At 44.1% G+C, this 105,513-nt stretch overlaps 1 protein-coding gene across 1 annotated transcript; it reads left to right on the top strand.

Annotated features, from left to right (window-relative positions):
• Positions 1-17,928: 17,928 nt before the first annotated feature.
• AOC3 (amine oxidase copper containing 3) lies at positions 17,929-90,334 on the top strand. The gene is made up of 4 exons (XM_073562619.1): positions 17,929-19,581; positions 52,043-52,328; positions 70,076-70,205; positions 88,209-90,334. Exons 1-4 carry the CDS (start codon positions 17,991-17,993, stop codon positions 88,491-88,493), a joined length of 2,292 nt encoding a protein of 763 aa, XP_073418720.1. The 5' UTR covers positions 17,929-17,990; the 3' UTR covers positions 88,494-90,334.
• The last annotated feature ends 15,179 nt before the right edge of the window (positions 90,335-105,513 follow it).

Here is a 105,513-nt window from a genome sequence, read left to right as displayed (position 1 = left end):
CCTGCGGCTTTTGTAATGCATGTCTGGCCTGACGCTTGTCTATTGGCCGGCCCTCTGTATCTGTGTGATATATTCTGTGTCCTGTGAGTAAAGTGTTGTCAGACTGGAAATACGTGGAGAAGCAGTGATCTTTTATATGCGCCCATGCACTCAGAGGAATTCCAGCCAGCGTCATTCATTCAGACTCCAGCCAACGCAGAGCGGACCTCCAAAAATACGGGGTGGTACTGAAAGAGGTACCCCAGCTTGGAAGATCCCGTTACACTGGTGGCAGCAGTGGGATTTGATACCCCTTCTACAGGAGGAAAGGAATGAATGGAAAATAACTACCAGAAGTTAAAGAGGACTACATTAAAAGAACTGGTGGAAGCCCGAGGGTTTATCGCCAGCAACAAAACAAAAACGGATTTGATAGCAGCCATCATGGAACACGACAGTGCAGCGCCCCCCAATGTGAAAGTGGAGGAGATGAATTCCAGAGGGAGGTAAAGAACAGACTGGCGTTCTATGGCCCAAACCCTGCAGTAGAGATCATACAAGAGGTGATGGCTGATGTGCGTACTGATCTGAAGGAAAAGATGGCCGAGCGGACCAGGATAGAGCTAGCCAAGATGGAGATGGCAGAGCGGACCAAAGTGGAGCTGGCCAAGATGGAGATGGCAGAGCGGAGAGAGGAGAGTCAGCGAGCAGGGAGAGCTCTGGCCTTCGACCAGGTACCTTCAACAGTAAGCCACAAAAAGATCCAGTATAATGCCTTCCGACAGTTGGGGGAGGCAGAGGAAGACATTGATGGCTTTCGGCAGGACTTTGAGCGACAGTGTGCCCTTCATCAAGTGAAGCCGGAGGAACGGGTTCAGATTCTGGCCAGCAAGCTGACAGGCCGGGCAGCGGACGCCTATCGCACGGTACCTGATGAGGACTGTATGGACTATGAGCGGATCAAAGAAGTGATCTTGGCCCTGTATGCGCTGACACCAGAGGCCTATCGCCAAAAGTTCCGCGGACTTATAAAACGCGTAACCGATACCCACGCTGAATGGGCCTGTAAATTACGGCGGTCACTGCTACAGTGGGTACAAGGGAGCCAAGCAACCACTAAGGAGGACGTCCTCCAGCTCTTCCTGTTAGAGCGATTCTTTAATGGACTAAACCTCGAGACACAGGAATGGCTTCGGGACAGGCGGCCAACGACTCTTGAGGAAGCCTCTCGTCTGGCCGATGAACATCATGATGCCAGGAGGCCGCAGTTCTCCGGATCAAAGGTGGTCACTAGGGGCCCGCCCATGGACCTGGAGGGCCCCAAACCACTGAAGATTGTAGGGGGATCAGCTAGAAACCCGGCCTACCACAGTCCCCCTGGGGCGCGATGCCACACCTGCCATCAGCTGGGCCACCTGCAAAGACAATGCCCCAACCGGACTCAGCATACCCAGTGGCCAAAGGCGGGAACAGCTACCTTCAGCCGGGCTGCTGTACACTGCTACCAAGGCGAAGCTGACCCGGCATTGGGGGCTACGACTAACCAAGGGTGGAAGAGATGGAGGAAGTGCTGCATGAAGTAGACCCCGTGCAGGCAGCCCGGGCAGATAATCGACAACAGCATCGACAGGTCGTGTAGGTTAATGGGAAACGTATGCAGGGACTAAGAGATTCCGGAGCAACTTTGACCCTTGTGAAGCCTCATCTCATCCGGGACCAAGAGACGATGGACCAGACAGTGGCAGTCCATGTAGCAGGGGGAGCCATACATCGACTACCCACTGCCAGGATTCACCTGAACTGGGGAGTCGGGGATGGCCTTGTTGAGGTCGGCTTGATGGAGGATTTGCCTGCAGACGTCTTGCTCGGAAATGACTTGGGGCCCATGTTGTCTGCATTCTCGGTGGCCCCTCTGGCTGAGACCTATCCTGTGACCACCCGGAGACAAGCTCGAGCTGCGGAGGCAGAATCACACTCAGAGAAGGCCCAGGTAAGACATCCCAGCCCTGCACGTATCCCCATAGCCAGACACATTTCTTGGGCCACCCCAGATGAATTTAAGAGGGAGTTACTTGAGGATCCTTCATTGGAGGGATATCGTGGGAAGGCACAGGAGGGGAGAGGAGTACTAGAAGGGGAACAGTTTGTATGGAAGCAGGGACTCCTCTACCGGATCACAGAGCAGCACCACACAGGGAGGTGCCCCAAGAATCCACGGGGTTCTCCCCGTTCGAGCTGGTATACGGGAGACGGGTAAGGGGACCCCTAGACTTAGTGCTGGAACACTGGGAAGGGGAGGGCCTCATAGAAGGGGTACCTATTGTACCCTATGTGCTGGAATTCCGGGACCGCCTACAGGAGCTGACTCAGGCTGTATGTGAGAACATGCAGGCAACCCAGCGGCGCCAGCGCATATGGTACGATCGGAGGGCCAGAGAGTGCACCTTGGAAATAGGACAGAAGGTCCTGGTGTTAGAACCCACTAAGCAGAATAAGTTTCAAGCTGCATGGCAGGGGCCCTACCAGGTAGTGGGGAAAATAGCCGACACGACCTATAATGTCGCCGATTGTGACGACCCCAGGGTTATCCGCATGTTCCACGTGAATATGCTGAAGCCCTACCGGTAGCGCCCTGAAGAGGTAGTGGCCATCTGTGCACCTGAAGCAGAGGATTTAGCCGGACTTCCCTTGCTGGATGTCTTAGGGGAAAGGACTCAGTCTAAAACATGGGACCAGGTACACTTGGGTGAAGACCTAGGCCCCCGGGAGAGACAGCTGGCGGAGGCGTTGTTAAGGCTGCGACAGAGGATGTTTTCAGAGAGACCGGGGTACGCTCGCCTGGCACAACACAAGGTTGAGACCCAGGATCAGACCCCCCTGTGACAAAACCCCTTCCGCGTCCCTGAGTCTGTACGAGAGGGGATGCGACAAGAGATACAAGAGATGTTGCGTTTAGGGGTCATTGAAGAGTCAGATAGTCCCTGGGCATCCCCCGTAGTGTTAGTGCCCAAGAAGGATGGGACTACACGGTTTTGTGTAGACTATCGTAAGCTCAATGAGAAAACAGTGGCGGATGCATACCCCATGCCGCGTGTGGATGAGTTGTTAGACCGGCTGGCAGGGGCAAAGTATTTGACCACCATCGATCTATGCAAAGGCTACTGGCACATTCCCCTTAGTCCTGACGCTATTCCCAAGTCGGCATTTGTCACCCCGTTCGGCTTATTCCAGTTTCGAGTTATGCCATTCGGGATGAAGAATGCCTCGGCGACCTTCCAAAGGCTGGCTGACCGGCTTCTGGATGGTCTCCAGGACTATGCTTGTGCCTACCTGGACGACATCGCCATCTACAGTGCGACATGGGAAGAGCATCTAAATCACCTAGAAACAGTATTGGACAGGATCCACCAGGCTGGAATCACCCTGAACCCAAACAAGTGTCACGTGGGCAAAGCAGAGGTTCAGTATTTAGGGCCTTGGGTGGGAAGTGGGAAACAGCGAGCAGAACCAGCCAAGATTGAGGCCATAGCCAAATGGCCCATGCCACGCACTAAAACCCAGGTCATGGCGTTTCTAGGGACAGCGGGGTATTACAGGAAATTCGTTCCCAATTACAGCAGCGTAGCCAAGCCCCTCACTGATTTAACCCGTAAGAATCAACCCCGCCAGGTAACCTGGACCTCAGAGTGTGAGGAAGCCTTCCGCCAACTAAAGGACGCCCTCACCAATACCCCTGTATTGGCCGCACCCGATCCAACTACACGTTTCCTTGTTCATACAGACGCTTCTATGTTTGGATTGGGGGCAGTACTGAGCCAAGTCGGGCCGGACGGCCAAGAACACCCCGTAGCTTACCTGAGTCGGAAACTACTGCCCCGTGAAGTAAGCTATGCGGCCATCGAGAAGGAGTGCCTGGCGGTAGTATGGGCACTCAAGAAGTTGCAACCATATTTGTATGGATGACAGTTTTCCCTCCTAACGGACCATAATCCCCTAGTCTGGCTTAATCGGGTCTCTGGAGACAACGCCAGATTGCTGCGGTGGAGTTTAGCCCTACAACCTCTGGACTTCACCATCCACTACAGACCCGGCAAACAAAATGGTAACGGCGATGGACTAAGTCGACAAACGGAACTTGTACCAACCCCATAAACTTCGGTCATCCCCAAACCGATCCGTTGAGGATCAGACTGTGTATGCCGATCGCGTCGCTGAAAAGGGGAGCCGTGTTACAGAACCACTCAGCACCCAGAATATGTTGTGCAGTTATATGTATATATATTAGGTTCCATGTGAGATGCATGTCCCTAATGTATCAGCAGTGTCCGCCCTCCCCCCACCTTTGTAATTCCCACAGTAAACATCCGCAGGCTCCGGCCACCTGCGGCTTTTGTAATGCATGTCTGGCCTGACGCTTGTCTATTGGCCGGCCCTCTGTATCTGTGTGATATATTCTGTGTCCTGTGAGTAAAGTGTTGTCAGACTGGAAATACATGGAGAAGCAGTGATCTTTTATATGCGCCCATGCACTCAGAGGAATTCCAGCCAGCGTCATTCATTCAGACTCCAGCCAACGCAGAGCGGACCTCCGAAAATACGGGGTGGTACTGAAAGAGGTACCCCAGCTTGGAAGATCCCGTTACAAGGTATTTAATATTTAATCTGAGAGCAGCATGATGGAATGGCAGAGATCCTGATAGCTGCCATGTACCACTTACTGGGCTGTTTTAATAATAATAAAATCAATGTTTTATCAGCAGGATATTATCACTAAAGGACTAGCTGTCTCATGCTTTGTAGTACTCTTCTCTGTAAAATCCCGCACCTACCACTGATTGGCAGGTTTCTGCCCATGCACATAGTACCCAGACATCTAACAACCAGTGGTGTGGGCGAGGTAATACAGAGCTCAGAATTCAGAGAACCGGTAGATCTGCAGCAGAGAAAACTGATTTTTATCAAAATTACAGCAAGGAGCCCAGTAATTGACACATTGCTGGAATCAGGGTCTATGGCCCTATAGTACAGTATTCTGCCCTTACATAGCAAAATCCTGGTGACAGATTCCTTTTAAGGGCTCATTCAGATGTTAATTTTTCACACATGAGTTGTATCCGTGTATTTCACAGGTAGAACTCGTATTATGTTCTATGGGCTGTTCACATGTTTGTGTATTTTTGCAAACTGAGACATTTCCGATTTTGATCCCAATAACTGACCAAACTTGCCTATGTAAGTTTATGGGTCCATGACAAAATCGGACAGCACTTGGATGTCATCTGTCTTCTGTGTTTTCCATGGACTGTCTGATGGCAAAAATATGAGCAACCTGCATCATTTTTTATTTTTTTATTTTTTTTGTATGAGAAAAACTGATTCAACTCTGATAGTAACAACTGAACTGGACAAACTCTGATAAAACTGATAAGCAAAATTGGTGAAATTCAGACCAACTGTTTGCATAAGAGACCAATATCTCACATCTGAATAAGCCATAAGATTCATTTATACTGATAATCGGAAAGCTTGTTTCCCAATTACCTGCTTATCTAAACAGGCTGCCAATCACCTGACGGACAAGCAAAGCACTTGTTGGTCAGGTGAAATGATTTTTTAATATTGCTAATTATCAATGTTCTCCTGTGTAAATAGCACTAGAGTTCGGATTACGATCGCCAGTGATTATTGTATTTGCAATATTTGCCGAACGTCATTGAAGTCAGTAGTACTAGAGCTGAGCGAATATGTTCGGAACTGATCGTCAAACATAAATTCGGCACGAATACGGCAAATTCGGATTCGGCGATCATTTCCGAACATATTCACTCAGCTCTAAACAAGACGTGTGCTGCCATGAAAAATTGCGTTACGTGCACAGAACTATGTATTTCCGATCGTTCTGTGCTCATGGAAGTGCCGTCAGCTTTTTTAAGCAGGTTAGGAAATGACCGCCAATTGGCTTGCATGTAGGTGCCATGCATTTTCCCCATCAAGGCTCCAGTGAAAGACAATTGCGGTAAATTGGTACAAATTAAAAGGGATTTGAGTGAATACATTTTTTTTAAAAAGTGAATCAAATTATAAACTCAAGAACAAAACATGAGGGATACTGGATACTATACATTTGTGTATTTCTCCTTGCCAAATAAAAAGAATATCTCAACAAAAATTCTAGCGCTGCATTTATTTATTTGCTCAATGTTTTCAACTGATCAGCTGTCGAGGCTGCGTCCCATGTTGCCCGGCGGAAAGAATAGGGGACCGGACAGGTCCCATGACCCGGGAAGAGGGGGCGTGTTTAAGCTGGAAACAGAGCTGAAAGCGTGCAAAGCAGGAGGGAATTTCCTGCCGGCAGCGGGAGCAGAAGCAGGCATGCGGTGCTCTGCAGGGTGACAGACAGCGAGGAGACGAGTCACGGTAGAGATAAAGCGAGCACTCCAGACAGTGAGTGTGCAGAGTGCCGCGCTCCCAGCTAGGCAGAGAGCTGTGCTCGTAAGGAGGCATGTGTGCCAGGTGCAGGGTCCCAAGGTGTGTTCCCCTTTACTGAAAGATGAGCAGTAGCAGCACATGTGTTGGACAGAGACTCCTACAGTGCTCCCTTCTTTGGCTGCACAGATTTATGGACTAGGGCCTCAATGAGTAAAACTGGTGATCGCCCGTTGCCGCCAGAAACTAGACCGTGACTCGCTGAATCCACCTAAGGACGCCATGCCAGCCGTTGCCGGTACTACCACACCCATCAGACTGTATTCGCATGAGAACCAGAGAAGGCCACGATAAGTGCCATTTACATATCAGACTGTAACGGTAACCCTTTGTTTACCCTCTTGTTACTATCCATTGGTTAATGTTATTAGCTCCCTGCGAGGAGACCATTGCCTCCCTTTTCTTTGCTAGCCAATTAAACAACCTTCTTATACAGTCACTGCATTCCCGCACCTCCTTACAATATATCCTAGCAAAATGGCACCAACATCTATGCTGATTGCTAAACAACACTTATAATTTGGTGAATATACAGCTCTGGCAAAAATTAAGAGACCATTTTCAAATGTTCAGTTTATCTGATTTTCCCCTTTAGGTTGGAATCACACATGCAAGAAACTCGAACGAGTCTCACATCTTAATACCCGGCACTGCCGCCGCCACTCGGGAGCGGAGCATGCGGCTGCTTAGAAATACATGCAGCTCCCGAGTGCCGGTGGCAGTGCCGGGTATTAAGATGTGAGACTCGTCCGAGTTTCTCGCATGTGTGATCCCGGCCTTATAGGTATATTTTGAGTAAATTGTTCTTTTAGTCTACAAACTTTTGACAACAAGTCTCCGAATTTCCAAGCAATAAATTTTGTTTTTTTTCTCTGAAAAGGAGAAATGGTGAAAATTAAAAAAAAAACAGTGCTTTCAGACCTCAAATAATGCAAAGAAAACAAGTTCATAATCATTTAGAAACAAAAATACTAATGTTTTAACTCAGGAAGAGTTCAGAAATCAATATTTTGTGGAATATCCATGATTTTTAATCACGGCTTTCATGAGTCTTGGCATGCATGCCACCAGTATTTCACAATTCTTCTGGTGCAAAAATTTAAGCAGTTCTTCTTTGTTTGATGGCTTGTGGCTATTCATCTTCCTCTTGATTACATTCCAGAGGTTTTCAATGGGGTTCAGATCTGGAGAATGGGCTGCCCACAGGGTTTTTATGTGATGGGCTCTTAATTTTTGCCAGAGCTGTACAAATAATGGACCATAATGCGAAAAAGCCATGAAGCGGAAATCTAGAGTGACACAGAGGAAGTGGGTGCAAGACACTGTGGCTTGTACACCTCTCCAGGTCTCCATCTAACCATTAGACTACCATGTGTTGGGCAAAGCTGAAAATTAGACTCATCAGAGAAGATTACCTTACTCCAATCCTCTATGGTCCAATCCTTATGGTCTTTGGCAAACTTCAGCCTGGCTCTCATTTGCTTCTCATTGATGAAAGGCTTTTTTCTAGATTTACATGACTTGAGCCCTGCCTCTAGGAGCCTTTTATGAACTGTTCTTGCTGTGCACTTCACCCCAGCTGCCATTTGCCATTCCTTTTGTAGGTCACTTGATGTCATCCTGTGGTTGCTGAGTGACATTCGAATAAGATGACGGTCATCCCGGTCAGTGGAGGGTTGTTTTCGCCCTATGCCAGTCTGTAGCTTTATTGTCCCCAATATCTGCTGCTTGACCTTGTTGCAATGGACTGCCATCTTAGAAATTGTAAGGGTGGAGGCAACATGATGCTCATTGTATCCCTCTGCTAGTAAAGGCAGATTTGAGCCCTTCTTTTCCTCACTCAAGACTATTCTTTTCAACTCCTTTGGCATGGCTAAAAGTTATTTTTTTATTCCTATTACCATACTTTTGGGATATTACTAGCACTTGTTTTGCCATCCAGCTTGTCCTATTGCAAGAGGATTGTTAACACCACAGCAGGGTTTTATATACTTTCCTTCGTTAAATGAGATCTGGTTCAGGTGATCACATAATCAGAAGCACATTAGGTAGAATGAAGTGTACTCTGGTTGAAATTCAACTGGCACTGGAATGGAATGGCTGTCAGACATGTAGGAAGCTGATTTTTATAAAACTGTGCAGTGTTCTCATAATTTTTACCAGAGCTGTATATTCATTCCATTCAATATGCCTATGAGTAAGGACATATTGGTATAAAACACATGTAAAGGAACGCCGAGATATCCCTGAAGATTCCTTACAGAAGGTCACATTAGTGGAGAAAGACTGCAATCTGCTGGCAAAGCAGACTGAGATAGACCCAGTTTGCACCAGAAGATTTGCAGGAGGAGCAACTTCGTGTACTGAACCTGATCAGATGACCGGTAACCCAGAATTCCTGAGCATAAAAGGCTTGCGCACCAAACAGCAGTGAGATTTGGTGCCAGGAAGGAAAGTGAAGTTTACCAAGCCCAGAGGTGGCGCCGAGGCCAGCGTGACAGGCCTCCTCGGGAAGTTCATGCTGCTAAGGTGCCGGTCACCATCTGATGGAGTCCAGTATACGGTTGACAGCATCCAGAGTTCCGACTGAGTCGGTCAAGTCCAGAATCTGCTCCCTACGTCAGTCAAGGCCCTGAGACCAGATGTTGTTCATCATCCTTTCCGCCCAAGGCTCAAAAGGCTGCCTTTGACGGTCAAGCCACTAAGATCCACAAAGAGGAGACGACTAGAAAAGCATACCAATGGTTGCAGACGATGAGTGCATGAAAGCAGGTCCGTCACTTCCAGCTCTCATAAACGGTGCTGGGAAGGATCCGGTTTAGGACAACAAGTTGAGAGGGAGCAGGTTAGTGCAAGGGAAGCTCAACATGCTTTAACAGACTTTGTCAGAAAAACTTGCATTTGGGCCAAACCTGCAAGATGGACTTATGTGGTAAACCCTGTGATTGGGGCGTATCATCTCTGTGAAAGGGATATTTGTATTAAACAACCCCTGGCAAAAATGATGGAATCACCGGCCTTGGAGGATGTTCATTCAATTATTTTTTTTCTGGAGTACAGTATGTGAAACCTCTGCTTGCAGTCTACCTAGGTGTTTCTTCACAGTCTTTCCCTCCCAGACTCTGCAAATCACAGCTCAGCAGTATCTGAGACTGATAGATCAGCTGCTAAGCTGTGATTGATAGCATCATGGAGGAGTAGGTAAAAACACAAGCAAATGTACCTTGAAAACACTTTGATGAAACACCCAGTTGTACTACAAGCTGAGATTTCACAGTCACATTTGTTTCTTCTGAAGTGCCCTATATCTGCAATGAAGTGGGCAACAGAAAAAAGTAGCAAACCAAAGGGAGCTCAGGGATTATAAATCATAAAACTCTTGTTTGAGCAAGTGATAGGTCCTCTTTCATTTTCATCTAAAATATATATATAAAAAAAACCTACAAATTTGGTATCACCATGGTGCTAGTGACCTGAAAAAAAATCATATTGCAAGGTCAGTTTTACTATACAATGATTGCCGTAAAACAAAGCCTAAAAAATAATGACAGCATTTAATTTTTTATACCGTCACTGAACATAGGAGAAAAGGCTGTCTATTTTCTTTCTATACGATGACTGAATAGCGGAAAGTATCAGTATATTCCCCTCCTCCTGTCTGAACACAACCTACTGACATTCTCTTCCCTCTCCTCTCCTACTGCGCAACCCCCACTGCACAAACTCGCTCAGTCTCACAGAAATCTAAAACACGTTAATTTAAAATCACTCTCTGAGTCCCTTCTCCCTCTCACAGACATAGCTTCCCTTCATGGCACAGATGCTGCTGCCACTTTTTATAACACCACAATAACAGCAACACTTGATTCGGCCGACCCCTCACGCAGAGCAAAACTCGTACAAGCAACAGGCAGCCCTGGCTGTCCAGCTTAACCAAAGAACTGAGACGGGTTTCCAGGGCCGCTGAGCGGAGATGGAAGAGAACCCGTTCTATCGAGCACTTCAACACATACAAGCAGTCCCTTGCCAGCTTCAAGTACACACTCTCTGCTGCAAAACAAACTTACTTTGCATCTCTCATATCCTCCCTGTCTCACAACCCTAAACAGCTTTTCCACACTTTCAATTCTCTACTCCGTCTCACGGCACCTCCTACCTCTCCTCTCATTTCTGCTGAAGACTTTGCCTCCTTCTTTAAGCAGAAGATCGATACGATCAGAGAAAGCTTTGGCCCGAAGCCCCCAATGCCCCTCTTAGCTGCTCAGCCCTGTTCTTCCAAAACCAGCTTCTCCACCCTGACAGAAGATCAGCTCTCCACCCTCCTTTCAAGATCACACCTCACCACTTGCGCGGTTGACCCGCTCCCATCCCACCTCATCCCTAAGGCTATGTGCACACGTAGTGAAAGGTGCTGCGGATTTTTCCACGCAGATTTGGAAAAATCCGCAGGTCAAAAGACCTGCGGTTTACCTGCGGATTAGCCTGTGGTTTAGCCCTGCAGTTTCACACCTCTACAATGGAGAAGGTGTGAAACCGCTGCGGATTCCGCACAAAGAATTGACATGCTGCGGATTTGAACCCGCAGCAAATCCGCGTGGAAAAATCCGCAGCATGTGCACAGCGGTTTTCATTTTACCATTGAAACCAATGGTACTGTACAACGCAGCTAAATCTGCTGCGGTTCCGCAGAGCCAAAAGCGCTGCGAATCCGCAGCAGAATCCGCAACGTGTGCACATAGCCTTACTTTGCCACAGTCTTCATCCCAACCCTAACCCATCTCTTCAACCTTTCACGTACAAATGGTGTCTTTCCCTAATCCTTCAAATATGCCTCAATCCCACCCATCCTCAAAAAGCCCTCCCTCGAACCATCCTCTGTCTAACTATCACCCGATATCTCTGCTCCGTTATGCCTCAAAACTACTGGAACAGCATGTATATCTTGAACTGTCCTCCCACCTCTCCTCCAGTTCCCTCTTTGACCGGTTACAATCTGGCTTCCGACAGCATCACTCAACTGAAAATGCCCAACTAAAGTCACTAACGACCTACTAACTGCCAAGAGCAAGCGACACTACTCTGTCCTCCTTCTCTTGGACCTGTCTTCTGCCTTCGACACCGTGGACCATTCCCTCCTGCTAAAGATTCACTCATCTCTTGGCATCACAGACTTGGCCCTATCCTGGATCTCATCATACCTAACAGATCAAATATTTAGTGTCTCCCTCTCACACACCACCTCTTCACCTCGCCCCCTGTCTGTCGGTGTTCCTCAAGGCTCAGTCCTAGGACCCCTACTCTTCTCCATCTACACCTTCAGCCTGGGACAGCTCATAGAATCCCACGGCTTGCAGGATCACCTCTACGCTGATTACACGCGGATCTACCTATCTGGACCTGATCTCACCTCCATACTGACCAAAATTCCACAATGTCTGTCTGCTATTTCAGTCTTCTTTTCTGCTCGCTTTCTCAAACTGAACATGGACAAAACAGAATTCATCATCTTTCTTCATGTAATTCTACCCCTCCACCAGACCTATCCATCAATGTCAATGGCTGCTCGCTTTCCCCAGTCCCGCACGCTCGGTGCCTTGGGGTGATCCTTGACTCTGCCCTCTCTTTCAAACCACATATCCAAGCCCTTGTCTCCTCCTGCTGCCTCAAACTCAAAAATATTTCCTGGATCCGCTCATTCCTCAACCATGAAACCACAAAAACACTAGTGCACGCCCTTATCTCCCGCCTTGACTTCTGCAACCTCCTCCTCTCTGGCCTCCCCTCCAGCACTCTGGCAGCACTCTGGCACCACTCCTGTCCATTATACACTCTGCTGCCCGACTAATCCACCTGTCTCCCCGCTATTCCCCAGCCTCCCCCCTTTGCCAGGCCCTTCACTGGCTTCCTATTGCCCAGAGGCTCCAGTTCAAAACCCTATCCATGACATACAAAGCCATCCACAACCTGTCTCCTTCGTACATCTCTGACATGGTCTCCAGGTACCTACCCGCACGCAACCTTCGATCCTCTCAAGATCATCTTCTCTACTCCCCCCTCATCTCTTCCCACAACCGCATACAAGACTTCTCCTGTTCCTCCCCCATACTCTGGAACTCTCTGCCGCAACACATCAGACTCTCACCAACGGAAACCTTCAAGAAGAACCTGAAGACCCACCTGTCCTGGCAAGCCTACAGCCTGCAATGATCCTCAGTCTTCTGAACCGCCGCACAACCAGCTCTACCCTCTCCTTGTGTATCCTCACCCATCCTTGTAGATTGTGAGCCCTTGCGGGCAGGGTCCTCTCTCCTTGTGTACTTGTGTGTCCCTTGTCTTGCACATGTTTATTGTACTTGTCTATATTTCCCCTTTTCACATGTAAAGTGCCATGGAATAAATGGCGCTATATAAATGTATAATAATAGTAATAATATTCAGTACAGGTAACTCCAGATCCAGTGGTGTTTCTAATCGAAGCTCTTCATTTTCTTTATTCTTAATCATCTGGTGCAGTCCATTATGGCTTCTTTCAGATAGTACTCATCTCTATAAAATGCAACACAGAAAAATATATGGCTGATGACTTCTAGAGTACCTTCTCCTCTTTTACCCCAATTCTACACTAACAGTACTTCCCTTGTGCACTGTAGTAACAGTATCCCAAATAATAAAATGCAATAAAGTACGTATATGCCACTATGTGTACACCATACTATAGCAATGATTAAGTCCCCATTGTTACTAAATCAAGTAGAATTGCCCTTACCGTGGCATCCATATAGTAGTATTGTACATCTATTATGCCCCATACAGAGGTAATTTCTCTCTTTGTGGCCCCTATATAGTAGTAGCAATATTCCCCTTTGTGACCCCATACATTAACAACATCCCCCAATGTAGCCACTCCCATACAATAATAATGTCACCTTATTTGGCCCCCATATATTAATAATGTATCCTTATTTGGCCCCCATACATTAATGGTGTACCCCTATGTGCTCCTCATATATCAATAATGTCCTCTTACGTGGCCCAAACATACTACCAACTTCTCCCTATGTGGTCCCTATATATTAATAAAGTACTCCTATGTGACCCCAATACATTAATAATGCCCTCTCATGTGGCACCCTTACAGTAATAGTGTCCTATGTGGCCATCATACATTAATAGTATTCACATATGTGAAGCCAAAGATTAATAATGTGGCTCCCATACATTATCAATGTCCCACTATGTGACCCTCATACATGAATTATGTCCTCCTGTGTGGCCAGCATACATTACCAACTTCCACCTCTGTGGCCCCCTACATTAATATTGTATTTTTATGTGACCGCCATAAATTAGTAATGTAGACCTGTGTGGACCCTATAAATTAATAAAGTTACCCTATGTGGCCCAATTCATTAACAATGTACTCGTTGTGGCTCCCTATAGTGTTAGGCTATGTGCCCACATCAGCGTTTTTAAACTCTCAGGAAACTGATCCCCTTCCCAGAAAACGCACGTTTCTTGCGCGTTTTTTGCACAAAAGACGCGCGTTTTTTAAGCGTTTTTTGACGTGCGTTTTCTGGGAACATTGGGGAAGGCTAAAAACGCTCAAAAATGGGGAAATTAATGAGCATGCTGCGTTTTTAGCCGCTAAGCGATTCCTGAGCGTTTAAAAATGCATGCATTGGCACAAAAAGCCAAAAACGCATGCAAATTCATTTGAAGCTTCTTTTAAGCGTTTCTGCAGCATCTGAGCCGACACAAACAATGCGGAAACGCTTAAAAAATGCAACGTGGGCACACAGCCTTAAAGTTGTTCTGTGTGGCTTTCATGCAGTAATATTGTTCCCCTATGTGGCTGTCATGTAGAAATAATGACCCTATTGTGCCATTGTAAGGAGGGTACCTGTCTTATTCCGGGTCTGGAACTGTCGGGATTGTCTCCTCTGTTGTCCAGGGGAAAGAGTAAGAGACTGGACAGACCTTTGCAATCGGAAGCAGGGAGCATGGCTAAGCGGTCACAGCCACAGCGCGCGTGGAAACAGTCAGTCTTGGCGGGAGCAGGCAGCGCGTAGCACAGAGAAAGTTGTGCCTCGTCTATTGTGCTACGTGACTGTGCCGGCCTGCATCCTGGAACTCCCACCGACAGCAGTGGGGACTACAGAGGTAGAAGCACAGTATTCCCGGTAGTTAGCAAAGAGCGGGATGCCGTGCGTGTCGCGACCGTTAGTACAACGTATGTGCTTCAGAGAGAGAACCGGGTGCTGGATAGACGATTGTGGCCCACACTACGGGCATATCCCTGCTCGTCCATGGTGAACCCTGGAAGTGTTGCGGCCTTGTCTGTGCTGGCCGTAAATGCTCATGAACTAGGTGCTCAGTAGAGGGTGCTGGAGACCAACCGCTGCCGCCAGAAGACGGACCGCCGCTGCCAACAGAATCTCCTTGGACCATGCTGCGCCAGCTGTTTTTGGCGCTATCAACCCCCCAAGCAGTGCCTGCAACCTGAAGGACCCCCGACACGCTAAGTGTACCTAAGAACTGCTACCATTTCGTTTATTGACTCTTCATATCCTTTCTAATTAAACTACTGTCATTCTCCCATTTAACTCTTCATCTCCCTGCGAGGAGTTCATCCCCTGTTAAATTAAAACTGTTAAACTTGTCAGCTACACCGTAGTGACAAAGTAACAGCGGAACGAGGCGCCCGGTGAAAACGGCACTTCAACCTCTCTTCCTGCAACCGACTTCAGCCCACGAAGGTACCTGTCTACTAGGTCGTCCACCCCTTATTGTTATTCTGTCCGTGCACTCGCCTGTGGCCCACTCGCATACATCATCAGCCCTCTAGACTCTGACTGGCATCTCCACAGTGACTTATCCACTGGCTTCTCTATTTCATCAGCTCCCAGACTATGCCTGACTTCTCCACAGTGGCTCTCTCACTGGCTTCTTCTCTGCAGTAGGTACCACACTCTTCTCCTCTGCTTAGGATGGCTAGGGACTCTGCTTCCCACCTTGTGTGTCAGCTAAGCTTCTCAGTAGCAATGCCTTCTGACTAGTACCAGGGCCCCCTCCCCGACTTCACTGACTAAACCAGGAAATCTATCTCCACTCAGTTCACGGTTAACCACTCCTCTAATGTCTCCCTAGTTAACCCTCTAGTGTCCTCCTAGTGACTCCAATATAAATGTGCTCAGTGCCCCCATCTTGTGTCTATTCTCTCTAACTCCACTGTCTCTACCTAATACACCTATATAACACAATATGGCAGTGGAAACATATACACAGATAAGTATGTACAGAATATTCAAACATGTCAATCATGAGAGATAACAGTGTTAACAATATTTTACAGGGCTTAAAGCCTGACCTCCTTACAAATGCACTGCACACTTTTAGAATTCTCCCTTACCGGTGGACAGACATGTCAGCGCAAGTATGTGATTTGTATACTTCTGGCCACATTCCAACTAGACGTGCCTGGCCTCGCTCTGTTCATTTTCATTGAATGAGGCCACACATGTCTAGTCAGCACGTGACTGCATGTATGTAAATCACCGGTGCGAGAGAATCCTAACAGCGTTCAGTGAGCACTATGAGAATTCAGAAGTCTGCAGTCAAATAGAATGACTGCAGACTCAGCACAAACCTGGACAACCCCTTTAATGCTCCTAACATAAATAAAAACATGAGAATTAGTCACTATCGCAAATAACATTTACATCCAGGTACCTTATAGATGTTGTCATCTCTGGAGTTATTCTGCTTCTTTTCTTCATCTTGTCCAGACCCCATGATGAGTTTTCTTATCCACAGCCGTCTCTGCAGACTTCCATCTTCTCCGGTCCTCTGCAGCAAATCTCCACACATTGCTCTTAAAGATAGAAGTGTCATTATAATGCTCCTAAATAAAAATATCTGCAGTATGCTAAGCCCCAGAATAAATAATTGCCCCTCGCTATATTGTCTGTACAAAATATGACCCCACACTGTCCCTCTTATGGCACATGGTCTTCACACTGACCTCTGCTTTCCATACCGGCCCCCTCTACACAGTGTCCTCTCACACATTCCCCACACAGCCCGTCATCATTCCCCCATTCTTCACACAGCCCATCATCATCCCCCCATTCCCCACACAGCCCCTTGTCATAATCTACCCTTTGCAGGCCCACTCAAGTAACATCAACCCCTTCCCAAAATCCATCCTCAGTGTACTCACACTGAGTCCTGGGTCCTCATTCCTATATGTAGAAGGGTCCATGGTGCAGCACCTCAGTCCTATCTTCACACAGCTACATGGTGCAGCCCCTCATTTCATGCTTCTCTGCTCCAGCAGCCTCAGTAAAACGCAGCTTCCTGCTATGGGAGCCTCACTAGACTGAAGGAGGCCCCGCCCCTTCTGGTGACATAATCGCCCTAAAAAATCACCTCCGTTCTAGTCCCTGGCATCATAGCTTCAATTGTACTCGTGTCTGTAAGATGCAAGTACAATTGAACACTTGACAGCCGACATAGAGAACAGCCGACTTCCAGTCCGGGGGGTGGCAGAATGCAGCCGCTGGGGGTGACACTGCGGACCGCAACATTAGGTGGCCCGACTGCGCCCCCTGCTGGCTGCGCCCAGGGCATGTGCCCTGGCTGCCCTCCCTAGATACGCTTCTGCCATAACGTCATTGCGCCATCTGCGTCATGACGTTGGAGTGCTGTTTAGCTGTGAGCATCTGATAGACTTGCTGCTATTAAGTGTGGGGCAGGGAGTCAGCAGTTGTCTGCTGCACAATAGGTTTCAACTGTAGGTAAGTTTGAGAAGGCACTTCCAGTTGAAAATAACGCTGGCCTCAATGGCCCCCTCTCCTCCGAAGGGCTGGTTGCATTAGCTTGATAAATGTGCTCCAATATGGCTCCAGGCCTACACTGTTGTTTAACATTAACTAGTAATCCAGGGTGAAGGCAGAATTCAGGTCTCTGAATAAAGCTGAAAAATACTATAACTGTCCATTGATTGCTCCCTTTAGCTGACAGCTATTCCCCCCTTTTATTTCCAATCCACATACACGCAAAGCTAAGCGGAGTATGCATGTTTCATTAAATAGGACATGTATGTCATATCAGTTAGGGGTTAATAGAAAACAAATTCAAGAATAGGGAGCACAGTTTGAAATATTTTAAGATGGAGATAAGAAGAAATGTGACAAAACATTATTTTCAGATGCTTGGAACAAACATTCCGTATTTGAGGTTGTTAAGTCTGTAGTAAATGACACATGTTCAGGATAAACGTACAGAGCGCATGAACCAAGTGCTTTTTTTTTGCCAAAATAATTTCCAAGAATGCTTTCAATTAAAAGTATTCATGTTATCCTCATGAAACTGGGAACTAAGCCATCTGCATTATGGTTTTCTGCTGTTTTCAGATTTCTCCTCCCTCTGAGTCATAAATTATACAACAGTTTTGTATTTCACAAACTCTATTCTATGTGTTTGAAGGACTTCTTGCCTGCTTCTTAGTATATATTCTGACTATCATGAACGTGAAGGCTGTGCTCATACTCTTGGCTGTGGCATTGGTAACTATCTTGGCACTTGTTTCTGTTTTGCTATCGGGAGCAGGGAAGTCTACAGAAAGTTGTTCTTCTCAACCTCAACATGGAAATTATAAATCCAATGCGGCACAACAAAAAAGTGACACAGGCTCAGTGTTTTCGGACCTGACGCCAGAAGAGTACTCTGCTGTTGTTGACTACCTGAAAAAAAATCTTGGCAAGAAATTTGTGAGTGCAATTGATGCAAAACCTACTGAAAATTGTATTTACTATATTGATATTAAATACCCCCCAAAACAACAGGTTCTAGATTACTTAGATCGAGGGGGAGAAAAGCCTACACGTGAGGCTCTTGCTGTTGTTTTCTTTGGAGATCAAGAAGAACCTACCATTACAGAATATGTGGTAGGTCCTCTTCCCAAACCATCATACCACAATGATATTACACTGGAAAAATACAAAGAAAAAATCCCTTACTACAGCAGACCAGTGACTGGTAAAGAGTACACTGATGCTTACGCTTTAGTATATGAAAAGGAATTTTCTACTGCACCACAGTTTTTAAAAGCACTTGGGTATGATGGATCCAATTTTGCATCTCTTACCACAGTTCCAAGAGGTGTCAAATCGGGAGATAGAAGTTCCTGGTTTGTTTTATTTGTCAAAGTGAAAGAAAGCTGTTTCACTGTACATCCAGTTGGACTTGAAATACTTTTGGACCACAAAAGTCTAGATTTTACAAAATGGAAAGTAACAAAAGTCTTCTACAATGGTGCTTACTTCTTGAATATGGCTGATTTGGAGAAACAATTCAATGCAGGGAAAGTTGAAGTGATAAAAATCCAAAAAGTTAAACCAGAAAATGATATTGGCTCTATGCAACCAAAGGTCAGTCCTCAGCCTGGAGCACCACTGCAGTTCAACCCAGCTGGTAATAGGTACACAGTTAATAAGAATCAAGTTACTTTCCAGTCATGGAGCTTCACATATGGACTAAATGTCAACTCTGGTCCACGTCTGTTTGATATCCAATTTAACAATGAACGCATTGCCTACGAAATTAGTATTCAAGAAGCACTTGCAATTTATGGATCTAATGCACCTGGAGGGATGATCACCAGATACATGGATGCCAGCTTTGGCATTGGAAGATTTTCATTCGAATTAGTGAGAGGTGTTGATTGCCCTCATCTTGCCACTTATGTTGATGCTCATTATCTAATGGAATCTGAAAGCCCCGAGAAGACTAAGAATGCCATATGCATTTTTGAGCAAAACTTGGGTGTACCCCTTCGTCGACACTATTCCAATATGCACTCTATGTATTATGGAGGGCTTGCCAGTACTGTTTTGATTGTGCGTGCTGTTTCTACTCTTATTAATTATGATTATGTTTGGGATTTTATCTTCTATCAAAATGGAGTCATTGAAGCAAAGATGCATGCCACTGGATATATCAGCTCATCATTCTACTTTGCTGATGGAAAAGAGTATGGGTCACGAGTTGGTGAACACGCACTGGGAACCCTTCACACACATTTTATTAATTACAAAGTGGATTTGGATGTTGGAGGTAAGACACATATATATACAACTAAAATTATATTCAGCACATTATGAATAAAAAAATGGAAATGACCTTCAATGCTATTGTAAGTAGTACATATTCATAAAATTTTGGTGTCCAAACAGCAATTAAAATTATATGCTTGATTCAAAAGGTTCTCCTTTAAAGGGAACCTGTCAGCAGGAGTGTGCACAGTAACCTACAGACAGTGTCAGGTCGGTGCCGTTATACTGAATAAAATGATACCTTGGTTGATGAAATCCATCTTGTTATTATTTCTTAATCTCTATTTTCAGTTTTGTGTTAATGATATGCTCGTGTCCTAAGGCGGAGTTCATGTATGTGGTGGTCCGATTAGGTATTCATAATGCAGACTGCTGACAGGTCAGTGATCCCTCAGTGACCAGCCCTCTAGTTTACATAATGATTATATATACCTTGGGGAAAAAAACCTTCTGCAGGGTGTATAAAAAGAGTTTATTGAACTGGAGGCCTATAAATGACTGGATAATGCACTATGTAGTGATACTGTAAATTAAAGGATATCTGACATCAGCAAATTGCACATTAATCTGACCCCAAGATCCTTCAGGCAATCGAATGTTAATAATAATGTTGCTACTAGCTACACTGTACAATAGTTGCTATGGCACAGTTGTAAAATAAAAACATTGCCACAGCAACTAATCATACAGCTTCTTGGGAGCTACTGTCTCCTTCCCCACCATCCTGTAGAATGTAAGCTTACAAGGGCAGGGTCCTCTCCCCTCTGTATCAGTCTGTCCTTGTTAGTTTGTCTTCAGTAAGTGATATCTGTAATTTGTATGTAATGTAACCCCTTCTCATGTACAGCACCATGGAATCAATGGTGCTATATAAATACATAATAATAATAAGTACAGCTTAGCCAGAAACATACATTTAACAATTCCTTTTGGTTAGAGGTGTCTCTCAAAAGTAAGCTGGTCAAAAACGTCTTCTGCTGGGACCCTTAGCCATCAGCTGTACTCTGTGGGGAACCTTTCTGTCTGCAAACATATTTATATCTGCAACAAACCTGCTCCACCTCTAACCTCCTTTACACTCCTTTAAGGTACACTCTGTTTGCTTCTACCCCCTGTCTAACCTTCTAGATGTTGTTGATATCATTGGTAACGTCAAGGTCCCCATTGAAACATACTATTCAACTTACTCTAAGGGTGTGTGCACACGCTGTGGATTGATCCGCGCGGATTTAGCAAAATCTGCAGGTAAATCCGCAGGTCAAAAGACCTGCAGTTTATCTGCAGATTAACCTGCGGTTTTGCCCTGCGGTTTATCACCTCTACAATGGAGTTGATGGTAAACCGCAGCGGAATCCGCAGAAAGAATTGACGTGTCAATTCTTTCTGCGGATTAGAAACCACAGCAAATCCGCGAGGAAAAATCTGCACCGTCTGCACTTCGGTTTCTATTTCCCATAGGATTTTATGGTACTGTACACCGCAGCAGAAACTGCTGCGGATCCGCAGGACCAAATCCGCTGCGAATCCGCAGCAGAATCCACAGCGTGTGCACACACCCTAAGGCTATGTGCACACGCAGCGATTTTTAAGCGTTTTTGCCGCCATTTTCGGCGCGAAAACGCTGCGAAAACGCTTAAAAATCGTGTACAGAACGCCCCCCAAGCATTCCTATGGCATTCCGCACATGCTGTGCTAATGCTGCGCTTTTTTTCCGCGGCGGAATCGCATCGCGGAAAAAATCGCAGCATGCTCATTCTTTTGTGCGGAATCGCAAAGAATTGCCGCGATTCCGCACCCATAGGAATGCATGAGAATCGCTTACTTCCCGCATGTGGCTATGCCCACCATGCGGGAAGTTAAGCGTCTCATGTGCGGTTGGTACCCACGGTGTGGAGGAGAGGAGACTGTCCTCCAGGCCCTGGGTACCATACCCCTGTAAAAAAAAAGAATAAAAAATCGGGGTATATTTACCTGCCGACGTCCCGCGCTGCCATCCTGGGCCTCAGCGTTCCCAGTAATGCCTTGTGGCAAGGTCCTGTAATGACGTAGTCTCACGTGACTCTAGCGGTCTCGCGAGATCGCTATAGCAACGCGAGACTACGTCATCACAGGTCTCGCAAGACATTACTGGGAACGCTGATTTTTTTTTAGCATTTTAACATCCTATCTTTTACTATTGATGCCGCATAGGCGGCCTCAATAGTAAAAACCTGGTCACACTTGTCAAACACTATGTTTGACGAGTGTGACCAACCTGTCAATCACTTTCCAAGCGATGCTTCTAATCGCTTGGAAAGTGCTTGAATATCGCACGCGAAAATCGCGGCAAAATCGCGATCATAATCGCGGTAAAATCGCGGTGAAATCGCGCAGGAAAAAACGCGCAATTTCTGGGAAGGAGTGCGGTTTTTAGTGAGCGTTTTAAAATGCTACGTGTGCCCACAGCCTTAAACTCACCTCTCCTCTAATCAACCCACAGTCTATTAACATTTTCTTACTTTTTCTCTCAACTACTATCAGTTCAGAAAACAAATACATCCTTGATGGAACCACCTTACTAGTCTTGATATTGCCATGTTCTCTAAATCTCTTGCAATCTCGCAGTCTCAACCATACCATATCATCTCATGACACTGAACCAACCAGTGCATTCTACACAAATTACATCTAATCTATCAGTGCTTCATTTACATACATTGGAACCCAGCAAAGTTCTGTCATATTAACCTGATGAGAAAACTGAAATAATATTCCAGGATCACTGAACAGCGTAGAAACTTTAGAAGTAAGCCTACTTCAATGAAGACTTTATTACTTGGGATGATCGTTCCCGAACAATAAAGTTCGGGGTTCGTACTGAACACCTTGTGTCCGGTACCGGACTCCAAATACTTTTTTTTTTTACCGAAAGTCCAGTTTACTGTTTAAGTTCGATGACAAATAAAATTTGTTGAAAGGTTGCAGCACAGCCAATCAACAAGCTTTCAGGCTGTGGGCACTTCCGGAGCCATTACAGACATGCAAAGTATTGGCATAACTGTGATTGGCTGGCGCAACAATGATGGACAGTATTTGGTTCTGTGTGTGTATGTAAGGGGATAGACCGGACCGTGGGTACCTGCATGCCGGGTCCGGAACTGAAAGGGCTGCATCCTCTGTTTCCGAGGGGAAGCCTGAGGAGGCGGACCTTCTCCTGAAGCCTGGGGGAAGCTCTAGGGAGACGGAGCTTCCTGCTGACAGGAGGGGGTGGGGAAAGCCAGAAAAGGGTGTACAGCAGCAGGGGGATAAAAGGAAAAAGCACGCGAAAGACTGCAGTCTGGCGCTGGCGAGGAACAGTGCAAAGAGCAGCGCGCTCTGAATTCCCCACCCGAGAGGACTGACTTGGCGAAAGGCTGTATGGAAGGAGCCTCTGTTGCCTGTGGAGAGAGCCGTGCAGAGAGAGCCGTGTCAGCAGAGCAGAGCCGTATGTAACGGAGTCGTGCACCCTGAGCGGAGTCGAGCTGGGTGTCACAGAAGTCCAAGAGAGGAGTGCTCCGACTGGGAGTACCAGCACAAGGCAGACCAACGTTGCCCGCCGCCAACAGTGGGAACCAGGGAGAACGGAACGTGCGGTGTGTGTCCAATGACAGCCAGAAGGTACCAGGTGCTCTACACGACCTGACCGTGAGTACCGCACATGCGCTGCCTAAGAGGGACCACATAGGACTGACACTAGCACCCTGACGTGAACACAGAATGGTTGTCCTGACCTTTGGGACGTCACTACATCAGTTAAGACAGTTAAGGAGCCACTTTGGGCTCGTACCGGTCTGTGGCCAGTGCCTTTAATAGCCACAGCAGTATATGGACAAGGGGCAGTGGAAGGTACTGGAGGCTGACCACTGCCACCAGGAGACATGGGTATTGTTGTCGGCTTGACCCCATTAATGAGGACACTGCGTCGGCCGTTGCCGGCACCATTGAGTTCGCAGCAGGAGCTGAAGTATTAGTACTTTTACATGTTACCTTTACATGTACTCTGCACGTAACTTTATGGGAGTACTGTGCCAAAAACCCACTGTGTGTGCTGTCCACCCATGTTTGTGGGAATACAGTGCCAAAAAGCCTCTGTGTGTGCTCTGCACCTTTGTCTGTGGGAATACTGTGCCAAAAAGCCTGTGTATGTACCTTGCACATGTCTCTGTGGAAGAACTGTGCCAAAAAGCTTGTGTGTATTCTACAGTGGGTATGGAAAGTATTCAGACCCCTTTACATTTTTCACTCTTTTGTTTCATTGCAGATATTTGGCAAATTTCAAAAAGTTCATTTTTTTCTCATTAATGCACAATCTGCACCCCAACTTGACTGAAAAAACAGAAGTGTAGACATTTTTAAGGAAAAACTGAAATATCACATGGTCATATGAATTCAGACCCTTTGCTCAGACACTCATATTTAAGTCACATGCTTTACATTTCCTTGTGATCCTCCTTGAGATGGTTCTACTCCTTCGTTGGAGTCCAGTTGTGTTTAATTAAACTGATAGGACTTGATTTGTAAAGGTACACACCTGTCTATATAAGACCTCACAGCTCACAGTGCATGTCAGACCAAAGGAACTGCCCATGGAGCTCAGAGACAGAATTCTGGCACGGCACACATCTGGCCAAGGTTACAAAGGAATTTCTGCAGTACTCAAGGTTACTAAGAGCACATTAGCCTCCACAATCCTTAAATGGAAGACGTTTGTGACCACCAGATGTCTTCCTAGACTTGACCATACAGTCAAACTGAGCAATCGTGAGAGAAGAGACTTGGTGAGAGAGATAAAGAAGAACCCCAAGATCACTGAGACTGAGCTCCACAGATGCAGCAGGGAAATGGGAGAAAGTTCCACAAAGTCAACTATCACTGCAGCCCTCCACTAGTCAGGCCTTTATGGCAGAGTGGCCCAACAGAAGCCTCTTCTCAGTGCAATACATGTGAAAGCCCGCATAGAGTTTGCTAAAATACACATGAAGGACTTCCAGACTATGAGAAATAAGATTCTCTGGTCTGATGAGATGAAGATAGAACTTTTTGGTGATAATTCTAAGCGGTATGTGTGGAGAAAACCATGCACTGCTCATCACCTGCCCAATACAATCCCAACGGTGAAACATGATGGTGACAGCATTATGCTATGGGCATGTTTTTCAGCTGCTGGGACAGGATGACTGGTTGCAATTGAAGGAAACATGAAAGCGGCCAAGTACAGAGATATCCTGGATGAAAACCTCTTCCAGAGTGCTCTGGACTTCAGACTTGGTTGAAGGTTCACCTTCCAACAAGACAATGACCCTAAGCACACAGTTAAAATAACAAAGGAGTGGCTTCAGAACAACTCTCTGACCATTCTTGACTGGCCCAGCAAGAGCCCTGACCTAAACTCAATTGTGCATCTCTAGAGAGACCTGAAAATGGCTGTCCACCAACGTTCAACATCCAACCTGATGGAACTGGAGAGGATCTGCAAGGAAGAATGGCAGAGGTTCCCCAAATCTAGGTGTGAAAAACTTGTTGCATAATTCCCAAGAAGACTCATGGCTGTACTAGCTCAAAAGTGTGCTTCTACTCAATACTGAGCAAAGGGTCTGAATACTTATGATCATGTGATATTTCACCTTTTCTTTTTTAATAAATTTGCAAAAATTTCTATATTTCTGTTTTGTTTTTTTAGTCAAGATGGGGTGCAAAGTGTAAATTAATGAGAAAAAAATGAACTTTTTTGGATTTACCAAATGGCTGCAATGAAGCAAAGAGTGAAAAATTTAAAGGGGTCTGAATACTTTCCGTACCCACTGTATATGCGTCTCTGTGCGGGTGCTGTGCCTAAAAACACTTTTTTACTCTGCACCTTTGTCTGTGAGAATAATGCTCCTAAAAACACTTTTTTTTTACTCTCCACCTGTGTTTGTAGGAGTACTGTACCTAAAATCACTTTTTTACTCTGCACGTCTGTCTGTGGGAGTAATGTGCCTAAAAAACACTTTTTTGAACCCCCTTAATCCTTGGAGCTTTTTTCAGTTTTGCATTTTTGTTTTTCGCTCCCCTTCTTTCCATAGCCATAATTTTTTTATTTTTCCATCAATATGGACATTTGAGGGCTTATTTTTTGTGGGACCAGTTGTACTTTTGAACGACATCGTTGGTTTTAGCATGTCAAGTACTCGAAAACGGGGAAAAAATTCCAAGTGCGGTGAAATTGAAAAAAAGGTGCAATTCCACATTTGCTTTTTGTTTGACTTTTTTGCTAGGTTCACTAAATGCTAAAAGTGACCTTCCATTATGATTCTCCAGGTCATTATGAGTTCATAGACACCAAACATGTCTAAGTTCTTTTTCATCTAAGTGGTGAAAAAAAATCCAAAGTTTGCTAAAAAAATTTAAAAAATTCGTGATTTTCCGATGTTAAGGAGCTGAAACTCCTAAACCCTTCATCCAATTTTAATGTGGATACCCTCAAATGAAAGCTGAAAGTCTGAACTTCAACTGCATCTGAATTGTTTTGCTTAAAATTCATTGTGGTAATATCTAGAACCAAAATTAGAAAAATGTTGTCTCTGTCCAAATATATATGGACCTAACTGTAGGCAGGTATAAATGGATTTTTTTATTGTTTTATTTTGAATGGGGCGAAAGGGGGGTGATTTAAACTTTTATATATTTTTTATTTTTTTATATTTTTAAAACTATTTTTTTTTTACTTTTGGCATGCTTCAATAGCCTCCATGGGAGTCTAGAAGCTGCCATAGTCCTATCGGCTCTGCTACACAGAGGCGATGCTCAGGTCGCCTTTAAGTAGCAGATTTACTTAATTGCTATGAGAGCCAGCTACAGGGTGGCACTCATAGCAATTCGGCATCAACAACCATAGAGGTCTCAAGGAGACCTCTGTTTGTTAGGCCAACGAACCGATGACCCCCCGATCACGTGACGGGGGTCAGCGGTGCAAGTATTTCCGGCCCGATGGCCTGAAGCGCGGGTTAAACAGCGTCATTTAACTAGTTGACATGTCCCGGCTTTGATGCAGGCTCACCGCCGGAGTCCTCATCAAAGCAGGGGTACTGCCATTGGATGCACTATTCTGTCCAAAGGCAATAAGGGGTTAAACTTTGCATCTGTGTCTGTGGGAGTGCTGTGCCTAAAAGCCTCTGTGTGTATTCCCGTGTGTGGGAATACTGTGCCTGAAAAACATTTTTTTTTATTGTACACCTACAGTATGTCTGTGGCAGTACTGCGCTAAAAAGCTTGTGTGTATATTCTGCACGTATCTTGGTGAGAGTACTTTGACAAAAACTTTCTGAGGGTACTCTGCAAAACACCTGTGTGGGGGTATTCTGCACAAAAGCCTCTGTGGGGGTACTCTGCAAAACAGCCTGTGTGGGTGTACTGTGAAAAAAGGCTTTGTGAGGGTACTCTGCATAATAGCCTGTGTGAGGGTACTCTGCAAAACTGACTTGTTGGGGGTACTCTGAAAACAGCCTGTCTGTTGTTGTTGCTTTTCTTTTAATTTGGGGAGGCACCAAAACATTGTTAATATCAAATAGAATAAATAAACTACTGAGGAGTATAACAATGACTGGGTGTGGCTGGTATACTTCTCTATTAGGTCAAAGTTATGGACAAGCCCTGTGGAATCCATGCCTGGTTCATTTTAATGAATGTGAGCTTGCTTACCTTGGCTATGATCAGGCGGATGTGTCTGTCTTTGATCACACCCCCTGATGTGCTAAACACACGTTCTTCTGACAACACACTTGACACAGGACAGGTCAGCAACTCCGAGGCATAAAGGGCAAGCTCAGGCCATGTGTCTAATTTGGAGACTCAGAATTAAATGGGGCAGACCCATCACTCAGTACATGGAGACGTGAGGACACATACTCTTGCACTACGTTGTTGAAACTATCATGCTCCTTGATTCCATCCCTTCAGCTTGTGTTCTCTAGGTGTTTGGGCTCTGTTTTCTGGCTGCAGTCTGTCTAGCTTAACACAGGTGTTTTCATTTATCTGCCTATCACCTTTTGAGTGCAGCTTTACATTCTGTCCTCCAGCTGTCGTTTCCTGCTGGTGATAGATTGATTTACATGTTCTTACATTCTATTCATGTTTGTAGCCAGTCTGTGAGCTTTCAGCTAAGGGTTTTCGCCTTTCTGTTTCTTTGCTATATTTGGCACCTATCTTCTGTTTATCTTTAGTAAGCAGGCTGTATATTTGTTAATAGTAATTTCTTTATTCTTTGTTTGTATTCTGACTACATAAGTAAGCTGCAAGTGTAGGGCGCTGTCAGACACCATTTCTAGGCTGCCTCTTTCACCGCACTCACACATAGTGTCCTAAGCTAGAACTCTGTAGGCAGGGCCGGCGTTAGGGGCAGGCAGACCAGGCAGCTGCTTAGGGCCCCTGCTCCCCCAGGGGCTCCCAGCTAGCAACACATCATGCCACCACTATGGGGCCCCTGTGAGGCAGGGGGGCCCGCCTGCCCCAGCGCCGACTCCCCCCGCCCCCGCCACATTGAACTATACCGGCGTCATAGAGGCCGGTACAGTTCAAAGCAATGATGGAGGAGAGAGCGTCAGCCAATGCTCCCTCTCCCATCATTCCCTGCTCTGCCTCTGACACACAGCGGGTGCATGATGATGTCATTGCGCACGCACTGTGTACCAGGCAGAACAGGAGACAGAAGCCGGGAGCAGCCAGCAGCACTGGCACGAAGAGAAGGTGAGGAGTGTGTTGGGTTTTTTTTAATATATCGTTGTGTGTGCTGGACTGTGGGGCCATTCTCAGGAAGGAGGGAAGGGGGAGGGAGGTTATATGAAATGTGGTGCTGGGCTATATATACTATGTGTGGCTGGGCTTTATATGCCATGTGTGGCAGGGCTGTATATACCATGTGTGGCTGGGCTGTATATACCATGTGTGGCTGGGCTGCATATATCATATGGTGCTGGGCTGTATATACCATGTGTGGCTGGGCTGTATACACCATGTGTGGCTGGGCTGTATATACCATGTGTGGCTGGGCTGTATATACCATGTGTGGCTAGGCTGTATATACCATGTGGTGCTGGGCTGTATATACCATGTGGTGCTGGGCTGTATATACCATGTTGTGCTGGGCTATATATACCATGCATGTGGGGCTGGGCTATATACTATGTGGCTGTGTTATATACCATAGGGGGTACATTTTACATTATATTCTATGGGGAGGCTGTGTTATATAATATGGGGGCTACATTATATTTTATGGGGAGGTGGGCTGTATTATATTCTATTTGGGGCTACATTATATTCTATGGGGAGCTGTATTATATTTATTATATTCTATGGGGGGTGATTGCATCATACTCTATGAGGGGACTACATTATACTATATGAGGAGGCTACATTGTATTCTATGGGGGGCTAGATTATAGTGTATGGGGGCTTCATTATACTTTATGAGGTGGCTACATTATATTCTATGGGGGCTGCATTATACTATGAGGAGGGCTACATTGTATTCTGTGGAGGGGCTACATTATACTATATAAGGGGCTGCATTATATTCTATGGGGGCTGCAATATGCTCTATGAGGGGGCTGCCATATATTCTATGGCGGGGCTGCATTATACTATATGAGGGGGGCTGCTTTATATTCTATGGGGGGTTACATTATATTCTGTGGAGTGGCTGCATTATACTCTGTGGGGTAGCTGCATTATGCTCTAAGGGGTGGCTGCATTATACTATAAGAGGGGGGCTGCATTATATTCTATGGGGGGTTACATTATATTGTATGGCGAGGCTGCATTATACTCTGTGGGGTGGCTGCATTATGCTCTATGCGGTGGCTGCATTGTACTATATGTGGGCTGCATTATACTGTATCGAGGACTATGGGGAATACATTATATGAAGAACTATGGGGTGCATTATACTATATGGAGCACCATGAGGAGTGTATTATATTATATGGAGGACTGAGTGTATTTTAATATATGGAGGGCTATGAGGAGTGTATTATACTATATGAAGGACTATGAGGAGTGTATTATACTATATGGAGGACTGTGAGGAGTGTATTATACTATATGGAGGACTATGGGGCACATTATATTATATAGAAGACTGTAGATGTGCTGCTGGTAACATGATACTGTATGGTGATTTGTTAGTGATCCATTAGTGATTGTTCTGTCCGCGTCATTCTTTCTCAGTTGGTGGAAAGAGTCTGGGAAACAAGTGTTGAACGACTTCAGTATTGTTGATCACGCTTGTTTAGCAGCCTGAACTCAGCGCATGTAACTACAACCGAAATGCTTCTGTGTGATATGCAATATGTTAGCATTTGGGGCCCCATTTTAAACTTTGCCTAGGGCCCCACTTTGCCTAAAACCAGCCCTGTCTGTAGGAGGTACATCTGAAGATTCCAGAAGGTTTATTTTCTATCTGAATTCTTGAAGATATGCACACATACACTTCGTAAAAAAAAGACTTTTCTGACCAGAGCTGCAACCAAATGGGCTTCTAAGATGGCTGATACAGTTAATGGGGAAGAAGGGAGGGGATACTGACATCAGAGCTACATCAAAGAGACAGGGAGAGAGGAAGGATCAACTTCTAAAGAGAGCAAACCTTATAGTATACAACTAAACAGCGCAATATAACAACACAATAATAATGCAATACTGTACGATTAACAAATCATGGGACATGACAGTTTGGTATTTCATTATTTGCTTTACTGACTCTAACATCTTTCCATTGTTCAGCATGCTTCTCCTTTTATAGTTAATTCACACTCTGCTATGCCCTATGGTTATTGAGGAGGAATTGAAGCTACTCAATGGCTGTTTAAGCAGGTTAGGTGTGAGTTGTCATCTCCTAGTTCTGTGGTTAGGACTATCTCTGCCACCCGCAGGTACCAGTAGGGTCTGCAGTGACAGGATATCTAGCCTGAACAGGAAGAGGCATGGTCAATTGTGGTTTTTAAGTTTATAATAACCTATTAATCCCAAGTGAGTTGCTACACAGGCATAACAGAAATGCTGCATCTTGCTAATACATAATAAAGAAAGAAGTATAGGTCACAAGGGATCACCCAGCAATGGATTTAGCAAAAGCATGTAAATCTTTATTTGGACACCAATGACAAACACAAAGTATCTTTAAAAACATTAAAAAACGTCACTTATGTGACATGCACAAAATCCTGGGCTCATAATAGAGCCACACCCCCTTGGCCAAACACTCCTGTACAAATAACAATGAATGGTCTGAGTGATTATATAAATAGCATACCATATGCAATCACAACAACTGTAAATGTATTGAAATGTGCAAAAATCATATGTAATTACACGTACAAGACAATTGTTGTAAATATGAAGGCTGAAAGCCAAGCCCTGGAACCTAAAATAGGTAATGCAGTTGTTGCATGAGTATATTAAGGCATACAATCATAGAGGAATAATACCAGTATTTAAATACACAAAGAAGCAATCATAGAAGCCAATACCAAAAATTGGAAAATAGTACAATCAGGTGATATATGAATAACGCACGCTGCTGCTCCTATAATAGCCTCTTAAACACCAGGCTGGGCATATATAAATAGATATTGAAGGCTCTATCCTGCTAATACAAACATTATCAGATGGTGGTGCTGGATGTTGTGCATGTAGAGGAAGGTTTTCCACATTTTGGCCATGCTAATTCTCACTTTCAAGGTGGTGTGGGTACCCCAGCTGTGCTGGCCACTTCCTCTTCCTCTGCTTGTACTTCCACTGAGCCCCCACTTTCTGTGTGAGGACCCGTCAGTAGTGTCTATCAGGAAACGCTTGTATTCCCGCATTTTCCATTCACAATCTAGTAACGGAAGTAAGGCATGGCACTTTGTTCTTATAGCGGGGATCTAACAGGATGGCCACCCAATAATCAGCACTTGTAACAATCCAGGCAACTGGGCATTCATTGCACAGGCACAGCAGCATGTATTTTCTCATAAGTGCCAGGCTCCCTAGAGGCAACGACTACCCAGCCACGCTCCAGTTATGCCCGTGAGCTGCTTTTAGTGCCATCATGCTGTGAACACGGTTCCTCATCCTCAAAAAATGTCCCCTGGCTGGACAGTTGTATACCTGGCCGCTGTTGGTACAGGAACCCATTCTCTAAGCCATGTGTGGACGACTGACCTGATAATGGTGTGAATGATTTCTGTTCTGCCTCCTCTTCCTCCAGTATCACCACCTCATCCATCATCGCCTGAAGCGTTTTTTCTAGGAGGCATAGAAGTGAGATAGTAACGCTGATGATGGTGTAGGGGGTATGATATATTATGTTTGTTTATGTCTCTGCCTTTCTCTTTCTTCCCGGTGCCATGTAATATCAGTATATGTATATTTGTAATATATGATGGTACTGCTAACTGTTATGTGCATTACCGTCTTCTACTGAATGTATATATGAATAATGTTATGCTTTTGTAATGCTGCTATGTATAGTGTACAGGGTAAGTGTAGTGTTCATGTTTGGCCATTAGATGGGGGCATCATAGTGTACAGTGTTTTCCCCTAGTGTATAGTATAGTACGAATAGGAAACCAATTAGTTAATAGTTAACTAGGAGTGGCATGCTGCAGGGTAAGCAGGAGCTTTTCCTGAAGTTTAGTCAGTGCAGACCAGGGTGCCCTTCTGTGAGCACGGGCCTTAGGGCCCAGGGTTAATACCCGAATACCCTTGTGCGGGCTTATGTGCTCAGTAATAGCGTGGCAGCTCCGTAATGTTCAAGCTAGGAGCCCAGACATCCACAGCACCAGGCCAGGACAGCAGCAGGCTAGTACAGCAGGAATTCACAGTGGCAGGGACACAGGTGGCTCCAGAATGTGGCAACATATCATTTGGGCTGATGCCCTCAGGTCCAGGGTGAAACAGCTAAGGGAACTTCCAGAAACGGTGAGTTTGAACCAGGAGGATGCTGTGTCATCGCAAGGGACAGTACAGAAGGGCAGGTCGCTCGCCATGTGGCAACTGACTTCGGGAGCTGATGATTTCACATCTGGGGCGAAACAGACAGGCGAATATATTTCCGTAGCAGAGCTGAACAGGGAGGATGCTGAAGGCTCATCTGGGATGGTATGACCTGGGTACGTGCTATACAACTGTGAGAGAAGTGCAGGGAAAGAGAAGGAACAATGCAGTGTGAAGCCTGTTGTAAATGTTGTGAAGACTATGGACTGTGTCTCAGTTAACGCAAAGTTTCTCCAGCATGTGCAAGATGAAGTTCCACTTTGTGATACGTCGCATATGAGCGCAGACAGGCAAGCAGCAGGGTGAGAATGCTGAAAGCACTCACACCTCCAAATTCAGCACATGTGCCAGGAAAGGGATGTGCGTCAAACTGGTTAGGCCCAGAGCTGCTGCAAGATTTCACACATTATCGCACACCACCAAGCCAGGCTTGAGGTTCAGTGACACCAACTATTCATCTGACTGTATTTTGATCCCCATCCACAGCTCCTGCACGTTGTGGTATTTTTCCCACAAACAGATGAGTTTCAAGACAGCCTGCTGTAGTTTTTTCCCTAGCTGTGCTGAAGTTAGTGGTGCAGATTAGAGATGAGCGACTTCGCCTTTTTTAGGGTCGAGTCGGGTTTCATGAAACCCGACTTTCGCAAATGTCAGGTCGAATGAAATCGGACGACTATAGGGAAAAGTCGGAGGCCGACTGAAACACGAAAACCCAATGCGAGTCAATGGGGAAGCAAATTCGACAGGGAGTGGAGGACAGTAAACACACCTACAGTGCCCATTTCAATGCCAAAAACATCAATTCTTATTACTGAAGCTTGTCAACCTTAATTTACTTCATAATAATAGTTACGCATTAAAAACTGGGTGTTATTTGGCTAAAGTTGTGGGGGGGTAGGGCTGGCTCCAGGTTTTCGTGTGCCCTGGGCCAAAGATTGTCAGTGTGCCCCTTTAACACATACCACAACTCATGATGCTCCGATACGGCACAGAAATATAGGTATAGTACAATGACAAATACTTCACTGCTTACATGACATGACTGATCTATTTTAAATTGTACAATAGCTCAAAAAAAGGACAGTATATTACTCCATACAGTATTATGGCCACCTCATTGTGCGCCATACAGAATAATGAGCCCCATATATTTTTCCATACAGAATAATTGATCACATATAATGTTCCATACAGTATATGATGAGCTCCACATAATGCTACAGTATATGATGGTCCCTATGGACGATGCTCCAGTGTGTTATGGGCCCAAATAATGCTCCATATATAATGGGCCCCATTTCTAATGCTCCAGTGTATAATGTGCCCCATAGATGCTGCTCCAGTGTCTGATCTGCCCATTTAGAATGATCCAGTATATGATAGGCCTCATGGATGATGCTCCAGTGTATGATGGGCCCTAATAATGCTCCATATATAATGGGCTCCATTTCTAATGCTCCAGTGTATAATGGGCCCTGTAAATGCTGCTCCAGTGTCTGATGTCCCCCATTTGGAATGCTCCAGTATATGATGGGCCTCATGGATGATGCTCCAGTGTATGATGGGCCCTAATAATGCTCCATATATAATGGGCTCCATTTCTAATGCTCCAATGTATAATGGGCCCCATAAATGCTGCTCCAGTGTCTGATCTGCCCCATTTACAATGCTCCAGTACATGATGGGCCTCATGGATGATGCTCCAGTGTATGATGGCTCTAATAATGCTCCATATATAATGGGCCACTGCGAAGACAATGTAGTGCTCTGAGTGAATGTACCAGCAGAAAAATCTAGCAGTGGCTGTGCATCAGTGCACTCCATGTCAGATTCATCTTGGACTGGGGAATTCACAATTTGACTTGATAACCCAGGCATGGTAGGTGAGAAAGAGTTACATGGACTAATGTGAAGTGTGACCTGCTGCATCATTCACTTTTGGTGGGGGTGAAGGACACAAGGAAAGGGGTTCTTCCTGACCAGGAGCCAGCACTTGACGACTCAGTGCTTTCATTTTTTGAAACTTCAGAAGAGGAGGCGATAGAGCTGGAGGCCGTTTCAGCAATGTAAGCCAAAAACAGTTCCTGATGCTCCGGTTTTAAAAGCAGTCTACCTACTCCCAGAAAAGAGAGCCTTACAGGTCTTCCGGAGCTACACCAAGACGCAGGCTCAACACCTCCTGCCTTAGCTGCTATTGTGTTTTTGGCACTACCAGCAGATGCACCACCACCACTATCAGTACCAGGTGGCCCCCCACACCCACGTCCGCGTCCTCTTCCACCATACTTCCTCATGTTTTCGAAAATGAACCCAAAATACCAGCAGATATATGGTACTGTATCAGAAGCGTACAGCTCTATACAGTCTAGGGATAACAGTAAATCTCTGTATATATTTCATGAGTTATACACAGATGCTTACAGGCTCAGTATGGATTACACAATAAAATAAAAAGTTGAAAAAGGGTACAGTATCACCAGATACAAGGTATATATAGTATAGTGTAAACATTCTGAATCTCTGTATATATTTCAGGAGGCAAACACAAACGCTCTCAGGCCCAGTATGGATTACACAAGAATATGAAAAGCTGTAAATGGGTAATGTAAAACAAGCATACAGCTGTATACAGTGTTGGGGTAATCTTAAATCTCCAAATATATTTCTGGAGTAACAGACAGACGTTCACAGGCTCATTATGGATTACACCAGAATCTAAATAGCAAAAAAGGTTACTGTATCAGAAGCGTACAGCTGTATACAATGTTGGCCAAATTTGAAATCTCGGTATATATTTCCGGAGTCACCCTCAGACGCTCATACAGTCTGGGTTTGACCATAATACAAAATATTGTACAAAGGTACTGGATAACAAGATAGCAAGTATATATATTATAGGGTACAATTGAAATCTCTGTATACATAGTCCCGTAGTCACTCTCAGACCCTCACTCAGTATGGATTTGACAGTAATACTAAATGTCGAACAAAGGTACTGTATAACAAGATACAAGCTGTATCGAGTATATATAGAAGGCGTAAACCACACACGCTCACTCACTATGGATGATACCGTAATAAAAAATTTTGAACAAAGGTACTGTATCAGCACATACCAGGTGTATCCAGTCTAGGGGTAATTGTAAATTTCCGTCTATACTTCCGGAGTCAGACACAGACACTCACAGGCTCACTATGTATTACACCAGAATTTAAAAAGTAGAAAAAGGGAAAGGTATTCGAAGCGTACACCAGTATACAGTGTTGTGGTACTTTTAAATCTTCGTATATATTTCAATCTCAGTAAGCCAGTCCAGACTCTCCGCTACTGGAAACTACATGGATACAAGTACAGATGGAAAGTCGAGTGTTTGCAGAAATTTGGGAATTACTCATTGCGTGAAAACCTCCCGGTAGATGTTGCAGAGGCAATGCAGACCCTCAATTACTGTGTCTGTGGAGACAGCGAAAACGATTCTTTGTGAAGAAAGGATTGCTTTATCGCAGTAGCATGGATCACCTCACCGTTACTCGTCTCCATCAAATTGTGATCACAGGGAGAGATGTATACATGGTCCTCACTGCCTATCATGATGTGTCTGGTCATTTTGGAGTGCAAAAGATAGAAGCCACAGGCCGTAGGCGATTCTATTGGATTGGCATGAGAGGAGACATTGAAAAATGGTGGCAGGAATGTCACACGTCTGTGACTATCACAAGTGTGAAAGGTCATCATAAACCACCACTGCATCCGCTTGTAAGTTGACATCCATTTCAAATGGTAGCCATTGATTATCTGAAGGTAGAGGCCAGCAGGACAGGCCATAGCTACATCTTAACCATCATTGATCAATACACCAAATTTCAAGTGGCCGTCCATGTGAAGGATTTAACTGCCCAGACTACACAGCAGTGGAGCACGGAGAGGTAAGTATTGCAACTTGCAAGTGCTGTGGCCATGACCAAGCAGGGGGGTCACACTCATTGGCGACGGTACTGGCACAGGGCCCCTCATAGTACGCTGGTGTGTCTGACGGCGAGTGGGCCCCCCCACCGTCAGATACACTGTATTGTACTATGAGGGGCCCTGTGCCAGTGCCGTCGGCCATCAGTGGACCCATCCACCTGTTCAGAGCAACGGCATTTGCCCGGGTGCGCCACGTGTTGACCCCAGCCCTTGGGGGGGGCAACCCAGTTAGGGAGGTTTAAAAAATGGCATATGATGATGTGTAGGCTGGACATTCAGCAGCTGCAAATGGCGGAATTGGGCAAGTCTGAGGAAGAGGAGGACAAAAGCGAGGCAGTTTTCTGGCAACCTATGTGTCATCAGGGGAAGGTGGGACAAAATCCTTTGAAACCCATGCATGGTTCATTTTAATGAAGGTTAGATCATCAACATTTTGGGTCGACAGACGGGTCCTTTTTTCTGTCAGGATTGATCCAGCAGCACTGAAGACTCTTTCAGATAACACACTAGCAGCAGGGCAAGCGAGCTCCTGTAAGGCATATTGTACCAATTCAGGCCAGGTGTCCAGTTTAGAGGCCCAATAGTCAAAGGGGAATGACCTGTGAGGGAGAACATCGTTATGGGAGGAGAAGTAGTTTGTAACCATAGTTGACAACTGCTGTCTCCTGTCACTTTTAATCGATGCAGTATTAGCAGTCGTGTGAGCGGTACTTGAGAAATCAGTCCACAACATGGTCATGAAACCCCTGTCTCCAACGCCACTTTGGCTGTGTGCACCACGAACACCTCTTCCATTGTGCCCACTACAGGTCGTGGGAAAACCAGCACCGCTGCTGTGTGCTGGGAAAGCCTCAAACAAACGGTTTACCAGAGTTGCTTGTTTGTTTGCCAATATTATTTCTAGGTTCTCCTGTGGCATGATGTTGTGTAATTTGCCTTTGTAGCGTGGATCGAGGATGCTGGCCAGTAGTCGGCATCCTTCATCATTTTGGCAATGCGGGGGTCCCTTTTTAGGATCCGCAAGGCATAATCGCACATGTGGACCAATGTTCCAGGTGTCAATGATGCACTGCGAGTGCTGGGTTGAGGAGCACTTTCTGGCAAATCCACATCCCTACAGTCACGCACAAACCCTATACCTGACCTTGGAACACCAACATTTTCTCTTGCCCCCTGAGAAGCATCCTCCTGCCCAAAATAATCATCCCCTCATCCTCCTCCTCCTCCTCTTCCTTTTCTTCCTCCACCTCGTCCAGGACAGTTCCCTGACCAGACAATGGCTGACTGTCAGCAAGGCATCTCTCCTCCTCCTGTTCCTTCTCTTCTGCTGCAGATGCCAGATCCTTAATGTGCGTCAAACTTTGCATGAGCAGACGCATAAGTGGGATGCTCATGCTTATGATGGCATCGTCCACGCTTACCAGCCATGTGCATTCCTCAAAACAATGAAGGACTTTACAGAGGTCTTTCAGCTTTGACCACTGCACACCCGTCAATTCCATGTCTTCCTCAAACTGCCTGCCCGTGTATCCTCCCACAAATGCATTGCAGCCTGCCTCTGTTCGCACAGCCTCTCAACCATGTGCAGAGTGGAGTTCCACCTTGTTGCAAGTCTATGATTAGGCGGTGCTTGGGGAGGTGGAGAAATCGCTGCAGCTTCTGCATACGACTGGAGTGTACGGACGAGCGACGGATGTGCGAGCAGTCTTCGCACCTTATGGAGCAGGGATGTTAACTCCGGATAATTATTAAGGAAACACTGCACCACCAGGTTCAAAGTGTGAGCCAGGCAAGGTATGTGTGTGAGTTTTGCAAGGGCTATGGCTGCCACAAAATTACGGCCGTTATCACTGACTACCTTGCCTGGCTCAAGATGTAGACTGCCCAGCCATGACTCAGTTTGTCGCTGCAAGTAGTCGGCCAGTACCTCCATGGTGTGTCTGTTGTCGCCCAAAGACTTCATCTTTAACACAGCCTGCTGACGCTAACCACTAACTGTTCGATAGTGGGACACCTCGTGTGCAACACTGCTAGCTGCGGATGGAGTGCTCGTGCGACTGCGCTCTGTGGACGAGCTTTCTCTTATGGAGGAGGAGGAGGGTCGAAAGCCTACAGCCATCTGTTTCCTATACCGTGGGCTAGGCAGCACTGTTCCACCACCGCTGTCCCCTGTGGAGCCTGCATCCACCACATTAACCCAGTGCGCAGTGATGGACACTTAACGGCCCTGGCCATGCCTACTGGACCATGCATCTGTTGTGAGGTGCACCTTTCCACTCACTGATTGCTTGAGTGCATGGACAATGCGGTTTTTCACATGCAGGTGGAGGGCTGGGATGGCTTTTCGAGAAAAGAAGTGCCGACTGGGTAGGTCATAGCGTGGGACTGCGTAGGCCATGAGCTCGCAGAAAGCTTCGCTTTCAACCAAACGGTAGGGCATCATCTCTAATGAGATTAGTTTGGCAATGTAGGCGATCAAACACAGTGTACGCGGATGAGAGGATGAGTACTTTCTTGTCCTACTCAGAGTGTCTGGTAGGGTGAGCTGGACTTGAGAGCTGCATATGGGGGAAGTAGCGGTGGACCGGACGGAGTGAGAGGTGGGTTGGTGATGGTATTGGTGGTGATGGCCTAGATTCAGTGTTGTGTTGCAAAACCATTGTGATTCCCTGAGTGCTTTGGCCTTGCGACGACACCTCAACATTTAGTGCTGGTGGTGTGCTTAACGGTGGCAGTGGCCTTACAGTGGGGGAAGCGATGGAGCGTTGCTGGCTACCTTCAGTCGGAGCAGGTGCACATGTGCTACCTGAGGTTTTGTAGTCTGTCCACGCTTGCAAGTGCATGTTGATTGAATGTCTAAGCATGCAACTGGTATTCAAATTTCTGAGTTGTTTACCTCGGCTAAAGGTCCTTCCGCACTTCTTACAGGTAACCTTTGCCTCATCAGTAGGATTTTGGACAAAGAAGTGCCACACTGCACTCTTCCTACTATGGTATACATTTACTGGCCTTGCACGCTGTGCTAAGTTGACCGTCTGGCCAAGCTGTCCTGCAACTCTTTTAGTTTTTGGTCCACGTTTTTGGACAGCTACGGGCCTGGAAGATAACCGCTGCTGCGATGTCAATGCCTGCTGCGGATCCTTCTTCTTATCTGAACTATTGCCAGCACCACCCTCCTCCCCCAATGGATGCCAACCGGGTCAAGAACTGGGTCGTCCATCACCTCCTCTTCAAAGTCATCTGCACCTTCCTCTTTACCTTCCTCTGTGTCACCGTGTAAGGTGGTATAGTATGCGGGAAGGGGCACCTGAGTTTCATCAGGGTCAGATTCTGGCTCAGTAGACTGCGAGGGCAATGTAGTGCTCTGGGCCAATGTACCAGCAGAATCATCTAGCAGTGGCTGTGCATCAGTGCACTCCATGTCATATTCATCTTGGACTGGGGAATTCAGGATTTGACTGGATAACCCAGGCATGGTATGTGAAAAAAGCTCCATAGAGTAATCTGAAGTGTGGGCTGCTGCATCCTTAACTTTTGGTGGGGGTGAAGGACACAAGGAAAGGTGTTTTTCCTGACCAGAACCCTGCACTGATGACTCAGTGCTTGCAGGTTTCGAACGTTCAGAAGAGGAGGCAATAGAGCTGGTGGCTGTTTCGACAATGTACGCCAAAACCTGTTCCTGATGCTCCGGCTTTAAAAGCGGTTTTCCTACTCCAAGAAAAGGGAACCTTACAGGCCTTCTTGGGCCAGACGATGACGCAGGCCCAACACCTCCTGCCTTAGCTGCTATTGTGCTTTTGCCAGAACCAGCCGATGCACCACCACCATCAGTACCAGCCGCGCCCCCCTGCCCACGTCCGCGGCCTCTTCCATCATACTTCCTCATGTTTGGGAAAATGTACCAAAAATACCAGCAGAGAGATGGTACTGTATGAGGAGCGTCCACCTGTGTAAGGTTTATTAAAAAAATTAAATCTACGTATATATTTTGTTAGTCACAGACGATCTCCCAGTATGTATTTGACCGTAATCCAACAAGCAGATATACGGTACTGTATCAGAAGTGTACAGCTGTATACGTTTTTTGTGTAACTAACAATCTCCGTATATGTATTTATGGAGTGTCACACACACACGCTGACTCTGTATAAATGTGACTGTAATGCGAACAGCAGATATACAATACTGTTTGAGAATCGGACAGCTCAATACGGTATATGGAGAAATGGAAATGTCTGTATATGTATTTACAGAGTGTCACATACACACGCTGACTCTGTATAGATGTGACCATAATGCGGACGGCAAATATACAATACTGTTTGAGAATCGGAAAGCTCTATACGGTGTCTGTATGGAAAATTGTAAATCTCCGTCAATTTTTATACGGAATGACATACGCTGTCTCTGTCTAGTTTTGACCGTTATCAAACAGCAGATATACGAAACTGTTTGAAAAGCGGACAGCTCTATATGGTAACATGCTTTTACATCATGCATGTCATTCAAGTCTACTCCAGTTCAGTTTTTTTGTTTTTCTTCAGCATTTTTGTATTCAGAACAAATAGGGTGTGGCCTCCTTTCTACTGAGCTGTGTAGTTCACTTATAGTCCCTCTGAAGCTGGGTGTCCGTTTGGGACCCAGAGACTCTGCCACTATTCACACTAGGTAGGTTTTAACCGTTAGTGTAGTTACTGTCTCAAATGGGTACACCTTGCCGTGGTGGGACAGCTTTATACTTTTTTGATCAAAATAGTGTTTACCAAGTACCCTATGTTATTTAATGCACTTGCTTTTTTACTTATTTATTTTCATTAGGGTATATACACACATTGTTTTTTCCTTTGGTTTTGCTTGCTTTTATGGCCAGTGTGAACATGCTTTTACATCATGCATGTCATTCAAGTCTACTCCAGTTCAGTTTTTTGGGGTTTTTTTTAGCTCTATACGGTGTAGGTCTGGAAAAATAGAAAATCTCCTCGGTTTGTTTTTCCAGAGTCACACACATATAGCTTGTATTTGTCCGTGATACCAGCCGGTACACGGTAGTGTGTGAGGAGCGTACACCGCTATACGGTGTCTGTATGGAAAATTGTAAATCTCCGTCTAATTTTATACGGAGTGACGCACCCTGTCTCTGTCTAGTTTTGACCGTTATCAAACAGCAGATATACAAAACTGTTTGAAAAGCGGACAACTCTATATGGTGTAGGTCTGGAAAAATGGAAAATCTCCTTGGTTTTTTTTTCCAGAGTCACACACAGATAGCTTGTATTTGTCCGTGATACTAGCCAGTACACGGTAGTGCGTGAGGAGCATACACCGCTATACGGTATCTGTAAGGAAAATTGTAAATCTCTGTCTAATTTTATACGGAGTGACACACGCTGTCTCTGTCTAGTTTTGATCGTAATCAAACAGCAGATATACAAAACTGTTTGAAAAGTGGACAGCTCTATACGGTATAGGTCTGGAAAAATGGAAAATCTCCTCGGTTTGTTTTTCCAGAGTCACACACAGATAGCTTGTATTTGTTCGTGATACCAGCCGGTACACTGTAGTGTGTGAGGAGCGTACACCGCTATACGGTGTCTGTATGGAAAATTGTAAATCTCCGTCTATTTTTATACGGATTGACACACGCTGTCTCTGTATAGTTTTGACCGTTATCAAACAGCAGATATACGAAACTGTTTGAAAAGCGGACAGCTCTACACGGTGTAGGTCTGGAAAAATCGAAAATCTCCTCGGTTTATTTTTCCAGAGTCACACACAGATAGTTTGTATTTGTCCGTGATACCAGCCGGTACACGGTAGTGTGTGAGGAGCGTACACCGCTATGCGGTGTGTGAAAAAATGAACGCTTGGTAACTGACCAGAACAAAATAATAAAAGTTGGAGTGCTTTGAAAAAAGCAGTTTGAACAGCAGTGTGCACACAGCAATGTAGCTATCAGGTAGCCTTAAAAGGCAGCCTAATCACCACCAGCGCTGCTGCACACAACAAAAATCCTCCCCTGTCACTGCACACTAACTGTACAGTGAAAAGCGCTATCAGCAGAAGCAAATTTTTTTTCTTCTTCCCTGCCTAACGCTCTCCCTATTCAGAATAAGGAGCAGCACCTCTCCCTATTCTAAGATTGGCAGAAGTAAGATGGCGGTCATGGCCTTTTATAGCCACTGTGACGCCACACAAAGCCACCCAATCACTTCAATGCCCTTCTTTAAGATAGTGGTGGCCGCTGCCCATGTCATCACGTTGCCCACAGTGTGCTTCCACCATCATTGGCTGAGAAAAGGCGCTGGAAACATTATTTCAAATGCGACTTTGGCGCTTGGGTCAGCGACCTCATGGCCGACCTCACGCTATGGTCGGGTTTCGATTGGTGAAACCCGACTTTAGCTAAAGTCGGTGACTTTTGAATTTGACCGACCCGTTTCGCTCAACTCTAGTGCAGATGTTATGCTGAGTAGATGAGAAGTTGGTGAAGGAAGTGGAGTAGGAGGAGGAGGAGGAGGCAACATAGACAGAGAAACATTCCTAAAACACTCAGCAATCCTCGGTGGTGGTAGGACGTGCACCAAGAAAGTAGATGCCCAATAACACTAATGGTGGTGGTGCTGTCACATCCTATCTTTACAGGAACCATGTGGCCCTGTTGCTCAGGAGGGGGGGAAGTGGCTGAGAGTGTAGCAAAAGAGGGAGCAGGAAGAACCTCAGTTTTTTCCTTTTTTTTTTCAGTTGTGTACTCCACTGCAGCTTGTGCTTTGCATTCAGATGCCTCGTCATGCAGGTGGTGCTCAGGTTAAGAACATTTATGCCTTGCTTTAGTTTCTGAAGTCACGTGTGTATTGTCATGGAGTTACCTTGACCTGGCTTTGGTGTGCTCAGTTTGTTGGCGCATTAACCAGTAGAAGCCAATGTAATGGCTAGGAAACGGATGTAGTGCTTTTGCACCCTGCTTCCTCTCTTGCTGTGCAACTGGGCCAGCGTGACCACCACTTCTTCTTCCGAACAGCCCACATCCCATGGATGACCTTGACTCCATGTGGGGTCTAGGACCTCATCATGCCCATTGCATCATTGCATCTCTCCAGTCTGTCCTTAACTCTGCTGAACCAGTCCTCACTACTCCTCTGTTTCTCTCTTCTGCAAATTACTTCATTGGCTCCCAATTCCACAACATATCCACTTCAAGCTACTAACACTGACCAACAAAGCCAACTGAGCCGCCCTCCCAGGGCCGTGAGGTACTCGGTACCGGGCCGGTGTCAGGGGGATCTGTCGTGGCAGCGGTGACCCGGTCCGTGACCCTGGGCGCCCAAGTAATGGGGTGGTTTGTGATAGTTAATGGGATAATAGTTCATGACGCCCCCTGTGGTGTTCAGCAAGGGAGGGGTTAAGTCGACGCTGCATGCAGATACGCTGGGACTGATGGTGTGGTGCAGCAAAGATGGTGTAGCTCCCCACAGGTGGAGCTGTAGTCCCAGGGCAGTGTAGGTGCAATGGATCTGGAGAAGTGCAGGATGGTGTGGATGTTGGTACCCAGATGTAGCGGTGCTGAAGGTGTTAGCGACGAAGGAATGGAGGACACCAGAGCTTGCAGTTTCAAAGCTTTACTCACAGTTCGTGGTACACACTGGTGCCTGCCTCTGTGCAGTGTCCTCCGGGGTAAAGACTCAATCAACCTCCCGGGCAAGTCAGGGCTCTCCTCTCCAACACTCCGCCAACATGTACCTTTCCTGAACGACTCCTCCAATGCGCCTTGTGGTGTGAAGCACTCCAGTACTTAGTAACCCTGGAATGCCTCCTAACTAGATGTTCCTAGAACTTTACTTGCACGGCAGACAGCTGTAGTCTGCTTCGGGGACGCCTCACTCCCGGGTCTCTATCTGTGTCGCTGTTGTGCCTCAAGTCTTGGATGGGAGTAATGCATTTACAGCCAACTACTCCACCGGTGTCTTCTGCAGAACCATAAGTGTCCATACAACCTCGGGGACCGGGCCCCGCCTTGCGCTGAGAACCTATAGGCAGGGTTCCTCTTCCAACCCACTCCTCCTCTCTGTTCTCTTCTCCTTTGTTCCGTACTTGTCTTTCCTTCCTATGGGTGCTTAGGTTACAGTTCTCCGTCTTTCCACCTTTCTTACTTTCCCGTGCCAGCTGGCTCAGATCACTGAGGCAGCTGCAGCACTCCTTCCTTCATCCCTTCTTCCAGGGATCCTCACTCCTCACCGAGTGACTTCCTACTTCGCCGACCTTCTGTCAGACGGCCCCCTAAGGGACTGACTTGTAATTCTAAACCTTACCAATCTTTTATATGGATCTAAACTCCACCCACCTCCCAACACATCCAGTGTTCTATGCAGAGGTGCTCCTAATATATAGGAGAAGAAAGGACCTCAATGTGATGTGCAGAACTACCCTGTTGTGTGGGGTGCGAGTGTTGGAGCGTGGAAAGGAGTTCCCAACCTACCAGGATGGTGGGGCACCGCACCTTAGGAGAAGGTGCAGTACCTCTGTGGCGACTGAGCCTCAGGGGCGCCACACATCCATAATATGGCACCCCATATATCTCTGAAGTAATCTCCTGGTATCTCCCACCACGTAATCTCCGGTCCTCCCAAGACCACCTTCTCTCCTCCACAATCGTATATGTTCCTGATCCAATTACCCGCAAGACTTCTCATGAGTATTCCCCATCCTCTCAAATTCTGTGCCCCAACACGTCTGATGATCCACCTACATTCAGAACTTTAAAGCTGAACTTGAAGTCTAGGGACGGTGTTATACATAATAAATGAGGAAAAATAGTAACTAAGGACGGTGATATACACTGTATACTAAGGGACTGTGCTTTACATAATAATTGAGTACACCATATACTAAGGAACTGCGCTATGTATAATAAGTTTACATTCCTGTATCTGTGTGCAGTGTCAGTGTGCTGCAAGCTTTTACAGTCGCATTGAGCATGTCCTATTCTGATCCTCAAAATTGCATCAGAACAGAACATTCTCTGACCCTCATGGATCTTATTCTCAGTGCCGTGATTTTCATGTATGTGTGAATGGACCTATAAAACTTTGTGTGCCGTCCGATAAAATAACCTGGGAGCACATGGACATTTCACACTAATGTGAGAATGTAGAATAATGTATTTTACAAAAAACATTATCTCTCCACATCACACAGTGCAGATCTCTATATATAAATCTGAATGTGTGTGTATCACCAACCAATCACGAAGCAGCAGAGTGGGACACCATCCATTCACGAAGCAGCAGAGGGGGACGCGGTTGGAGAGTGGGGCTGAGGACGGATACAGCAGGACAGTGCATGGAGTGCGGGGCTGTGAGGAAGACAGTCTTCAGGACGGGGCTGAAGAGTGCCGGCACCCTCCCAGCCCTGTCCCAGCTCAGTTGGCGCTCCCTGTCACCAACTGCGCTATCCCCCCTCTCCCCTGCAGCTTCCTGACCTAAATTTAGTCCCCGACTTCTACTGCGGCCTATTACAGCGCTAGGCCACGCCCCCCGTAGAACGCCCCATCACATGCGCTGCAGCTCCGCACTAGCTCTGCCCACTCTGCCCAGCTCCGCCCACTCCAGCCAAACAAACAATCTGCGCACCTCTCTCTCCTGGTCCTGGAGTCACTGTGTGTGGTGCATGGAGAGCGGGGCTGTGGAGGAAGGAAGACAGCAGAGCTGTAGAGGAAGAGAGCGGGAGAGCAGGGCTGTGAAGGAAGAGAACGGGGCTGTGGACGGAGAGAGCGGGGCTGTGAAGGAAGAGAATGGGGCTGTGGACGAGGAGATCAGGGCTGTGAAGGAAGAGAACGGGGTTGTGGAGGGAGAGAGCAGGAGAGCACAGCTGTGGACGAAGAGACCAAGCTGTGGAAGAAGAGAGCGGGACTGTGGAGGGGCATCGGGACATAGTTGTAGAGCGCGGCTACAGAGGGATAGAAAGGGACGGCGGGTGGAGAGCGGGGATGTTAAGGAAGACAGCAAGACCCACAGTAAGGTACTGCGGGGAGGAGGACCCCCATATAGTGATTGGGCCAGAATCAAGGGGACCGCCATCAGGGTTATTGAAGGAACTACATCAGGGGGATTACAAAGAGAGACATGCGACTGAAGTTGTCAGGGCAACAGGGGGCAGGGCTAGGAAAAAAGGAGCAGGGGGTGCGCTGAGGTGGCAGTTGGGGAGAGCCAGAGGGATGGCAGGAAGTAGGGAGACTTGCAGGGACACCGACAGGAGCCTGTGAGGAGAAAACTGTGCATTTACTGACAAGAGAGATGTGAGAGACTGTTACCGGAGACTGCTCCCCGCCCCCGTTCTCAGAGCATCATCCCCGCTGCCCCCCACCTTTGTGGGGGAGGATCTTTACCTCAGGTTGTGGCTGTGAGTGCACGTAGCCAGGCCACAGAGGCTTGTACACTTCCTCCCAGCCTTCTCCCACCACGGCGACCTTGCCATCACCGGCCTGAAGATACGCCACCTCGTCATAGGCGAGGTTAAAAGGCCCGCTACCCCAGCTTTGGGAGAGACTCCTTGATAAAGGATGGCTACAGGTCATCTGGGGAACTGCGTCATCACCGCGCGCCACCGGTATCGCTTTCTTCAGGGCCTGTTGCGCCCCACCGGCATCGTTTTCTTCAGGGCCTGTTGCGCCCCACCGGCATCGTTTTCTTCAGGGCCTGTTGCGCCCCACCGGCATCGTTTTCTTCAGGGCCTGTTGCGCCCCACCGGCATCGCTTTCTTCAGGGCCTGTTGCGCCCCACCGGCATCATTTTCTTCAGGGCCTGTTGCGCCCCACCGGCATCGTTTTCTTCAGGGCCTGTTGCGCCCCACCAGCATCGCTTTCTTCAGGGCCTGTTGCGCCCCACCGGCATCGCTTTCTTCAGGGCCTGTTGCGCCCCACCGGCATCGTTTTCTTCAGGGCCTGTTGCACCCCATCGGCATTGCTTTCTTCAGGGCCTGTTGCACCCCATCAGCATCGCTTTCTTCAGGGCCTGTTGTGCCCCACCGACATCGCTTTCCTTAGGGCCTGTGGAGCCCCTTTCCTCTCCGGAGTAGCGAGGCGTCAGGACAGCCGCCTCAGCGACCTCTACGCGGCCACGCTCACGAAACCGGCAGCCCCCTGGAAGGCTAAGTTGCAATATCGTCTTGTTAAGGCTAGTTTCACATTAGCGTTTTTTTGCGCAGCGCATCGGGCGCATAAAAAACGCAAAGAAAAACGCAAAACAAACGCGCGTTTTTTTAACGTCATGCGCACGCTGATGTGTAAAAAAAACGCAGCGTTGTTTGCGTTTTACATGCGTTTTTTGCATGCGTTGGCGTTTTTTATGCGCATGCGTTTTTAAGTGTGACGTTTTTTCCATTGTCTAGAGAACATTCTAGACTTGTTTCACTCAAAAACGCATGCGTAAAAAAACGCAACCGTGCGCAAGACCATGCGCACGCATGCGTTACCATAGACATCAATGTGTTGTTTTTGCGCATTCCGTGCGCAAGCGTGCGCATGCGTTTTTTTGCCGAGACAGGGCGCACCAAAAAATCCAACATGTTGCGTCTGGCGCACCTGGCGCAAAAGACAAAAAAACGCATGCGCACGAAAACGCAAGTGTGCGCAAAAACATGCGCACGTCATGTTAAACATAGGTGCGCAGTGCGCATGCGCACGGGTGCGCACGATGCGCTGCGCACAAAAGCGCAAATGTGAAACCAGCCTAAGATTGTTGAGTCCCTGCGTGGACTGTTTGTTTTGTCATTAATTTATGTTTGTTCAGCTGAGCCCAGCGGCTACAGTTTGATAAAAGTTATTTCACAAACCACCATCCATCTAGTGTCTCGTCACTGCATCCTGCGAACCTGCTTGACCCTACACTACTATGCCCGGGCAATGCCGGGCTCTTCAGCCAATACAGAATAATATCTACATCCAGGAACTTATCGTTGACATCTCGTCTGTTTAGAGCCGCTTTCTCCTGTTTCTTCTCTATCTGGTCAGACCTTCATGTCAATATAACCCAGCCACGAATCGTTTTGTCAAGATGATCTTCGTAGCCCTGAAAATAACAAGATCACATACATTGCATTGTATACATACATGTGTCTCCTCCCTGAATACAGATATGTAGCCCACCATTAAAAATATAAAGCGATAAGCAGCACTGTGTACCCCCTTAACTATAATCTCTGACTCCCCATAATTTAAGTTATTCAGTCTGACTCTCATTGTTTTCCTCCATCATCTCCATCAATGCCCTCTCCACCACCTCCATCATTGCCCTCTCCACCACTTCCATCATTGTTCTCCCCACCAACTACTTTATTGCTCTCTCCACCGCCTCCAGCATTAACCTCTTCACCAAATCCATCATTGCCCTCTCCACCACCTCCATCATTGCCCTCTCTACCACCTCCATCATTGTTCTCCCCCCATCTTCATTATTGCCCTCTCCACCAGGTCCATCTTTGCCCTTTCCACCACCTCCATCATTGTTCTCCCCCACCAACTCCATTATTGCCTTCTCCACCACTCCCAGTATTACCCTCTTCACCACATCCATCATTACCCTCTCCACCACCTCCATCATTGCAGAGGTTTGCCACTTGATAATGAGGAGGACGATTGGAGATCTGGAGTTTCTGACTGGATTTAAGACAGCCGACTCCCTCTATCCCTGCTGGTGATTTTTTCCTGCCTCCTGAGGTCTTAGTTTCCAGCTCAGTCCCTGCATGCTCATCTAAATGTTCTTTTGCTATTGTTCACATTTGATCTGGTTTTGTCTATTTCAGTTTTGTGTGGTCAGGCAGCTCTGGCTGGGGCGGTGATGAATCTCCATCCATATGTTACTGCTTGTGCCAGTTTGTTTTTGTCCCTTATTAGATTGGCCTCTTTTTGCTCTGCTTTCAGAATATACCAGAGTGCTGATATAGTGGGCGAAGTCATGCGACTTCAATATTTTTCTATGAGACGTGTTGGACATTTTTTGCAGGGTTTTTTGTGTGATTGCAGACAGTATCTTTCTTTTCCTGTCCTGTCTAGTTAGTGTGGGCCCCATCGTTTGCTCAGTCTATTTTCCTACCTGTGTTTGTGTTTTCATCTTGTCTCCCCAACAATTTATGTTTGGGGTCTATCTATTCCTTTGGGGTCTGCTCTGGGGCAGTTTAGATTTCCATTTTCTTGCTTTAGGCTTATTTAGCTCTCCAGCTGTGTCGAGGCGTCTAGGATCATCGTAGGTACACTCCACCGCTACTGCTAGTTGTGTGGATAGGATCAGGGGTCTGCAATCCGCTTAGTTACCAACCTCTCTGGTTTTCTGTGGCTTAGTTTGGTCTTGCTCTCCTCCTCGGTGACCCAATCATAACACACCCCTCCACCTCCGGGCCCCGGTGCAGCTGCACTGGCTGCACATGCGGTATGTCTGACCGTGAATCTCTCGCTGTTCGACCCCATCCTCACCCCTGTTTTCTTTGCCAGTCTACACACAGCAGAAAGCCACAGCAGTTGGCACCTGTGTTTCCTCATCATCAGCAGAGATGTACTGCGATAGTTCACTGACCGTTTGTACTACCCATCTCATGTACTTATCCTAAAACAAAACAAGTGGTTGGGCATCAGTGCAGTTAATCAATTCCACTTGTGGGGCAGGGCCAGGTGGATGGCCCAAAGAACCACAGTCAGCAGAGTCATCAAAAAGCGGAAGTGACTGCTGCATGACTTGAGGCTCAGACTGGTTGCCTGATTTGCAACTGTGCTAGGTGGAAAACAAAGCAAAGGAACTGAAGTTACTCTCAGCCATCCAATCTAAAACCACCTCTACTTGCTCTGGCCTTACCATTCGCCTAGCAGTACAGTACTCTTGCCTATGAAATTACGCAGAACGTACAGTAGCTTGCATGCACCAGAGGAAGATGTTTCATTTGTGCACGTAGCAAGCACAGATTGACCACGTCCTTTCTCTTCCTGCAGCAGCTATACCACCACCAGCAGCAAAATGGCCACATCCCCTATTTGATGGTCTCCTCATTCTTTGCATCACAAAAAAAGTGCAGAGTATTACACGGCCTGTATAAAGAGTGCTCCCACAGAGCCTGTTTTCAGAGTACCCCCCCTCATAAAAAAAGTGTTAGCTACCTCCTCCACCTCTTCCCCCTACACTGGCACATCCACCTCCTCCTTAACCTCTTCCTCTACTTGAATCTCCACCTCCTGGTTCAAGATTATTATTATTTTTTATCTTATTTTATGTTATTTTAAGTCATTTCCTAATCCACATTTGTTTGCAGGGAATTTGTCCTGCTCTTACTGCCATTTAGCTTCATTTTGCAGTCCCCTAGCCCTCACTATGACCATTTTACAGCCATTTTAGAGCACCAAATCTCTGGTCCCTATTGACTTCTATCGAGTTTGGGTTCGGGATCAAATTCAGATGCCGAACTGAACTTTGCGCTGCAGTTCGACCGAACGTGACCATCCAAGGGTCCGCTCATCCCTACTTATTACATACAACTTGAAGTTTGCTCTCATATATGCTAAAAAAGACTACTTGTTAGGCCTGTTTCACACATCCGTTTGTCTCCATCAGTCAAAATCCGCTGTTTTGCAAAAAAAATGGATCCGCCATTTTTCTTGGCGGATCTGTTTTTTTTCCCATTGACTTGCATTATCGGCGGATCTTCCGTAGGATCCGTTTTTTACGGATCCGCCAAAATTTTGGTGTCCGCTGACATGCCAGGATGGACAATGAAACGTTTTTTAGGCTGGCCGGATCCGCATTTGTCGGCTGCTAAAAATTCTCTCTCTCTCCCCCAAACAGCGGTTCCTTTAAATGTCATCATTCGCCGGATCCGTTAGCACAACGGTCCGGTGACACCCGTTGATGTCAGTACTAACACGGATCTGTTTTCCATCATTTTTGCGGATTACAACTGACATAAAAAATGTATGTGTGAAACAGGCCTTACTCTCATATCTACATCCCATCACCGCAATTATTTCAACTTCTAACTCCCATCTCCACTCCGTCGTTGTCTCCTACATCTCCCACCTCAGTTGAGGAAAATGTTTTAAATTCAGAGAAAGATTCACCCTAGAGAGCCCTCGGCACAGTTTTTAACTCCTCCTCTCGTACCATAACATGCTTCTTCACCATTCATTAACAAAACCTGTCCATTCTACTCTCTAAACCATACCTCAATAATAACTAATGCAGTGTTGCGCAGTTTAAGAATGCCCAAAATGAACTTTTGCACCTGGATCCATAAACTTTTAGATTAGCCCCTGCTATAAACTATTAGGTACATTCCTGTTCATTATTTTTTTACCTGCTGGACTTTCTAAATATTACAAGAAATATGTAATGTGAGACATTCATAAAAACTGCAGAAATGTGGATGGAATCTTGCTTATTATTTTGCAACTTTGGAACCTAATGCATAATGTCATTTGTTTTTCTAGGAACTCACAATTCAATTATGACTCAAGATATGAAATTTAATCCTGTAAATTTACCATGGGAACCAGATGTTAAAATACAACGACCAAAGGTGGTACGAAGCATATTGGAAAATGAGAACGAAGCAGCTTTTGAGCTTCACGCCAAGACACCTCGTTATATCCACTTCTCAAGCAACTTGACTAACAAATGGGGTCATCCTCGTTCCTACAGAGTTCAGGTGGTCAGCTTTGCAGGAGACTTTTTACCAGAAGATAGTCCAGTTGAGAAAGCGATGGGTTGGGCCAGGTGAGAAAAGTCAAGGTTTATTTTCTTCCTATAATAATTTTATAATAATAATTTTATTTATATAGCACCAGCAAATTATTCTGCAGCACTTTACAATTAAGCAGGGACATGTACAAACAATAAAAACAATACATAGTAACACATAGTTCAACAGTTATACAGTCATGGCCAAAAGTATTGACACCCCTACAATTCTGTCAGATAATACTCAGTTTCTTCCTGAAAATGATTGCAAACACAAATTCTTTGGTATTATTATCTTCATTTAATTTGTCTTAAATGAAAAAACACAAAAAGAATTGTCCTAAAGCCAAATTGGATATAATTCCACACCAAACATAACAAAGAGGGTGGACAAAAGTATTGGCACTGTTCGAAAAATCATGTGATGCTTCTCTAATTTGTGTAATTAACAGCACCTATAACTTACCTGTGGCACCTAACAGGTGTTGGCAATAACTAAATCACACTTGCAGCCAGTTGACATGGATTAAAGTTGACTCAACCTCTGTCCTGTGTCCTTGTGTGTACCACATTGAGCATGGAGAAAAGAAAGAAGACCAAAGAACTGTCTAAGGACTTGAGAAACCAAATTGTGAGGAAGCATGAGCAATCTCAAGGCTACAAGTCCATCTCCAAAGACCTGAATGTTCCTGTGTCTACCGTGTGCAATGTCATCAAGAAGTTCAAAGCCCATGGCACTGTGGCTAACCTCCCTAGATGTGGCCGGAAAAGAAAAATTGACAAGAGATTTCAACGCAAGATTGTGCGGATGTTGGATAAAGAACCTCCACTAACATCCAAACAAGTTCAAGCTGCCCTGCAGTCCGAGGGTACAACGGTGTCAACCCGTACTATCCGTCGGCATCTGAATGAAAAGGGACTGTATGGTAGGAGACCCAGGAAGACTCCACTTCTTACCCCGAGACATAAAAAAGCCAGGCTGGAGTTTGCCAAAACTTACCTGAAAAAGCCTAAAACATTTTGGAAGAATGTTCTCTGGTCAGATGAGACAAAAGTAGAGCTTTTAGGGCAAAAGCATCAACATAGAGTTTACAGGAGAAAAAAGAGGCATTCAAAGAAAAGTACACGGTCCCTACAGTCAAACATGGCGGAGGTTCCCTGATGTTTTGGGGTTGCTTTGCTGCCTCTGGCACTGGACTGCTTGACCGTGTGCATGGCATTATGAAGTCAGAAGACTACCAACAAATTTTGCAGCATAATTTAGGGCCCAGTGTGAGAAAGCTGGGTCTCCCTCAGAGGTCATGGGTCTTCCAGCAGGACAATAACCAAAAACACACTTCAAAAAGCACTAGAAAATGGTTTGAGAGAAAGCACTGGAGACTTCTAAGGTGGCCAGCAATGAGTCCAGACCGGAATCCCATAGAACACCTGTGGCGAGATCTAAAAATGGCAGTTTGGAGAAGGCACCCTTCAAATATCAGGGACCTGGAGTAGTTTGCCAAAGAAGAATGGTCTAAAATTCCAGCAGAGCATTGTAAGAAACTCATTGATGGTTACTGAAAGCGGTTGGTCGCAGTTATTTTGGCTAAAGGTTGTGCAACCAAGTATTAGGCTGAGGGTGCCAATACTTTTGTCCGGCCCATTTTTGGAGTTTTGTGTAAAATGATCAATGTTTTGCTTTTTGCTTCATTCTCTTTTGTGTTTTTTTCATTTAAGACAAATTAAATGAAGATAATAATACCAAAGAATTTGTGTTTGCAATCATTTTCAGGAAGAAACGGAATATTATCTGACAGAATTGCAGGGGTGTCAATACTTTTGGCCATGACTGTAGGAGGAGAGAGGGCCCTGCTCCCACAGCTTACAATCTATAAGGAAATAGAAGGGACACAATAGGTAAAAAGTGCTCGTCATGTATGGTCCAGCCATCATTATAATAAATAGGGCATTTCAAATAATGCTGCATGAGCTAGTCATCAGCCAGTATCTGTCTACGTACAGTTACCAAGTTCTATTGTGTACATGGTAGATGTGGCAGCAGAACAGATTTTGAGGAAAAGGAAAAAATTTGAAGCGAGAACAGGGAAGAGATAGATTAGTGATGATAGACCTATCTAAAGAGGTGTGCTTTTAAAGAACGCATACAAATGCGGGGGCTAAGTATTAGTCATTAATTAGTCTGAGTAGTACATTCCAGAAAACTGACACAGCATGAGAGAAGTTTTGGTGCTGAAGGTCTGAGGTTCGAATCATGGAGGATGTTAGTCAGTTGCAGAATGTAGAGCATGAGTAGGGTGATAGAGAGAGATGATGTAGGAGATGTAGGGTATTGCAGAATTTTGTGGGTGAGAGTGTTCAGGATGTATTGTATTCTGTAGTGAATAGGCAGCCAGTAATGACTGGCACAAGGCTTAGGCGTTGGTGAAGCGACTGGACAGAAATACAACCCTGGATGCCGCATTCAGGATGGATTGGAAAGGAGAGCGTTTTGTAAGAGGTAAATCAATCAGTAGAGAGTTGCAGTAGTCCAGGCAAGATTGAAAAAGAACAACAGTCAGAGTTTTTGCAGTTTCAGGCTATGTACCCACATTGCAGAAATGCTGAGGAAATTTCCGCAACATTTCTGCAACTCCCGCCTCGGGTAAAACGCATGCGAATTCGCAAGCGTTTTTCCCGCGAAAAACAAGCACGTTTTGCATAGCGCTTGACAAGTGTGACCAACTTTTTACTATTGATGCTGACTATGCAACATCAATAGTAAAAGATAGAATGTTAAAAATAATTTAAAAAAATAAAAAATAGTAATATTCTCACCTTCCGACGGCCGACGGAGCCTTCCCGCCTGTCCGCCACGCTCTCGGCATCTTCGGGTCCCAGTAATGATTTGAGCGAAGGACCTGAGATGACGTCACGCTCGCTCGTCATCAGCGTCTCCTCTCCTCCAGACCCTGGGTACCATCCGCACATTGAGCGCTCACTTTACGCATGGTGGGCATAGCCACATGCGTAAAGTGAGCGTTTCAATGCCATCCTATGGGTGCGGAATCGCAGCAATTCTGCAAAAAGAATGAATATGATGTGTATTTTTCTGCTTTGCGATTACGCAGTGGAAAAATCCGAAGCATTAGCACAGCATTGTGGAATCCCATAGCATTGCATGGGATGCGTTTACTTTGCATTTTCGCGGCGATTCCGCAGCGAAAAAGGGCCGCAAAAACGCAAAAGAACAGCATCGCGTGCACACAGCCTAAATGTTGTGGAACATCATAGTACATAGTAATGTATAGAATTTATTAGTAGTTTTAACTCCAGCGTACAGCTACTTTGTTTTTGACGAAATTTCCTAATAAGGCTGTGTTCACACGTAGCGTTTTTTTCACGGATTTGCCAAAAAATCTGCTCAAAAAACTCTTAAAATAAGCTTCCCATTCATTTCTATGCATTTTGCACTTTTTGCGCATATTGACGCGTTTTTTACTGCGAAAAAAACGCTTCGAGGTAAAAAACGCAGCATGCTCATTAATTTTGAGGAAAATTCCGCGTTTCTAGCGATTTTCTATGGGTCTGGAAACGCGCAGAAAAAAAACGCATAAAAAACGCGGGGAAAAAAACGCGTATATGATAATTCTGCACGTATTCAGTCCATCTTTCAAAAACCATGGTCGACGCCTTTATCTGCATTCACAGATGTACTTCCCAGCACATACACCATATTAAACAGAAGTCTGGAAGTGACTGACTGACTTCAAGAATGGAATAGAGAGTCTAATAAGACAGTATCTGCAATGACTGCTTCAAAACCGTTTCTTGGATACTCACGAGAGGTTGCAGTGAGGAGCACCTCAGGCAATGGCACTCAGTAGCAGTATATACCATGGGTGGATGCCCAATAAAAGGAGGCATAGTAGCATAATACAGTGGCTTGGTTGCAAAAGTATTAACCTCACCCCCACCGCCTTTTGGCATTTTTCATGTTTTGCTATGTAACAACCTGGAAATACACTGTTTTTTTGAGGGCTTACATCAGTTCATGTAAAGAGCATGCCTACAACTGTGAACATTTGGTTTTCTTTGTATTGTGAAGCAAATAACAAATAGGAAAAATAACTGAAAGCTTCAGTGTATATAATTATACCCCCCTAAAGTCAGTATTTTGTAGAGTCTCCTTTGCCGGCAATTACAACTGTAAATTGATCTAGATGAGTCTCGATGAGCATTCCATAACTTGCCACTGACATTTTTGCCTATTCCTCAAGGCAAAACTGCGCCAGTTAGATGTTTCCTCTGGTGAACAGCGATCTTGAAGTCTGACCAATTATTCTCAATTGGATTAAGGCCTGGGCTTTGACTAGTCAACTCTTAAACATTTACACATTTCCCCTTAAACTACTTGATTGTTGCTTTAGTTGTATGCTTTCGGTCATTGTCTTGTTGGAAAGTGAACCTCTGTTTCAGTCTCAAATCTCTGACAGACTGAGCCAAGTTTTGCTAAAGAATATCCCTGTATTTCGCACAATCCATCTTCCTCTTGGCTCAAACCAAAAAACATCCTCACAGCCTGATACTGATGTAACAAGGTGGCACGGGGTGGTAGCCATGACCGAGTCCATTTAAAGCAACAGTCGCCAAACACCCCGGCCCCTTGCACATAGAACAGACAGATACGGTCCCAGGCAATTACCTTTCTGTCACAGTCACTGTGATTGCTGGTGAAGAGGGTCCAGGGAAACACTCTGGCACGGTTTTAATCCAACAGGGAAAATGTTTTAATGAAGATGCAATGAACAAGATATAACTTCCTGCACTTTCCCTATCAAAAGTCCACAACAGCAATAGCAGCAGCAATAGCACCTGTTCAAAAGCCAGTATCTGGATGCTTATAGACCTCGGCGGGGCACTTACGCAGTCCTGGTGCTCACTTCCACTGCCCGGGGGTCCGGGACAACAAACTCTCCCCTCCTGGGGAGTCTTCAACTCCAGAGGCTGCTGAGCACCTGCCCTGGGCAAGCCTGCCCAGGCACTGACTGAGGAGCAGGAACTTTCTGCTCCTTTTGGGGCTGTTGGCCCAACCTCCTCCAGTTAACCTCTTGCTCTCCCTAGCACTAACATGTACAGTACAGTGCAATGGCAATATACAGTGACATGGCAGATATAGAACATTACACAATAAAAATGAGACATAAAAGGGGTTGCATGGGCTCTGTGTGTAGGAGAGGGGAGGCAAAGGATGGTCCTAAAAACATGTTTGTCCTAGACCGTAAGGGTCCTTGAAAAAGCAATGCAACATAGCCTTTTAAAATGCACACAGTCTGTCTATTATTGCCGGCGAACTGAACGTGGCTTGGCTAAATTAATACACTCCAGTCCATACAGTCCATAAAAACATAAGAGTGTATTGCAGTCCATAATACAAGCTTAGTCTCTTAAGGTGGGCCCATCTGGCCCTGAGTCCCCGGTCCCAAGGAGTATGGGCCTGATTGCCACTTAACACAGTTCTGTCCCGGCTCGCTCCTCAGGTCTTCCTAATCTGCGTCTCCCCCCTCCCTCCTTTTAGTGGACCACAGGCTTTTAATGGTGGTGGGCTGCATATAACATGGGGCCAGTCCAGGGGTAGAAGTGAGTCCAGGGGCAACACAGTCCAGTTATAAGGCAGACACACACAAAGCTCACTGTGACCAACCCCCATGGGGTTTCAGCCCTGTGATCCAGCAATCGGTGCGCCAACAGGCACATACAAACTAGGAGGAAGGGGAAAACCAAACTTAGTCCTTTATTTGTGACCATGGTGGCCACTCCTGATGCCTCAGTCCCTTGGCATTAAGCAGGGCTCACTGCCCCCACAGAGACGCGGAACAGTCCCTGGTACTTTCCACAGGTGCAACCGGCACAGCTCACATTTTCCTTAGAGGATCTGCTTCAGTCTATGCACGGCCGCTGGTTGGTATAATGGGCCGCATGTGGGCCCTGCACCACAATATAGGTGTGGGATAAAGATCCGCTGGAGGAGGAGTCTCCACTGTTCCTTCTGCTCCGCACCCCCACCAGTGGTGGGCCACTGCTCCCAGAGCTACCGGCTCTGGCAACTCACTTGCAGCTGCCACATTGTGTCCAGGTGCTGCTTCCTCCTGCACACCTGCAGGAACTGCAGCCGCGGCAACCAGCCATTCATCGCACTGAGCCTCCAGCGGTGGGTGTTATGAATGAGTCACCGAGGAGGAAAAACAAAAACAAGCTAAGTCACAGAAAACCAGAGAGGTTGGTAACTAAGCAGATTGCAGACCCCTGATCCTATCCACACAACTAGCAGTAGCTGTGGAGCGTACCTACGATGATCCTAGACGCCTCGTCACAGCCGGAGAAGTAAATAACCTAAAGCAAGAAAAGGGGAAATCTAAACTGCCCCAGAGCAGACCCCAAAGCAATAGACAGCCCCCAAACATGTATTGTCGGTGAAACAAGATGAAAACACAAACACAGATAGAAAAATAGGCTGAGCAAACAATGGGGCCCACACTAACTAGAAAGGACAGGAAAGGAAAGATGCTGTCTGCAATCACGCACAAAACCCTGCCAAAAAATGTCCAACACTTTCTGATAACAAAAACCCTGAAGTCACTAGACTTCAATTCCCTATATCAGCGCTCTGGTATATTCTGAAGACAGAGCAAAAAGAGACCAATCTGATCAGGGACAAAAAGCAAACTGGCATAAACAGAGGCATAAGAATGGAAATTCAGCACAGCCCCAGCAGGAGCTGTCTGACCACAAAAACTGAGTAAACAAGACCAAATCTCATGTGAAAAAATATCAGAGCACACTTAGCTTGAGAAGGCAGGAACAGAACTGGAAACCAGAACCTCAGGGCAGGAAAAAATCACCAGCACAAAATTAGGGAGTCGGCTGTCTTAAATCCAGTCAGAGACTCCTGATGTCCACTCACAGTCCTCCTCCTCAGGTGGCAGGTCTCTGCCATTTAGATCAGCTTCATTACCTATTGTTACCACTAGTGGGTGCCCGGATGGAGAACTCACGACTCCTCTGTCAACACATCAAGCTCCACCACCCTCACCAGAAGCCAGAGGTAAACCAGAAAATGAGTTCACAACAGTACCCCCCCTTGAGGAGGGGTCACCGAACCCTCATTCATGCTACCAGGCCAATCAGGATGGGCCCGGTGAAAAGCACGAACCAATCTGTAGGCATGAATGTCAGAGGCAGGGACCCAAGAATTGTCCTCCTGCCCATAACCCTTCCACTTGGCCAAATACTGGAGTCTCCGTCTAGCCAGATGCGAATCCAGTATTTTCTCTACCTCATATTCCACATTACCTTCAACCAACACAGGGACAGGAGGTGCCGCCATAGGAACCACTGGCTCAACAAACCTCTTCAACAGAGACTTATGAAACACGTTATGGATCTTAAACGTAACTGGAAGAGCCAATCGAAAAGAAACCAGGCTAAGAATCTCCAAAATCCTATAAAGTCCAATAAATCTTGGCTTGAACTTTGGAGACGAAACCTTCATTGAGATATTTTTTGATGACAACCAAACCAAATCACCCACTTTAAACCGGGGACCAATGGTCCTATGCCGGTTGGAAAACCGCTGGGCCTTTTCCTTTGAGAGGGACAACTTATCCACCACTTGGTCCCAAATCTGCTGCATTCTCTCTACCACAGTGTCAGCACCTGGGCAGGCTGAAGATTCCACTTGCCCTGAAGAAAATCGAGGATGAAACCCAAAGTTACAGAAAAAGGGCGACATCAATGTGGCAGAACTAGCTCTATTATTTAGGGCGAATACGGCCAAGGGCAAAAATGAGACCCAATCATCCTGATCAGCAGATATAAAACATCTTAAATAAGACTCCAAAGTCTGGTTTGTTCTCTCAGTCTGCCCATTGGTCTGTTGGTGAAACGCAGAGGAGAAGGATAGCTGAATTCCCAGCTTGGAACAAAAAGCTTTCCGAAATCTGGAGACAAGCTGGACTCCTCTGTCCGACACAATGTTCTCAGGAATCCCATGCAACCGAACCACCTGTTGTAAAAACAAGGGCACCAACTCTGAGGAAGATGGCAGCTTTGGGAGTGGTACAAGATGGACCATCTTAGAAAATCTATCACAAATCACCCAGATAACAGTCATTCTCTGAGAGACAGGAAGATCAGAAATAAAATCCATTGAGATATGGGTCCATAGCCTCTTGGGCACCGGCAAGGGCATCAACAACCCACTAGACCGAGAACAGAGTTTAGACCGGGAACAAGTCCCACAAGACTGCATAAAATTCCTAACATCACGAGATAAGGCGGCCCACCAAAAAGACCGACTCACCAAATCTCTGGTACCAAAAATACCTGGATGACCAGCCAACGCGGAGCAATGAACTTCAGACATCACTCTCTTCCTCCACTGGTCAGGAACATACAATTTTCCCATAGGACAACGCTCAGGTTTGTCCTCCTGAAATTCTTCCAGGGCACGTCTCAAATCGGGCGAGATGGCAGAAAGAACTACCCCCTCACCTAGGATGGTAGTAGGTTCAGTCACAATAGGAGAATCAGCAAGGAAACTCCTAGAAAGGGCATCTGCCTAAACATTCTTAGTGCCCGGAAGAAAGGAGACTACAAAATCAAAATGCGTGAAAAACAAGGCCCACCTAGCCTGTCTAGGATTCAAGCATTTGGCCGACTCCAGGTAAATCAAATTCTTGTGATCAGTAAGGACCACAACTTGATGTCTAGCTCCCTCCAACCAATGTCTCCACTCCTCGAATGCCCACTTCATGGCAAACAATTCCCGATTCCCCACATCATAGTTGCATTCAGATGGGGAGAACTTTCAGGAAAAGAAGGCACAGGGATTCATTTTAGAAGTCACCGGATCTTTTTGGGACAAAACAGCTCCTGCACCAATCTCCGAATCATCTACCTCTACCTGAAATGGAAGTGAGACATCAGGTTACCGTAAAACCGAAGCAGAAGTGAACCTCCGCTTCAACTCCTGAAATGCCAAAACAGCCTCTGGAGACTAATTCAGCACATCAGCGCCCTTCTTCGTCAGATCTGTCAGAGGTTTGGCAATACCAGAAAAATTGGCTATAAATTTACGATAAAAATTAGCAAAACCCAAAAACTTCTGGAGAGCCTTCAAAGAAGTGGGCTGAACCCAATCATAAATGGCCTGTACCTTGGCCGGGTCCATTTCAGTAGTTGACAGAGACAAAATAAATCCCAAAAATGAAATCCTCTGTACACCAAAAAGGCATTTTGATCCCTTAACATACAGGGAATTCTCCCTCAAAATCCGGAACACAGTCCAAACATGTTCCACATGAGAATCCCAATCACTGGAAAAGATCAGAATATCATCCAAATAGATGATCAAAAACTTATCCACAAAGTTCCGGAAAATATCATTCATGAAGGATTGGAAGACAGAAGGGGCATTAGTGAGCCCAAAAGGCATCACCAGGTACTCAAAATGTCCCTCCGGAGTATTAAACGCTGTCTTCCATTCATCCCCATGCTTGATGCGAATAAGATTATATGCCACCCTGAGGTCAAGCTTAGTAAACCAGCAGGCACCTTTAACTCTGGAGAAAAAATCAGAAATCAGGGGTAACGGATTCTGATATTTAACCGTAATCTTGTTAAGGGAACGATAGTCAATACAAGGCCTTAAAGAACCATCTTTCTTCGCCACGAAAAAAAAAACAGCACCTAAGGGTGAAGAAGATGGTCTAATATGACCCTTCTCCAACGACTCCTTAATATAAGATCGCATAGCCTCGTGTTCAGGTACAGATAAGTTGAAAAGCCAACCCTTGGGAAATTTACACCCAGGCCTCAACTCAACTGCACAGTCATAACTCCTATGAGGAGGCAGGGACGCAGACTTACTCTCACTAAATACATCATAAAAATCAGCCAAATAGTCAGGAACATCATGAGACTGGGGAGAGGTGGAGAAAACAGGAGTGTCACCAAGAGCACACCGACAGCCCCAACTCACCACAGACACAGATTTCCAATCCAAAACTGGATTATGGATTTGCAACCAGGGAAAACCCAGAACAATAGTATCATGCAAATAATGCAGTACCAAAAATCTACAATTTTCTTGGTGGTCTGGGGCGACCCACATTATCACCTGGGTCCAAAACTGAAGTTTATTCTCCGCCAAAGGAGTAGCATCAATACCCCTCAAAGGAATAGGCATCCGCAGAGGTATCATGGGAAAGCCACAACGTTTAGCAAAATCCAAATCCATCAGATTCAAAGCCGCTCCTGAATCCACAAAAGCCTTGGCGGAAAATGTGGATAAGAAGCAGATCAGAGTAATTGCCAAAAGAAACTTAGGTTGTACGCCACCCACAGCAAATGTGTGTGCAAAACATTTCTCTCGCTTAGGGCAGACAGAAATAATATGAGAGGCATCGCCACAGAAAAAACACAGCTTATTACGACTTCTATACTGACGTTGCACCCTAGACAAAACTCTATCACATTGCATAGGTTCAGACATTTGTTCAAAAGGTGGCAACACCTCTCGTGTAGTTTTACGTTCACGTAAACGCCGATCAACTTGAATGGCTAATGACATAGAATCAAGACCAGAGGGAACAGGAAATCCCCCATAACATCTTTTACGGTTTCTGACAAACCCTTCCGAAAGAGAGCTGCTAAGGCACCGTCATTCCATGTAGTAAGGACCGCCCACTTTTGGAATTTTTGACAGTATAACTCTGCAGAATCCTGACCCTGGTTCAATGTCAATAGGGCTTTCTCAGCTTGATCAATAGCATTAGGTTCATCATACAACAACCCCAAGGCCTGAAAAAATGCATCCACATTAGTCAGAATAGGATTTTCAGGTGTCAAAGAAAACGCCCCATCCTGGGGATCGCCGCACAGCAAGGAGATGACAATTTTAACCTGCTGCGCAGAGCTCCCCGATGAGTTAGGCTTCAAGGCAAGAAATAATTTACAATTATTCTTAAAATTTAAAAATTTAGACTGATCCCCAGAAAACACATCAGGAGTAGGGATTTTGGGTTCAACAACATGTGATTGAGCGAGATAGGCGGAAATTCCCTGCACTTCAGCAGCGAGCTGCTCCACACGATCAGACAATTGCTTAATCTCCATTAAGGTAAAAAAAATCCTCCTACGGCCCCAGAGAAAAAGAGGAAAAAATGCATATTAAAAAAAAAAAAATTCTGACACTTTTTTTTTTTTTTTTTATCCTGCTTTTGAGTACCCTAGAATCTGCGGTATGGCTGGTGATTCTATTATGAATGAGTCACCGAGGAGGTAAAACAAAAACAAGCTAAGCCACAGAAAATCAGAGAGGTTGGTAACTAAGCGGATTGCAGACCCCTGATCCTATCCACACAACTAGCAGTTGCCGTGGAGCATACATACGATGATCCTAGATGCCTCGTCACAGCCAGAGAAGTAAATAAACCTAAAGCAAGAAAAGGGGAAATCTAAACTGCCCCAGAGCAGACCCCAAAGCAATAGACAGCCCCAAAACATGTATTGTCGGTGAGACAAGATGAAAACACAAACACAGATAGAAAAATAGGCTGAGCAAACGATGGGGCCCACACTAACTAAAAAGGACAGGAAAGGAAAGATGCTGTCTGGAATCACGCACAAAACCCTGCCAAAAAATGTCCAACACTTTCTGATAACAAAAACCCTGAAGTCACTAGACTTCAATTCCCTATGTCAGCGCTCTGGTATATTCTGAAGACAGAGCAAAAAGAGACCAATCTGATCAGGGACAAAAAGCAAACTGGCATAAACAGAGACATAAGAATGGAAATTCAGCACAGCCCCAGCAGGGGCTGTCTGACCACAAAAACTGAGTAAACAAGACCAAATCTCATGTGAAAAAATATCAGAGCACACTTAGCTTGAGAAGGCAGGAACAGAACTGGAAACCAGAACCTCAGGGCAGGAAAAAATCACCAGCACAAAATTAGGGAGTCGGCTGTCTTAAATCGAGTCAGAGACTCCTGATGTCCACTCACAGTCCTCCTCCTCAGGTGGCAAGTCTCTGCCATTTAGATCAGCTTCATTACCTATTGTTACCACTAGAGGGTGCCCAGATGGAGAACTCACGACTCCTCTGTCAACACATCCATCTCCACCACCCTCACCAGAAGCCAGAGGTAAACCAGAAAATGAGTTCACAACAGGTGGGCTTGCCTCCCAATCAGAGGCTATCTGCATGGCCACCACATATAACCCTCGGGCCCCTGTTCTTTAACGAAGGCAACATGGTCCCCCACCTGAAGAGGGCCGCTGTTGTGAGTTCATTTTTCCCTTCACCATTGAGGTCTGATGAACTCCCTCCTCTGGTGAAGGAAGGTAGTGAGGCTGATTACCAAACACATGGGCAGCTAGAGGATGACTGGGTGGCTGGAATTGAGGACTGGATATAAGGCTGCCGACGCCCTTCTTCCTGGCTGGTGATTTTCCTGCTGGATTCTTGGAGACCAGTCTGATTCCTGCATCTCAAAGCTAAGTTTTTCTGCTCTGCTTTGTACACTTCAGTTTTGTTTTTGTTTTGCCTTGTTTTTTGGGAGTTCTTCCATCCCCGGCCGGGGGTGAGCTGAATTCCATTTTTGTCTCTGATCTGATGATATTTTGCTCTGTCTTCAGAATAAACCTGAGTGCTGATATAGTCTTTTGAAGCCTATCGTCTTCAGGGCCTGTTTTTCCTATCAGTCGGTTGGCTCATTTTGATAGAGGTTTTGCGGATGGCAGACAGCAGCTTTCCTATCCTGTCCTATGTAGTTAGCTTGGGTCCCATCATTTGCTCAACCTATCTTTCTATCTGTGTTAGTGTTTTCATCTTGCTTCACCATCATTATATGTTGGGGGCTGCCTATTGCTTTGGGGTCTGCTCTGGGGCAGTTTAGTTTTTTCCCCTTTCTGTCTTTAGGCTATGTAGTTCTCCGGCTGTGATCGAGGGGTCTAGGGCACCGTAGGAACCCCCCACGGCTACTGCTTGTTGTTGTGGATAGGTTCAGGGGTCTGCAATCCGATAGCTGCCAACCTCTCTGGTTTTTCTGGACTTAGCTGGTATTTTGTTTTTTCCTCCTTTGGTGACTCATCATAACAGGCCGCGGAAAGTAAGGGACCCGGCATTCACGTATATCTTGGCTCCAGTGTCGGCCTCCTGGTTCATCCTTATCCTCTTGATGTGCCCAGGTGTCGGACCTTGCCACTGGTCATCCGGACAGCTGCAGCTCCCCCATTGGTGTGCTGTAATTCTTTGACGATGCGGTGCTCTTGCCGCTTCTTCTTCTCCCAGATGACCTCTCACACCCAATGGGCCTTCCTGGAAGAGCGAACTGGAGATCCCTCTCCGCAGGCGCGGCTGGTGCCAGATGGGACAGGTGCAGACCAGGAAGACGCAGGTGCCACCATCATCGGGAACGGTGGAGTTGGGAGCCGTGATGCGACCTGAGAGGAAGGCAGAACCACAGGAGGTGAGGGAGCAGAGGCCAAGGTGACTGGCCGGTCAGACGAAAGCTCCTTACTCACCACCACCATGGTTTCTGCTGAATCCACCGGAAATCCTCTTGTGCGGCCATGGAAACTGGTGGTCGCAGTTGTGTCAATCCCCCGCAGGGCAGCTTCCAACATTTTCTGGACTCCCTCTGGTTCCTGTCAGAACACCGCCAGTCTTCTGAACTCTTCGTTCTCCACCGGCCTTCTATCTGGTCACCGGAAGGGGTGCCATTCGATCAGCTCCTCCGACCACCAGGCCTCGAAGCGCAGATCCATCTCCTCCCGGGCCATCGATCGCCTCCAGTCCTGGCGACCGATGTCACCATGGAACAACATGCTTCTTCTTTCCATCATGGTGAATAATGGCATCTCCCCTCTGAACACACTGTCTTGCTCTGCAGGGTTCCACCCATTTGTGTGCGGGGTCACACTTGGCTGTTCCACCCATTTCCTTGGGTTTTGCTGCACAGGAGGGAACTTCTTCTTCCCCCGCAACCATTTCGGGTGGGCTTTTTTCAGAGGGAGGCGCAACCTCCTGTCTTTTAGTGCCTAATCTTTTCCATGATGCCCACGAAAGGTGGCAACATCTCTCATTTTCGCACCAACGGCCACCATCTTCTCGGCAGCAGTTGGCGCCATCTTTAAATTATCAGCAACCGCCATTTTTGTCTATTTCACAGCGGTCACTGATTCACAAGTCCCAAGAGTCCTCTCTTGGAGTCTTGCAATTGCGAGGTTGCGGGGGTCCATCCTGCCGACTTCGCCAAATGCAACAAGGTGGCATGGGGTTGTAGACATGACGATCTCGCTGTGTGTGGCACACATCAGTGACTGTCCCCCCCGCCGGGTTTCGCTGATCATGCAGGATCGTCCTGGGCCGTTTTTTGATCACTAAGAGTATATAACTTAGATGACTTTGTGTATCTGTATACCATGATTAAGGCTTAATTGCTGAAACGCGTTGGTCATATTTTTGCCTCTTGTGTTACCCACAAGCAGATAAAAAACTGTTTTTAATACATCAGTGGATTGTTTCATCGCTGGAGCACATCTCTTCTTTTTTTCTGCTGATTGCTGACGCCCTGGACTGAGGCGGCTCCGTGCAGAGGACTTCCACTATTACAGACCAGCATGCTGTGGTGAGCTGACTTTCCTTTTCCCCTACCCTGAATTTTGATAACTTGTAGGACCTCTTACAAGCATTCTTGTTTTACCATCACTTCTGCTCCTCGTGAGCTCACGTCATATTATCGTGCACCAGCTGCGCCAAGGCCTGCATCTTGTCATGGCAGCACATGACATACTCAAAGACCGACACTCCAAGGTTAGCTAAGTCTTCTTCCTAGACCTCTTTTACCAGAGCCAGGGGCCCCACACATGTTGTCCGTACAGGAACACCAAAGGGGAGAACCCAGTCGAGGCCTGTGGAATCTTCCGGTAGGCAAATAGGAGGTGTGGAAGGTACCGCTCCCAGTCGCACCAGTGAGAATTGACCAACATCTTAAGCATCTGCATCAGGGTGAACTGTTCGCACAGATCTTTGGTCCGTGGTTACTTTGGATTGGTCACCTGATGTTGCACCTGTATCTGCTTACAGAGGGACTCCATTAGCTGCAGCATTTCCTGGGAAAAACCCAGTCAGGAGAAAATCTCCAGTTATGCAGTGGCCACCTTGATGGTCTGAATAGACCACAAGGCTACCGCTTCCAGGTACCGGGTGACATTGTCTATTACCGTCAATGCAAAGAATTTCCCGGAGCTACTGGGAGAGCCCATTGAACCAACCAAATCCACTACCACCCTCCTGAAAGAGTTTTCAATGATGGGCAGAGTTATCAGTGGGGCATTGGGGCACTACCTCATTTTCCCCATCCTCTGACCTGTATTGCACGAATGGCATTAGGCATCCACATTGACCCCCATTCTTGGCCAGTAGAAATACTGGGTTAGCATGGCCTTGGTTTTAGTTATCCCTAGATATCCGACCATCGGAATCTCATGCGCAATCTGCAACAACTCCGCCCTGAATGAATGGGGTACCACTAACTGTCAGTCTCTAGGCCACGCCTACGGTGAACTTTGCTGGACCGTTACATGGTACAGCTGTCCTTGGTCCCAGACCACCCACTTGAGGTCTGAATCGAGGAAGAAGGCTGTGCCGCCTTCTCCTTATCCTTAAGAGCTTTCAGGCTGTTGTCGGTTTCCACCGCCGCCAGAAACCCCTGACTGGACATGGCCAGTATAGACGAGACCGCCACGGATTCTGTCAGTTCCCTGCTACCTGTCTCCTGGCCTCCATCTGACCCGGTATCCACTTACTCGGAAGGGTGGAAGCCATAAGAGAAATTGCTAGTCTACTTCTGTGTAAGTTAAGTTTTGCATAGAGTTCAAGACTTTGCAGGGAGTGGTAATGTGCATGTTCAATCATTGCTGTATTGCAATTGAAATATGAGGCCTCCATTCTGGCGATCAATATGGATCTCAGATGTTGTTGTGCTTCTGGTTAGGGGATACTTGCTTATTATATCATTTTAACTGCCATTTGGCCTTTGAAATGTGATATCTACAGAACAAGAATTTTCAGACTATTGTGAGGCTCAGTAGTCACTCTGAAAACATCAAGATTTCTGTTTTTATAGGGAATCTGTCAGCAGGATGCATCCTCCAGGCTATTTATATGCACATTATTATTACTATTATTTATTTTATAGCACCATTGATTCCATCGTGCTGTACATGAGGGACGGGTTACATACAAACCAAAAATAGAAATTACAATGAACAAACTAGTTACAGAGAGGTACAGAACAGAAAGAACTCTGCCCTTCCGGGCTCACATTCTACAGGATAATGGGGAAAGAGATAGTAGGTTCAGAGGTTTCGACAGCTCGGGTGTTAGTGAGGCGGGATCTCTGATAGTAGTGAGGTGGCAGCAGGGTTATTGCAGGCTGTAAGCTGTTCTGAAGAGCTGGGTTTTCAAGTTCTTCTTGAAAGTTTTGATTGTAGGGGATAATCGGACATTTTGGGGCACAGAATTCCAGAGGATGGGGGATACTCGGGAAAGGTCTTGTAGGGCGAGAAACCTAGAGGAGAGACGAAAGGCCTTGGGAGGACCAGAGATTACACGTGGGAAGATATCAGGAGATTAGTTTAGAGATATATGGGGGAGACGGATAAGGGACTGCTTGTAGGTCAGTGTTAGCAGTTTGAATTGAATACATTGTGGAACTGGGAGCCAAAGAAGGGATTTATAGAAGGGAGAAGCAGAGTAGTGGTGAGGAGAGTGGGGATTAGTCATGCAGCAGTGTTAAGAACGGACTGGAGAGGTGCGAGAGTGTTTTCAAACCACACAGTATAGAGTCTGTCAATCAAGCAGGAGGAGACAGTGCTCTGTGTGGAATGGAGCTGGAATGACTGAGGCTTCAGATCTACCATAGCTCTTCAGCTTTATTTGCTTATCAATTCAAGCTCTGATATCTCTTAGTAACAGAGGAGCAGACTGGCCATGTAAAGGTATTGCTGGACTTGTTTCTAAAAGAGCTTCATGTGCATATAAACAGTTTGGAGGGGTGAAATGCTGCTGACAGATTCCATTTAATAAAGATAACTTCATAGGTTTCTTTTGAAAATATGTTAATTATAAACACTCGCTTTAAACAATTTCATTTTCTGACCATACATCCATACTGATATGTATTTATGAGAGAGAAACTGGAGAGGAAAAAAAGCGCAAATAGGGTCTTATCTGGGTAGCAGTGTAAAAGGATATGCACAATTGTGCACACAACCATTTATGAGGCTCAAGGCTGCTGCAGACCCATGAGGATAAATGCATAGAACTAGAAAAACAAATGGGTTATTCTGCACATTCACTGTCCTGATGAAGAAGTTATACACTTTAAAAAGTGTTGATGAGTTAAACCACCTGAAATTTGATTGGAACCCTTCATTTTTTCTCAACAGCAGAGCAGAATAACCCACTTATATCTCCATTTTTATGTATTATGGATATGTGACATATTGGTTAACTACTGATATAACTAAGTTATGTTAAAAAAAGAATAAGAATGACTTAAACAGAGTAAATCAATTTATATTATAGCTAAACATACTAAAAATAGGTCTTATTTCTATTTTCATTCATTATTATTATTAAATCTCTAATACTTGCAATACTAATGCGCTATTATAGCCCACCTCCAAATCTGTTCATCATGTGATGACTTATGTATAATCTCATTTATTTTAAGGTACAAGTTAGCAGTGACCAAACATAAGGAGGCAGAGGCTGAAAGTAGTTCCATCTACAATCAAAATAATCCTTGGAGTCCCAGTGTGACGTTCTCTAAATTTATAAATAATGAGAATATAAAACATCAGGTAAGAAAATGTGGGTGAAAGAACATAAGTATTTTACTATATGAATCCATCTAATGCTGAACATCAACATTTAGACACTTTACGTAAAATGAATCATTAACTTCCAAAATGTTATCAAACTAAAAATCATCACTACTCAACTGTTCTCTTCACCACCAGTCCAGTGCTGATGCTCCACAGTCCTCTAGGTCTGTTTTTCAACACAGCCAGCATGTCACCACTGCAACTAATCAGTTGTCCTGCAGTCAGTTACCATATTACTGTCAGCATGGTTCTGAACTGAGTGGGTGATGCCAGTTAACTGTGGCATAACTAGAGTCCTTTGAGCCTTAGCGCAAAATTTGGACAGGGCCTCCATCTCTGTGCACTATATTCATAAATATTATCTCCTTATCACACTAAAATTGTTAGATGACGGCCTGAGAAGAGATATTCAACGTGCTAAACGTATTAAAATACAATAAATATGCCAAAAGGATCTTACTAATGATCCAGCCTTTTTTTATTTTATTACCTAAAAATATTAACAGTGAGTTGAGTTTATATATAGTGGGTTAAATTTCACTGTCCTGTGTGTTATGTGACATTGTCACTGGTAAAGTACCAGATGGGAGATATGTATCATTGAGGATGTTAGCTTCAGTGATATGAACCTGAGGGCAATGTTCCAGCACATTAAGTGAGGAGAGGGGTTAATCGCACTTTTTTTTGGTGTTCTGGGTTTTTTTTGTGAACAGCTGAAGAATGGGAGGGAGGCTGTTCACCATATCTCCACCCCATCATTGGATCTAGAAGGTAAATAGTCATCCTTTCTATATCATTCAGTGTTCGGAGTGTCTGGAGATGAGAGCTTCAGAGCTAGGTTTAGGGTAAAGAGAGCTGAACCCTTTTGTTTTCCCTGAGCGGGCGGATCCCTGCAGCCACATATTTTCCCGTTATTCCAGAAAGGCAGTGTTTATTTTGCTGAACTTTGCACTGGTTTGTTTCATACCTTTTTAAATAGTAACATAGAGACATTTGGCACTCGTATAAGTGTATTCAAAAGAATTTTATCAAGTGTAGTAAATCCAGAAAAATAAGAAACGTTTCGGTCAACACAAGATCTTCGTCAGTCATCTGAATAGAGCATAGTGTGCACCTGAGTTAGGTCCCATTAGCCTCAAATCCATTCTGATGTCATTTGATGTTTCTAATTTGTGTAGGTCAATTCCACATGATAAGGGCATCAAAGCAATGAGGGAATTACTTTTACCATCATCTCATGACACATGCGTGCTCTCTCTCTCTGCATGAGTCTACTCACCCTTGTGCTCACCGAAAATTATTTTTTATTTGAATATTGTTTTTATTTAAAGCTTCAAGAGACTGCAATAAGCTCAAATGTGCCCCCCATATGCAAATTGCTTTATGGCAGCATTCGAGGAGAAGATAGTGTACTCCAACAATCTTTTTCAGCAATATTCCCAGGTCTGGAAGCGCTACATTGATGATGTGTTCTGTGTATAGGGGGCATCTTACTGCCTTCTACAGTTATTTGGAATGCTGAATTCAGCGTGGCCTGGACTAGGGTTTACCATACAAATAAACCAGCACAAATTGAATTTTTTGGATACACTGGTCATGAAGAATCTTCGGACATAGTCTCTACTGATTTACAGTATATGGTAAAATCACAGATCACAACAATATCTTGAGGTTTGATAGCTTACATCCCTCACCCATGAAGAGATCTTTGTCACAATACCAGTGAGTGAGGAGAATAGTGTCCTATAAATCCACCTGCCATGTGCGCCTCAATGAGATGAGTTAAAAATTCAGAGCCAGAGGTTATGCCTCTGGAGTCCTGCATCAATCACCATTAGTTACATCAGTTAATAATAATAATAATCTTTATTTTTATATAACGCTAACATATTCCGCAGCGCTTTACAGTTTGCACACATTTTCATCACTGTCCCCGATGGGGCTCACAATCTAAATTCCCTATCAGTATGTCTTTGGAGTGTGGGAGGAAACCGGAGTACACGGAGGAAACCCACGCAGACACGGGGAGAACATACAAACTCCTTGCAGATGTTGTCCTTGGTGGGATTCGAACCCACTAACCACTGAGCCACCGTGCTGCACCACACAAAATTCAAAACGTGTTCCCGTCATGCACACTTTTTACCCCTGCGCTTACCAAATTCATCGATCTATCTGGAAACACTGGCACATAATCAAGACTGCCTAACATAAAATTGAAGAGTTCCAGGTTCTTTTCCTGCCCTGTTTCAGACGTTGTCATAATCTGAAGGACAAATTAGTCAAGGCTGATATTGGCCCAATCACTAGAGTCCACCACAACAAAGGCTCCTAGCTACACCCAAGAATGGTACCTTCCATGTCTCCATTGTTTTCAGTGCAATAATATTTTCAAAGGGGACACCATCCATCAGCCACACTCTAGTAAACGTTATCCAATTAAGGGTTTTTTTCCTGTGATTTTTCCAACATGGTCTACTTGATCAAATGTCTGTGCGGTCTCTATCCAGACGACTGACTGACGAAAAGCTTGTGTTGACCGAAACATTTATTTTTCTGGATTTACTGCGCTTAATAAAATTCTTTGAATACACCTACACGAGTGCCAAGTATCTCTACATTACAGTTGACGCATTTGGTTATCCTACTTGTTCACCACTGTATTTCCAGAAGAGTCTTGTTTTTGTCTCCTTTTTTAACCCCTTAAGCCCCAAAGGTGGTGTGCACGTTAATGACCAGGCCAATTTTTACAATTCTGACCACTGTCCCTTTATGAGGTAATAACTCTGAAACGCTTCCATGGATCCCGGTGATTCTGACACTGTTTTCTCGTGACATATTGTACTTCATGTTAGTGCTAAAATTTTATTCAAATAACTTACGTTTATTTGTGAAAAAAAACGAAATTTGGCGAAAATTTAGAAAATTTTGCAATTTTCCAGCTTTGAATTTTTATGACCTTAAATCACAGAGATATGGCACACATAAAACTTAATAAGTAACATTTCCCACATGTTTACTTTACATCAGCACAATTTTGGAACCAAAATTTTTTTTTGTTAGGAAGTTAAAAGGGTTAAAAGTTGACCAGCGATTTCTCATTTTTGCAACACCATTTTATTTTTACGGACCACATCACATTTGAAGCCACTTTGAGCGGTCTATATGATAGAAAATACCCAAAAGTGACACCATTCTAAAAACTGCACCCCTTAAGGTGCTCAAAACCACATTCAAGAAGTTTATTAACCCTTTAGGTGCATCACAGGAATTTTTTGAATATTTTAAAAAAATGAACATTTAACTTTTTTCACTAAAAAAAATACTTCAGGTTCAATTTTTTCTATTTTACCAAGGGTAACAGGAGAAATTGGACTGCAAAAGTTATTGTGCAATTTGTCCTGAGTACGCTGATACCTGATATGTGGGGGGGAACCACTGTTTCGGCACATGGCAGACCTCAGCAGGGAAGGAGCGCTGTTTGACTTTTTCAATGCAAAATTGGCTGGAATTCAGATCGGACGCCATGCCGCGTTTGGAGAGCCCCTGATGTACCTAAACAGTGGAAACCCCCCAAGTGACCACATTTTGGAAACTAGACCCCCCAAGGAACTTATCTAGATATGTGGTGAGAACTTTGAACCCACAAGGGCTTCACAGAAGTTTATAACGTACAGCGGTACAATTAAAAAATCATATTTTTTCCATAAAAATGATCTTTTCACCCCCAATTTTTATTTTTCCAAGGGTAACAGGACCCTAAAAGTTATTGTGCAATTTGTCCTGAGTACGCTGATACCCCATATGTGGGTGTAAATGACCATTTGGGAGCATGGCAGAGCTCGGAAGGGAAGCAGCGCCATTTGACGTTTTTGGCTGGAATTGAGATCGGACACCATGTCGCGATTGGAAAACCCCTGATGTAATAAAACAGTGGAAACCCCCCACAAATGACACCATTTTGGAAACTAGACCCCCCAAGGAACTTATCTAGATGTGTGGTGAGAACTTTGAACCCCCAAGGGCTTCACAGAAGTTTATAACATACAGCCGTACAATTAAAAATCATATTTTTCCACAAAAATGATCTTTTCACCCTCAATTCTTATTTTTCCAAGGGTAACAGGACCCTAAAAGATATTGTGCAATTTGTCCTGAGTGCGCTGATACCCCACATGTGGGAGTAAACCACTATTTGGGCGCATGGCAGAGCTCGGAAGGGAAGCAGCGCCATTTGACGTTTTTGACTGGAATTGAGCTCGGACACCATGTCGCGTTTGGAAAGCCCCTGATGTACCAAAACAGTAGAAACCCCCCACAAATGACACCATTTTGGAAACTAGACCCCCCAAGGAACTTATCTAGATGTGTGGTGAGCACTTTAAACCCCCAAGGGCTTCACAGAAGTTTATAATGCCAAGCATGAAAATAAAAAAATCGTATTTTTTCCACAAACATGATCAATTAGTCTCCAATTTTTTTATTTTCCCAAGGGTAACAGGAGAAATTGGACCCCAAAAGTTGTTGTCCAATTTGTCCTGAGTACGCTGATACCTCAAATGTGGGAGAAAACTACTGTATGGGCACACGTCGGGGCTCAGAAGGGAAGTAGTGACGTTTTGGAATGCAAACTTTGATGGATAGGTCTGCGGGTGTCATGTGCGTTTGGAGAGCCCCTGATGTACTTAAACTATTGAAACTCCCCACAAGTGACCACAATTTGGAAACTAGACCCCCCACGGAACTCATCTAGAAGTGTGGTGAGCACTTTGAACCCCCAAGTGCTTCACAGAAGTTTATAACGCCTGGGTGTGAAAATAAAAAAAATCATTTTTTTCCACAAAAATGATATTTTTGCCCACAATTTTTTATTTTCCTAAGGGTAACAGGAGAAATTGGACCCCAAAAGTTGTTTTGCAATTTGTCCTGAGTATGCTGATACCCTATATGTGGGGGTAAAACACTGTTTGGGCGCATGGCAGAGCTTGGAAGGGAAGGAGCACCATTTGACTTTTTCAACGCAGAATTGGCTGGAATTGAGATCAGACGCCCACACAGTGGAAACCCCCCAATTATAACTCCAACCCTAACCCCAACACACCCCTAACCCTAATCTGAGCCCTAACCCTAGCCCTAACCCTAGCCCTAACCCTAACCCTAGCCCTAACCCTAAAGGGAAAATGGAAATAAATACATTTTCTTTTTATTTTATTATTTTTCCCTAACTAAGGGGGTGATAACGGGGGGTTTGATTTACTATTTATGGCGGTTTTTATGTTTGGTGGCTGTCACACGCTAAAAGACGCTTTTTATTGTAAAAATAGTTTTTGCATCACCACATATTGAGAGCTATAATTTTTCCGTATTTTGACCCACCGAGTCATGTGAGGTCTTATTCTTTGCGGGACGAGTTGATGTTTTTATTGATACCATTTTCGGGCACGTGACATTTTTTGATCGCTTTTTATTCCGGTTTTTGGGACGCAGAATGAACAAAAACCAGCGTTTCATGAATTTCTTTTGGGGGAGTGCGTTTATACTGTTCCGCGTGTGGTAAAATTGATAAAGCGGTTTTATTTTTCGGGTCGGTACGGTTACAGCAATACCTCATTTAGGTCTTTTTTTATGTTTTGTCGGTTTTTTGCAATGAAAACAATTTTATATAAAAAATAATTATTTTTGCATCGCTTTATTCTGCGAGCTATAACTTTTTTATTTTTTCGCTGATGATGCTGTGTGGCAGCTCGTTTTTTGCGGGACAAGATGACGTTTTCAGCAGTACCATGGATATTTATATGCGTCTTTTTGATCGTGCGTTATTGCACTTTTTGTTCGGTGGTATGATAATAAATCATTATTTTTTGCTTCATTTTTTATTTTTATTTTTTAAGGGGTTCGCTAAAGGGGTTAACTAATGGGACAGTTTTATAGGGCGGGTCGCTACGGACGCGGCGATACCAAATATGTGTACTTTTATTGTTTTGTTTTTTTTATTTTCAAAAACTGAATTTATCGGGGAATATTTTTTTTTTTTTTACTAATTTATTTAGCGATTTTTTTAAAATTATTTTTACACTTTTTTTTTTTTTTTAATTTATTACATAGTCCCAGGTGGGACATCACTGTCCTGTGACCGATCGCTGATCTGTCACATCACATATCACTGTGACAGATCAGCAATCTGTCACAGGCAGTTCTGCAGACTTCCTCATGCCTGCGCTTTGCAGGCAGTGAGGAAGTCAGCTCCCTACAGGCCCCCGAAGGCCCCCGTCGCCATCTTGGATCTTGGGCCTATAGGGAAGGAGTACCCCGCAGCAGCGCTGCACATTGCGCTGCCATGGGGGGCTCAGGGAAGCACGGAGGGAGCCCCCTCCCTTCCGATGCTTCCCTTTAACCCCTGGTACACCGCGATCGTGTTTGATCGCGGTGTACAAGGGGTTAACGTGTTGGGGGCGGTCCGTGACCGCCTCTGACACATTGTGCCGGGTGTCAGCTGTGATAATCAGCTGACACCCGGCCGCGATCAGCGGCGCTCACCACGTGGGTGCCGCTGATCGCATTAGACGTACTATCCCGTCCTTGGGAATAAAGTCCCAGGGCACATGGATGGGATAGTACGTCTAATGGCAGAAAGGGGTTAATAAACTAGTATAAGATTCAAATAAGAAACGTTCCTGTGTCCAGCCCTGTGAGCAGCTGAGTGAGTCAATCGACCACAGTTACCTTATAGTCACTGATTTATAATGCTATCAGTACTATTGGTACTGTATTCATATTATCAACAAGCTGTCATCCAGATATAAATGTATTAACATCTGGGGTAAACACTGCTGCCACTCAGTCGGCAGTATAGCGAAAATGCTGCAGTTGGTCATTTCACAATCAAAATATTTCTTTATAATAGAGTCCTATGGTTGAAAGGATACAACGACACCCATCAAGACTGTTGGACTCTTACCCTTAAGTTTATAGAGTAATTGTTGTTTTAATTTATATTTGATAAATTAATAGCACAAATGAAAATATGCAATTTGTAATTAGTTTATCAGAGAAATCTGCTTCTTTCTCCGGCAGGACTGAGCTTTCACTTTCAATTTTCTCGATTACGGGTAAAATCTGTATTCAGTGAGGACATGTTTTTAAATTACTGAGATAGGAGATGGCGGCTGTTACTGATAAGATTCTATGAAGAGGGAAGAAAGGCGGAGAGAGGAGCAAGAAGCAGAGCTCCTTCCTTTCTAGACAGGATATTATAAAAACACCTTCCATTTCCTGTCTCAGTAATTGGACAGTCTGTTTTCACTGGATAGGAATTTTACCCCGAAATTGAGAATTTTCAAAATGTTCAATATGTCATTGCAGAAAAAGAAGCAAATTTCTCTGATTAGATATATGGCAAAGTTTCTAAATTTTATGTGTATTATTGATTTATGGAGAAAAATTACAGCGACAGTTACACTTTAATATGTAATAGTTTTGATTTTTATATTGATATTTTTTCATATATATACAGTTGTGGCCAAAAGTATTGACACCCCTGCAATTCTGTCAGATAATACTCAGTTTCTTCCTGAAAATGATTGCAAACACAAATTCTTTGGTATTATTATCTTCATTTAATTTGTCTTAAATGAAAAAACACAAAATAGAATAAAGCAAAAAGCAAAACATTGATCATTTCACACAAAACTCCAAGAATGGGCCAGACAAAAGTATTGGCACCCTCAGCCTAATACTTGGTTGCACAACCTTTAGCCAAAATAACTGCGACCAACCGCTTCCGGTAACCATCAATGAGTTTCTTACAATGCTCTGCTGGAATTTTAGACCATTCTTCTTTGGCAAACTGCTCCAGGTCCCTGATATTTGAAGGGTGCCTTCTCCAAACTGCCATTTTTATATCTCTCCACAGGTGTTCTATGGGATTCAGGTCTGGACTCATTGCTGGCCACCTTAGAAGTCTCCAGTGGTTTCTCTCAAACCATTTTCTAGTGCTTTTTGAAGTGTGTTTTTTGGTCATTGTCCTGCTGGAAGACCCATGACCTCTGAGGGAGACCCAGCTTTCTCACACTGGGCCCTACATTATGCTGCAAAATTTATTGGTAGTCTCCAGACTTCATAATGCCATGCACACGGTCAAGCAGCCCAGTGCCAGAGGCAGCAAAGAAACCCCAAAACATCAGGGAACCTCCGCCATGTTTGACTGTAGGGACCGTGTTCTTTTCTTTGAATGCCTCTTTTTTTCTCCTGTAAACTCTATGTTGATGCCTTTTCCCAAAAAGCTCTACTTTTGTCTCATCTGACCAGAGAACATTCTTCCAAAACGTTTTAGGCTTTTTCAGGTAAGTTTTGGCAAACTCCAGCCTGGCTTTTTTATGTCTCGGGGTAAGAAGTGGGGTCTTCCTGGGTCTCCTACCATACAGTCCCTTTTCATTTAGATGCCGACGAATAGTACGGGTTGACACTGTTGTACCCTCGGACTGCAGGGCAGCTTGAACTTGTTTGGATGTTAGTCGAGGTTCTTTATCCAACATCCGCACAATCTTGCGTTGAAATCTCTTGTCAATTTTTCTTTTCCGTCCACATCTAGGGAGGTTAGCCACAGTGCCATGGGCTTTAAACTTCTTGATGACACTGCGCACGGTAGACACAGGAACATTCAGGTCTTTGGAGATGGACTTGTAGCCTTGAGATTGCTCATGTTTCCTCACAATTTGGTTTCTCAAGTTCTTTGGACTTCTTTCCTTTCTCCATGCTCAATGTGGTACACACAAGGACACAGGACAGAGGTTGAGTCAACTTTAATCCATGTCAACTGGCTGCAAGTGTGATTTAGTTATTGCTAACACCTGTTAGGTGTCACAGGTAAGTTACAGGTGCTGTTAATTACACAAATTAGAGAAGCATCACATGATTTTTTGAGCAGTGCCAATACTTTTGTCCACCCTCTTTTTTATGTTTGGTGTGGAATTATATCTAATTTGGCTTTAGGACAATTCTTTTTGTGTTTTTTCATTTAAGACAAATTAAATGAAGATAATAATACCAAAGAATTTGTGTTTGCAATAATTTTCAGGACGAAACTGAGTATTATCTGACAGAATTGCAGGGGTGTCAATACTTTTGGCCACAACTGTATAATATATATATATATATATATATATACATATATATATATTAATTTTAATGGATGCATGTGCAATCAGTGTTATTGATAATTTATTATTGCAAACAATCTTAATTTTGTTGGCAGCGGATTATTCAGGATACTCTCCAAGCGTGTGACAACAGCTTCTTTATTCAGGAACAAACAGGAACAATATATGATAAGCTGAATAGTTCAGGAATAAATCACTTGTCTGTCTCTGTCTCTATCTGTGCAGCATCTATAGCAGGCTGCTTCTCTCATACACAGACACAGGAAAACAGGAAATACAGTCACATGCTCTCTCTGTGTTAGCCTCTGTGAGGTTTTTTTTTGCTCTAACAGCATACAAATCTATCAACTAAACACTCATAGACAGGAATGGAGATGTTGCACCAAACATATTCCAATACCCCCACTCATCAACTACTTATCCTGTTAATCGCAACATTATATATTGCCTAGATAAGAGGCCCTTCCAATTATCAACAAATCATACAAAAAAGGATTGGAAGCTATATACCATAAAATCAATAAAGTTTTATTATGAACAAGTTAAAATGCCTTATAGCACAATACAATACATATGGGGGCAGTAAATGCAAAAGAAAAAGGCCTTAAACACCAGTACATGAGGTTCAAAAATACATATACAAGAATCTTGTTGTTGATCCATAAAAGTATACTATAAAATAAGAGTAGAACATACTGATCCTTGTAGAAATTAAACTACATCCAGATCCTTCCCCTGGAGGAAGCATTGACAGAGAAACGTGCGTCGGGGTCCTGGAGTTTAAGCGGGCCATTTGGCATTTATACGCAGCAAGAGTTGGGAACAGGTAACATGTATTTATGAGATATGAAAGTGTTATATATCTGTTGGTGAGCCGTGACAGGGTTCAGTTTTATGTATAGCACACGGCAGCACTTGCAGCCGTCTTTATGTGCTCTTTTTCCATGTCAGTGATAGGGTTCAGTATTATGTGAAGCACACGGTAGTATATGCAACCGTCTTAGTGCGCTCTTTTTCTCATGTCTAAAGCATGCAACTTATTAAGCTATGCGGTTTACCGCAGTATTATGTTTTTGTATTGGAGCGTTTATTTAAGTGCATGTCATGCAAATTATAATTAAAGAGGCCATGTGGCATGTTGCAATATATATAATAAAAAAGGAGCACTTTATAAGGAACTTTTTCTAATGAGTATACATATAAAATAAAAGGAGGATATTTTTTTCTGGCAATTTTTTATTTGCAATTGCAGCTAAATAGTACGCCTTCACTCAAGTGCAAAATTATGCAAATGCAGTGTGTGAAACTGCGTTTTTTTTGCAATATTATACCTTCTATTAATTTTACTCTAACTATTCAGTGTCATATGAGGTTATAGTGATAAATTTTTTACAACAACTCTTTTGAGCGCTAAAAGTAAATATTCCTATTATTGTGATTATCATATATATATAAAATTCTGATAGATATATATTTAATGAAATGTTATTTATTGTTTCTATGTGTCCTAAACTTGTGCATACGCTAAACTCTGATTTTTCTATGGTATGAGGCACCTTGTTTTATATTTATATGTTGAAAAACAAATTGGTATTTTAATAAACTAGTGTTTCTATCACATTTTTTTGACCTGGATGTAGTTTAATTTCTACAAGGTTCAGTATGTTTTATTGATATTTAAAGTGTGGCCAATTCCTCTGTGAAGGAAATGGGCTTGGGTAGTGTACTTATAAAATAAGAGTGTCCCAAAAATAGTTAATGGAGCTTATAATGTAATGCTTCCAAGAGGAAAAACTCCTAAAGCAGGTTAATATATTGAATGAACAACAATTGATCCTATATAAAACCCCATTGAATCAGCTAGATCCTAATCCTCTTGGAAGCATTACATTATAAGCTCCATTAACTATTTTTGGGACACTCTTATTTTATAGTATACGTTTATGGATCAACAACAAGATTCATGTATATGTATTTTTTAACCTCTTGTACTGGTGTTTAAGGCCTTTTTCTTTTGCATTTACTGCCCCCATATGTATTGTATTGTGCTATAAGGCATTTTAACTTGTTCATAATAACACTTTATTGATTTTATGGTATATAGCTTCCAATCCTTGTTTGTATGATTTACTTATCCTGTTAGTCCCATTGTGTTTCTGAAGTCCACAAACTCGGCTTTTGGTAATGGCTTTGTCATACCATCAGCTATCATCTTGTCAGACTCGCAATAAACTCGAGTACACTATGTTCCACTAAGTCATGTAAGTGGTGATGTTTTACATTAATGTTCTCAGTCCTTGCACTAATCTTCTCACTGCTGACAAATTTAATGCATCCTTGGTTGTCTTCATAGATAACTGTTGGTTGAGCTAATGGCTTGCCGAAATCTTCCAAAATTTGTTTCAACCAAATTACTTCTTGACTTGCATAAGCAGCAGACATACTGTATATTCTGCTTCTGTAGAAGATAATGCGACTGACACCTGTTTTCTGCTGGACCAAGAAATTGAATTTTCTCCCAACTTGAACTAAAAACCATTTGTTGATTTCCGATCGCTTGAATCTCCAGCCCTATCTGCATCCACATAATCTCGGAGATTGAGATCTTCTGATGCAGATATCTTAAGATTTAGCCTTTGAGTTTCTCCAAGATGTTGAAGAATTCTCCCAATTACATTCCAGTCTCTTTGGCATGGCTTGCCTACACGTCGGCAGAGAATTCCGACAGTGGCCATAACATTCGAACGAGCTGCGGCTGCAATGCACAGAAGCGCCCCCCACTGCTTGTCTGTATCTCTCATTGCTGGGTCGCAGATCTTCTTCTCCTTCCAACTTTAGATAGGATGGATCCATTGGTGTTGACGCACATTTGGCTTCCAACATTCCAAACTGGTTTAGCATTGCGAAATTTTAGAACTGTGGTTGAGAAGAAAACTCCCATCTTCCTCTCTCTGGACCTGGATTCCCAAACAATATGTCACATTTCCTAGGTCCTTAGTCTCATAGTGCTGGTTGAGAATTTCACCTAGCTTTGCAATTTCTTTTTCATCTTGATGAGACATGATTACATTGTCTACATAAAGGAGAACATATATTTTTCGTATACAAGCATGGATCAGCTTGAGATCTTTCAAATCATTCATCCATCAAAACTTTGTTCATTTTCAAGTTCCAAGCTCTTGCTGACTGCTTAAGTCCATAGACAGATTTTTGCATTTTGCAAACAAGGTGCTCTTCACCCTTTTTAAATATATCCCTCGGGTTGCCTCATATACAACTCTTCTTCAATGTCACCATGTAGGAAGGCTGTTTTGATGTCAAAATTTCTCACTGTTATCTGTTGAACTGCAGCTACGAACATTAAACGCAACTGGAGAAAATGTAGCATCATAATCTTTACCATACTTTTGTAAGTATCCTTTTGCGACCAATCTTGCACTTACATCCTGCTCTTTTTCCTTGTGGTAGCTCACTAAGAGCCCATGTCTGGAGTTGGTGAAGGGACGCCATCTCTTCATTAGCATCATTTATCCACTTCTGCTTCTGGTGAACAGGCAGTTTTTGCATCTCTTGCCATGACTGTGGCTCTGGTTCAGGAAGTGTTCTGACTATATAAGAAAGGCTTCTAGCTGGGATACCTTTGTTTGGCAGTCCTGATCTCCTGACTAGAGGTTGACTGGGTTCTTCTGTGTCTTCCTTGGTGGTTTCAGAGCTTATCCACACTTCAGTGTTTTCCTTTTCGGCATCTTGGTTTGGTGATTGAGATTCTTGTTCTTGCTTCTTAGGTTGAATAACTAGTGTAACTTCATGGAATTTGAGCGATGCAAAGTTTTCATCAATCACTACATCTCTGCTGATTGTTACTGTGTTGGTCTCTGGGTGCAGGATTCTGTAACATAGTAACATAGTTAGCAAGGCCGAAAAAAGACATTTGTCCATCCAGTTCAGCCTATATTCTGTCAGAATAAATCCCCAGATCTACATCCTTATAAATAACCTAATAACTGTAAGATACAATATTGTTACGCTCCAGGAAGATATCCAGGCCTCTCTCAAACCCCTCGACTGAATTCGCCATTACCACCTCCTCAGGCAAGGAATTCCAGTTTCTCACTGCCCTTACAGTAAAGAATCCTCTTCAATGTAGGTGGAAAAACCTTCTCTCCTCCAGATGCAGGGAATGCCCTCTTGTGACCGTCACCTTCCTTGGTATAAACAGATCCTTGGAGAGATATTTGTATTGTCTCCTTATATACTTATACATGGTTATTAGATCGTCCCTCAGTCATTTTTTGCTAGACTAAATAATCCTAATTATGCTAATCTCTCTGGGTATTGTAGTTCCCCCATCCAATTTATTAATTTTGTTGCCCTCCTTTTTACTCGCTCTAGTTCCATTATATCCTTCCTGAGCACCGGTGCCCAAAACTGTATACAGTACTCCATGTGCGGTCTAACCAGAGATTTGTACAGAGGCAGTATAATGCTCTCATCATGTGTATCCAGACCTCTTTTAATGCACTCCATGATCCTGTTTGCCTTGGCAGCCGCTGCCTGGCACTGGCTGCTCCAGGGAAGTTTATCATTAACTAGGAACCCCATGTCCTTCTCCATGTCGGATTTACCCTGTGGTTTCCCATTCAGTGTGTAATGGTGATATTGATTCCTTCTTCCCATGTGTATATGTGGCGCCCCTGAGGCTCAGTCGCCAGAGAGGTACTGCACCTTCTCCTAAGGTGTAGTGCCCCACTGCCTAGGTAAGTTGGGAACTCCTTTCCACACTCCAACACCTGCACCCCACACACGGGAGAGTTCAGCAGGACCACATTGCGGCTCCATGCTTAGAGGGTAGCAGAGCATCTTTCGTGGGTCCTTGCTTCGTAACACGAGATGTGCTGGGAGGTGGGTAGAGTTGAGATATATAAAAGGTTGGGAAGGTTTAGAATTAGAGGTTCTGTCTGGCAGAAGGTCATGCAGGTAGGAAGTCACTCAGATAGGAGTGAGGATCCCTGGAAGAAGGGATGGAGGAAGGAGTGCTGCAGCTGCCTCAGTGATCAGAGCCAGCTGGCACAGGAAAGGAACAGAAGGAGAAGGACATAGAACTGCAACCTAAGCTTCCATAGGAAAGAGGACTAGAGAGAACAGAGAGGAGACATGGGTTGGAAGAGGAACCCTATCTATAGGTTCTCAGCGCAAGGCCAGGGCCCGGTCCCCGAGGTTGTATGGACACTTATGGTTCTGCAGCAGACACCGGTGGAGTAGTTGGCTGTAAATGCACTACTCCCATCTAAAACTTGGGGCACAACAGCAACTGAATAGAGAGCCAGGACTCTGGAGAAGGGAGTCCCCGAGAGAGGCTACAGCTGTCGGTCATACAAGTAGAGTTGTTAGGAACATCTGACAGGAGGAACTTCAGAGTACCACGGTACTGGAGCTCTTCACACTAAAAGGCACAATAGAGGAGTCGTTCAAGAAAGGTACATGTTAGCGGAGTGTTGGAGAGAAGAATCCTGACTTGCCCGGGAGGTTGATTGAGTCTCTGCCCTGGAGGACACGGCACGGAGGCAGGCACCAGTGTGTACCATGGACTGTGAGTAAAGCTTTGGAACTGCAAGCCCTGGTGTCTTCCATTCATTTGTGCGCCAACACTATCAGCACCGCTACATCTGGGTACCAGCATTCCTGACACTGCCTGCGCCTATTCTCATCTATTGCAACTACACTGCCCTGGGGTTACAGCTTCACCTGTGGGGAGCTACACCATCTATGCTGCAACACACCATCAGCCCCAGAGGATCTGCACACAGCGTTGGCTTAACATCTTGCTTGCCAAACACCACAGGTGGCGTCACAAACTATCACATAAACTATATCACAAACCATCATTGATTTGGGCGCCCAGGGCCACGGACCGGGTCACAGCTGCCGTGACATAACCCACTGACACCGGCCCGGTAGCGAGTACCCCACAGCCCTGGGAGGGCGACCCATATAACCTTACATTTATCATTTTTAAACCGCATCTGCCACCTTTCAGCCCAAGTTTCCAACTTATCCAGATCCATCTGTAGCAGAATACTATCTTCTCTTATATTGACTGCTTTACATAGTTTTGTATCATCTGCAAATATTGATGTTTTACTGTGTAAACCTTCTACCAGATCTGTTGTGAGTTCATTTTTCCCTTCACCATTGAGGTCTGATGAACTCCCTCCTCTAGTGAAGGAAGGTAGTGAGACTGATTGCCAAACACATGGGCAGCTAGATGATGACTGGGTGGCTGGAATTGAGGACTGGATATAAGGCTGCCGACGCCCTTCTTCCAGGCTGGTGATTTTCCTGCTGGATTCTTGGAGACCAGTCTGATTACTGCATCTCAAAGCTAAGTTTTCTGCTCTGCTTTGTACTCTTCAGTTTTGTTTTTGTTTTGCCTTGTTTTTTGGGAGTTCTGCCATCCCCGGCCGGGGGTGAGCTGAATTTCATTTTTGTCTCTGATCTGTTGATATTTTGCTCTGTCTTCAGAATATGCCTGAGTGCTGATATAGTCTTTTGAAGCCTAGCGACTTCAGGGCCTGTTTTTCCTATCAGTAGGTTGGCCCATTTTGATAGGATTTTTGCGGATGGCAGACAGCAGCTTTCCTATCCTGTCCTATGTAGTTAGCTTGGGCCCCATCATTTGCTCAAACTATCTTTCTATCTGTGTTAGTGTTTTCATCTTGCTTCACCGTCATTATATGTTGGGGGCTGCCTATTGCTTTGGGGTCTGCTCTGGGGCAGTTTAGTTTTTCCCCTTTCTGTCTTTAGGCTATATAGTTATCCGGCTGTGATCAAGGGGTCTAGGGCACCGTAGGAACCCCCCACGGCTACTGCTAGTTGTTGTGGATAGGTTCAGGGGTCTGCAATCCGATAGCTGCCAACCTCTCTGGTTTTTCTGGACTTAGCTGGTATTTTGTTTTTTCCTCCTTCGGTGACTCATCATAACACAGATCGTTAATAAATATGTTGAAGAGAATAGGTCCCAACACCGACTCTTGCGGTACCCCACTGGTCACAAAGACCCAGTTAGAAAATATACCATTTATAGCCACGCTCTGCTTTTTATCGTTAAGCCAGTTATTTACCCATTTACACACATTTTCCCCCAGACCCAGCATTCTCATTTTGTGTACCAATCTTTTTTGTGGCACTGTATCATACGCTTTGGAAAAATCAAGGTATACCACGTCCAATGACTCACCTTGGTCCGGTCTATAGCTTACCTGTTCATAAAAGCTGATTAGATTGGTTTGACAGGAGCGATTCCTCATAAACCAATGCTGATATGGAGTTAAACAGTTATTCTCATTGAGATAAACCAGAATAACATCCCTCAGAAACTCTTCGAATATTTTACCAACAATAGAGGTTAGACTTACTGGCCTATAATTTCCAGGTTCACTTTTAGAGCCCTTTTTGAATATTAGTACCAGATTTGCTATGCGCCAGTCCTGTGGAATAGACCCCATGACTATAGAGTCCCTAAATATAAGAAATAATGGTTTGTCTATTACCTTACTTACTGTATATACTCGAATATAAGCCGAGATTTTCAGCCCATTTTTTAATCTATGGAGCTTCTTATGGGGGGAGCATATGGGGGAATAATCTATGGAGCTTCTTCTGGGGACACCATATGGGGGAATAATCTATAGAGCATTTCCCACCCTAGGCTTATACTCCAGTCAATAAGTTTTCCCAGTTTTTTGTGGCAAAATTAGGGGTGTCGGCTTATACTCGGGTCGGCTTATGCTCGAATATATACGGTAGTTCTCTTAGTACTTGTGGGTGTATGGCATCCAGACCCTGAGATTTATCTATTTTAATCTTATTTAGCTGGTTTCGCCCCTCTTCTTGGGTTAGATTGGTGACCCTTTGTATCTCGGCATTTCACCTTCACATTCTTTCCCTCTCTACTTTGAAGTCAACAAACTGGTTCCAGAAAACAATGCACAATTAACATATCAGCACACATCAATAGACAAAGATAAACACACACTATGTTATATGGTACATCAGCTTGCAAGTCTGTCTTCTTGACCCACCAGAAATCAACACTTAAATCTAATATACAGATAAAAAGTCAATTCTTCTTGGTTTGCAAAAACAGTCATCTGGGTAATTAAGATATACTCTGGTTTCTTCACATTGCTCCCCCATCCTAATTAGCCAGACATGATAGTATTCCGATCATCCAGTTTCCTTAGAGCATATTCCATTTCCTCCTTCCGAAAATAAACTCCACATGTAATTGAAGAGTAACAACTGATATCCATTCGGTCCAGGCATGGCTTCCTCCGTATTCTAAAGTTCCTGGATTAAATCCCATTCAATCTGTTGAAGCTGGAACATCTCCTGTAGCTTCCTTTTTTGTTGAGGTCATATATCCACTCTGGTCTTTTTCCCAAGGCCAATCTTTATCCACATCCACATCCTTATGGATGCATGTGCAGTCAATGTTATTGATAATTGATTATTGCAAACAGTCTTACCAATTTTTGTATAATCGTTTTTTCTGGCTAACTGTCCCGTCCCTTCTACTGTCTCTAGTTTGGAAAAAAGAGAGTACAAAAGCAAGGGAGGAACTCATCCTGCAGGATAGCAGGTTGCTAAAGGTTTATTGTTAGTCTGTAACTGTGGAGAAACATGGGTCTGCATAGGAGCTATAGGAACAAACCATCTACATTACTAATATATTGTTCCTCTTTTCATTGATCAAATTTACATATATCCCTCATACCCTTCTTGTTTATTTGGATTCAAAACTGTTCTCTCTCTCCCTTAGGACTTGGTTGCTTGGGTCACCGTTGGGTTCCTTCACATTCCACACTCCGAGGACCTTCCAAACACGGCCACTCCAGGGAATGCTGTGGGATTCTTACTAAGGCCCTTTAACTATTTTGATGTCGACCCTTCTGTGCATTCACCAGATGGAGTTTATTTCCAAAGTGAAGACGACTATGGGTCTTGTGAAGTGAACCATATTGCCTGTGTATCTAAGAATGCACCATGTGCACCCAACATTCCTCCTTTCACATATGAAGGTTTCAAAAGTCTGGTGAATTTATAATGAAAGCTAATTATGTGTACTGTTTCTTAGCACTGGCATTTGCATAAACTCCTGTATAAGTGGTGTTTTATAATCTCATGTATGTAAAGTTTTTATCATAATAATGACCATCTTTGAAGGAATTGTCATGATCGTCAGCAGAATCATTCATCAAAACTAAATCATACATCATGAAATGGGTGTTTCAGGGTAAAATGTTAAATTCTAGGATATTACAAGATTATAATGGTATACGTTACTTTACAATTTTGAGAGTTCAACACGGATAGCGACTCAACAGAGGAGACAAATTTTCTAGAATGAGGTTAGGTCATGGATTTAGAGGATTATAGTCAAAAGGATTGACAAAGGCACTTTAACCAGTCTACATATGTATTTTTAAAGGTTATTTCTATATGCCATAAATGTATGCTAGATGGCAGACCCACCACTGGAACACACAATTATCTTGAGATTGGCTTAACATGCTGTTTTAGGAGAAGTACATGTGTATACATGGTTCTATTTATATATTTGTATGGAAGAATGGAGAAATTAGTCACGACAAAAGAGCTGGTCATTTGCTCCTCTGGCAGTGACATGTGAAGAGTCACCACGCTCAGGATAGATGAAGTTTCCAGCGGTAGGACTCCCATCTATCATACATTTAGGGCATATCAGGAAGAATGGGAATACATGTTCAAGGAACTGTTCCCAAAGCTTACATGCTGGCATATGGAGTTCTTTTGGCTCTGTAGAACAATGCACAATGTCTTCTTCGTCCTCACAAAGCAATCTCCATTGTACAGCAGGACATTAGTTTGATATATGATTTTTCCAAAAAAACATAGAGGCCCAAATTAAGTATTTTCGTTTTTTAAGTGATTTTTTTGTAATGTGGTATATAATGCAATTTTTTTATGCCAAATTTGAACAAATAGTGCAAGAGCCCATGAGCTGATGATGAATTTTGTGTACAGTCATAGATACTCTTTTTGTCTTTTACTTTTTTTTTTCACTTTTTTAGAGCAAAAAATCGCACAATCCTTTAAAATGTATCTTCAACTATGCAAAAATAAAATTAGACAGATTTTGTACCCCAGCAGAGGTATAATTGCACAAAAATACAGCATTTCAAAAAGTCACAAACTAGGCCTAAACATCCGGCAAATGAAGACAAGGCACATGTCGTCGAACAAAGAAAAAAAAAAGAGACAAAATTAAGTAAAGTTATATTAAAAGAGGCAAAAACTACATAATGAATAAAGCGCAAATATAAAAGTCACTATTAGGGCAGATTCACACAACCATATAAAAAATCATTAGCGTTTCATGCAGGAAACTGAAAACTTTTCTCACTTGTCATCTGTGTACAGTCCATATCCTTTTTTACGGCAGCAACTATTAATAATTTACAAGACCATTTACAGTTTACTATGTAACAGAATTGCAATGATTCCATAAATAATGAACAAGGCTCTGTACGGCACCTAATGTTTTTTTACACAGCCATAGACTTGAATGGACAAGTCTGACCCAACACCCAGGAGAGACTAGTGCATGCACTAATCAGTCCTCTGCACTGGTCTATTGAATAACATTAGTCTAAGTGCTGTCCATTTTTTCACAGACAGCACTCGGACTGAAAATATGATCATGTGAACCTACACTTAGAATCCTTTTAACTTCAGAAAAAAGGAGCAAAGATAATGAAGAATTGAAGCCATAGCTAACACTCACTTTCATTTAATTCAGTGGACAGAAAAATGTGGACGCAATAATTGTTAAGAATTATGCATTTTGTAAAACTATTTCATCATACTCCATATTTACAATAAATAGAAGGTACTGTTGAAAAAAAATGTTTTACTTTTTGTTGGTTTTGCTTTCCTTTTGTGTTTAGTCCCGTCTCCAGTAATCTTTACATGGTATAAACCAAAGAGAATAAATACTCAGCCATTAGGAATATTCACAGAAAATACACTGCTCAAGAAAATAAAGGGAACACTTAAACAACAGAATATAACTCCATGTAAATCAAACTTCTGTGAAATCAAACTGTCCACTTAGGAAGCAACATTGTTTGACAATCAATTTCACATACTGTTGTGTAAATGGAATAGACAACAGATGGAAATTATTGGCAATTATCAAGACACCCTCAATAAAGGAGTGGTTCTGCAGGAGGGGACCACAGACAACATCTCAGTCCCAATGCTTTCTGGCTGATGTTTTGGTCACTTTTGAATGTTGGTTGTGCTTTCACACTTGTGATAACATGAGCCGGACTCTACAACCCACACAAGTGGCTCAGGTAGTGCAGCTCATCCAGGATGGCACATCAATGCGAGCTGTGGCAAGAAGGTTTGCTGTGTCTGTCAGCGAAGTGTCCAGAGGCTGGAGGCGCTACCAGGAGACAGGCCAGTACACCAGTAGATGTGGAGTGGGCCTTAGGAGGGCAATAACCCAGCAGGACCGCTACCTCTGCCTTTGTGCAAGGAGGAACAGTAGGAGCACTGCCAGAGCCCTGCAAAATGACCTCCAGCAGGCCACAAATGTGCATGTGTCTGCACAGTTAGAAACCGACTCCATGAGGATGGTCTGAGTGCCCAACGTCTACAGATGGGGGTTGTGCACACAACCCAACACCGTGCAGGATGCTTGGCATTTGCCACAGAACACCAGGATTGGCAAATTCGCCACCGGCGCCCTGTGCTCTTCACAGATGAAAGCAGGTTGACACTGAGCACATGTGACAGACGTGACAGAGTCTGGAGATGCCGTGGAGAGGGATCTGCTGCCTGCAACATCCCTCAGCATGACCGGTTTGGCAGTGGGTCAGTAATGGTGTGGGGTGGCATTTCTTTGAAGGGCCACACAGCCCTCCATGTGCTCGCCAGAGGTAGCCTGACTGCCATTAGGTACCAAGATGAGATCCTCAGACCTCTTGTGAGACCATATGCTGGTGCGGTTGGCCCTGGGTTCCTCACAATGCAGAACAATGCCAGACCTCATGTGGCTGGAGTGTGTAAGCAGTTACTGCAAGATGAAGGTATTGAAGTTATGGACTGGCCCGACCGTTCCCCAGACCTGAATCCGATTGAGCACATCTGGAACATCGTGTCTTGCTCCATCCACAAATGTCATGTTGCACCACAAACTGTCCAGGAGTTGGTGGATGCTTTAGTCCAGGTCTGGGAGGAGATCCCTCAGGAGACCATCCGCCGCCTCATCAGGAGCATGACCAGGCATTGTAGGGAGGTCATACAGGCATGTGGAGGCCACACACACTACTAAGCATCTTTTCCTAGTCATGAGGCATTTCCACTGAAGTTGGATCAGCCTGTAATTTGATTTTCCACTTTGATTTTGAGTATCATTCCAAATCCAGACCTCCATGGAATATTCATTTTGATTTACATTCATAATTGTTATGTTTTATTGTTCTGAACACATTCCACTATGCAATGAATACAAATTTACAACTGAGAACTGGAATATTTAATTCAGAGATATCTAGGATGTGGTATTTTAGTGTTCCCTTTATTTTTTTGAGCAGTATATGTAGGAAAGACTACAAAACACAAGCACATTACTTATTCCTTCCAAAGACCATAGTAAGGACCAGGGGGCACTCAATACGGGAGGAAGAAAGGCGATTCCGGCAGCTAAATAGGAAAGGGTTCTTTACAGTTAGAACAGTCAGACTGTGGAATGCCTGACCACAAGAGGTAGTAATGGCAGACACTATGACAACTTTTAAAAAAGGGTTGGATGATTTCCTTGATACACATAACATTGTGGGCTATAATTAAATTAGTGAAAAAATGTACAGTTGGTGGAGAAAGATTGAACTTGATGGACCTAGGTTTTTTTTCAACCTATGTAAATATGTAACTGTAGAATTTTGCAGGAACTTAGGATGTCACCACGGACAGGAGACAGATCAAGAGTTAAAGTATTTATTAAACAGAGAATGCCCTCCACGCAGGGAGTGAGGGATTGTAGGGTGATGGTAAGGAAAGGGCTACTGAGATAGTGGCAGGGTAGGTCAAGGACGAACTAAAGTTCAGTAATAAAGAGGTGAACTTATCAGTCTGTAGTCTTCTTGGGCAGCTCCTTGGGGTTCCAACGGTGGCACCGACAACAGTGGCACGTGACATCTCGGTGAGGTCTGTAACAGGCGGGTATCCAACAGTGACACTGGCAACAGCAGCACGGGATGTCATAGGCTTGTTTCACACTTGCGTTTTTTTGCGCTTGTTTTTTGAGCGAAAAAACGCATGCTTTTTTTCCTATACTTTACATGGGTGCACATACACAATCGTTTGTACGCGTTTGTATGCGCATGCGGTTTTTAGTAGTGTGCGCTCGGGCGCACAAAATGCATCTTGTTGCATTTTTTGTGCGTCCGACTTGTCCCAAAAAAATGCATGCGCACGCAATGCGTTTTTTTCACCCAAACACCCATTATAGTCTATGGGTGCGCTCACGTGCACATCGTAATGCGCACGTCAGCGCAAAAAACATAATGCGTTTTTTTAAAAAACATGCTCAAAACCGCAAAAAAATGCACGCAAACGCATGATGCATTTTTTATGTGCGTTTGCACTGCGCACGGTGCGCAGCACAAAAAAACGCAAGTGTGAAAGTAGCCTTAGCGAAGTCTCTGAGAGGCAGGAAGATTTCCCATGCTTAAACGTGTCTAGCACGGTACTGGGTCCAGTGTGAGGGACCGCCAGAATGGGACATCACTCCACGGTGCACACAAGTCCTCTGCTATGGGGCTTTGGCCTACAGTCTCTCTCTGCTAAGTTGAGTCACCTCCTGGCGTGACGGGTGGCGGTACACTGTCAGTCTGTTGTCCACCTCCAGTGGACCTATATGTAAGGGGTCTGTCAAGTATGCAGTCAATCTTGGGCAGCGCGTGTGCGGTACTCACTGTCTCATAGTGTACAGCACCTGGCTTAGCTCGGAACGGCTTCGCACAGCTCTGCTCTGCCGGCACGGCTCTGCTCTGCTGGTTCAACTCTTAACTTCTGGCACGGCTCTGCTGGCACGGCTAATCCCCCCAGCACTACAGCTCCTATCCTAGACAGCAGCAGCATGGCCTATCACAGGCCCAGCACTCTCAGGTGGGGGAAGCAGAGCGCACTGCTTACCACATAAATATTATGTTTATCCCTCTCCCATAATGATAGTTCTGCTTTATGTCACTTATCTATTGCATTTTTTCTGTGCTGTGTTGTGCATAAATACTGTATGTGACTCAGATTTTGTATTAGTCAATGCCTGATGAAGAGACCTGAGTAGTCTCAAAAGCTTGCAATGTGTTAACATCTTTTCAGTTAGCCATTAAATGGTATCAACCACTGAGGACTCTCAATTCTGAATATTTTTCTATCTACTGGCTAACACGGTACAAAGATATACATCTTTCCTGCACATAATAATAGTAATGCACAGAGGCGTTGAGTATACTTTACTTAATCAAAGAAAAATCATCCATGGCGTGTTTTCTTTGATAGGTAAGGTATGCTCCATGCCACTGTGCATTACTATCATTATGTGAACTTTTTCTTGGATGTGGAGAAAAAAAAATTCTCCACATTTGTTGGATGTGTTATGTGAAACTACTCTTATAATTATGACCTATTCTTAGGTTGTAAATATCAAATCAGTGGAGGTCCAAGAACCCGACACTTTTATTAGTCAGCTTTTGCCAGCTCTGACAGCAGTTGAAAGTGAACAGTGTACAAACCAGAACACCACCACACCATCACATTGCTTAGTGGCCGCTGTTGGGAACTGCAGATCAGTTATTATTAATTGTGACCAATTGCAAAGCTTCAGTAAGGTTTCTGCATGAGAAAGGGTATAGGCATGTCCTTCGTTACATCCCCCTTAACCTCCAGCATACCCCATGAAATAAATAGATTGCAAACAAAGATTGGATTAAAGTGGCCATAGCAGCCTTTTATTAAACAAACAATTTAAACCACAATTATTTTAACCATAGAGGTGGTCCTGGAAGCTCATACCAAGCCTGTGACATTGGTACTGACCAAATACGGTCGTGTGACTAAGCTCTAAGGAGGAGCTTGGTAAGAATTCTAAATTCAGACCATATGGTATGGTTTTTCCTGAAGACGAAATGAATTGCACTTCGAAACGTGTCGATTGAAACCATAGATTTAATCAATCTTCTGAATTTGACGTCTTCAATGGTCAGCAGCGCCAACAAGTCCACAAAATCCCTTTTGGTCTTTATTGCAAGTGACCTCATAATCCATGGATCTGCAGCAGCTGAATAACATTTTAAAACGCACCATCCTATAGATCAGGTGAACAAAATCTGCTATTTTAATTCAGAATTTTTATCGGATAAGACCCTTTTGCGTGATTTTTCTCTCCAGCTTATCTACTTCAATAATACTCTATTGTCACTTCTGTGGGCTATGTTGAGGCTACTCCGGTGGTCTGCATTGGAACTGATGACATCACCTTCTGTCACAGTCCGGCTAAAGCCTGGGATTGACTACAGCAGTCAGGTGACTCACACATTTCATCAGAGAATCATCCGCAAATGGTCATTTCCTGTCACCTCACTGCTAGTGCCAATCACAGGCCTCAGAAGAACAGTGACATTATTGCTTCTGGTGTTGGCAGAGACCACTGTATCAGCCTCGGTAGAATCAACGGGGTGACAGCAGGTGAGTATAATAAATGTTTTTATTTTCATCCTATGAATACATCTGATGAAGCTTTAGTTTGGTCTGAACAATCATTTTGAGAGTACTGTGCTTGTATATTTCTTTTCTGGTGAATCTGGCATGTGAATAAGTAAATGGTAACCTGCATATTACATGCTACCCTCTTTTCACCGGGTCCGGTTTTCACCATCACACTCATCAGGTTCCATTGTATTCAATGAATGTCCTCATTTGTTTTGTGTTCAGCTGTAATTGATTATTATGGCATTTTTCAATCTGGGGCAGGGTGACCCAACTAATGAATAGTTTACAGATGTCAATACATATTTTACTCCATGCAAGACAGCTCTGATCCAAAACATATTTATTTCCACTGAAAAAAACCTGTACCAACTTATGTCAATATCCTTACTCCATAAGCAATTCTTGTATCCAACTTTAAGGAGTTTTGATTTTTTAATGGTGAAATTTAGGATTAATTTCCATTCTCATAAGTTACCTAGTTTTTAAGGGTTAAAGTAGACTTAAGTCCTTCAAGTTCAAACCTAAGGCCACGTTCCCACCTTCAGTATTTGGTCACTATTTTACCTCAGTATTTGTAAGCCAAAACCAGGAGTGGGTGATAAATGCTGGTGTTGCACGTGTTTCTATGATATTTTTCATGATCGTGTAAATGTTGCCTTGATCCAGAGGAATTAAAATACCCCATGGGTCAGACGCTGATGGCTCAATATTAGGGGAAAAAATTCAAGAAAATAATGAAACACTGACGCTAAAGGAGCAAAAGAGCATGCCCTGCAGGCCCGGATTGCTAATCTGCCGAGCCGGGAAGATGCCTGGTGGGCTGGCAGCTATGTAACACAAAGTGGGCCGCCGGCCGTTTAAAACATCTTACTAGAGGCTCTCTCCTTGCACATGCTGACAAGAGCCGCTGTGGCACTTGACAGACAGTACGTGCTCGCCGCGGCGGCCCTCTGTCATTGTGTGCAAGCATGAGTGCGCGCACACAGTGCCTTCAGTCACAAGTTTGAATGGGCCACCGCAGCACCCACAGGGCTCTTCAGTCTGACGCTGGCCAGTACCAGCATCAGAGCAGATTTTTTTTCCCTTCGCTACACACCACCAGCCCCAGCCAGAGATCCACTCCTCTGCAGAGGGGCATATGCCCCCCAGGCCGCTTCTCCAGCAGTTGTGCAGGGACAAAAGACTGGCTGCTTCTTCCCCTGGGCCAGCACTGCGCCATTAAATCTTGTGTGCTGGCCCGGTCGTATCACAGCTAGCAGACAGACACGGCCCTGTCTGCTAAAATGATATAATGTAGCGCGCCCTGCACTGCCATCCTCCTGCTGGAGAGGAACATCAAAGGATCATGTGGGTCAGAGAAAAGTCAGGGGAAGGTAAAAAAAAACCTCCCCTAATACAGTTGTGGCCAAAAGTATTGACATCCCTGCAATTCTGTCAGATAATACTCAGTTTCTTCCTGAAAATGATTGCAAACACAAATTCTTTGGTATTATTATCTTCATTTAATTTGTCTTAAATGAAAAAACACAAAAGAGAATGAAGCAAAAAGCAAAACATTGATAATTTCACACAAAACTCCAAAAATGGGCCAGACAAAAGTATTGGCACCCTCAGCCTAATACTTGGTTGCACAACCTTTAGCCAGCTCTGCTGGAATTTTAGACCATTCTTCTTTGGCAAACTGCTCCAGGTCCCTGATATTTGAAGGGTGCCTTCTCCAAACTGCCATTTTTAGATCTCTCCACAGGTGTTCTATGGGATTCAGGTCTGGACTCATTGCTGGCCACCTTAGAAGTCTCCAGTGCTTTCTCTCAAACCATTTTCTAGTGCTTTTTGAAGTGTGTTTTGGGTCATTGTCCTGCTGGAAGACCCATGACCTCTGAGGGAGACCCAGCTTTCTCACACTGGGCCCTACATTATGCTGCAAAATTTGTTGGTAGTCTTCAGACCTCATAATGCCATGCACACGATCAAGCAGTCCAGTGCCAGAGGCAGCAAAGCAACCCCAAAACATCAGGGAACCTCCGCCATGTTTGACTGTAGGGACTGTGTTCTTTTCTTTGAATGCCTCTTTTTTCTCCTGTAAACTCTATGTTGATGCCTTTGCCCAAAAAACTCTACTTTTGTCTCATCTGACTAGAGAACATTCTTCCAAAACGTTTTAGGCTTTTTCAGGTAAGTTTTGGCAAACTCCAGCCTGACTTTTTTTATGTCTTGGGGTAAGAAGTGGGGTCTTCCTGGGTCTCCTACCATACAGTTCCTTTTCATTCAGACGCCGACAGATAGTACGGGTTGACACTGTTGTACCCTCGGATTGTAGGGCAGCTTAATTTGGATGTTAGTTGAGGTTCTTTATCCAACGTCCGCACAATCTTGTGTTGAAATCTCTTGTCAATTTTTCTTTTCCATCCACATCTAGGGAGGTTAGCCACAGTGCCATGGGCTTTAAACTTCTTGGTGACACTGCGCACGGTAGACACAGGAACATTCAGGTCTTTGGAGATGGACTTGTAGTCTTGAGATTGCTCATGCTTCCTCACAATTTGGTTTCTCAAGTCCTCAGACAGTTCTTTGGTCTTCTTTCTTTTCTCCATGCTCAATGTGGTACACACAAGGACACAGGACAGAGGTTGAGTCAACTTTAATACATGTCAACTGGCTGCAAGTGTGATTTAGTTATTGCCAACACCTGTTAGGTTCCACAGGTAAGTTACAGGTGCTGTAAATTACACAAATTAGAGAAGCATCACATGATTTTTCGAACAGTGCCAATACTTTTGTCCACCCTCTTTTTTATGTTTGGTGTGGAATTATATCCAATTTGGCTTTAGGACAATTCTTTTTGTGTTTTTTCATTTAAGACAAATTAAACGAAGATAATAATACGAAAGAATTTGAGTTTGCCATCATTTTCAGGAAGAAACTGAGTATTATCTGACAGAATTGCAGGGGTGTCAATACTTTTGGCCACAACTGTAAGTGTGTACATGTACGTTGATTCTGTATATTTATATGTCTGTAGATATGAATTTTATAAGGTTTTTTTGTATTTTTGTAAGTCTTCAAATATGTATGTGACTGCATGTATATGTTTCTCAAACCAACCAATCTGTTTCATATATATCCCAAGGAAACAAAACAGAAACTGGCACAATTTTAAATCCAAGTATAAAATAGTTTTATTAATCCACATGGAAAATTATTAAAATTCTCACAAACAAATAAAGAAAAATTGTACAAGCCAAATACCCTCTATGGCGGGACAATAAATGGCTATAGATCACTACAATATGTAATTTGTATGTGCCCAAATACATGCAAAAATCAGTACTGGTCCTTTAAATTATTACCATGAGGGGTTAATAGAGAATATTAAGACATTCTTATTCAAAGCCTCATATATCATAATAAATGCACTTAGGCAATGCATAAAGCGCTATCAATATATTAACCCCATTACAGGAACTCAGTCACCTCATTAAGCTATACTGATAACTTACATATATAGTGTCTTATGCCACGTCCCTCACCCCGACGTGCGTTTCGTCCTCTTCATCAGGGGGCGTATCAAGGAAGGGGGAGAGCGGGTTTTTTAAATTATCCAAGCGCCAATGAAAATGCGCAAGTTGCGGTCACATGTATAAATTGAAACAGCCTCATATCACCGCTGCCTCAGAAATGACCCGTCATCTCCGGCCAGTGAGCCACAAACAACCAGGCTGCCATGGTTACAGGCTAAACCTGTCTGTCTGCTGACTCTGATTTGCCAGGGATAGCAGGGTCCAGCCGCTGGAGAACAAAACTGCGAGCTCTATAGTGGCCATATCAATACAATTGTGCTGTGCATATTATAAAGTGACAAGTGCTTTATTAAAACTACATAGTACATGAAATAAGTTACAAAACATTGTGACTAAGTTATATATTAAAAGTTACAGTGCACAATATTTTTACACATCCAATATAAAGAAATTGTGAACAAATAAAAAAAACAATCTTACAATTTAAACAGATAAAATAAATAAATTTGTTATACAATAATTATATAAAATACAGTGCACAGAAATATACCGTTTTACAGTGCAAAATTAGAGATATATAAATTCAGCCGAAATGAATTTATACGTTTTTCATATATTCCATTAGTGAAAATAATTGAACTAGTAGACCGCAATAAGATATTCTTTAGAGGTATTTCTTGAAGATTTTCAAGCAAAACAACGATGTGACATATATCACCAACAAACTGTAAATAAAAATATAAAATATTAATACTTAAAATAACCCACAACATTCCAATCCCATAAAACCACAGCAATATACCCAGGAAACAATATCCTTTACAAATAGGCGTTGAACCCAAAACTTTCATTTAACCCATTAGGTACCATTGTACCCAATCTATAGATCCATTTACATTCTAATTTGGCCAAGTTCTTACTCATATCACCCCCCCAGATCCCAATTGTAAAACTTCAATGCCCTTAGCAAAAAACAGGGACGAATAGCTTTTGTGATAAGGAAAGAAGTGTCTAGGTATAGTTTTGAGAAGGGAAGGGTCCTCAGCATCCCGTCCCTTCTCAATATCTCTAACATGCTCCCTGATACGCACACGCAACTCTCGTGTGGTAAGCCCAACATAGAGCTTACCACAGAGGCATTGTGCACGATAAATTACACCTTTTGTTGAGCATGTTATAAAATGCCTAATAAGAAAGTTGCGTGTGCCGGCAGCATTAGAAAATTCTTTAGCTTTTACCATATTGGCACATCTCTTACAGTGACCACACGGAAAAAAGTCTTATTGCTAGGTACCAGCGTTTCATAGTGGCTATGTACCAGCAAATCTTTAAGATTCTTAGATCTTCGAGCCGTGATTAGCGGTGAAGATGGCAAACACTTTTTTAAGACCGGATCAGATAATAAAATAGACCAGTGTTTTTGAATGATGTTCTTAAATTCAAACCACTGGCTATTGAATGTTGAAATTAATCGAACCTCATTTTCCCTTTCCTCCACCAAGGCATTTTTGTATAATAATTCATTTCTAGTGGTGTTTCTGGCCCTATGGTGAACTCGTGTGATCATTTTTTTGGAATAACCTCTATCGCTAAATCTCTTTCTAAGGATCTTAGATTGCTGTTCAAATGACATTTCATCAGAACAAATGCGTTTTATCGTCAGAAATTGACCCACCGGTATCCCACCTTTAGTGGATCGTGGATGGGATGAAGTAGCGTGCAGTAAAGTGTTCGTTGCCGTGGGTTTTGAAGGTCTTATTAAGAGATGGATGGATGCAGCTACACTTTGTTCATTAACGTTCATTCAGAATATTATTGCACATAATATTCAGAGTATAAAAACATTGGATGATGAGATCGACAAAACATTGGCATTAATACGAAAGGACATACAGGTGGATGTCTTAGAGCGGTATCTTAAGGATATTGAAAAGGATTTAGAAAAATGTGAACAAAATATTAGTGATGGCAAGAAAAAGAAATTTGCGAGGGATGTGACTGATTATGAGTCCAAAAAAATATATCGAAGGCAAAATGTGGATAAAAATATAAATCAGCCAAAAAGAAGTGAGTCCATGAATTCTCTCTCTTCATCAGTTGGAGCATATGGATCTGAGAGTGACAGAGAATCCTCTTATAGATCAGGACCTGTTACAAGATATGCTTATCAGAAAAATAAAATAGCGATTCAACCTTTCAACAATGAAAGGAAAGAGAGAAATTATGAGAATGATAAGAGCAAGGTAATCAATTTGTCATCACATGTACTCACCTTGCCTCAAATTGAAGTGTTAGAAAAAGGTCTAACCTTTTCACCATCCCGTTCTATAGATCCGTTTCTAACGATTAAGGACATCCACCTTTTTGCCCGTAAAGTCCTCTTGAAAAAGTTTCATTTTAAAATGGTGGAGGGTCTCAACACTAGAGAGGAGCAAGAGGCCCTTCAAGTGTTGGAATCTTTGGCGGAGGAAAATGACAATTTGACTGAGGCAAGCAATTTCCCCAAAAAATTATTTTCTAAATCTAAAAAATTCCCTGCATTGAGTGATTGTCCTGCAGTGGAATTTTTTTTACAAAAATTGTGTCTAATGATATTGAGAAATTGGCTGAGACTAAAAAGAAGAAAAAATTTAATTTAACATACAAACAACATAAAGGCTTGGAGGAGATGCAAAAATGGAATGACGTGGTCTTTAATGCCGCGGATAAGGGGAGCAACCTTGTGATATGGCCTAATGAGCTGTATGAAAATCAGGCATATAGACTCTTGAATGATTTTAACTGCTATCGCAGGTTGCCTTCCAATCCTTTGCCAACATATCAAGAGGAGTTGATCTCTGTTATGATTGAGTCACCGTAGGAGGCAGACACAAAAATAGAAGCTACGTCCAGAAAATCAGAGAAGTTGGCAACTATCAGATTGCAGACCCCTGAACCTATCAACACAACTAGCAGTAGCCGTGGGGGGTTCCTACGGTGCCCTAGACCCCTCGATCACATCCGGAGAGCTAAATAGCCTAAAGACAGAAAAGGAAATCTAAACTGCCCCAGAGCAGACCCCAAAGTAAAAGACAGCCCCCAACATATAATGACGGTGAAGCAAGATGAAAAAACACTCACACAGATAAAAAGATAGGCTGAGCAAACGATGGGGCCCAAGCTAACTAAACAGAACAGGAAAGGAAGGTTGCTGTCTGCAATCTGCCAAAACCCTATCAAAAACATAAGACAACAAGCTGATATGGAAAAAGACCCTGAAGCAGCTAGGCTTCAAAAACTAAAATCAGCACTCAGGTATTTTCAGAAGACAGAGCTAAAGGAATTCAGCTCACCCCAGCAGGGAATGGCAGAAATCCAGAAAAACAAAGCAAAACAAAGTCAAAGCACAAATGCAAAAAGCCGAGCAGAAAACTGAGCTTTAGAAGAGCAGGAATTCAGACTGGTCTCCAAGGATCCCACAGAGAAATCACCCGCAGAGCAGAAGGGCGTTGGCAGCCTTATATCCAGTCAGTAACTCCACTCAGCCAGTCATCATCATTAGGCTCAGGTGTTTGATAATCAGGCTCACTACCTTTCTTTACCAGAAGAGGGAGTTCCTCGGGCCTCAGTAGTGAAGGGGAAAATGAACTCACAACAGATCTCTATATTAGAAGAGGCTGTGATTGCAGGAACTATCCCGAAACAGGTGCTGGAAACTATACAAAAATTAAGTCCTAGACTTCCAACCTTTTATTTGATCCCTAAAATCCATAAGGATCCCCTTAATCCCCCTGGGAGACCGATTGTGGCGGGCAATGATGGGCTTTGTGAGATTATCTGTGATACTTTGGATTACTTTTTAAGACCGTTTGTAACTAGCTTACCATCGTATATCAGGGACACCACGTCTGCTTTGCAAAGATTAGATGGGAGGCAATTGACTGAGGACATGATCATGGTCACGGCAGATGTGGAATCCTTGTATACGTCTATTAGACACAAGGATGGATTGGCTTCTGTGTCGTGGTATCTCCAAACCAGCAATCTTGATTCAGAATTGGTTAAACTGCTTTTGGTCCTGTTAGAATTTATTTTAACACACAACTGTTTTATCTTTAATAAAAAAATTTATTTACAAAAACAGGGGACTGCTATGGGGGCTTCCTGCGCCCCCTCATATGCTAATTTATTTTTAGGGGCGTGGGAGAGAGAAATTTTCATTAGTAACCCTGTCCCAGGAATTGAGAACACACATCATTGGATGCGATATATTGATGATGTGTGGTTCATCTGGGAAGGCCCTAAACAGGACTTACACGTTTTAATGACCATACTGAATCAAAATAATTTGAACATCAAACTAACCTATAAGGTTGGTAGGGAGCTGGATTTTTTGGACATAATGATTAAGACCTCGTTCAATGGATGTCTTAGAACAGAGGTTTACAGAAAACCCACGGCAACGAACACTTTACTGTACGCTACTTCATCCCATCCACGATCCACTATAGGTGGGATACCGGTGGGTCAATTTCTGAGGATAAACCGCATTTGTTCTGATGAAATGTCATTTGAACAGCAATCTAAGATCCTTAGAAAGAGATTTAGCGATAGAGGTTTTTCCAAAAAAATGATCACACGAGGTTACCATAGGGCCAGAAACACCACTAGAAATGAATTGTTATACAAAAATGCCTTGGTGGAAGAAAGGGAAAATGAGGTCCGATTAATTTCAACATTCAATAGCCAGTGGTTTGAATTTAAGAACATCATTCAAAAACACTGGTCTATTTTATTATCTGATCCGGTCTTAAAAAAGTGTTTGCCATCTTCACCGCTAATCACGGCTCGAAGATCTAAGAATCTTAAAGATTTGCTGGTACTTAGCCACTATGAAACGTTGGTACCTAGCAATAAGACTTGGCTAGAAATGAAAGGATTTTTTCCGTGTGGTCACTGTAAGAGATGTGCCAATATAGTAAAAGCTAAAGAATTTTCTAATGCTGCCGGCACACGCAACTTTCTTATTAGGCATTTTATAACATGCTCAACAAAAGGTGTAATTTATCGTGCACAATGCCCCTGTGGTAAGCTCTATGTTGGGCTTACCACACGAGAGTTGCGTGTGCGTATCAGGGAGCATGTTAGAGATATTGAGAAGGGACGGGATGCTGAGGACCCTTCCCTTCTCAAAACTATACCTAGACACTTCTTTCCTTATCACAAAAGCTATTCGTCCCTGTTTTTTGCTAAGGGCATTGATGTTTTACAATTGGGATCTAGGGGGGTGATATGAGTAAGAACTTGGCCAAATTAGAATGTAAATGGATCTATAGATTGGGTACAATGGTACCTAATGGGTTAAATGAAAGTTTTGGGTTCAGCGCCTATATGTAAAGGATATTGTTTCCTGGGTATATTGCTGTGGTTTTATGGGATTGGAATGTTATGGGTTATTTTAAGTATTAATATTTTATATTTTTATTTACAGTTTGTTGGTGATATATGTCACATCGTTGTTTTGCTTGAAAATCTTCAAGAAATACCTCTAAAGAATATCTTATTGCGGTCTACTAGTTGTTCAATTATTTTCACTAATGGAATATATGAAAAATGTATACATTCGTTTTGGCTGAATTTATATATCTCTAATTTTGCACTGTAAAACGGTATATTTCTGTGCACTGTATTTTATATAATTATTGTATAACAAATTTATTTATACACTGTTTAAATTATGAGATTGTTTTTTTTATTTGTTCACAATTTCTTTATATTGGATGTGTAAAAATATTGTGCACTGTAATTTTTAATATATAGCTTAGTCACAATGTTTTGTAACTTACTTCATGTACTATGTAGTTTTAATAAAGCACTTGTCACTTTATAATATGCACAGCACAATTGTATTGATATGGCCACTATAGAGCGCGCAGTTTTGTTCTCCAGCGGCTGGACCCTGCTATCCCCGGCAAATTAGAGTCAGCAGACAGACAGGTTTAGCCTGTAACCATGGCAGCCTGGTTGTTTGCGGCTCACTGGCCGGAGATGACGGGTCATTTCTGAGGCAGCGGTGATATGAGGCTGTGCGCCACAATTAGATTGGCCTATTTCAATTTATACATGTGACCGCAACTTGCGCATTTTCATTGGCGCTTGGATAATTTAAAAAATCTGCTCTCCCCCTTCCTTGATACACCCCCTGATGAAGAGGACGAAACGCGCGTCGGAGTAAGGGACGTGGCATAAGACACTATATATGTAAGTTATCAGTATAACTTAATGCGGTGACTAAGTTCCTGTAATGGGGTTAATATATTGATAGCGCTTTATGCATTGCCAGAATGTCTAAATATTCTCTATTAACCCCTCATGGTAATAATTTAAAGGGCCAGTACTGATTTTTGTATGTATTTGGGCACATACAAATTACATATTGTAGTGATCTATAGCCATTTATTGTCCCGTCATAGAGGGTATTTGACTTGTACAATTTTTCTTTATTTGTTTGTGAGAATTTTAATAATTTTCCATGTGGATTAATAAAACTATTTTATACTTGGATTTAAAATTGTGCCAGTTTCTGTTTTGTTTCCTTGGGATATATATGAAACAGATTGGTTGGTTTGAGTATTCATGTGAGTCACATTTATTATTTTTTGTTGGATCTTTTAGGTTGATTCTAATGTATATATATCTGTGTATGTGTCTGTATATGTGTATGTCTGCATGAGTGTCTGTGTGCCTGTCTATGTGCGTGTATGCATGTGAGCATGTCTATAAGCATGTCTATAAGTGTGTCTT

Source organism: Dendrobates tinctorius, unplaced genomic scaffold, assembly GCF_039654945.1.
Source record: "Dendrobates tinctorius isolate UK_male_01 unplaced genomic scaffold, ASM3965494v1 ptg000360l, whole genome shotgun sequence".
NCBI classification, from domain to species: Eukaryota; Metazoa; Chordata; class Amphibia; order Anura; family Dendrobatidae; genus Dendrobates; species Dendrobates tinctorius.
This window is presented reverse-complemented; position numbering and strand designations above follow the sequence as displayed.

Coding starts and splice junctions, on each gene's coding strand:
- AOC3 (XM_073562619.1), top strand. CDS start 17,991: ATGAACGTGAAGGCTGTGCTCATACTCTTGGCTGTGGCATTGGTAACT. Junction 52,329..70,075: donor AAAGCGATGGGTTGGGCCAG/GTGAGAAAAGTC, acceptor ATTTATTTTAAG/GTACAAGTTAGCAGTGACCA. Junction 70,206..88,208: donor ATGAGAATATAAAACATCAG/GTAAGAAAATGT, acceptor TCTCTCCCTTAG/GACTTGGTTGCTTGGGTCAC.